Raw genomic sequence first — 140674 nt, 5'->3', positions numbered from 1 at the left:
GGTGAGGAGATGTGCAAAGACAGAATAGACATATCTGGATATTGGATTTTTAAGACTTCAGATTTTGTGTCAGAAGGCAAAGTGCTTTCTGAATACCAAAGAGAAGGGGGGGGGGGGGGAGAGTTAAAAAGACTTTGTAGCTCTAATCTGTTCTTCCTTGAAAAGAAATGAGCGTCATTAACTGTTAACACCTTGGTACAAGGCAAGTCGTGGGTTTCATTGTTCACTGCACTGTGTTACACATTATTTTTTCAACCCTGTAATCTCTGTGTAACATCTTAATTTAGTTCTCACTTTTCAGTCCGATTCAACGGCAGGAACAATAGAGTTCTTAGAGGATTTTTTTTGTTTGTTTGTTTTAGGGTTGGGTTTACTTGTGAATTTTCCTGTTTGTAATTGTTCCTTGTTAATATCTCTTTTCTCCATAGAAGTGAACACAGATTAAATACAAGTATCGTTTTATTTCTCCTCCTGAACTTGTTGGGAGTGTTCAGTTCTTTGAAATGCTGGTGTTCTTCACAGGGTAGATGTAAAAACATAGGACATCTTAAAACAATCTCTCTTGCTAATATGCTTAGATTCCAAATTGAGTGAGATAGATGTCTAACTAAGCTAGAAGTAACTTGCCTTAAACTACACTTGGGATTAAATTTAAAGCATCAATATCTTTCAATACATTATCAGAGGCTTTCGATCTCTGGAGTGCATTGTCTTTTTTTTTATCCCCCCGCCCCCAAAAAAAGACCCCGTTATTTGGTATGCATTTCTCTTTCTGCTTGACAAGGATCACAGAATCACAGAATAGATTGGAAGGGACCTCTGGAGGTGAGCTAGTCCAACCCCCACGCTCAAAGCGGAGTCAGCGAGAACAGGTTGCTCACTCCAGTCAGGTTTTGAATATCTGCAAAGATGGAGACTCCCCAGCTTCTCTGGGAAACCTGTTCCAGTGTTTGACCACCCTCAACGTAAAAAAAAGTTTGAGTATGTTTAGATGGGATTTCTTGTATTTCGGTTTGTGCTCACTGAGGAAGGTCTGGCTCCATCTTCTTTACCCCCTCCTATCCAGTAGTTTTACACATTGATAAGATCCCCCTGAGGCTTCTCCAGACAAAACAGTTGGATCCCTCTCAGCCTGTATGGCAGATGCTCTAGTCCCTTCATCATCTTTGTGGCCCTTATAAGTTGTTTAGAATTTCTTCCAAATAGCTACATGTGTGAGCCATTGCAGCAGTTTCTTTGTCAATGAATAGTCTCCAAATCAATTCACGAAGTGATTTATGTCTTGCTCCTGCATATCCTTCTCCCATGTGGCACCAATCTTTGCACTCGGTGGAAAATCCTTTCCTCACCCATTTATTTTGCAAGCAGAGTGCCTTCACTACCACAGAACTAGCAAGGTTCTGCCGTATGCCAGGGACCCGGATTCTCGGAGTCTGTGCAGGGTCCTTACTCCCTGCATATTGTGTAGAGCAGTCCGTCTGATGGGAACGATGGGAAAGGAAGGGATAGGTTTTTTCCTGATTTAACGTGGTGTCTTGGGAGAGGGGAAAAACCGCAGAAGCTTTCTATTTGCCTGCAAAGAGCGGAAGAAAAAGAAGTAATGTTTTAGCTGTGCGGGAGATTTCGCCAAGTTGTAAGGGTTTGTTTTGTTTTTCCATGCGGACACATAGCACAACTCCCCTGGAAATCCATGGGGATGCCTACACATTTAGCAAATTAAGCTCCCCGTGAGAACTGCTTGTCACTGTTCTTACACCACATTAAAAAAAGATGTGTGTTCCTGATGATTTGTCTGTCTTACTACAGTTTGAGTTCAGTTGTCAGGCTCGCAGATACTATGGTCAAGTCTCTCATACTGAGAGATTAGTAGACTAGGTTATTGAAAATGGTTCTGGGTTCACATGTATCTTGAGTCTAAAAGGTGTGAATTTAAACTTTTTAAAAAAGTAATAGCTGCCAATGCAGCAAGATATATTTTATAAGACTATGATCCCTATATGTCCCTTACGGGATAAAATTTTATTGTTTTTAAGCTATGGTTTAAAGTTTTTATACGAGGGCTTCAGTTGCTTCTTGGTTGCTGGCTTTCCCCTCCAGCCCCAGGACGTAAGAGCACTGAGACTATTGCCGGTCTCTCTCCGAGACAACCATGAAGCATTTTATATGCAAATAGAACGGGAGCTTTGTGCGCCCTGCAGGGATGGACAAAATGCAGATGTGGGAGCACGTGTTGCTCCTACATCCATTGCAACTTCCACACCATCAGAATATGGAAAATAGCTAATTTTCATTCAGATCGATTACATTCGAGTTTTGCTTATAAGGTGAAAGCCAGTTTTGGAGGGTTCTCATCTCCAAGTAAGGACATAATAAATTCCATAGCATCTCGATGACAGATAAGAGGGTTCAAGGCTGGACGGTGCCTCAGCCACATCAGAGGTCCCTAGTAAATAGAGTCGGTTCAAAGCGTTTGAGGAAATGTACCATAAAAAACAAATGTGAATTTCTTTAATGCAACAGTACTTACTGCTCTGGGTTTTTGTTAACTCAATGTGTGCTATCACAGTAATTCAGTGTCCCACAGGTCTCAACTACAAATCTGGTTGCACTAAAAAAAAAAAAAAGGCGAATCAGTTTCTGGTGCTGCCAGCCTGTGTGGCAACTGTACCTACAGTCTTCCTGAGGGTTGCTGAAGTCCCCAGAGGAGTGATTTTGTTTAACCATTCGTTTAGCTGATGCATGCTTTTGATATTCTGACTTATAGCCCTGGCTACACAAAGTTCTTGGACAGCTTCTTTGCCCTGTTCCTGCAGTGCCTTCACTCTAGGTGCTGCCCCGCGGTGAAACCCCGAAGAGGGAAAAGAGTAAGCTGGAGGAAAAAAATGTGAATTAAATTATTGTTGGGCTTCTTTGTGCATTTTAGTAACAGTGAAACCCCCTTAACTGTGCCAGTCTCCGGTCACCAGCCGTATATCCAGTCGTCATCTCATCCACAGTACAGCTTCTCTTGTTGATGCTGGCCACAGCTAGATTACTTGGCATGTTTATTGACTTAACAGAATTGTTTTTTGGTTTTGGTTTTGTTTTTTAATGTATACGATGTTTAAATACACTTCACATTTTATATAATACTATCTGGCTATTAGTATTTTTCAGGAACCATAGTTCTTGGTGGCTATATATATTTTTGTGACTTTTTTTGTAAACTAAGTGCCGTTTCAACGTTACAATCATTTTTAGAGTTATTGTAATCAATGTGAATATCATGTTTTTTCAAATCTGTTCTGAGCCTGTAGTGTTTGCTTTGTGATCATATGTGTAATGTATATATTCTGTATAGTTACATTGTATTGAAATACTAGCTTGTTTGATATAAGAAAAGTATGTATTGGGTACCTTTTTGCTAGCCTGGTTGTTTAATCTTTAAAAAAAAATGTTCTAAAATGCAAAAAAAAAAAAAAATCTCCAAACCGGTCCCATTATAGGTCAAAATCAAGGGGGGAGAAAAACTAGTTTTGAGTGTCTTTGGATAGAAACATGAAGCTAAGATTTTTCATTAAAATATTAATGTTTTATGGAGTATATCTTTGCTTTGTGTCGTTATTTAACTATACCAGAGTTTGTCTTACAGTACAAAAGACTAGCTTTGACCTTGCGTAAAAAGGTGCAACTGTGTTGCTAGAGCTACCTTCTCTTACAACTTTTGCTTATAATTAGTCTCAAAATAGTTGAGTGTGAAGAGGACTCACTGTTGCTGAAGCTGTCAGTGGGAGGAAGGTAGTTTAAAACAAAATAAGCGTTAATAAATGATTGGAGAAGTTACATGAGTAAAGAGTATTAAGAATAAAGTACACGTTTCTGTTTAATTTTCCATTGTATATTACATTTCCTTCTGTTAATATTCTCTTTTAGGCTGTATTCTGCAAAAGCGGTGGGGCCATCTTTTGAACGGGGTTTTATTGATGGAAAGCCAGCCAAGAATGAGCCTAATCAAATTAGTCAAAGCAGAAGATGTTTAAAAAGGACAGTAGACAGAGTCATCGTGATCGCAGCTGCGAGCTTCCAAATAGTCACGAAACAGCCTAGAGTCATGGGACTTAAAATACACCTCTGCCGTTTCTGGCAACCCTTCCAATTAAATTAATTTGCCTCCTACAGACCCACCTGTCTGACCGAGCTGGAGGGCTGGCTGGATCAACACATAGCTAGGGCACAGGTAGGAAAATGGAAGTTTTGTCACTGCTTGGCTGAAATGATTATAACTCTGCCCAGCAGCATCTGTGAATGACGAGCAGGCTGGCACGGTTAACACACCAGCCGTCAAATTGTGTCCGGCATCTGACACGGGAGCGAAAACGAAAATGGAGAAGCACTCCGTGGTGCAGAGTAAGCAGCCACAGTGAACCGTGGATGGGGGCGTTGAGAGTTTCTAAATTCCGAGTTCTCTTTTTCCTGAGGACCTTGCGTAGGGACGGAAGTATTTTGTCGAGAGCATAATTGGAAGAGGGAACATATCTGGTGAGGGCTTTGGAGAGAATGAAGTTTGAGATGTAAAGGCTTTGACTCTGTCGGTCTCCCGCAAAAGCAAGAATTTTGCTGCTTTGAAGAGAGACAGACCCCGTTAGGAGTATGCAGTGATGCTTAGCAGACCATTACAAATCTAAAGCCCGTATGACTGTATATGAACATATACTATCATAAAGCCAAGGCAAGACTGCTAAAATGCATACCTTTGATGGATATCGAGGTTCGGGCTTGTGACTCGAGCGGATTTTTCCAAAGCACAGCCGTATGTTTAAGTTTAGCATGAAAACATCTTTTAGACGTCCTTAACAAAGCAAGTGTACGCTATTGAAGTTTTTCTGTGGCTTCCTTATAGCGTTTAAGCATTTTCTTCCTGACAGTAACAAAGTACTATTTCTTTTGCACAGAAGAGAGTGGCTGAGATGAGATTGAACTCGTAGCTACCGAGAACGTAGTAGAGCAGGGAACAGAGTTCTCCCAGGGCTTGCTGCACCGTTCCTACCCATGCGATAGCCTGGTGAAAGTGAAGCTGCTAAGAGAAACCTGGCTTGGATTATGTATAAAGCGCTTTTCACAAGCTGCTTGTGCATGCTGCACCTCCAGAGTACTGAGGGTAACTCTGCCGTCGCCGTTCTTAGAGCAGAGATCGCTGTGAGACCATGAGCAAGCAAAGCAGGGGTAAGTGTGTACATGTTAGAGCCTCGGTTACAGCTCAGAGACCTGCGGTTTTCAGTTGTTCTGATTTTTGGGATCTGTTAACACTTTTTTCAGAGGAGACACGCATTCTCGAATAGCAGACTTACACTTACTGATAGTAGCCCTGATTTTCTTAGTTGCCTTTCACAAATCCTGTAGAAATAGGCCACAGACACCCAGAGTGAAAACCATGCGTTTGGAAACCACTCTAAAGGCTTGAGCTAATTGCCTTTGATCATGAGTTGCCTTTGTCTCAGTCACCAGATTTCCTGGTGAAGATTAGAGAGCAACTCACGGGGCATCTATTTGTGTCTCTCACTTGAACCTTTACCTCTGATTGTTGAAATTTGAACTCTTCTATCCAACTTTTGAAGTGAATGACCTCAACGTAAGAGAGGCGCTTTGCTCAACTGCGTGTTAATTTGCGTGGCTGTGCCACTATCACTGACTCTTAGACACCCTCCCGTTTTGAATACGACTGGTTGGATTTATGCGGGAGTATCTTTGAGAATATACATCCACTGCATTTGGCTAAACTGCATTCCCAGTCTTCCATATGCCTGCATCAAGCTAGATGCTCAGGCCCTGTGTTTTGCAATAATCCCATCATTTAGAAGATAACAGTTTTTTCTCACAAAGCACTGCTTGTTCCCCTGTGCACGCACGCGCGCACACGCACACGCGATCTGTATGTGCTCATTCAGAAGGAATTTTGAACAACGACCATACAAAAACATCGATTGACCAACTCTTTCCTTGCTGCTTCCCTACAGAAACAGCTGGTATTACTGTCTTTTTCTCGGTTAATTCTCATCGGATGAAACAGGTTGCTAGCTTAAACCTCCGGCAAGAACCTTGCTTTGCTCTTCGGTTAGCCCTTGCAAACTCAACTCTTGAGTTTGGAGTGAAAAGAGAGGCGTGGTTTGCTGCGATCCTGTGCTCATCTCGGAACAAGCTTCTCCACAGGGAGGCAGGACTTACGGACGAGATACTAATTGTAAGGAAGCCGATATATTTTGTGGACTTGAGAGGGGGTTTTCTGGAGGGGGGGAGCGTTGATGGTACTTCAGTATATTTTTCTCTTTAGTTTTTTCTCCGCGTAGACTCTGACATTTTCCAGACTACTTCTAAGAAAAACCGATGTCAGCTACGAACAGATTGCTGTTAAGTATGAAGGAACATCGAATAAGTTTGGGCAGCATTCATTTACGCCAAAACAAAGTACAGTCCTTAAGTATTTGTTGGCTTAAAGCATTTATGTCTGCAGTGCAGTATAGCTTTCAAACTACCTTGGGCCCAAGATAGCTGTGAGTATGCCCCTGGCATTCGCGCCTCTAGAAAGACAGAAAACTAACGGTAAAATGGATCATCTGAATTCTTTGGAGGCGGGGGAGAAGTCTCCGAGGTGAGTAAACCTCTGAGTCAAAGGGGAATAACCAGAAGTGTTGGGAGAGGAGCAAGGAAACCACGGTGTGTTTGTGGGCCGGTGGAGGAGGCGGCTCTCAATTCCAGGATCATTTTTATGTGTGTAAGTGAAGACATTTTGACACGCACACACAAGGAGAAATGATCCCTCAGGGTCTGGTACTACATCGCCGAAGGGTAACAGTCCACTGGCTTCAGAAGAGCAAGGTAAATTACAATCCCAGTCCACTTAAGCATTTAAATAGTCTGCCTTCCCAGAAATGTGTTTAAATCGCTCCTTAAGAGCTTACTCATTTGGTGAACTTTACTTTTGCCAATTGCTTCTCTGACTCAGCACAGTGTATTTTATAGCCTGTGTATTAATGGGGTGCACAGAACTGTTTTTGGAGAATATGTGTGCACAAACAGACCCTTGCACTCTGTAAAACAAAGCTGGAGAGAAAAGACACCGAAGCACAGGACTAATAGGCAACAGAGCTCAGAAAACCAAAACATCTCTCCAGGGTAGGGCTTCATCTTCCCACAATTTAAACGAGAAAAAGAACAAAAATCCTCACAAACCCTTTTATATAACTTCAGCGTTGCAGTGATCAGTTTGAGGGCTGACGTGACAGCAATTACAAACAACAGTTATGCAACTGCCTCCTTGATTGAATTGAAATTAATACAGAGAAAGAGCCAAACAAAAAGAAATGGCTTGGGGTTGACTTCTTATGTTTTAAATAAATAAAAAAAGACTCGGGTCAGCCTCTTTTTTCAAAAGTGAGCGCAAGCCCAGGGTGAAAAATCTCCTTGAAGAACAGACAAAGCGAATTGCTCTTAAAAATGCTATTTGTGTTAGAGGCAGAATTTTGTTTATCTTCTAAGGCGTACAGCTCCTTTTTTTTTTTTAATCTGACAGGTAATGCAATATTTTAATTTTGCTCCAGTTCCTTTTACTTTAAAACTCTTTCTTAAAAACTGTTTAACACAGTGTATCATTGGGTATCGTGATGCCAGCGTGAGTGATTCACGCCATCTGAGGAGAAGGCCCACGTATGCGCCTGTGCGTACACGTTATTTCCTCCGCTCGCCGTCTGGCAGCCGTTCAGATGGTTTTGAGTGGAACCGAAGGCAACGTGGCTGCTGCGCGTTGCACGGGCAGCGCCTGGTATCTCAGGGAGAAATGCTTCCTTGGAGTGAATACCATTTGGTAGCGCTTGAATTCATGTAAAGGAAACTCGGGGAAATTCTTAGTCTAGCTGGCTGTACTGGCAAAGCCCGAGTCCTGCCTGTATCGTACCGGAGTTGCGCCCAACTCATTTTCTGCGATCTGTCTGATAGAGGCAGGATGCGATCACTGTTCAGTAGCGTTCATGGTTTTGTGTGGACATGAGCTAACCCCCTGGGATGAATTTGCCGTTGTGAGGTAGGTGTATAGAACAACGCCGGGGTGGATCTCTTATCAAAGAAATCCTGTGGCTTTTCTGTTTCTCCAGGATTTCTCCTGTTGATACAGGGAGTAACGTATCCAGGAAGAGACGGGGGACAGGAGTTAAACCTGTTGTTTCTTTCCTCCTCCTCACCTTTTCCACCCTGAGCAGTAGGAGGCAGAGGCGCCTCGAGCTTGTTGCTTCCACTGGTGGAGGAGGAAGCAGATTTTGGAGGCTCCTACACAAGATGGGTTTGCCGTGCGTCCCACTGACGTGTGTGCTAGCGTGAGTCCTCTGGGGAGTTCGCTACCCTGTATGCAACAGGTTGGGTGAGCAAAGCGCCAAAGAAAACCTGCAGAATATAGCACATTCGCTGTTCGTACATGCGTGCTCAGCTGTGACGAGCCTTTGTGCTGGATTCCCTGCCAGGTTTGCTGCAAGTAGACATTGGACGGGTGGCTTCATCCCTCGTAACCTTGCCGTTGGGGAAAAAAAGCTGATCTCAAAGCTACCTACCTTAGCTGCCGAGTTTCCAAAGGCCATTTGTTTACGCTTGTCTTTCCCGGGCCAGTAACTCAGTGTTGGCGTGCTGTTAGGTGACATGGAGAGTGCAGCGTATGTAGCTGTCGCCTTGTCCTTGCTTGCCTTTCCCGCTTCCTTCCTTCCGCCTGTTGCTGTGGATTCTAAGGGAGCGAGGAAAAAGTGAAAGCTCGCGTGGCCTTTGACATCTCTCCAAGCCAGAAATAAAGCACTGTGAGGTTAAATTTTATGTTTCGCTTAGCCTTCCCCTTTGGAGACATGAAAAGAATTATAGGAGCTTGATCTATAGTGTGGCTAGGCAGCTGTGATGGGTGCTTTATTAAAGTCTATAGCAATCAAGCTAACACAAACCAGAACCTTTCCCTCTAGCTTTATGTAACCCTTTAAAAAGTGATGGATGGTTTGCAGCAGGAGTGGGGGGAAATCAGTAGGTTAGGTCAAACTGCACAACATGATAACCAGAACAATTAATAGCACCTAACGTGAAATAGGAAGCTCTTGGCTCCCCAAATATTATATGGTTTATAATCCAGGACAGATTGCCTTTAAAGTATGGCTCTCGTCAAAAGAGTGGCTATGGAGCTTGCGGTGCAATAAAGCTGTTCCATGGAGATGATCCTTTTCTCTGTCGGTGATACCTTAAGTAGTTTTTTTGCTACTGGTTTTACCCCTCTTTGTCGCAGCGCTATAGGAGCCATGCAGCTTTGGGGGAGGGAACGGGATTCCTTTCTTTCGAGAACTGGCAGCTGAACTGTTAGCTGAACTCTGGTGGCAGCGGTGCCTTTTCCCCATCAGTTGCCATTTGTGCAGATTCACTGAATCAGCTGCAGAGCTGTAACTGGGCACGATCTGTTTTTGTCTTTATTGCCAGTGATGATGCCAGAAAGCCTGCAGCTTGAATTCCCATCTCAAAGTGGGTTTGCAGGACCCGTGGTCTGAAAAAGCCTTTCTTTTGTTTGCTGTCCAACACAGAGACTCTGAGCTGGATGTTGGGAAAGACAATCTAACAGCACAAGCACAAGCAACTTGCTTGACATACCAGGGCACATTTTCCTCTCCTTCAGCACCTTGGCTATTTTCATCCCTTAATTAACCGGAGACATTCCATTTTCTAGGTACCTGCTAGTAGAGCAGGCAGCTACTTATCTGTCTTTTTTCCTAAAGCCAGAGAAGGAGGAATCAAACCTCAGCAGGAAGAGGGAAGAATCAAACCACAGCAGGAGGAATCAAAGAGAAAGAGGCAATTCCTGCTGAACAAACGTCACTCTTACCAGGATATAAAAAAACCAGCCTCCTGGACCTCCTTGCCGTCTCCATCTATGCAGGGGCTATAGGCGTAAGTCTACACTCCATCTCCTCATGCAGTAACTTCGTGTTTTATGCAATGCTGTGTGCTATTATGGCTGTCTCTTACGCAGGGTGCAGCCACAACATTTCAGGGTTTCTTGGGTTGTGAGATTGGCACAGAAGCGTTCTAGTGCACTCAGAGACTGAGGTCCTCGTGTCCGTGATATTCTTTATGCAACTGCATAAAATTCGTTACTGTGTTGTTTGTTTGTTTGTTCGTTTGTTTTATCAGGGGTGTGAAGTATGTCCTCTTTTCTCATTAAAGCTAACTTTATTCTTAAACTCCTGAAGGGAGACAGGGGGAATGAAAAAGTGGAGTTTTGGTTTTCTGAAAGTGTCTCGGAAAGAAAATTACTGGATTATTGTAATTATCCCCAAAACAAGAATATAAAACCCACAAAATTGGAAACTAATTTTCACTGCAACTTTTTAATTTAGAAAGTAACTCTCATTCTGAGTTGGTGGTTCATTTTGAAAAGACAGACCTTTTTTTTTTTTTTTTTTTGGCAAAATACCTCTATGTTTTTGAAATTGCCTCCTGAAAATGTCTCTGCTTTTTTTTCCATGATATACCTTACTGTTAAAGGTTGTCTTCCTGACTTGGAAGACAAGGTAATTTCAGATCATTAACATTTTTGACAAAGAGGACGCAGTTCCCTGCAGGACTCCGGCTTAGCCTTTTGGCAGGCTCAGGAAGCCAGCACTCCCTTACTTGCATTCAAGTCGTGTTTGGTAGTTTGGCTTTGGGGCAGAGGGGGTTTTGTCACGGCTTTGAAGGCTAGAAAACAAACCCTTAATTCCCCTTGTGAAAACCGAAAGGAACTGCGCTGGAAGATGGCAGCCCACCATAAAAGTGCATCGAGAAGGGCAGGTACTTGCAGCCCTCTTTTGGCTAAGCCATGTGTAGTTCCGTTGCCATAACCATGGAGCAAAATGCTTGCCCTCCCTGTTCTATTTTTAGAAAACAAATACAATATCATTAGAGCAGGAGAGAGGCTGGACTCAGTAAATCGCATTACCGTATTGGCAGAGTTTAGATTCCTGTCCTGGAAGTGTCCGTAACAAAACCACCTGCTTAATTACCCCTAGGTCCAGCAGCCTTGAGTGAGAAAAACCAGATTTTTGCAAAGTAAAAACCAGTTCCGCCGTTACCTTTCCAGCCCACTGTCCTTAAACAAAGCAGTTACTTCTCTGTGTAACCTTGTGGTGAATGAACTTCAAGTCTCTTAGCCAAGTCTGAATTTAGCTTGTGTTTTTTTATCTTCAGAGGTGTTTCATTAGCTCAATTACAAGTGACATGTTCCACTATGCACTGCTGACTGAAAAAACTCAGCCAACCTAAATCCCTCTCCAAATAGAATCCAATTAACCTCTTACTCCCCCTTCCTTTAATCCCCCATGCCTCATGATTTGTTCACAGCCACACCTTCTAAAGAAGACCAAAGTAAACTACCTGAGATAGCTATGTGCTTAACAACCGAGGTGTTTCTACTTGATTTTTTGGTTTGGTTGGGCTTGGGTGTATGCTGTTATTGTTCAAAAAGTAAGAGCCTATGTTTTTTGTGATGGTGTCCAGTGACAGTTCGCTGTTGCACAACCCACCATTTGGGCAAGTGCCTCCCTGTCCCCACCTGTACAAGACAGTAACACGTAGAAAAGTTGTCGAACGCGTTAGATGCAGGCCTCTGTGTAACGGCAGAGACCACCCAGGGACATAACTGTTGTGGCGAACGCGCCTGCTAACGATTCCGTTTGCTTATATCAGCCTCAGATCCTGGTTAAACATTGTTTTGAAGGTGGTTAAGGCGCCTGGGTGTTACGCTGGCTTCCCGCTCGGGGCTGAGTTTTGCCCTAGATCCGTTGATGTTTTGGCAGCAGCGCTTCCTCGCTGGTGTCGTCAAGACAGTTAGATGCTGAAGTCATCCGTAAGGCATATAACCCTAAATGGATGGGTTGGATCAGTGACCTACTTTAACATACGAGTCTTGCACAAGTCTGACCTTCTCTCCACGATCCACCCTGAGACCTCAGCACCACGAGCCGTTTCATCGCATCCTCTGCGCTGTTCTGGTCATGTGTTGAAGCCTTACTAGCAAGGCAGCGAGTCCATCAGCTGGGGCCAGGAGCTGTGATTTGGAAACCCGGAGCGCTTCATTTGGCTACAGCCTGGCTTTGCAAATCCACGCAAACATCTCATTTTCTCGATTTTTTTTCCATTGTATCCTCAGTCTGTGTCCTGAAGAGCTTGTACTCCCTGTGAATTAGTGGTAGGATTATTACTGGAATTTTGTCTGCTTGCATGCTCAAATAAGCTCTCAGTCTGGCTTGAGATTTAGGCTGCAGCAGTTGTTGGTTTTTGTTTTGTTGGCAGACAGTTATTTTTTAAAATAGTTCTGTTTTCGTCTTATAAGCATTTTCCTCCAAACGTGACCATAACAAATAAGCAGTAAAACTCAAGAGAGTGGCATAAATGTGCTGTTGAGGACAAAGCAGCCCTGGGGACTGATCCGAACAGGTTACAGCAGAGGTGTGAGGTTACACCCCATAAACTGAGGAATACAGTAAAAGACACACAGAAAAACTCAGTCTCTTCCAAGAGGGATGCTTTGTGCGTTTTTTGGGTCTTGGATCAGCACGATCCAACTCCCTGCGTTGCAGCCAAAGCTAGTTTTGGAAGTGTTGCTACAAGCGGCACCGTCAAATTTCATATCTTTGTTGGGTTTCACTTTTTACTCTTGGTTTGAAGGGCCTGACAAGCACGTTTCCTGAAAACCTGGTGCGTGGACTGACACTGGGAGTGCCGTCTTACTGTCCAAAGTGAGTTAGTGTGTGATGTGGGATAGGCTAGAAAAACAGGCATCTGGCTTGGGAAGGCTGACAGGTCCTGGATGGGAGTCGGGATGAGTGCCGACGTGGTGTTTTGGTGAGGCGACACGAGCAGACCGTCCAGACCAGTGCGTGCCGGTATTTATATACGTGCGTGCATTCGTGCAGCTTGCTGAGTGATAAAACAGGATGAATGCCCTGTAACGTGGAGAGGCAGCGACGAGGCTGTACTTAGCTGCAAAGTCAATACAGAGAGAACTAGTCTGGCCAGGTTTTTCTCAGGCAATTATCTATTTATTCTCTTCGTATAACATCTCTCTCAATCCTTTTTTGGCTTTTCTGCTTTTAATTCTCCTTTCCTCCCCTAAGCTGAGCATCCATCCTTCCTGTCTTTTGCCGTCTCAAGCCCGTTCTCGTCAGCGGTCCCAGCGGCCTTCAGACAAAGCGCACGCCTCCCCGCTTCCCTCGGCACCGAAAACGGCAGCCTTCTCCTCCCTTCGCCGCACCCCCGGGCAGGGCAGGACTGTTGGCTGCTAAACTCAGCTTATGCAGTTTCTCTGCTCTGGGCCCAGCTAACGTGTCTGGGTTTTACGTAGCAGCGGGCCCAATCCCAGCCCTGATCTAAGCCTGCCTCGAGGTGCTTTCCCCATCTCCCCAAGCAGGCTGAGACCTTCACAGGTGTCTGTCCGGTTCCAAGCGTGGGTGAACCACGTCCCTCGGCGCTTCGGGCTGTTTGAAGTCTGCACAGCGTTTCTGTGGCTTTAGCCTATTTCTTCATTTAATGTTTTCTGTTCTTGGAGATGTTTTGTTTCTGCCTATCCCCTTAAGAGGTCAAGTGCTTCCACAGGGAGGTTAGCCTGTAGTTTTCCGTGCACCCAAGCTACTCCGCGCACGAGTGAATTTGTTCTGTGATAATACAGAGCAGGCAAAACCACAAGTAAATCAGACTGGGTTTTTTTCCCACTTTTAATAACAGTTTACTATTCTGTAAGTGCATGTAAAGCACATGCCCTATTCCCCCAGCCAAGGAGCTTGACAGCTTGTCAGCAAGAACTACCATAGGTCTAGAGTGACTGATTTATACAAGTAAAAGCACACGTGCCAAGACCTGGCAGCAGCTTGCTCCTTCTTTTTTTTTTTTTGCAACGACTTGGCAACCCTCTCTCTTCTCCTTCATCCAAACTTTTGCCTTTTATAGTCCTTGAATAACGCCTTTTCTTTATTTTTTTTAATGTATGTAGCAGTTTCCCCTCCCTTCTCTTTCAGCCATTTGCTCTCCTTATCTGAATTGGCCATGGGACAGGAGATCTTGGCTTCGCAACAAGCAGTTCTTGACTGAGTACGCACAATCACAAACCTGATTGCCCATGGACTCGTGTTTTTGTGCACGGGGGTGAGCGCATCAGGGCTTCATAACGCTGTGCTCCGATATTCCCGTGCTCGTGTGTAGTACATGCTTGTGCTAAAACGCACCTTCCTTCGTAGAAGTGTATGCACGTACATGAGCTCACACGGGTGCGATCGAGTGTTTATTAACATCAGTTCTCATGTTCCCAGTGTGGAACACTCATTTAAGGAATTACACAAATTTATCTTCATATCCAAGCGGGAATTCTTACACGCATGCACACACAGACATATATAAACCACCCTGCGTAATCATATGGCCTCCAACGTAGATTCAAACTCGATTATGTACGAAGGTTTGTCGATTTGCTCTTTCTCACTCAAGCCTGCATTCAGGTATAGGCTCATTCGCAGCTGTGCAGCCACGCGGTTTCTCAGACACAAGCATTCTCAGGCACAGACAGTCTCTCACACATAAGCTTATAGATTTATGATTTGTTGTGAGACTGGAAAACAGCTGCTGCAGGCTAATCAAATACAGCAGAAGATTTAATGCAAAATATTGAAAAACACTGTCTGGTAGGAGGGTGAAATTCTGAAAAACATGCTGGTCTCATGGCACTAGGCCAGCGCAAGAAGATTTGCACCTGGCCATGATAAACGTCAGCAACGGGTCTGGAGGAGGCTGCTTCACCCTTAGAGGGCTGCCAGATACACGGGCTAAAATTCACATTGGGTTTGGCCCTGCGAATAAGCTGCATAAGTTTGAGGCTGTGGTTTTTCAGGGGCACGCAAGCAGAGCTGCTTAGCCTGGACTGGTGGGAAAGAAGGGTAGTCCAACTCGAGCAGAAGCTTTGCAGCACGTTGGCAGCGCAGGTTGAAGCTCTCACTACTGGCTCGCTTCTGCCCGCCTCTGTGGACAAACGGAAAGCCTGTTTCTCCAGGGCTGACAGTTCAGCACCTTTCACCAGTTCTGCTAAGGCTGCAAAGGCTTGGAAATAATTAACTGCAAAGGAAAGAATTTCATCTCAGGTTTCTGCTGACTGATGACACAGGCAATTTATGATGCCACAAGAAGCTCGGGCTGGGATTATTTCTATGTAACTCCCAACGCTGCTGCTTGGCAGCTTAGTGGCTGTGTTGGAAGTGACTGAACTAGATTAATACCTTGTGGATTTGAGCTATAAACTTCCAGGGGTCTGGAGTTCGGGGGCTCGGCTTAGCTGAGTACAGACTAGAGCTGCGGCACTTGCGACGTCCTCATCTCCCTTTCCCGGTGCCGGTAGGTGGGACTTCTCAGCACAGCTCTCCCCTTTCTCGCCCGGCTGGTATGATCTCACTCGTCCATCTCCAAAGGCCGCAAAGGGCTGGGCTGTGAAAATAGCGCGGGATCGGTCTTCAAAGTGTCCTTCCCGTGAAGCCTTGGCTTGGCAGCCTCAGCGGGTCTGTGCCGCCGCTCGCGCTCTGGAAAACGAAGGGAGCGACTCCTGCTTCCTTGGGTGCTAGGCAGAGAAAATGTGATACCTGAGCAGGGGGCTCAGATGTCACGGCTAAAGGACAGGTGTATTTTGTTCCTGTCTGCTCTTGGTCTGCAACAGGAGACGAAAGGCTCCTGCTCCAGTAGTGCTTTCGGCTGCAAAGAGAGATCACTCTTTTGCAGTTGATGGCTGTGGGTTTAGTCCCTGTTATTTACCTGTATCAGTCTTTCTGATTGGGACTCCACAGCTGAACCAGCAAGGTTCTCCGTGCACCCTGCCATGAGCGGAGAGATAAGATTTTCTGAAGAGAAGGACCACGGGGCAGTGGGGCCAAGCCCGCTGATTTTGCACATGCCTGCCTGCAGGATCTTCAGCCAGCAGCTTACCCCCAATTATTCCTGGTCTATCCTACCCCCATGGGCTGTGAACACCTCCCTGGTTTTGCTGTGCGTTTTGAGATCATCAGGTGAACAGTGCTGTTCAATCTGTTCTTTACAGTGAGACGCCAACTGCACATCTACATACTGGTGAACCAACAGCTCTCTGACTCATGGCTGTTGGGCTCCACTCTGCCAAGGAGCCCACATTCCCTTTCTTCGTGGGTAGACAGCCCTGGGTGGCATAAAGTACACATTGAGACGTGCCGTCCGGGGATATGAGAAGCATCTGTTCCTTCCAGATGTTCAGTCATCTCATTGTTTGTTAGGTTCGAGGACAGGAACCCCCTTCAGTTATGTGAGGCACTCGCTGTTCTGAGATGTCCAGGAGAGTGTGGGGTGGGGGGAGAATTGGCTTTGTGCGACGCCAGCAAGGAATAGAGGCAGAGGTTTCGTGCTTTTTGGAAAACACTTGAAAGGCCTTTGAGCTCTGGCTAATCTCCATTGTTCGTGTGTTTTCCGGCAGCAGAATGAGAGAGGAAGAACGGAAAGAGGCAAGAGAGCAGAGCTGAGAATTAGAACTGGAAGCCTTTCCCGTGCTCAGGCGAGCTTGGCAGAATCCATCGTGGCAAATGGAGCTGGATGCAACAGAATCCAGGCTTAAGCTTGGCTCAGATCTTAGACCCAGCAGAGCCTCCTTAGATCTGCAGGAGCTTTGTAAGTAGATGAATGCATTTCAGCCAGCCTCACTGAACCAGACACAAGCGCAGCTGTTGAATTCAGCTGTGGAACAGGGCAGAGGGTAGCGTTGCCCAAATTTGAGGCCTTTTTGCCCACAGCTATTTTATGTCTTTGATTTTTTCTACAGTCTTATTTTCTTCTGCTGCTGTAGATCATACAAGACTGTTAGAACTACACATGCATTGCAAGCTTTGACCCATTAATATGGGTAAGCTGAGGCACAAAGCAGCAAAATGACATGCACAGAGTTGCCAGTAAATGTTTAGCAGAGCCGTGTATTGTACCTGAAATGCACGGAATTCCACCTTTAATCCTCTCCTCTCCCAGCACGCTGTGCTTTAGCACCGTATGGGCCATTTGCAGTGCAATTTTGGTCTGTCTGCGTCATTAGATCCTAGCTGACGGGTGGGTAGTTAGAGATCCAGGGTTCCCATCTGAGTTTCATTTCTGATGGAGACATTTCTAAGCACAGCAATACCTAAAACAGACATGACTTGAGGAATAGAGCTAGTGTGGCTCTTTATTTTTCTGTATGGGTTCAGCCAGGTACAGATTAGAGCGAGGCTGGAGTAGAAACTTGACGTTGGCTAGAGCAGTGCCAGAAAGAGCTGTCCCTTCAGTATATCCCTCCCACTTTGATCCACTGAGGGAAAACACTGTGCAGCCCCCAAACTTTCCCACTCAACACTTGTTCCCTTTCCTCTGCACCAGAAGAAAAGCTTTGTTAAAAAAGAGTCGTTTTCAATTCAAGATTTTAAATGTTTTGTTCCTGACGGTGAGTCAATGATTTTTCCAGTCCCTCCCCCACAATAAACAAGTGCAGGCTGAGTGTGGTCCAGAGGAAAATGTGAGTTACACATGTTCTGGCCACATGCTTCTCCGATACCAATGATAACCATATGGTGGCTTTCAGACCCCAGCTCTCCAACGGGGAGAAATGTTAGCAAGAATCAGTGCAAGCTCCTGCAGAGTAGATACGTAACCCAGCCTTGCCTGCAGCTGCTTGCAGGTGCCCAGCAAACACCTTCACAACCTAGTACGGTTGTAGGGCCTTGTTTCGCGGTTCAGATTGATTGGGCTAATGAGCTTGGTTGAGAAACTCCTGCAGTACAGGAACCCTCGTGTAACAGACTCTCATCACTGAGCCCACAGCTCCTGTTGCACTTCTCTGCTCCAGCACTTTGCTGGGGAGAGGGGAGCATACTGCCCGTCGCCGCTCCTTTCCGTGTGAGCACAGAAACTGTATTTTCTGTTCTGGGAAAGAAAATTGGAGGGGTTGGGGAAGGGCAGAGATGGGCCTTGGGCTAGTTTCAAGGTTTAGAGGCGAACCAAGTCCAATAGATACATTATAATTTTGGCATCTCACTCATTTAGGATGCAAAATTACTAGCTAGAACAGTCCATAAGTTGCTTGTCACGTTTGAGGACTGTCATAGAAGCAACCCTGTCCCAAAACCAGTGCAGGAACCACAGCGTGCAGCAGGCCCCCGGAGCGTGTCGTACCACCGTGCCATGGGATGGTACTGCTTGCATACCACGCGTGCAGAGCTCTCGGCTCCCCGTAAGTTAGCATCATCATCACCATTTTCTGCAGAGTAATAGGAAAGCTGAAGCCCAGGTATCCCAGAAGACGTTATTCCCGTCACGACCTAAATACCTTGGAAGATTGGGTCATGGAAGAAGGTCCGCTCACTTTGAGGCTGGTGTCTTAGCTTCCCTTTCTCCGAGCTTGCCCTGGCCTTTGCTGGCACACAGTGTGCGACATTTCCCCACGCATGGTTTCCCATTCCTCTTTGAAAACAGCTAGTCCTTGCAAGCACTCCCTATCTCACTTACCTGAAGGTTCATTGATTATTTTTAGCGTAAAATCTCAGCTAGGTAACCTTTGTTAAAGCTAAGCTAAATACACAGCAAACATAAGCTTTACTCAGGCAGCAGCTCACAGGAACTTGGCAGAGGCCTGCCTGCGTTTCAGAATCCTTGTCCTTTTTCTAGATGAAAGCCCTGCAGAAGGATTTGTTTTTCAGACAGAAGGCAAGCCAAGTTGGTGATTTCATCCCAAGGCAGGCTGTGTCAAGCTGGTCCTATTCAAACACGCAGGAAATCAACCTTGGAGCTCGTTCAGAAATGAGGATGGAGAGTGGGGGTTGAGAGGGGGGCCCTGAGGAGGACAAGATCTTGGATTCCGAAACTGAGCTCAGAACAAGCAGGGAAGATACCTGCTGTCAGCGTAGTCCTGTAGGGACCCGTCGCTCACCCTTTGAAGGATTAAATGGCAAGGCTTCAAGTAGCATTTCTTAATTTCCAGGTCTTCCAAGAAGCTATCCCCTCTCTGTCCTCATGGAGCCCTGCGAAGGCCATGCACAGCATCGCTCCGATAAGAGGTCAGGTGGCTACCACAGGCGAAGGCAAATTTTCCCAGAGTCCCCTCGTTGCAATCCTTTTTTTTCTGTTTAAAGCAATCATTGTCTAATTAAAGCAGTTGCTTTCTGAGCGTAAATGTGGATTACTGAGGAGGGGAAGAGAGAGAGCTTGCCCTGAACAAGGGAATGGGGAGAAGGGAGAGGGAAGCGGAAAAGAGACTCTTGTGAAGTCGTTCTTTACAAGCTGTTATAATGATCGCCACTTAAACATTTGTGGAGCAGCTATGTAACAGCGGTGGTAGAGGGGAGGCAACGGATGGCAGAATTCAGAACATTTGTTCTTGGGCCTGCTACAAAATCGCTGAGATCTTTGGACAGTCCCTTCCCAAGCAGCACGGGAAGCACAGTGGAGAAAAAACTTAATTTTATCTGCTGCATTTCTGCAGCTGCAGACTTGCCTGTGGATCGGCAAAGTTATCACTCCAAGAACCTCCAGCGCTATGCAGCATTTCTAATACAGATAATCGCATGGAAAATTAGTGAGAGGAACCTGCTTGGGATGTATGTGTGAGTGTGTATAATTCTTCATCCCGAAATAACATCTGCAGGACCTTCTGAGCAAGGCAGGCAGAGTTTGCTGTCACCGCTAGAAAAAGCTCAGACCTGCCCCTTTGCGCTTACTCTGTCTACAGAAGAACTTCAAGGACTTCAGTCCTTCCTTTCTAGCAATTGCTTTCATGGATCCAGATTTTAGTGGTTTGGTTTTTTTTAAAATCAAGCACTTTCTGATGTGAATAATACCAACAAAATGTTTGCAGCTTGGCCGGGAGGATGGGAAAAATGCAGATACCAAAAGCCAAGGCAGTTTCTTAATGTCGATGCTCATTAGGTCCTTTTTAACATTAGTGGCTGGTGCTGGAATCTGCCCACGCAGGCTGGAGGCTGAGGAAATATTATTTAAACACATCTGCTCCAAGAGATACTGTCAGACTGGGGGAGCATCTTGTGGTAATTAGGGGAATTCATTTCCTTATTTAGTCCAGCAGAGTTTTTTCCTGATTGCTTTTTTTGGTTTGTGGGATCCTTTAAAATTTTATTTCCTGCATTCTTTTTTTCCACAACTGAAGGGCTCCCAGGCAATATTAAGACCCTGCCTTCACGTAGCACCTTATACCCTGTTGCAAAGCACCTGGCAAAGCTGGGTAAGAAGTGTTTCAGAAGTAAAGGAAGAGAAACTTGCAGCCATGGGCTCGAAATAATACAACACAGAGTTGTAGACCATAATTGCCTTTCCTCTTTCCTGTCCCTGCCATGTCTTCTCCCTCCTCCCTCCCCATTTCCCAGCCTACACGTGTGCATCTGCTCTCCAGATACCCTACAAGACCCCAGCGCCGGGGTTAAAGCAGACCAGTTGACTGCTTTTGACTCTTCTGTCCAAAATGCCCTGAGCTCTCTCCCCCGATCGCTGTTGTTCCAGTGGCCTGCACTTAGTCGTAAAAGAAAGGGCTTGAACCGGATCAGCCGGGCGATGTCCCAGGCCAGAAGTGCCTTCTGCCTCTCCTTTCCGCTGCCCTTGCCAAAGGCAGGGTGGTACCTGTCTTCCCCTACGCAAAGCTCCAGCAACTTTTGTCTCCCCATGAGAACTACTTTACAAAATCTTTTAAAGCAAAGGACAGCTTTAAGTCCCCGTCCCTTTTTCTGAAAAAGGGGCCTTGGATATAGCTTAATTAAAAGCTCATTCCGCATGGCTCATTTGATGTCGGTTTTGAAATTCTGTGCATTTTGTTTCCCTTCTTACTCTTTTGCGCGTTCAAATCAGCGCATTGCCAAATAAGGTTTTTGTGTGCTCACCGCGGATCTCTGTATGCGCTCCTTGAACCTTAATGCTTTTTGTAGCGTCGAGCAGTGACAGGGTTATGTGAACCTCTCTGCTTCACTAGGCACATTTGTTCCCTCAAAATCAACACAGCAGCTGTAGACACTGACATCTGAAACAGTCCTGGCTCTCTTTATGGCACAGAGTTTCTCTTTGGGCTACGTGGATTGCACGGAGTGCCTTGCAAGGAACACAAGCCAGAAAAGCAGGTGCTCAAGGACGATGAACCCTTAGCTAGGAAAATACAGGCTCTCGGGCTGTTTTCGCGTTGGCCGGTCTTCCCATCTGAACAGGCGACTGCTGCCCTCTGAGGCAGAGCGGCGTGGGAAGGCAGGAGCTTGCCAGCAGCGGAGAAGCTGCCCCGAATCAGCTTTTGAGTTAGGACGGGAAGGGTGCGTGTCCTGGTCCATAGCCACCCAAAGGTCCCCACAGAGCAAATATCTAATCCTGGCATCGGAGCTTCAGCGCGGGGAAATGGTGTGACTTGCATAGAGCCGGGAGCCAAACGCAGGCAGCGTGACTGCCAGTTCGGCTGGCTAGCCGGTCATCTGGGAGCCAGCCCACGGGGCAGTTTTATTTGGCATGGAGGAAGCTGCTTGGGCAGCTGGCTAGATTGGGTGGACATTGCAGTGGGGCAAGGTGGGTTCACTTCAGGCCAGGCTTGGTTTGGGGCCAGGTGCAGCTCGGCCCAAATCTGCCAGTTAGGCTAAAAATGAGCACCTGGCTGGGCTTAAATACTGCTCTACGGAGAGGAGGGCTGGCTAGCCTTCCTCTCTGCTTGGTGAGCTTCTGTGGCCCTTCCTGGGGAAACTGGAAGCTTGAAGGAGAAGGAGGGGAGCTCTAAACGGGAATATGGTTTTGCAGGAGGTGAACATTGGAGACTCCGGCTGAAACTTCCCTGCATCAGATCCAGGAGACCAAACTGTGCTGCTTTCAGGATCCTCTGGTTGGCAACATGCAGGACAACCAAGGTGGAGGGTGAGTACTACAGCATAATGCTAAAGTACGAATGCTGTTTGAACTGGGGTGAGGGGATAAAGCTGTGCAGTGGCTGTATTTTTATCTAATTGCCCTCTGGGGAGTAGAGGGCTAGGGAATGCTGCTGGGAGAGGAGGGAAAGGGGGGTGTGTGTTAGTTTTTGAAAAAAAAAAACCCTCACTTTGAGAAAGCAAAGGTCATCTAGAAAAAGCCTGAGTTGGGGGCAAGATCTAAGAAACCTGCAAAAGTAATGCAGGGTTTCCCCCCGCTCCTTAGTTCCCATTTTCAGCTTGACCCGTTGCTAGAGCCCTTCCTCGGGTGGCCAGGGGTCTAGAAGCCCTTTCCTCTCCCTAAAGCAGGGGCAGATAACAACAACAAATGGCTGTCTTGAAGAACCGAAGCTTTTATTGGAGCAGCTCTCTGTTTTGTATCCGGATGAACATGCTGAGAGGACAACGCGATCAAAAGGTGCTGGGAAGATGCAGCTGACATGAAGGCAGTGCAAGGTAGGGGGAAAAATTTACTTCTGTGAGCTGTTTAAGATGGCTGGGAGGGTGAGGGCGCTGCTTTGTTCAGTGCCTTTTGCCTGCGCCACAACCGTGTTAGCGCTGAGATCTGACTAGTTTTAATTTTATTCCTAATTATCTGTGCTGTGCACAGATCATAAAAACCAGTGATGTGGTTGCCCAGTGGAGATGAAAGCTGCTTACCTGATGTGTACGGTGAATAACAATGAGAATTAAGTTGCACGTTTCGGAATCACTTCTGCTGTTCTAGATGGATGAAGCTCTGGCACGAAATGGTGGATTTCCTTAAGCTTTCTCTGTTTCTTAGCACCCACGTTGTTAATTTTCGTAGGACTTTCCCGTTTGTTGTTCTCAGCCTTTGGAAGCCAAATGCTGAGAGGTGACTGCCTGGCATCTGTCCACATTAGTTGTGAAATGGGGAAGATTGTGACCCAGAAGTATGAAATTTGGCAGCTTCCCCTGCGTGTGCTGAGGGGAGGTATGGTTATTGGGGGGGATCTCTGAATTAAGGAGGAGCCTGCGTTACGTTCCTAAGCGCAGTTCTGTGCATGGCGTGACTAATGGAGAGCCCTCCTGGGACAGGGGGAACGGAGGTGGTGGTCATGGGGCCTGTGTCTTCAGGAGTCATTTTTGTTGTCTGATACTAAGAAATGAGCAGTTGTCATGGTTACCGGCCTCCCCTTCCCAGTCTTGCCAAATGTCTTCTCCGGAGCCTCGGGCTTGGAGCAGGATTCAGTGTTTCTCTCCTGTTGAGATCGCGCTCTGATCCGAGCACCTTGAATTTCAAACATGCCTGCTTTGGCACGCTGGTGTGATGTTTATGTATGCTTGGGTACCTCAAGAGCCTTTGGTGCCCTTGTCTTCATAAGAACAGGAAAGAAGCAAACGCAATAAAAATGACCTGTGGGTATACTTGGGGAGGCAGCCCCGTGTCCGCAAGTTGGGCAGAGATGTGGGGTGTCTGGGTGGGCCCGTGGGGTCTCGGTTCCCTGTACCGTGCCTGGCCTCAGGGGCTCAGTACAGGCGGTGCCTCCTGTGGAAAAACTTTAAGGGACCAGAAAAGCTCTATCTTCTCTCTCATTCTTGCTTTCTGTGTTCAAACCTCAGCGTGTCTAGTTATGTAGTGACCTGAACCACGGAGGTCAGTCTTTGCGAACGTTTTGGCTCGAGTCTGACTCTTCCCCCCCTGCCTTTTTTCTTTCCCTTTATCTCTCGATGCCAGCAGAAGAAGCTTGAGTGAGAGGTGAACAGATAACAAGGAGTCTGTCTGGGTGTGGTTTTGAGCTGGGTTGGGTTGGCATTGCTTTAGAGAGCGAACTGAGCTCTGAAAAAGGGCTCGTGTGAGTCCCATGCAGCGAGGGGATGGCAGGGATCGTAGCAAGCCATGCTGTAGAAATTCTTGGAGCGGGAGGAAGGTGAAGAGTCTCAAAGGAAATGTGAGGTCATTTCCCTCTTAACATAGTACATTTCAGAGATACTTTAACAATTAATCAATATTGAAATCTGCAGTCCATTATAGGGCTTGGCAATGTGTTATTTTATAGTCTAACAAATGGGAGCCTGCCTGTGCTAATAGGTTGAATCTCTGAGCTACAATAAAGGTTACCATCACATGTTGAGTGATAACGTGCTCCTCCCTGGCTCTTTAGAGATGAGGTCAGTTACGGTTACCATCTATGGTAAAGATTTTCTTCCCATTAAAATGACGAGGATGCAAGGAATCCACTTTTGCTTTCTTTATTTTAAACTTTAAAAGTAATTACCAAAAATCTAGGAATGAGGGGCAGGGGAATCTCTATGCGTAGGCAGCCAAGTGTTACAACACAGCTTTGGCTTCAGGCGCCGAGGCCGCTGCTGAGCCCCTTCGTAGCCCATGCTGGAACATCTGGTCCATCTCAGGATGGAAGGTCAGCCTGAACAGCCGGGCAACGGAGTCTGGTCCCGACCACTGCACGAGTGCCTAGACTGCGGGGGCTGGACAGCTGCGTCTGGTGTACCGAGCACGGAGCTGGGAGCCTGCACAGCTCGAGCCGCTCCTGGGGAAAGAGCTCAGCTTGCGAGGTCGCGCTGGGAGGTGCGGGCTGCGAATCGGCATCCTCCCTTCCCCTTCTGCCTCCTGGATGGCTCTGAGCGCCTCGGAGCAGAGCGCTGGACTCGCGGGACGCCTGGGCTTCCCCAGCCCTCCGAACAGGGTCCTGGTGAGGTGTTCTTGGCCTGATGTGCGCACGTAAGGAGGCCTTGTGGTTAGGGCAGCGATCCCTTTCTGCTTTACTAGCTCTATAGCTGGTGATGTTGGCCAGTAGTTATTCCTCAGCTCTGCTTCCCTGCTTATAAACAAGCTTGGGGGTCTCATCCTTTGGATTAACTAACCTGGCCATCACTTTTCAGGAAGGTGTTCTATTTTTCTTGCGCACACCCTCTTTGTTCTCCAAAAAAACCAAATTGCGCTTCTGTCTGGAGGCTTATTTGGAGTAGCGGACAGTGAGCAACCTCTGGCTCTGCTGTTAACTAACCCGGGCCCCTCTGGAGAGGGAATTGACTGCTGCCTCTACTTTAGGGGTTATCAGGGAACAGTGTCGCAGGAGTGTAAAGGCATTTGTCATTTAATTAGCATTAATAGGGCAATTATTATCTTAATAAAATGACCGATTATGACATTGAAGTTGTATTTGAGGTTTAACAGCTGCAGCAGCCCGACTGAATTGTATGTTTGTTAATCCTCAATGAGGGTGTTCTGTTTCACTGGGTGATGTTTATTTAATGTGCAATAAGTGTCTTAGTGAATCTCTATTAAAGGCATATGTGGAAACCTTAATTTGAAGCATTACAGAAGAGAGTGAGACTGTTCAATTCATAAAATCCTCTTTAAACACTGTGAGCTCCAAACCCCAGCCAGTGCCAAAGCAAACTGTATCCTGTAAGCTCTGTGCCAGATGTCTCATGTGGGGTATACTCAGGGTCCAAAGAAAATAAGGTCTGAAGGGAACAGTTTGGCCATTGAATCTCCGATCCAGCCTATATAAAGGGGGTTTCGTTTCCATTCAGGAAATACAAACCTCTTCCATATGGATCCTGTTCAAAGTGTGTTTGCTGAACAATTCTTCCCAGCAGCAGCGATTCTCAGTAACACCTACGCCTGTGAGCAGAAACTAGATCTGGTGGGAAGGTTTGGGAAATATCCTAAACCTCTCTCTGAGTTTCTGAGAAAGAAGAGACAGTAAATCAGTCGGAGGTGTCTCTGGGTGTTCGTGTGGCACCAACTGGTGCCTAGCCTGGTGTTGGGCACCCTAGCTATTCTGATGGTGTTCCGGGTCAGATGTGAGATGAAGCCTTAGCAAACCTGAGTTTATCTTTCTTGTGCGTGTCCTGTGACTTTAGGTAACTTGCTACCGTGGTTCGTTGTGCCCTGGGCAGGCCACCCCAGGATATTGGGGAGTTAACTTTCGGGAGACTGAGATGGTGTCCCTGGAGAGCCTGACTTCACACTGAACCTGGCCTGTTCCTTTCTGGGTGCCTCTGCATGGTATTTTGCAGGTAGATGCACGTTCATTTTGCCTGTGTTCAGAGACACTTGGACATGAACCAGGTCTGAACTGGCACCCTGTAGCAGTGGTGAACTCAGCTAAGAGGTGGGATCCTTTAGTGCTGATTTGGCACTGAATTAGTGCAGCCACAGGACTTCCAGTTGGCTCAGATATAGGCATAGCACATGTATAGACGTGACACGGGCTGCATCTTGAGCTCCTCTGAGTTTTGTGGCAATTCTGCTCCAAATCCAAACGTATGAACTCTGATGCCAACCTTCTGGGCCAGGGCCAGGACCAGGACGTGTGCTCAGCTTTCCTTCCACCTATCCGTGAACCCTTCTCGCTGGGCGAGGGAGGGATGGGCAGCCCTGGCAGCCTTCACAGCGTGAGCTGTGTTCGCTTTGGCTGAAACGCAGTAATTAGAGAGGGACCAACGCTTAAGGCTGCTGGGAGCTATTGCCAGCCCTGCGCTGTTTCCTCAGGTGAGGAAACGTCATCTCCGAGAAACTTATTTGCTGGGGTGATGCCTTCTGCATGTCTGTATGAGGTCATCTGCTGTAATAGCAATGTCTCCTCTGTTTTCTCATTACAAAGGTGGTTCTGAAGTATTGTCCTGCCTTAGAGAAGGAAACGGAGGGGCTGAGAGGATTGCCTGAGGCTATTTGACAAGGCAGCAGCAGGCTGGCATAGACGCTGTCTCTTGTCCAAGAGAGGCTATTCAGCTCCTGTACGGACAAGACTGTCTTCTCCCTCATCCGTGGCTCCTGTTGTCTCTAACTCGGCTTTCCTTCGGTTGTGGTGTAAGGTATGGTTGAAACAGCTTTCCCGCTTGCTGAGCTCTCCTTGCTGCTCTGACCATGTCCCTGGCCTAGGTGCCAGCAAGCCCAGCAGCAAATGGCAGGGCATACCGCTCCGAGTCTGTAAGAGCTTGGCTTGGGGTGGGCGTCCTGCTGAACACGCCCATAGGCATGATTGAAACATGGGATAAATATTCCGAGTGGCTTGATCTATAGGAACAAGCGCACGGGGGAGGGAATGAGTTCATCTCCTCCGTGCTCTTGGCTGCGGCAGGGCTGTTCCTATATTCCCCCGCGTGCCGCAGTGGGGTGATAAGCCGGTTGCAGGGAGAACTCTCCGTCCCTTCCCTGGAAGAAGAGATTCATCTGAACCTTCCTCCTGGGAGCAGTCCTTGATAGGCAGCTGAAATTTTCCTTTTCCTCTCATCCCATGACTGCTAGGGAATATCTAGTCCCTTGCATTGTCCAGAATAATTCCACTGTCCAGAGGATTAGTGTGTTTTGGTATCCGTAGGCTGGCTTTTGAGCACTTTTGAGCTTTTTGGCGCTGCTTTCTCCCCAGTTGGTCCCTCCAGCCCTTAATAATTTCTCTTGTTCTTGAAATAGCAGGTTATTGCGGCTTGCCTGCAGGAATACATGGACAACGAAGCAAAGGACATCTCCGCTCCTTCCCCGCCTCTGCCCCAGCCCTGATGACCGTGGCTGTAGTCGTGCTGTGGAACATGCAGCCCCTCTAAAACACCTCTGGTAACAGAACAAAAATGAAGTGGATCCCCATGACCCTTGATTTCAATTTGGCGTCTAAACTAGTCTGCAGGCTTATCCGGTCCTATCAACCCCATTTAAAAAAGAAAAAAAAACCACCATACAAAAAAAGTACAAAAGCTTAACAATAGCAAGAGTTATAAGTACAATTTTTACTGTATACAGTTGCCCAAAGAGGCGGGGTGAAATTGGTGTGAACTCGAGTGCAGCAAGTTGGATCGAGCAGTGTAAAAGGAGCGTGGTGAAAGGTGACACGGCACCCTGTCATGTTAAAGACATCTTGGATTGCTGGCGCAGAGATGTGGGTAGAAGGGTGAATGATAACTATGTTTGGGGGAGTGAGGTGTTGTTTTTGAGAGGGGAAGAATTTCATTTCTGATGGGAGATGTTTTGAATTTCACTTGCTTTCCTCTGCTGTCTGTTCCCAGCTCAGACAACTCTTCTGTTCTTCAGTGTGCTTGCCCGGGGCTATTGTATATGACTGTTTAAACAGTGTTTAAACAGCCATAAGCCTGTTTATTTACTAAGGCTATAAATTATCTTGAAATCAGAATTCATCACCCTGCAAATACCTTGTTTTAACAGGCAAGCTGGCTCTCTGCTAGAATGGCAATGGTAATAGACCTCCTAGCTGCTCTGCCAAGTCTCTGCCAAGGGCGAGTGTCCTTGCATGGGCAATTGCTGCCTTCCAGAGATCCAGGCAGGCTCAGAGGGCTGATTTCTCTTTGTGGGTTTATCTGCTACTGTATTGGGGAATGCAGCGGCCAGTGCGGGTCTCTGATGGATGAACCGTGTGTCCGAGTTATCTTGTGCTTGCTGGGATTTGCTAGGAAACTAATGATCTGTCTAGTCCGGGATCTTCCAGGCGTTAGCAGCAGTTGTCTCGAAAGAAAGCACGAGAGGCTGATATTAATCAAGGAATGAGCTTTTCCTAGTGGAGTTTTCTTTCTCACCCCAGCTAGTAATGGGTAAGTCGGTTTCTGAAGCGTGTGGCTCTTAAACATCAACAAAACCAGCAGTACCCTGTTTTGTATTACTGGGGTTGTTTCCTTAACTCTTCTTTTTTTTCTGAGGCCTCAGACTTGGTGAGTAACTAGAAGAATTTGTCTGAAAACACATAGACATCGCACTTCCACTATGCAAAGTGGAAATTCCTTGTCAGATAAACATTTGAGACAGAAGTGGAGCTTGGAGATTTGACCAGTCAAGGTTAAAAGCCACCAAGGTGGCTGTTGTAAACTCGCTGTCTTTTTGTGGTCCTGGCTGTTGCAGAGGCTGTGGGTTTTCCTGCGGGTGCTGGAGTTTCTTCTCTCGTTAGAAGCTGCTCCCCACCTCAAGCTGAGCGCTGTCACAGCAATCTGGGGCCCAGATGCTGTTGCATGAGCTGTGTTGGTCGGGTTGACTCACTCTGGCAGGTTTGGTAGCAACGGTTAATCATCTGACTTACCTGTTCTGTGCTGTGTAAGCTATCGCCTCTGCAAATTGCTGGAACCACAAAAACTGGAGATGGGAAAGATCTGAGGTCATCCAACTTCTCCATTTTCCCCCTATGGGGGAAGGCTTGTTCCCTACACTAGATTTTCCTGTACTGGGTCCAGTTTTAAGTGACTCAAGCAGCAGGGTTTTCATCGTTTCCCTTGGGAGCCTGGCAGATTTCTCACCATGAGAGATGTTTTCCTAATCCTCCACCTGATCTGTTCCCCTCCCTGATTCCAGCATTGAACTGGAAGAGTGGACAGCGCAAAGCTACAGTGGGTTAATGCTCGTCGAATTACTTGAGTACTGTCTAACTCTTTCTGGGTCACTTTGATGCATGTCCTGAATAAAAAGGCTTTTGAAAAGAGAATGTGATAGTGTCACCATAGTGACACTTACCTTGAAGACTGGCCGGCGTTGGTAGTGTAGGTAGTGTGAGTACCAAGAGCTGTGGTCCTTTGTAGGAGTCGCAGGTTTGCGGGAGGCTTTCTTCTAGAGAATATAAGTGTACCTGCAACGGGTGGGAACTGGGAAGATCACCCCTGAAACTTGAACTAAATGGCAAACCAAACACGGGGCAAGTGCTGTTTTTATTTTAGGCTTTGCTTGTGCCTAACAGTTAGTCAAGAAGCTTGATTTTTCTTAACAAGCTGAGGATTTTCCCACGGATCGCTTTCTTTGCTTATCCTGTCTGTGCTGCCAATGCTGTGTAACTAGTAGCTTGACTGTAATGCTGAAGTAATTCTTAAAATATCGTCTGCTAAATAGATCGGTCGTGACGGGATAAAGCCATTTTCCGTGAAAGATGAGTGGGATCAGACGTTGGATACACTGTCAAAAGGGAGCCTGTGCAAGAAGGGGGAAATAAATGTTTAAAGCGTGGCCGTGCGAGGGACAAAACAAGCAAGTCCAGCGGTCTACCGCGAAGATAATTCCAGAAATATTTAGGGCAGAGTGGAAAGCTGGTAGTGGTTAAGAGGTCTGTGGTAGTGTAATAACTCATGCGATGGGAAGCTTTGGGTTTTTTTTTTGTTGAGGATCGCTTGGCAAGCTGTTTTATGGTTTATCTGAAATGAGCAGCGGGGTCTTGACCCCTTACTCTCCGCCCTGGTTTGACCAGGCCTAGGGAGCGACGCTGTATTCGCACCTCTGCCAGGGAAATAGAGGGTGGTTAGCAGGTCTGTGCTCCTCTCGCAGCCCTGTGCCATACGCCGGTCCCGCTAACCTCTGGGTGCAAAGGGAGGAACTGCTGCCTTCATGGGGAAGAGGTTTTTCTGCTCTGTCAAGCACTGTGGCCATGCTGGGGGGGCAAAGCCAAAGAACATGACTAATGGCAACATAAAGAACCACCTTCCGTGCGGCCTGATTCACCCGATCCTTGCACAGATTCAGTCTTTCCTCCAGGAATGTTTGATAATGCAGCGCGCACCGCTGAGATCACCCTTCTGGCAAGAGCCTGCTGTGGTATGAGACCCAGTCATCTGGCAGCACGTTGCTTACTGCAGTCTCCAAGGCAACCCTCCATGCTGTTCTTCTTTGGAAGCTCTGTGTATTCGTAAAGGAGCTGTCATCCTTCTTGCAGTAAGTGCAGCAGATGTGAAAGATTTTACCTGTGCCAATGAACTCTAGACCAGGGTGCTGTTGCTCTGAGGAGCGATGCTGCCTTGGGAATAGTGCTTCCCTCTGAAAGACACTGTCCATCCACTCACGGTGTCCCAAAATATCTTTCTCTCCCACTAGTTACCCTCTCCGCGTGCTTTCCGAGCCTGTTTCTGCATCTGCAGCCAGCTGTGCTTGCCTGAAGAGGCTGGGCTGCTGTGAGGATCACCGGACATCTCCGCTGAGGCAAGGCCTTGCAGCGCTGGCATGCACCACAGAAAGGATTCACTCGCGATGACAGGTCCCGAGGTGGATTTACCAGTCCTGCAGTTGTACATAGCACTAAAACATTAGTGCTCCTGGTAAGGAAGCAACTGAGCTGTGGCTCAGACTGTCGTGTCCCATGGGGGCTTCTCTTGAGCAGAAGCTGCTGGTGGTATTGCTCTGGAGGAACAGCCACTCTCTCTTCTAGGGTGTTTAAACCTGGCAGTTCAGAGAGGCAATTACCTGCCTCCAGTGTCCCAGAAAGAAGTCCTCTGAACTGCTCTGAGAGAGGCTGTAAATCGGGTAGGGCGGATGCTTTGTCTTCTGAGTAGGCCTAGTAGATGCTCAATGCTGAACAGAAACAAGCTCCATCAGTGTGATGCTGACTGCTGCCAAAACCCCTTCTGGAACTGCAAGGCTTGAAGTTTATGTTCCGTCTCCTGCCGCTTACGGAGAGGCTGCTCTTTTGTTTCTTTTTCAGGTTCATCTATTGGTAATATGGAAATCGGGGTCTGGCGTTTTCCTCTTGCTGAGGAGATCGTACTTTGTTGGGGCGAGCAAGGTAGGGGAAAAACTCCGTACGCTCGTTGTGTGAAAGAACCTCCCTGCTGGATTGTGTATGGACCTGAGACCAGAGGACTCTGTCCAGTTTCATCTGCTTAAAAATGGGCGTTTAATGTACATTCTTGATCTTAGGGTCATCGGTGTGTAGCAAGAGACTCCTGTCTCGTTGGAGAAAGCCAAAGCCACTATCTCGGAGTAGCTGGACCATCTGACAGCTGGACTTAAATGAGGTGACGGTAAGAGCTGGCTTAGCCAAAGCATCTCATGTTCCCTGTGGGTGACAGTGTGCTCCTGAATTATAAAAGCTGCTCTCAGTTTTGTCCCCCGCTGTGAGCCCTGGGAGGGAAAGTGCTGGATTAGGCGCGAGCTCTGGTTCACTGCACAGTTGGTTTGCTTGTCCGCTCCGTGTTGAGCGGCAGCTGCTGGGGACCTGCTCCCCTGGAGCTTTCCTACTGCCTTTCTGTCAAAATCCATGCTCCCAAACCTGGGCAGACCCCCCGCCCGGTACACCTCATCCCCGCTTTGCGCTCTCAGCCCTGGGTTTCTCCCGAGACGCCTGCCAACTGCGCTAGACAGCCGGGATGCCCGCGCGTGTTCAGTCAGGCGCTTTCCAGGAACTCTGCGGCGGCTGCCGTGTCTGTAAATAGTGTCACTTGATGTTTCCCAAGGGGTGGAGGGGAGAAAAGGCATTTCCCTCTCGCTATCGGGGTGATGCTGCAGCGCTCGCGAGACAGGAGATGGGAGCTGGTTCACCCAGTGCATCCACGATCTGGGCCTGGGGAGGGAGAGAGGGGGGAACCTGCCCTTCCAGCCTGCGGAGCCCCAGTTCAGCAGCACGATCTAGACTGGAGTTGCTGGGCAGAGAAACCAAGCAGGGCCGAGGCATTCAGCACTTAGAGTGAGCCTTCAGCCGTGATAAGATAACAGTTTGAGTAACTGTGAGGTAGAAAGTCTGTGTAGTGGATTGAGATCATTGTTGTTGAAGGATGTTATGGAGACAATCCACTTAAAGTCTTGGCTGCTGTGCTGGATTTAATTTTTTTTTTCCCCTGCTCATCTCCCCATCAGCAAGCTGGGGAATACGTGTGGGAAACAAATCAGCAGACAGACAGTGGCATGTGAAGCGATTCTCCCTGCTGGCACAGACGTGACTGCGACGCAATAATACAAGTGGTGATTTGAAGGCCAAAGATAACTTGCTGCTTTCTTGCTTGCAAGCCCTAAAATGGTTTGGAGGAAGGAGGTGAGAACCTGAGCCTACTGGTTTGTGAGGGATGTTAGATGCTGCACGGCTGCTTTTTTTATCTAATTGCTTTCTTCAGAGCTCAAGCAGTGGGGACAGGCTAGCGTTACAGCGCATGATAGCGTGAACCGATGCTTTACTGGTAGGCAGGCACACGTGTTTGTGCAAAAGGCTGTTGTCTTCCAGATGAAACAAGCCCTAAGATGTCTGTAGAGGTTCCCCCCCTTCAGCTCTCCTTGGGCAGCACGCAGGCTCTCCACCCGCGTGGGGTTTGCCGTGCAAATGCTGGACAAGAAGGAAGCGAGGTCTCCCCTAAACCTTGCCGTGCTCGGTTGCGTGAGTGAGCAAGCACCCGGTATGATGGATTTAAAGAAGGACGTGATGCTGTATGGTGCGGTATAGGTAGTGGGGCTGGTCTTTGTGAGCACAGAGGAGACGCGCTGGTAGAAGGGCCAGCCAAGAGCGAGCAAGGGAGCCGGGGCCTCGCGGTGTGCATCGGCACCTGGGGCCAGCCCAGCAGAAGGGCAGGAGGCAGGGGAGTGGGCATCGGCCAAGCAGAAGAGGAGCTGGCACCAGATCCGGGGCCGGGAGGACGGCGGGCGCTGTGCCGCCTGTCAGCAGTGAATCGCAGCCCGGGCACGGAGCGGGGTGCAGCTGCCGTGCCCGTCGGTCGTGGCTGGAGCATGGCAGTGGAGCGCACAGAGAGCGCGTTTCTGTGCAGCCTGCCCTCTGCGGTGTCGGTCCGCTGCCCTGCAGCGCATCTCTCTGAGCAAGGCTGAGCCTTAATGCCTTGTCTGGAGAAAACGGAAATCTTTTCGGTGAAAAAGAGTAGGAGAGAATGCTTCATGTGCCCTGGGTCAAATCCTCTTTGACCCCAAAAGGGCTTTTTGAGCACCCAAGACTGCTGTGGGTGTGGAGCTGCCTGGAACAGCATGCGGCATCCAAGGGAGCAGGGCTGCGGAGCAGGATGGTGCGTGCAGCTCGGTGCTGAGGCAGACCCCAGCCTGGCCCTCTTGCTGTGCACGTCCTCGGGAGCAGCTGGGCTGCCCCAGCCGGGCTGTGTGAGAAGGCTTTCCAAGCAATTGTGTGGGATGGTTTCCTTTGATTCATCAGCTGTAATTCCTCCCGAAGACCTGGCGTGCTTTCCTGGTGGTTTGCCTCCTGCAAGTCATCTGTTCCCATCTGGGACCGGTCGCTCGGGGTCCTGACCTCCAGGCAGCCTTGCCTGGGTTCACTTCCAGGGGATGCAGCCTTTCCTCCCCCCCCGCCCCCATAAGTATCCCGATAGCTCCCAGCAGCATGAAATCCCCTCCGTTCCCTGACCCTGTTGTTTGTGCTGGCTTCCTGGGGTGAGAGGTTGCCCCCAGTGATTGCATTGGGTTCCCCGATCTCTTTACTTTTCTCACAGTTTCTAAGACGACCGGTGCGATGAGACGCAAATGTCAGACCCTCTTATATTTTGTGTGCCTGGGGACAAGCCTGACTCTGCTCCACCTCCAAGCTGCTGCTGGGTTATACAAACCCCTCGTCTTGCCTCTGTTAACAGTTCCCAGCCCCAGTTCGGCAGCGTTTCACCCCGGCTAGCCCGGAGTACGGGCTAGGGCCGGGTTTGTGTTGCCGAAATCCCGTGGTTTCGGAAGTGCACCGCATCAAAATGAAACGGAGCGTATGGAGTCTGATAACTGGTTTCTTTTAACGTTGAAACAAGTGGAGGGCTGTTTCCTCTGAGGGCTGAGGCTGAGGGGGAATAGTTTGGGAACTGCTGGTGGACTTGGCGGGGGGGGGAAAAATATCAAGCGGGCTGCTTGGCCATCAGCCAGCTCTTGGGCTTGGACCCTTAACCTGAGGGATGGGACTTTCCAGGCTGATTCAGAGCTGCTTTTTCCCCAAAGCACCTCCTTTAGGCACCTTGCAGGCGAGGCCAGCTGCGGCGAGCTGCCTAGCTGGGCGCTCCATCCAGCGCTGCCTACGCTTGTTTCCCTTCCCTGCCCACTCATTTTTTCTTTCTCCTCTTGGCTCCCTCCCCTCTGGCCTTTGGGAGAGGGGTCTGGGGCTTGCAGCCCGCAGCCCTGCCCCTTCAGCGCTTCCCTGGTGATGCTTCAGCAGCCCTTGCGCCTTGGCCGAGAGGGACATCTAGTGGGTTGGGAGCTCAGGGACCTGGCTTTCTTTTTTTTTTTTTTTAATTTCTCACATTTTAATTTATTTTTAATCCTTACGAAGGGCTGGTTTCTGTAGGAGCAGGAGCTGAGGTTTCTGAGTAGTCAGTCCTTCTGTACCGATTGCCTCGGGGCAAAGCGGACCTTTGGTGGGCCAGTTCACGGGGCGTTTCTCTCCCGCCTGGTGCTGTGTAAATCTTGGTTGGGGCTCTTGGTTCCCCTGCCGCTCTCTGGAGGTGGCTCTGTCCTAATCTTGTGTGGCGACAAGGTGTGTTGAGCCCTTGGGAGACCAGCGGGTCACCACCTGCGTGCTGAAGGAGTCTGCCTTCAGAGGGGAGCACGCCTGCGAAATGGCTGTGCGATAGCAACAGGACCTCCTTGTTTCGGGTGCATCCAGGTGTCCGAGAGCCTCCCTGCCCCTTGCATGTCTCCCAGCTTCCCCAAGGCAGGGCTAGTCTTTACCTTAACGTTTTGTCTCTTGCTGAAATCCCGCTCTTGGCACTCCTCCTCTTCTCGCTCTAATAAGCCAGCAGTAGCAGCAGGGAGGAAAGCGCGTGAGGAGGAAGATTTGTGTTCCCGTGCGCGGCTGGGGAATGGCGGGGTTTGTCTGGGGGAGAAATCGCATCCGCCTCGCCACCGGCGTCCGGAGCCTGCAGGTCTCTGGTCCTACGAGGAGCTTCCGAGAAGGAAGCAGAGAGGTCTTGGCGTTATCCTTTTTTTTTTTTTTTTTTTTCCTTTCTAGTACGACAGCGGAGGGAGGCCCTGGCCAGGTCGAGGGAAGCTGCGTTAGGTGCCGGGGAGAAGGCTCAGCAGATGCAGCTGTTCCTGCAGCGGGGAGCTTGGGTAGAGAGTGAGAAACATGGGATGAGTGAGGAGCAGCTGGCGGGAGGAAGGACATTGGATCCTCTTAGGGAAGGACCTTTCCCTTCACTCTCTGTGCACCCTTCCTGGGGCTCCTGCGTGTCGGCTGCCAGCACCTCAGGTGAGAACTGGGTGCTGCTAGCAAACCAGAGTGCTCTGCCGCTTTCCTTACTTCTCTCCTGACTTCTGTCCAAGCCAGGGGGTAGCGGCTGGACACTTTAGACGCCCCTAATTAATGTTAGCTTGCTCTAGCTGGGAGCGAGTCACCGCTCCGTGTTGGTACCTACCAGTCCTCGGGAGACGGTGAGCACAAAAGCTGGGCAAGGAGGGCACCAAAGCAGTTACTGCGCTGCTCTTAAAGCAGTGAGCCCTTGCCAAGCTTTGGGGTAGGGTGCTCATTGTAATGCCCGTTTCCTCCCTCTTCCCGGGGGAATTGCACTTGAATTCTTTCTCTGTACAACAGAAATACTCCAGACCAGGTTATCAAACCCTGGAGGCGGATTTAAGGGCACTGGCCTTTCTCTGACAAGGGGAAGGTGACGCTGGAGTCATCGATATCCCCTTGGCCAAACTGGAGCCCTGAAGACCGCAACCCAAACAGGACTCCTCTTGAGTTACAGGCACAGTAAACGCATGTCCGCAGCGATGCCAAGAGCGAACGCGGCGTTTTCGTCTGGCCATCGCCCCCCTCGAGCTGGGTTGATGTTGCGAGCTGCAGCGGTGGGAGGAAGGAGCCCTTCATCACAGGTTTGCTGAGAGGTTGCTCGGAGCAGAAGCGAGTGCAGTCTTCCTAGGTAATCAGATCCCGGTTACGCGTGTGTGTGTGTGTGTGTTTGGGGCATAAAGGAAATGTGCTGGCAAAAGCAAGGATGAATTTGATGCCTGAGCCAAAAAGGCTTTTAAGAAATCCCTCCTGACCCCAGTAATTCAGGGCAGATGATACTTGGTGTAGAGCCTATCTCAAGCGAAGGCTGAGAAACGCTGCTGATCCGTGCGCTCCAGCACGCGTGCCGTACGGAAAGGCTGTGCCGGCCTCTCGGAGACCGCTCTGCCGCTGCGGATCTGCGCTGCCCGGGACCGAGCTGGCTTCCTCAAAGCCCCTCGTGTGCTTAGTGCCAGCCTGTCAGCGGGGCTTTTGGGGAGGACAGAGGCGCTGTGTCGCACCTCGCTGCGGCGGGTTGCGCTCAGTAAAACAAAACCTGTCCCAACACACTGCGATTTGGTTTGGCTTGCACAGGATTCACGCTTCTATTGGGAAAAGATCTCCTGCCCTCTTCTTGCTCGGCCCAGATGCCTCCTGGCTGAGAAAGGATCCCAAAGCCGCCTGTGTGGGTGCGATGGAGAGCAAGTAAATGTTGCATCTTGTGCTCGGCAGGTGACGAAACATCCCACTGCCATCCCCTTGTGTGCAGGAGCAACCGCCGGGCTCCGATGGCTTCGGGTGAGCTGGCCTACTCCTCTTCTCTTGCATCCAGTCCAGGCAGGACTGTTCTGTAAGTGGTGTGATGAAACGTCCAGGGCCGCAGCAGGCAGATTGGAGGCTGGAAAACCCAGGGGTGAGCGTGATGCTGGGATCCTTGCCAGTAAGACAAGGCAAGGAGGAAAGGGGACAGAGTCCCTGCGTGGTTGGGTTGGGGAGGACCTCACACCCTCGGGAGGTGGCCTGGATTTGGCTGGCTGTGATGTTTAGCTAGCGGTGCCGTACCGGACGGGGTGCACGGGTCCTGGAGTCGTACACAGAGAACTGGTGTTCCCAAATCTGCCACGAGATGGGGCGGCCGGCGTGGCAGCCCGCGCTCCCCTTGCCTCCAGGCTGAGGCTGTGAGTTTTGGCTGGTTCCAGGAGGCCGGGACAGGGGTGGCCAGGACAACGCGTGGCTGCTGAGTCCCGTTCAGTGGCCAGCACTACCAGCCTAATGCCTGCAGGACTTCAGGGATGAACTTGCCTCTGGGGCAAACTACCAGTCTGTGCAGGGTCCTGCATCTCTTAAACTGCTGCTGTTTGGGCAGGGATAGCTCCTGCTCCGGCGCGGTGTAGCTGGGAACCCTCGAGTCCCCAGCTGAGGGAAGGCAGCTGCAACCCCCGTCGCTGTTTTCTGGTCTCTTACTGATGACAGCGGCTGAGCCACTCTGGTCAGGAGCAGTTTTGGGAGGTGGGGAGCAGCAGTTTTGGGGTTTGGCTGACTTTTCTCTTCCCCCATTTCTGTTTTAGTGATACCATTGGCCTGGGCTGCGAGGATCGGATGGCTCTCCGACGCGCAAGGAGCGGCCAGCGCAGGACTCATCTGTACCCACCCCAGCGACGAGACGGGAGCGAGGGTCCGGACAGAGGTAGGAAAAGCAGCAGGGAGGGGAGACCCCCGGGCAGGGGGGGTTCAGCAGCGTGCAGTTTGGGCATGGAAGCAGCAGATTGCTTCAGAGCTGCAAGTTGTGCCTGTAGCAATGTTCTTGTTGCTGCTGGGGAAAACGGAAGTGCTGAGTGCGGCCAGCTTCGGGGGAGAAACGCAGCAATGCGCGGTTCGGGGCCCTGGCAGCTGCTCCGGGTCCACCCCCGTGCCAGTGTTGTGTCAGAGATCAGGGGGTCAGCGAGTGACCACAGTAAACGCTGCTTTTTTTTTTATGTTGCTGTAGCACTGTGTAAGCACAGACATAAAAATGTTCCTTATCTCTTTCTCTGTAGAGAGCGCTGAGGCATAGATGATCTTCCCGCGAGCCCTCGCAGCCTGGCTTCTGCTGCGCCCTGGATGATACGCCAGCCCAGCGGTGAGATTGCAAAGCAATTAAAATCCTCCTGTCTCCAGCAGAAAGAAGCTGGCAGGAACAGAGCAGCCGTGTGCTGCGCAGCGCCAGCTGCACCACGTGTCCAGGCTGGATGTTGTTTGCATGCTGGCTTGTTTGTGTTTTGTTGGGGGTTTTTTTTTTTTTTTAAGGGTGCCCAAAACAGTACAGGGGAGCTGCTGTGCGTGGGAGCGATACAGGATTGAAGCGTTTGACTTGGAGGGGCTCAGCTCCCCATTTAGCATCAGTGCTGCAGCTTTCCTGGGTCAGGAACGCTTGCGCAGAAGCTCAAGAAGAACCATGCAGCCATCGTATTAGAAAATATCCCAGTTTATTAGAGCATCTCCACTTCATATGGAGTTTTACAAAACAATGTATTTACAGGCAAGGAGAGGGCTGTCAGAAGTCAACGGGAGCATGCTCTTCTCAGGGCAAGGAACAGGATGCATAGAAAAAAAGCAATCAAATCAGCACATTCACAAGTTACTTTGGCATTTTTCTTTACAAAAGAAAGAAGGGTCTCGGCTGGGCGTCAGGCACAGCTCCCCCCGTTGTCGTTGCAGGGGGCGAGCTCCAGGAACGTGTTCAGCGCAGCCCTTCTGCTCGTCGCAGCGAGGAAGGGGAAGCTGCCGAGTGCAGCCCGGCTCCCTGCTGCTGGAGCTCAGCAGAAGATGTGTCAGCAGAACCACAGCCTAGTGTTAAGGCACAGCCTCTCTAAGGTAGACGACTGTCTGTCTGTCGGTCTGTCTGCGCACGCAGACCTGTTTCCCTCAGGGTAAGTGACCGCTTGTTTCAGCCGAACTTCTCTCTTTCAGCCCCCCAGCCCGGACTTGGCGCGATGTCAGACAGGGGAGACGACGGTGTGGGACACCACCACGGGAGGGATCCTGAACAGGACCCCCCAAAACCATGGTAAGAACTTCATTCCCCCCCCCCCCCCATGACTGAAGACCAGAAAAAGGGGTGCGGACGGCAGTTTGAAAACAAACGAAGGAGATAGTCTATATTCGGAAAGCTTGTTTTTGAACCTGTCCCAATAAAGTTTGCCTCTAAACACAAAGTGTTTGTCTTTTTTTTTCTTTTTTTTTTTTTAATTAATTTTTTTTTTTTTATTTATTTACCAAGTTTAACTTTTCTGTGTATCTTGAATGACTGCTCATTCAAGCTTACCCACAGTGGGAAGTTCCTTATACTCCCAACCTTGATTGCTCAGTTGAGACAGGGCAACGCTAAGGGCTAAACCTGCTCTTTGGTACAGAGTCCCAGGCGCTTGCGGCGAGGTAGAGGGAGGGTTGAAGTTCACAGTAGAGGCTGTGCACGGCCGGGAGGAAATGACAGTACCAGTGTCCTCGGACAGCGGTGTGCAAGTCCACGCAGGGATGAGCGTGTCCCTAAAGGCCTGTCTGCTCTTTGATCCAGTCTCGCAGGCTGGTGACCCGGCTGTAGACTCCAGGCTTGTTTCTCTGGGCGCAGCCGTCGCCCCAGCTCACTACGCCGGCCAGGAACATCCGATTGCTGGGCTCCACGCTGACCAGGGGCCCTCCGGAGTCTCCCTGCGCAGACACAAACAGTCGCATAAGCACCAACCCGGTACATTTTCCTAATGCAGAGCGATAAACAGAGTAAATCACAACAACTCTGTAATCCCTAACTCCAGTCAAAGGCCAAATAGCCTCAAAACTAAGTCAGCTGTCTGTACAATTTCCTGCCCATTCCCCGAATCAAGAAAAAAATTGCACAGCTATCTAAAAACAAATAATCAAGTATGGTATTAAGAGTCACAGCACCAGAAGAAAGAGCTAACCCATGGCCTGTCTAGCTAAATAAGGCTCTCGGTAACAAACTGGAGTGTGATCACACTGTTCTCCTACCTGGTGAGACGATTTGGAACCTAAGTCATGCGCTGGGGCCGTGCAGTTTTTGAGACTAAAAGTCCTGCGTCGACACGATTTGTTGTCAAGTGGCCTGTCTAGCTAAATAAGGCGCTCGGTAACAAACTGGAGCGTGGTCCCACTGTCCTCCGAGACGGTTTGGAACCTAAGTCACGCGTTGGTGCCGTGCAGTTTTTGAGACTAAGTCCTGCGTCGACACGATTTGCTGCTCGCGCCCCTTCCAATTCGTCCGTTGTCCAAATCCAGGAGGATCCGCATAGATTTCTTGCGTATGAAGTGTGGGGATACGAGTGAAAGGGCTGAGCCAACGGCCTGTCTCCCTAACTACTATCCTAACTAATAAACCCGAGCGCTGGCCTACCTGGCAGGCGTCCACGCCGCCCGTCAGGATCCCCACGCACATCATGCGCGACGTCAGCTGGTCCGTCAGCAGCTTGTTGCACACCGTCTGGTTGATGATCCGGATTTCTGCTTTCTGCAAAACGGAGGCTCCGCTGCCTGCGAGGAGGGAGGGGCAGCGTAAGTAAAAGCACGCAGCATTTTTAAGCAGCATTTCCCTCCCCGTGCCCTGTGTTCGGGCTCTGAACGACCCGCTAATTGTCAGGTAAATCCCTGCTGCAACAATCTGCTTTTTCCTAACATCGTTTTTCCTGCAGCACGTTAAATCTGCGCGCTCCTAAGGGAACCTCACTTGATTCCAATCTTGAGGCGAGCTAGTTTGTTTAAATTGTGTCCGGCCAGCCCCCCCTTTTCCCTAAAACCGCGTGCAAAAACAAGGCGACGCCAGCGCTCACCTCCTTCCACGGTCGCTCCCCATCCGGTCACCCACAGGTCCTTGCCCACGGGGAAGATGTGGGTGGCATCGGGCAGGCAGATGGGCTGGACGACGGAGGAGAAGGTGACGGGGCTCTGCAGCTCCATCACGGCAATGTCGTAGTCGTAGGTGTAGTCGTTGAAGAAGGGGTGGGAGATGATGCGCTTGATTTTCCGCGTTTGCACGTCGGCGCCCTGGAGGTTGCCTTGGTTGGTCAGGCCCAGGTAGGCTGTCCACAGGCTGGCGTCCGAGTACCTGCACGAGTCCCAAAACGCAGGGCAGGGTGAGCCGCGTCTCACAGACGTCCTAGCTCGCTATCTTAAACGGTTTCCTAGAAATGCCTGTAAAAACTCTTTTCTCCTATTCAGGCAAATGCCTGAAAATGGAAGCGCAAGCATCACGGCGTCCTGCCCGCGGTCCCCGACTGGGCTCCCACCTACCTGATGCCCTGCAGCTGCAGGAAGCAATGCGCCGCCGACACCAGCCAGCTCTCCGAGACCAGCGAGGCCCCGCAGATGTGGCCCTGGCCCTTGACGTGGAGGCTGACCTGCCACGGCCATTCTCCCACGTCCGAGTTCTGCCCGCCGACGATCCGCGACTTCCTCGCGAAGGAGCGGATCCCGCAGTCTGGGTGGGGAAGGAGAAGGGCCGCTCGGTTACTCCTGTTCCCGTTCAGCTCCTTCCCTTGGGATATCTCCCACAGCACAAGTGCCCCGTTACCCAGGTCAGGGACGGCGGATGCCATCAGCACGGGAGCACAAACACTAAATTTGCTAAAACATTCACTGGCCCCGTCAGTAAATGTGCAGACAAACCCCAGGATTAGCTCTGCAAGCCCTCTCTAACCATCTTGAACACCACAGACGCTCTGCGCGCTGCTAAAGAACACAGCTTGGCTATTTTCAGATCAGGCTATCACACAGAAAAACCCAGGGGCTCTCTTCGCCACGCTTCAGTGTTTCTCTAAGGAGCCCGGCCCAGAAACCCGCATCCCCCCTTCCCCAGGGTGCTCACTGCAGTTGTCCTCGTCAGAATTGTCTTCGCAGTCCTGCTTCCCGTCGCACTCCGGGTTCTGCTTGCTGATGCAGTGCCCGCTGCGGCATTTGTAGGTGTATTCCTTGCAGGGGACTGTTGCGTGGACCGCTGCAGGCAGGACGAAGGGAGAAGGGTCAGCCCCAGTTCTTTCAGGAGGCCTTTACCTCTTCTGCCCATCCCCAGGACATGGCCACCCCGTGAAAAAACTGCACGCCCGGCCACGAGGAAATCCGTAAGGGGCTGCATTTGAGGGGAGGTCCCCTCCGCAGCCCGCCCTCACCGCTGCTGCAGCTGCCCTCGTCGCTCCCGTCCCCGCAGTCGTCCCTGCCGTCGCACTTCTGGGCGTTGGGGACGCACTTCCCGTTGGTGCACTTGAAGCTGTCGGCCGCGCAGCCTGGGGAGGAGCGGCGATGAGAGACGGCAGGGCACAAATCCCACAGCACCTCCAGCACGCGGCTGTGTCCATCTCCCTTCCCCTCCAGACCAGTAAAGCCGCTGCAGCCACAACAGACAAACGCCTCTCTCCTGCGTGCCCAGTCTTTTCTTCTCTAAACCGCACACCAACGCTGGTTTACGCAGCCCTTTCTTTCCCAAAAGCCTGCGTTTCCTACACCCCTGCTCATCCTCGTTTCTCTCCTCCGAGCTCTCACTCGGGGCTCCGGCGCGGGCTCGAGGACGCGGCGGCAGGCCGGCCTTTTGGGTTTCTCGCCTGCTCCTTTTCCAGCACGGCTCTCGCCTTCCTCCATCGCCCCCTGCGCCTTGCTCAAGCCCCCAGCCCTTTCTGCCCGCGGGGCGAGTTACTCACTGCACTGCAGCTCGTCGCTGTTGTCGCCGCAGTCGTTCACGTTGTCGCAGACCCAGAACTTGGGCTTGCACCAGCCGTTCTGGCACCTGAACTGCTGGTCGGTGCAGGCTGAAAAGGGAGAGGGAGAAATCAGGGGAGAGACCTGCAAAGGCGCCTGTGGGGTCGCCGGCGACCCCTCCGCCACCGCCTCTGCCGCAGCATCACGGGAAAACCTGGGCAGCTCTCCCAGCAAGCCCACGGCAACTAAGCGCACCAGCAAACAGCACGACAGCTTGGGGCCAGGCACGCGTACGTAAACACATAACGCACTTAGGCTATAGCACGGCATTTCCGCCGCTCTGGAGAACAAAACCGTTTGGGGTGCTGTAATGGCTTAGGCGGTTCAGGCTGCACTCGCGCTACGCCGGCCTAACAGCAGCAGGACGGCCAGAGGCAACAACTCGAGCAACGTGTTGGCTACAAGCAGCGGGAAAACACCTGAGACACCCGGACCACGGTGCTGGCAGCCAGGCCGGCAGCACGCTCTTCCTCGTACGGCCCCTTACCTGCAAATGAGATCCCAAACCAGGGGATCCCGTCCTCTCTAACGAATTTCAGACCCCGGACAATAACTAACAATATGCACGAGATGATAGCTCTGCTAATCCAAGAGGAAAACTTGCTGCACAAAGAAACAACTCCCATGTATCCCACAGGTTTTCCAGATGCGCTCTGCAATACCTGCCCGGTTCGGTAACAAAACACATCCCTTCGTACCGCGCAGCTCAGCCAAACCCACAACAGCCTTGAGGATTAAATAGAAAAACACGTTCCCAGCTGGGAGGGGCGGGAAAGGGAGGGAGATCCCACTGGGAGAGGGCTAGATCAGCAGGAACCCACAGCTCCTAAGCTGGGAAAGGATCCCAAATTGATCCTCTCGCTCCAGCCTGGAGGACGGAGGCAGCGCCGGCGCTAGCGAGCGAGGCGAGCAGGGAGACCGGCCGCTGATCTGCAAAGCCTCAGCGCTAAGGCTTACTTCCCCAGAACGAGCCCAGAGCAAATACCCTTCCCGTAACAAGGCAAAAAGCAACAAAGGACAGACTTACTGCAGGATCTCTCGTCGCTGCCGTCTACGCAGTCCAGCCACCCGTCGCAGCGCATGCTTCTGTCAATGCAGCGGCCAGTGTTGCAGGTAAACTGGCCAGGGCAGGCTGAGGGGGGGGAAAAAGGGATAAAATGACACACGAGCCTTCCAGCCATCCCCTCTGTGTCCCTTCCCCAAAGCACACAACGTCCCCTGTGCCTGCTTCCAGCACCCAGCATCAAAAACACCTTTTCCTCAGAACAGACCGGGAATACAAGGAGGTTTGCAGGAAATAAAAGACATGCTCCCGTCGCCCGGGAAAGCACCCTGCCTGATTTACAGGGCAGCGTAAACGCAGAGGAGGGACAGCCTCCGGACCTCAGGCAGATCAGTTCCCCCCACAGCCTCAGGATTTCAACTCACGATCGCTGGAGTCGTAGGACAGGTACTCGGCAGAGAAGCCAGTGTCCGTGTAGGACTGGTCTGAGTGGAACCGGACCTCGATTTTGTTGGTAGTGCTGACCACCACAAACCGGGAACGCTCCCCACAGTACCTGCAGGGAGAGAGAGCAAAGATGAACGGCGCGCGCTGGGCAGCCCTTCTTCCATCCCTGAACTCGCCGTCAGCACAACGGGTCCCTTCGCGCACCCGGACAGCTAAGGGCTGCAGGTCTGATTCCAGCACGAGCCGCTGGACCCCAAGGTCTGCGCACAGGAGCTGAATTTTGCTGCCGTTGGCAGAAGGTTCGGGCCAGGCGCAAACACCACCAAGCCGTGACTTTGGAAATGATTGGGAGCGAGTTCGTCCAAACCCCTGCCTGACACGGCGATGTCTCTGATCTCAGATCCACCGTGTCTCTGGATTTGTCCCGCAGGATCCCATCCCACCACAGGGTGGTGGGAATCGCTTCCACAGCCACCGCTGCAGGAACGAGCCGGGGCCACAGATGCAGGTGCTGACTTTGAAACCCTCTCTCTCCCAGAAAGAGTCAGCTCCCTGGCCCAAAAAGTTGTGAAACACCATTGCTCACTTCCCCTGCGCAGTACCAAGTTGTCTTTTTGGCCCAGCTTGCTTGTGTAACAGCAAACAGTAAATGTAACAGTAAATGCATCACAGAACACAACGCAATTACCCTAACAATGGAGATTTGCTTATTCAAGCAAAGCCACGCCAGATGTTTCTGCCTTTCTGCACGTGAGGCATGTGATGTGATGTCCCGCAGCATCTGGGGGGACTCAGCTGCAGCACGCAACGAACCCAGGGTCTGATCCCCAGGACCGAGCGTGCTCCCCCCCTCACCACGGGGCATCGAGCTACGAGAGCAGGTCAGACCCAAGCACCCTCCTGCCTCATCATACCCCAAAAAGCACCAGCACGCTTGCTCCCGCAGCAAGTTTAAGGAAAGCACAAGGTGCCATATGGCCGAACACAGCCCCTCCACTCGAAGGACCGAAGCCGCGGGTCAGACAGCGCCTGACACCCACCTCGTGTTGTTGATCTGCACGTAGTCCTTGGTGCAGGAGCTGACTGGGATCCCGGGCTCCAGCACGAAGAACATGTTGAAACGCACCTTCACGTTCCTTTTAGAGGGAACCTGCAAAAGGAAGCAGAGTCAGTGGCACCTTGTTTTCTGGAGCACAGAAAATGGGAATAAGTTTCGTGGGAAAAGGGTCTGGGGGGAGGACAGACGGTAACTGAAAAAGGAAAGAAGTCCAGCAGGAAAAGAAACACCTTCCTGAAAAGCCACTGTGGCTCACACTGTCATTTAGACAGTTGCTTGGCTCGCTGACCCCAGAATCCCAGATCAAACAAGCACACAGAGGCGGCGTTGAAACCAGACCTCTGTCCACAGCGCCTGTTCTCCCAGGGCAGAAGGTTCCCCCCCCACCAGTTTCGCCAGCAAGTGACCGGCCTGTCCCAAAGCCCATGCGCTCCAGCATTTTTTGTGCGAAGCTACAGCTATTGGGGGCTACGCTAAGCGTCACGCAGGGTTCAGGCCTCTCGCAGCCTCTTCTGCCTTTGGCACCAGCTCCTAAAGCCTCCCTCCAGTCACGTCAGACTCCAAGTCTCCAGGCAGCATCTGCTGCGAGCTCGCTTGCGGGGCGTCCTGCATAACCGAGCTCATTTGACAGACTAATTAAGGCAAAGAGAGGGCCTCGTCTTACCTCTATGTTCCAGACACAGTCCATGGCTGGGGGGTAGTGTGCTGGGTAATAGGGGGTTGTGAAGGTGCCGCTCTCTCCTTTCAGAGTCCCACTGCAGGCTAGAAGATAAGCGCCAAGATGAAAACAGGTTAGAGATGTAAAGAGACGTGGTTTTCCCAAGCCTTAGCTGGCCATCACCCGAGGCAGGAAGGGAGGCAGATGCAACAGTCTCTAACAAGGTTAAGTCGATCTCTGGAGAGGGCAGCTCTGCTCCAAGGCTTGGAGACAACCCAGGAGATCAATTAGGTGCTTCCTGCATACATCAATCTGCACGTCTAATCCAACATAATTCTTATTTTGCCCTCCTCGGGGGATGTCATTACAGCAGCCAAGAGCACCGTGGGCAAGGCAAGCTCCAAGAGCCAAGATGTGACCTGCTTCCAGGTCTCCCGGCCCTGGAAACATCCCTGGCAAACTGACCGCGGCCACAGCTGCGCCTCCCTCTGCAGGTGCCCGCGGCAGGGAGAGGCAGGGGGGGAACTGGGCCAAGGCCTCTGCTCACCTTTCATCTTCGGGAGCTGGAAGAACTCAGCCTTAAAGCCGGGGAATCTCCCCTCCTTGTTGGTAACCAACGCGACGAGCATGACGTTCTGGGAGGACAGGAAGGTCAGGTTGTAGGAAGGGGCGTAATTCCCACAGAGCCTAGGAAGTCAAGGACAAAATCCGTTAGACACAGCTGCATAGAGAGCCTCAAGCAGCACGGATCACCTCCGAGCTCAGTTACCAGCAGGGCTTCTCAGTATCAGCCCGTCACTTGACGCCAGGACTCGGTGCCGTACAGGAACCTAACGGGGACGCTCACCTGACCAACGCGTGGGGCTCCACGGGGCTCAGAGAGTTGTACACCTTGACGTAGTCACTGTCATCTCTGCACTGCTCCAGCTCCAGCGTCTTGAAGGTCAGGCTGATGATGGAGTTGGCGTCCGCCCTCAGCGTCCAGTAGCAGAGCGCGTTGTTGGGGTACGGGCTGTTGGGGAAGCCCGGCGTGGTGAAACTGGTGATCTCCCCCTCCTTGGCGTGCAGGGCAAACATGCAGCTATCTGCCCAGGAGAGCAGGGAAGAGTCAACAAGGCAAACGAGGAGGTTCTGCCCTGTCTTTCCCTGAGATGCAGAGTGCAGCACTTGTAATTCCTCATCTCCCCGCAGGCTGTCCCTGGGCAGATGCCTCTTGCAGGGAGCACCCTTGCTCACAACCTCCACCTACAAAGCGAGGCACCGGGGAAGGGCAGCCAGGGCCACGCGCTACTGCTAGATAACAGCAAGGCCTGTGCCGCAGTCTGGCCGACCCCAAACCAGCTCCAAGCAGCACGTGGAGGCTTGCCTTGCACTCAGAGCACCTCTCTTCAGGCCCTTCCCCACCCTGCAAGGGAAATCGCCACCCCGAGGAGGTCTAGGGACGCACAGAGGCTGTTATGAGGCTGAAGAACTGTACTTACTGTCCCGAGCGGAGTCAGCTATGCTGGGGTCGACAGCTGCAGGAGAAAACAGAGGTGGTGTCACCCTTTGGGCTGTGGGAAGTCCCTGGGCGCAAAGCTGAAGCTGTCCCTGGGACCCACATTGATTTGGCCCTGCCTGTGGGGTCTCTCCCTGTAAGCTGGCCAGCGGGAGGCTGCTCCTGCCTGGGCTCCGGGGAGCCGAGTGATCGAGCTTGTCCTCTGCAGGAGGGAGGATGCATCCCTGTCCCTCTCCAGGTGGGCTCAGAGGAGAACACAGAGTGTTCGAGCGAAGGGGAGCGGGTCCGCGCAGCCTCCCCCAGCCCGCATGGCCCATCAAAGCAGTGCTGTGAAAGCCGGGTCCTTACACTCACCCTTGGAGCCGTCCCCGCTGCCGAAAGCCCCCAAGGGAGGGCTGTGACCGGCAGCTTACCCCTCCAGCGAAATGTCCCCCCCCCCAGTCCCACACAGAGGCCCAGGGACGGCAGAGCCAGCACTCACGGAAAGCGACGACCGACTCCACCTTCAGCATGGGGTTTCGCAGGCGGGGGTTCCACCTCTGGACCAGGCTCTGCTTGTCCGCCATCGCCCTGTCCAGACTCTTCTCCCGGTACTTGGGGACGAGGAACTCTGACCAGTAGTAGGCAATGACACTGCCTTCGCTGCAGGGGAAGGGCGATTATGGGGTGAGAGCAAGGACAGACGCAGGAAGGCTCAAGTATCGGTAGAGAAAGGGTCCAGGCTACTTGACGAGCCATTTTTGGAGGATAACCATGGGAAAGGGAGAGTCTCAATGACCAGTTAAGCAAACTGCGCCCAACAAAGTCCCCTGCCAGCCCAGGGAGTCCCTTTCAAAGCTGCCAGGCACCATCCGCTGCGGTTCACAGGGCTCTACTGCACCATACCTTAATTTTCCCGAGACACCTCCCTCAGCACACAGTGATGAGGACTGGCAGAAAACAATACGCATTTTCAGGGCACTTTTCACTTCCCGCCCTTTACTGTGTCACTCAGGGTGGCTACTGAGGTGCCTCCATCCCCAGCAGCCTGGGAACGAGGGTACACGGCTGCGTGACACCCCAGCACCGCCCTCCGCCACTCCCAGACAGGGCTCAGACAGCACCTAACACTCACCTGAACGCGGTTATCACCGTCTCTTTGTGGTAAGGGCCGATATCTGCCTGATTCCTGTAGATCTCCTCTACCTGAAAGGTTTAAAGAAGAGTGTTCAGCACGTCTGTAAGTGAGGAGGGGGGAAAGGCTAAAGACAGACAGAGCTTCAAGTCTGCTGTGGAAAATCAGAGCACGTACCCAGCATCCCTGGCAGCAGGAATCTGCAGGGGCCAAAGAGAAGAAGAGGGAGAGCTGAGAGTCCCAGAGGTGCCCAGACCTGCCCACCACAGCCTGCTCTGACTCACCCCCGCTCTTCCCCAGGGGAAGCCCAGCAAATGCCCCAGGCTGAGGGGAAAGGCAACACCAGCCACGGCTTCAGCACGAAGGGCAGACATGCTCCTGACTCATCCACTGACCCTGGGGTTTGCCCAGGCAGCCTCCCACAGCGCACGCTGGGCGGCACGGGCAGGGAGGCCCTGGGCTGGAGCCGTGATGCCAAGACCCAGCTTAAAGGCAGGCTCCTTGCGCCCAGCCCAGTGCGTCACGGCCAACGGGGAGAGCTGAGAGGAGCGAGAAAGCTCCAAGCAGTCTTACATGCAGGATCCCCGTGGCCACGGGGCAAGAGGAAAAAGTCCTGCGCGCAGGAGGAGGGATGCAAGAAATCTCTTACCGTGTTCTTCACCTTCTTGGCCAGCATGATGAAATCTGGCGAGCTGGAGTTCTCATAAGCGTCAAGGAAGTCCCAGTTCAGAACCCGTAAGTGGCCATTGAAAACCTTCCGGACGGCCGCGTTCCTGTCTGGAAGGCAACGGATCAGAGGCAAGAAGGGCAGTCAGGGCTGGGAGCACGGCACAGCAGGTCCCCAGTGACAGCAATTGGGGCAGGGGGGTGGAAATGGTGTCCCCCCCCCACTTCCCGGAGCCTTCCCAGAGCTGGAGACGGCACACGTGAGCAGCACCGGATAACAAAGCTTTCCCGTGTGGATATGCTCCCAGGGTATCACCCTACACGCCACCACCCACCAGACGACGTACTCACATTTGAAGTGCCAAAACAGGAGGCCGGTAACGAGGGAGATGAGCAGGAAAACAACGATCGCGACGGTGACGACCACCCGCCGCTTCGGACCGCGCTTCTCCATCTTCTTGGAGTTCATGGCAGGGAGGAACTCCACCCCTTCGTCCAGGTGGTTCATGTCCTAGGAGAGGAGAGAGGGCAGGACGGTGGAAAGGCCGTTCCCAAAGCCTGGTTTGGAGAGGTCCAACCACAAAGCAGTCTAGAGCAGAGCTACCTGTCCGCGGCAGCTCCCCACCACCGAGAGCACAAGGCATGCCACGGCGCCCGCGGCTCCGCAGCCACCCCACAGCAGGGCAAACCCTGAAGGCTTTTGCTTTGCTTTTCCACACGCACCCGGTTCGTTTTTGGGCCTAATACAAGGTCATCAGCTCAAGTACGCTCAGGGGCGAGTCCGCACCCCGCCCCGTGACCGTCACAAGCCCACAACCTGCAAGATCTCTGCCTGCTGGCAGATGAAACGGCAGACAAAAATTCACCCCTGCGAAGCGCTCGCTATGAGGCAGGTGTGTCACCCGTGGCTCGTGGGGCACAGCACGCTATAAATAGCATTCCTGTAAAAGAAGAAACCGAGCTACTTCCTCCCTTTACATTTGCACAACTCTCTGTACGTCTCCTGGGCCAACACAGCACTCCTGTATTTCTGCTCGAGATTTCCCATTCAGCGCAAATACCCGTTAAAAGAAATAAACCAAAAATGAACGCACAAGACATCCCCGCAGCCCACGACCAGCCGGACTCTCAGGACAAGATGTGCTGGGTAGTGAAGAGCAGGTCCTAATGGCAGCCGCCCAGGAACGAGGAATGACACCCGTTGCGCACAGCTCTCGCTGTCATCACCGCCCACGCTGGGCCGGGTGACGAAGAGGAAGGTCTCTGTCGCAGCGCAAAACCCTCGGTGCCCCACGGTTTCACTCTCTCGCACCTTTGGCTTACCTGCCCTCCATCCTCGCCCTGCTCGCGGACCTGCACCTCCAGCCTGGGGGGAAATCAGAACGGCTGCAGACCCAGATGTTTTCAGAGGATGCCACACAGCCCAGAGCATCCTCGGTACAGCAGACGTCGGGGACCTGCACCCGATGCCCTAGCGCCTCCTCTCCTCCCAGAGCCGGCTAACCCGCGCTGGGAGAGCAGACCACAGCTTCTGCTTTCTTCTTGTGCCTCCCTCAGGTAGGAAGGGCTCTCTGGTGCTGCAAACTGCCCAAGCCATGAGGATGCCTCACCTTTCCAGTCACCGCCTTCCCGTTTTCCCCTCTCCCGAGCCTTACCGGGCATCCGGCGGCTTCCTGGGCAGAGGCACGGGGCTCCGGACGACAGCAAGGATGCCGCAACGCAAAGTGCCGACTAGCACAAATTCGCTGCATTCAAATGCGTTCCTGCGCTCCGCAAACATGATGCCGGGTCAGATGCTGCCTGTCCTCTCTCAGCCCAGGGCTGACACGAACATACACTAACGGCTCAGGCTAATTTGATGCAAATGTCACAAGCCCCTAAAAGCCAGGAAAAGCAACCAGCAAAGGGCATCCTGTCGACAGAGGGACCTCCGAGCCCCCTGCGCTCTCCTGCAGACCCAGGCGATGAGCCATCCTCGCTGCGCTCCCCTTAGATGCAATGGCTGTACCCCCTTATCTTTCCCAAGCCTCACTTTGCGGGGGAGCCCAGCTCCCACCCGGATCATTCCCCCACTCCTTTTGCCCTTTTCTTCACCCGGTCTCTCTCCTCCCACCCTCCACACCTCACCACAGCCTCTCCTCCCTCCGGTATTCGCCTGAGGCCCTTTACAAAAGAAAGGGACAGTGGCAGGCACCTTACCCTACATTTTTGTGGAGGACTCTAGGTTGAATCCTCTGCAAACACTTACCAGAAGGCCACCAAGACCAGAGCAACCCACGAGTTTTCGCAACGTCTGCTCTCAGAATAATCCGAGTTTATCATTTGTACAGCTCTCCATGACAGCATGGGGAAGGCAGCCTTCGTTCATTTGTGAGATATACTGCCTAAGGCTGGGCAAGAAGAAAGCAAGGTGAAGCACACCATCTCTGAGGTGCCAGGCTGCTTCTATCACCAACATCCAGCCGCTGCCAGGAGAAATAAAAGACCTAGCGGGGCCACAGAGGACAATCCCACGGGGGATGCTCTGATTCCTGTTTGGCTTCCGTGAACGGATAGGAAAAACTTGAAAACATAACCCAAGGTAACTTCAAAACAGAAGACACACAAAATAAAGCCTAAATACATACAGACATCCTAAATCAAGAAACTCTTCAATCAAAGTCAAGATTGCCTGGAGTCTGACGCACCATCTTCGAAACAGCCATCTGGCTCCCATCGGTTTCCAAATCATGCAAGAAATCCCCCCCCCAAACCAGGTAAAGAGAGGAAATCGGTCACAAATCTCGCAACCATCTCCCCTCTCCCACCGTGGGGCCGCTTGCAACGCCAAGTCTTCCCAGGACTTCCAATACATTGCTGCTGTTGGCAGAAAGAAAAGTATTTAATTATCTCCTAGCATCTGCAGGAGCCTGTGGCAAGAAAACAACCTGAGGGGCTTAAATGATATATCTGTTCACACAGCAGCAGCCTTCCCAGACTCCCTGGGGTCAGCGAGGAAGAACCATCTGCCCCCAGCTCGCGGGGGAAAGACAGAGTCTCTGTGTGCTCCGAGTAACAATTTTTGGGCACGAGCTGTTCAGTCTTGGCCTTAACAACGCTCTCCCCTGGCAGGCTGAATTCAACTAGATGGCATTTCTTCCCGGAAAGAGGGATCGCGCACTTCTTGCACGAGAGGCGTAACGTTACAGGGGGGTAGCAGCAGCGAAACGAAATAGGGTCTCCGCTGGCTACCGGGAGAGCAAAGAAAACCCTGTTTTCAAATAGCGCACCCTTCGGCTGAGGGTACCTTCAGCCCTCTGCAAAATTCCCAAGATTCAGTTTCACCAAACTGCCAGGGAAAAAACGGGCTCAGCTGCAAGCAGGAGATAGTGCTGTACGAGGCCAGGCTGCACAACACCGTGGCCGATGCATTTAACATCCTCTTTGAGCTAAAGGTTGTGTCTTTGCAGAGAGAAAACTCTCAGATGGGAGCAACTAATCACTGTGATTAAATCAGAAGGAAAACACAGCTCCCCTCCGCCTCCAACCCGTACAAACGCACGCACCGCTCCTGCGGCTGCAGCGTGACCAAAGGAAGTCAGGCAAGAAAACTCACCATCTGATCTTTCTTTAGACAATTTCTCTGCTCTTCTTGGAAAAACAAGGATGAAAGATCTTAAACCTGCGAGAGCTTACAGCATGCCTTTTTGTCAGTTTGTTCTTGCTCCAAAGTTGAGACGGCAGCGATACCCACAGCACCAAGGGAAAATAAAGGAGTGGGGAGACTCCTAGGGAGGTTATTTTTGTTCTTACTCCTGTACGAGGTGCATAAGCAGCCACTGACACTCTTACTTGCCAGAAGTTACCCAGTGATTAGGGGCAGATATGAGACTGGATGCAAAGAGGTTTCCCTCCCTGCCCTCTGTTTCGTATTCCAGATCTCACCCTCTCCCATCCTCATACCTTATGAGCACCATTATATTCCCCAGCCAACTCCGACGCTTGTGCGAAGCTGCTTTGAAGAGCTGTCGCATGTGGCAGCCCGGGTAAGCAACAGTGATTCCTGCAAACTCTCTTCTCAACAGAAGGCAAAGGATCTGAAGCATCCCCCAAGCACTACAGGAATGCTGAATCAGGCCGTGCCGGAAAGGTTTTAGACGAGGCCCCGTGTCCCGACCTCTGAGTAAGAGGCTGAATCTTCCTTGCCCACGCTCAGCACGAAAAGCACCCATTTGACCTTAGCACCCGACTTTCTGTGCCCAAACTGCGTGGCTCAGCCCCCGCTCCGCTCATGCACATCCCCTTCGCTGCTGCCACGCCTGCCCGGCGGGGAAAAATACCTCCTCCGCGGTGCTGGTCACCATCCTCTAAGCTCGGCAGAAACCAGATGGAATCAAAAGCAAGAGAGGCTCCAAAGATCATAGTTAAATCAGGCAAAAGACAACTACGGTTTTAATCTCCTCTAGCTAACGGCTGCTGCACATTTCCCTCGCGCGTACTGAACCGTCCATCGCAACAGCAGACGTAAACCAGAGAGGATCGGAAAGCTCGTCCTGCTCTCACCTTGTCCATGATTCTCCGAGAAACAGTCTCTAGCACAATGTGACTCAAGGTCTGACTCTCTCGCCCTTCTCGAGGAAATTACTCCAATAAACATTATTAACAGAAAACCCTCCTTGATATTCTCTCCGCCTTAGTCACAGGTTCAGTTACTTCCTCGTGCTCCTCCTCGCTCAGCCCTCGCCGTCACCGCGGGGCTCCCCGCGGCGGGATGGGAGGTTTCTGGTCACGGCGTCAGCCCGGCTGGCGTGGCTGCCGCAGCCACGCGGTGCCCTGGCGGAAAAGCCACATGCCAATCAAGTGAAAGGGTCTGAAAGACGTCGCCCCATTTCTTCCACGCCTCAGTTTCCCCAGGAGCACAGACTCCGTGGGGAAACCGGGAAAAGGAGCGCGCACAAATAGATTTACACAGCGCTTGGAGGTCTCCTGCATGGAACTCCTCCGTGCAGAGAGCTCAGAGAGAAGTCCCGTGCGCAAGCAAACCTTCCCACTCCACCTCCGTAAGCTAGCCGCACGATATATTTTTAGACAGCAACCGCACTCTGCCAGACTGGACAAACCAGATGCAGAAGTGACTAATTCTGTCAGCAGGAAAGTCAGCAGGCACACGGGGATGGTGGGAACTGCCGCAGTCGACGCTGGACTGGAGATACGTACCGGAAAGCAGAGCTATCCTCCTGCAAAGCGGGATGCCAGAAAGGCTAGGACGTGCCACAGAGTACAGCTCTCCAGCAAGAAGGTTTCTGGCATGCATACAAAGCGGGAGTCCATCTAGGATCAGCATCTCCCGCCGAGGCTGATTTCTGGCTTCTTTGGTGGTTCCAGTAAGACAGCGTGGTGTGTCCCGGGCACCAAGGGCCCTCACTGCGCCCCTCTCCTCCAAAATGGGGGCTCCATCTCTCACTCAGTGTCCGCGTCTGCTTCGCTGGACCCTGACCCACAGAAAGCCTGGGCTCCTGGCCATGAGTTTCACCTGTCCCTTCTCACCTCTGGTTCGTTCGTTTGTCCAGCACAAGGCAGCTACGAGATCCAGCTGCTTCCCTTGAACTTCATCACACTCCAGCCTCAGCTGGTCTGCCACAGGACTGCTCGGGGCCAAAGCTGTACAGATCACACAAGGTAAGAGAGATGTGCAGCCAAGGCAGCCTCGCTGCAGAAGACCCGCTGTCTGGCACTAATGTACGAAGCCAAGAAAAGGAACCCATGAAACACAGGCTTTGGGGTGGCCTGGGGAGGTCTCAGATGAAGCAGAGTCACCGGACTGCGCGGTTAGACTCCGGCCGGGTAATTGCACCCTGCAGATCCCAGCCTGTGTATCCAAGAGGCAATTCCTACCTCCCCTTTTCCAGCCACACCTGCCTCAGGTGATGTTCAATAAAAACTAAATCAAATATCACACGAGAAATGAGAAGAATGAAATCCATCGACTCATCAACCAGCTCAGGACACGGCCAGCAAGCCGGGCTCGGAGCTTGGGACACCCCGGCCTTTGAGATCAATGGGGTGGGCTCGTGCGGTGCATAAAGAGCCAAGAAAGTTATATTTTCAAAACCTGAGGTTTCCCAGACCATACTGAAAGCTAACACCAGCTTTGTGGTGCTGGCATAAGGGGAAACAGCCTGTTTACCATATTAAAAAAAAAAGAAAAAGATCTAGAAGCACCCATGGTGTGCGCAGCGTGCAACTCGCTTCACCCAAGTAGCTCGAGTACAGCTACGCAACTCTTGAGATCAACTCCTGCACTGGCTCTTGCTGCAAACCCTGATACTCGTCCAGGAAGAGATCTGATAAGAATAATCTTCTCAGTTCTCCTCTTATTCTTGATAAGAAATACATGGAAACAGCACGCATAAGAGCCTAGTTTCCGTAAGGCACATTCATGCTGTGCTGCCCCAACATGGGCAGTAAATCACGGAAGAAACCTTGCCAGCGTATTATTTTTCATCTTCAGTTCCTTATTAAGGGCAATGACACTATAAAATGACGACATCAGAACTAACGAGGGAATATGGAGCAGGAAACAGAGGACACAGAGTCCTCCAGACTGTCTGCCTTCCAGGCACAGAGGGCGAGCGCGAGAGTGAGAGATACAAGTCACACACACCTATTTCACACACCAATTTCGAGCTCAGTCCTCTACAGTATTCAATCGTCTTGTGACCGTCCTGAGTCATACGAGAAACCAAATTCCTTTAGGTTTATTACAGAAGAAACTAAAGTTAATGTTTGCACAGGACAGCACAGGCTTGGCTTGCTGCCCCGCAACAGGCTTATCAGCGCAGCTGTCTCATGCAACACAGCAGCTCAAAAAAAGCGACCGCGCTTCTAATTGTGTTTCTGTTGTAGCAGAGACTTTTACATGCAAGACAGCAATTCTTGGGGAGAAGTGGGAAATAAAGCTACCTTACAGGCCCGGTACGTGTAGCTGTGAGCCACGAAATTCCTCCCTACAACACGCTTATGTCCCAAGACCAGAAAAGAAACACGCCACGGACGCAAACAGCTTATTTAAAACACTCTTGCATCTTTCCGGGTACGGAAAGTACTGTCTGAGCAACAAAAACGCCCTCCGGCAGCCTACCAAAAACAGCTGCGCTCCAGACCTCGACGAAACCCTCCCCGCTCATCATCACGTTTCGCCCACGCTCTTGACCGAGTCTTATATAGCTTTGAGGTGGATCTGGCCCACGACATTTGAATGTTTGGAGCCAACGGCAGGGGAAACACCAGCATCGCCGACCGGGCAAAGCCTCTGTCTGGCAAACCCATCCCTATTAGCTGCTCCCTCCTCCGCCCCAGCCTATCGCCCGGGTATCGCAGTGCGTTATTTGCAAGGCTAGCCCCGGCGGCCTTTGGGTGGAAACGGCTTATTCTACCCTGGGCAAGGCGAGAACCTTTGGTCTGGTACCTTCCCCACAGCCAGGCCCTCAAGAATGCTCTTGCTGCTCCCTCAATGGTTTTACAAAGTGATCTTTTGTTTGCTGAGCAAAGGTCTGGCGCGCTCTCCCTCGGCCTCAGCTTTTTTCTCATCGTGCCTTCCTTTCCCTGTTTGCCTTTGGCACCAACAGCGGCAAAACTGGCCTGAGCAGCAGCTCACCCACCAGCCGCTACCCGAGAGAAAAGCTCTACGCCTTTCCAAGGAAAAGGAGTAGCTTCTCCTCGCTGTTCCCAAGAACTGTCACAGCTCCTCTCCGCTGCGGGAGGAGACGCAGTCATTGCAAAACAACTCACATTTGCTCTGCCGTCGTGTTTATAGGGAGCCAAGTCCAACGACAGTCGGTCCACGAAGGACAAACTCCCCGGGCTGTTTACTGCCAGGAAGGCAGGTACCGTCATCGGGGAAGTCCTCCTGGACCAGATCAGCTCCTCTTGAACTGATGGAGGGGGAGAACTGATCCAGAACCAGGGGAGAGAACCTGGCACGCCGCTGCCCCAGCATGAAGGGACTTGCTTGAGCGCTCAGCACTGCCATAAAGACACTGCAGCGTGCAAACCTACCTTCTGGCAAGAGAACAAGCCGGGCCGGGAAGATCGCGCTGCACACAACAGTGTCACCCCGACCCGGCCCGGGAACAAGGAGCTCAAGCCGAACAGCATCAGCGAGAGCATCTCCTTCCCGCTCCTGGCAGTCACCGCAGCCCTGACACAGGCAGGACAGCGGGGCTGGAGGCAAGGGAAACTCTTTTTTGCTGTAGGCCAGCTTTCTGATCGGTGCTAAAACTGCCAGCTCCTTTGCCGCTGCCAGATAACAACCGCTAAAGCCAGGCCTCAGAGACCGACACCAGACAGCCTGCAGGTGAGCTGAAAAGCGCTGCTGTCACGCTATAAACTGTCGTGCCCGGTTTTGAAACAGCTCTGCGGCACAGAACAGGCTCTGGAGGTGCAACCCAAAAACACCAGTCCCTGCCTGACCCTCAGCCAGGAAGACCTACACGAAAAGCCAAGACTGCAGCTTAAGCTCGCTCAAGTTTCAAAGCACACTGATAATGCATCGGTTAATTAACGAAGCCCCAAAGCCCTCAGTTAAAGTCAGACCTTCTGACGGCTTGAACAGGTTTAGTTAGATCTGTTGCTAAACAACTCGGACCCACGCGCTGCAAACGATTCACCTCCACGTAGTTTATCTTTACTCACATCCCCAGCGCCTAGCTTAAGCCGAAATCAAAACCATCAGAGCAATGTTAGCGCTGACATCGAGGCGGTCCAACACCGGCGCAGGTCGCTGCATCGCGACGGGTGGGGATTTCCACTTTCCCAAAGCTGTTTTTCCTTTCTCTGCTGCGCTGGGCTTGGCAGCGTCCCCCAGACAGGTTCCCCTGACCTCACCCGACGGCGGAGGGGGAGTGGGAGCTCCCCCGCTTCCCGAGGGATCCAGAGCCGCCCTGGTCAGTCCTGACCCGTGAGGCTCAAAGAAACCGGAGCGAGCGGAGGACGAGGCAGCTCGGCGAAAGGCTGACCGCTTTTGGGAGAGCCCCACCGCCCCCCCCGGCTCCGGGTGCCGCTCTCACCTGCGGTGGGGCGCTGTACCTCATGCCGGCACCGGCGGCCGTGGGGTCCTGCGACATGGCGAGAGCGGCTGCCGCGCCGGCTCAGGCCGCCATGGCGTGGTTGCTTCTCGCCTCGGCACGGCTCGGCACGGCTCGGCACGGTGCCCAGCCCCTCCTCTCGGTGCTCCTGGCAGGTGCGGGAAGCAGGAAACACCCCGCGGGTCCCCCGACGCTCCCGTGTCCAGCCGCGGCTCCCGCCTCTCCCTCTTCGCGGGCGGACGCAGGGAAATTAAGGAAAACGTCATGCCCGAAAAGCCATGCCCAAAAGCCCCGCGCAGGCTCTGCATCATCCAAAAAGCCCGTTTTGCCGTGTGCTTTACTTTAGTAAATGAAACCAGAAAAATCTGTCTTTTACCAACGCAAGCTGCCCCGCAGCCAGCAGGAGGGCTTGCTAGCACTCATGTAAACAACAGCTTGTAGGGCAAAGCTTTATGGACCCAAGGTCTTATCCCCTCTCGGCTGACAACGACTAGCAGGCTATGAAACCGTGCTGCAAAGAGGGCACAGTCCAGCACGCACGGGTACTTTTACCCCAGGGACAAGCCCGCTGTTCCCAAAAACATTTGGTGCACTCAGGGGCTGCCAAAGCAAAATATTCCCTTTATCCCAGCCTGAAACCTGCTCTCAGCTAGGCTACAGCACTTCAGGAACGAGCCAGCTCTTACCAAACACAGGAGACCAGATGCAAAATGACGAGCAACGCAGCGCTCCAGCAGAAACTGCATGTGTGTCCAAACCTGGGACTCGGAGTGTTGCTCACGTACCAGCAACAGCCCCTGGGGACCCTATGGTCTAATATTAAACAGTACCCCCAGAGAAGAAAAGGAGGGACCAGTGGCAAAGCCCTGGGTTTTGAGAATGCTCTAAGGCAGATTTGGAAGAGGGCTTTTAACACTGAAACCTGCATTCCTGTCACAGCCTTACTCCATCATTTTCCCCTTCTTGGAAAGATGACTCCTCCCCCCCCGCCAGTATTTACATTTCTCACATTCAAGAGTAAGTCAAGATTAAAGATAGCTGGACCAACATCATCCTTCTTGGAAAGGACCTTCCCTTCTCTGTCTTACGTGTGATAAGTCTATACCAACATGTGATACGCCCGACAATCTATCTGAAGGCTGAACCGGCCATCCCACTGCTGATCTGAACCCGTCTACACCAGCTGCATCCAGCCCCAAAACTGATTTTTTCCACATCTGAACACGTAAATTTCCCAGAAAGCTGGTTTTGGCGCAACAGGAGTTGCCCGCTAATTCACACGCCGCAGGGAGATGCTTGCCGGCTTACTTTTGTTTCCCCTTGCTCTAAAACGTCTCCCGCAGAGCGCAAGATTTGCGTCCCTTTTGCAGGTGTTTCTCTGGGGAAAAAAGAGACGGTGTCAGGTCTCTGATCCTGCTGTTTTCTCTTTAGGTGAAAAACACAACACAACTCCTGTGCTCGTACAGAAATACTTGTGCCACCGCCTTCCCTGCTCCTTCAGCTACCAGAATCCCAATCGCTCCCCGAGCACCGCACAGCAGGAAGCATCTCCGGATTTAAGGTATTCCCCTTGAAAAGCTGGCTTTTTGTTAGTCAACCTGCTGAAACTACCCGGCTGGCTGATGTCAGGAGCTGCTCTCAGCCCTCCCGCTGATGCCCAACCCTGCCCAGCGCTCTAGTTTTGCAGCCACTCCCTACCTGGCTGACTGCAGTGCTCCAGCCTGACTTAATACCCCCATGAAACAGCATATTTTAGGTATAAAGCAGCTAAGTCCGAGCTGAACCGCTGCTCTTTATTTCTGCAAATTTCTCCTCTTCAGCAGATCAACTCATCTCCTCCAGGCAGGTGCCAGGCAAACACCAGTGCTCTGGGATGTGGCTAATGAGGGCAAGATGCAGACCCACTCTTTGAGGCCTATGGTGTCTCACGCAAAGATCCACAACTCTCGGCTTCACACAGAGCTGCGAACGCCCAGTGTTTCCTGTCGTTCAAGCCACTGACATTTTACGAACTAATTCATTAGCCCATCCGGCTCTTTGAACAAGGGGATGCAATCACCATGGGGGAAAAAAAGAAAGCAATACGCATGCTACATATAAAATATTATACAGCTGGGAGGCAGCTGGTTTAGAGCCCTAAATGATAGGATTCCCGTTTCTTTGCTGCTGAAGCAGTGACTTATTTTGTGGCTGTGTTGCTAAGTCACCACGGTAGGTGAGGGCCCCCTCTTTCCGCGCACCGTACGGTCCCAAAACATCAAAGCAGCAATTCCCAGTAAGCAGTCTGCCACGTGCTTTTGCGGCAAGACGCTTCCATGTGTCTCTCTAGTCTGACTGAAGGATGCTGAGCCCAGCCAAGTCACCATGAAGAAAGATGTAACTGAAGCAGAACGATCGAGCCACTTACCCACGTGCAATGGCAGCAGTCAGCAACAAACAAAACCTCTGTTTCTTCCCCGCCGAAATCAGTTTCTTCAATAAAAGCTGTCACCTTCTCCTCCTCACGTTGCCGCTTCGTATCAGTGTGGCCACAGCAGCATGACGAGGGCAGCAAGTCGAGGTTTAACACGCCTTTAGGAGGAAGGAGAGCACTTGCTTTAGGCACCGCTGAAATCTGAAAACCAAGTCCGTCTTTGCCAGAACTGTACGCAAGTCGCAAGAGCTAGACCTCCGTGAGCTCGACCCCCAGGAAAGTCCCAGAGGAGACAGGGATTAGCTGCAGGAGCAGCAAACGCTGTCTCAACAGGCAGGATGCTTCCGCATCAGCTCCCAGCCCTGGGAATGCCATCCACGTGAAAGAAGGGAAAACGTAGCTGCTTACATTAGGAATGAAGGCAGGCTGCCTGCAGGGAAAAAGTCTTCTGGTGGAGGCAGTTCCCAGTAATTCTACCTCTGTAAAGGAGCACCATCCATCCACACCGCCACACCAGTGAAGGGCCGGATTCACCCAGTGACAAAGGGTTTTCCTCCCCGCAGTGTGTCCCAAGGAGTCTGTTCACAGTGTGACTCCTAAATTCAAATTTCACCAGCAGTGCCCTCCCACCCAGATTCCTGCCAGACAACCCCGAAACCACCCCATCTCTGTCTGCAGCTAAAACGTTCAATCCGGTCTGGCAACTTCCACAGCGATACAAAAGATTGGGAGAGAGATAAAACTCACAGGGTGTCCTGTTACTTTGCATTCCAAAGCGTAAATACAAGGCTGATTCAGTGGGAGGAGAGGAAAACGTCATCCAGAAGCCCTGTGGTTTCCAGCTGAACCGGCAGCCCCCGAGAGCAAAGGTGAACACTGGGTACCGCTCGACTGGACCTGCACAGGGACAGCTCTTCCTCCTTTCTGGCCTGAGGCAAGTTGTCTTGGTATGATTCAGGCTCTCCATCTGTAATGCAAGGAGAGTAATTACTGACTTTGGAGAATGGGACCTGTAAAAGTGCAATGAGTTGCCCTCAATTGGCCACATGCTGCTTTGAGGCAGAGCCGAGCGGCGGTGCTACTTTTCAGAAAGCTGTTCAAGGATTACTCTGTAATTTGGATGGGAACTTATCCTTTGATCTCCAATGCTTCTCTCAAGAGCTCTGGAGTGAGAGCCCCGCTTCCAAAACATGACTTTGGCAGGGATCACAAGTAGCTTTGCCCTTCCGAGATGATGAAAGCTGGCCAGAACAGAGGACACCAGCGACCAGCTCCATCCTGTGGAAGGTACGGGCACGAGCAGCGAGCAAAGGACGTGACAGCGTACAACACGCTTGCGACGAGGCAGTCTGCCCTCAGCCCTCCCAACGCTTCCCAGACAGCTGAGACACGCTTTCAAAATTAAGGCGGATCGTTTCTTGTGCCTCCGTTGCTTGTGGTGCCAGCCACCTGACGGCTGTGGGGCTCCAAAGGGAATCCGAAGCCCTAGGAAGCACACCACGGGATGTGAGCTTGCTCCCAGGACTATACTACTAGCCGGGTCTCTTTCTTGAGCTCTTCCGTGGCTCGTGAAAGCAGCCAGCCTCTTTTTTGTGAGCTCTGAATCAGCAGTGTTTGCCAGCCAAACTGTAAGTGCAACAGAGTGGACAGGCTTGATTGCCTGGTTTCTGGCACTGCGTATTTTGAAACCTGGCTTCACGCTCAGTCACGCCCAAGATTCAAAGTCAGTTAAGGTCCCGCCTGCCTAACGAGCTGCAAATGCGTAAGCTGAGGCCACGACCTAGCTGGGGAGAGAGATGCAGACAATGCGTTGGAATTACCCCTTTCTCTTTGGTTTATTACAAACAAGTAGAGCTGCCCCATGCTCACCTGCCTTGCCGCCTCATTTTCCACAAAAAAACAGAAGTTCAGACTTTGTGTTGGCGTTACTTCAGCTGTTTATAACCCAAACAAAAAAGACGCAGCTTTGACTTTTCACTTATTCCTCTTATTTCCCTCACTTTGTCGGTGCAGAGGCCAAAGGGATGCGGCATGGGTTTTTTTACCGGTTTATGGTCCAGCTCCTACTGTCTTTCAGACAATTAATTGCCTGATGTTCTTCCAGCTTTCTCTCTAGCGGGGCACGGTAAGGCTGCACATGCTGTTAATAGGCCCGGCCTAAAGCAGGAAAACTGGCTGCAAACTTACCCCCGGAGTTCAGTCTGTCAGAGGTGAGAAGCAGTATCTGCTCTCCTGGACGATGCTAGTCCTCTCCGGGATGAGCTGGCAGGCTGGATGAAACACCGTGCTGACTGGATCAGGCCTGCAGACCTGCTCTAGTCCATTCTCCACCCCAAAAGTCGGATCGCTATGTATAATGTTTGTCTGAAACTCCCCTCCTCCCAAGACAATCTATTCTAGCATTAAGGTGTCCCTACTTTCTGTGAGTTTTCGTAACATCCAACCTAGATCTCCCTCATTGCATGAAAAATTGGTAAGCTCTGACTTGCTTTCTCGTGGCTCTTCTACCAGTTGTCTGAAGCTCAGACGTTTGTTGCTGGCTCACAAGTACTGGTGGGGAAAAGGCGGTGCATGGGCTGAAGGAGAGCCCTCAGATTCCTTCCACCAGGTGTCAGGGAGATGTTGGGAAACCTGCCTCACCTTGCAACCCATCTCGACCACTGGGAGAAGAGAGCGCTTCTCTTGAAGAATCAGTGAGCTGGGAACAGTGGTTCCCAGGCAATTAGTTGTTGCTCTCTGGGATGCTTGGCTTATATCATGAAAAAAGCGGGAAACACATAAGCAGGGATTAAATCCGGTCCTAATGCAAACACCGATCCTTCTTGCTGAAATGGTTAAAATCCAGGTGTGCAGACATAGTCAATGAAAGCTTTCTTCCTACTGGAAGGAGCTCCTGGGTTTGCTGACTCTGAACAGATACAGTACCCTTACAGCCTGCCCACATCACGTCGACTCACCGCCGCAACACAAGCTGAAAAATAAAAATAGCATAAATCCTATCAACCAGACGCAAACTCAGCTTTCTAATGACAAAGGACTCGCCCCTCTGGCTGGGGGCTCTCTCTCTCGGTCACAGCTATCTAAAAACACAGACCACGCTTTCGTGTTGCCCTTCAAAGGAACAGAGTGCTATTTTTGCGACAACGAAGCGCTTCGGGCTTTTGGAGAAATCCTCAGCTTTGCACATTAACACCTTCCCACCTGCCCAGCTGTCCTAGCGCATGTTTGGAACAACCACCCAGTTAGGTTTATGATTTTTGGTAAGCTACCAGCTTCCTCCAGAGAACACACACACAACGCTGCGACACTAAAACTGACGTAACCGCCTCCCTCGCTGCTTCGCACCAGCACCAGCTTTAAGACCCCTTCACAGCCATTACAGGGGCCAACCGAAGCTGGAAGTGCACTTTCAGTGCAGGAACACTGTTAAAAGCAAACCTCGATACGATGGCTTACCAAGGTATTGCTTATCGTTCAAGCTACTCAGGCCACCCCAGCTATGAAACAGAACTTATTTCCTTACGTGAGCAAAGCAGTGCAAAGGGAGATCGGTAATTCATAAAGTTGCAGTGACTCAAGGGCTTTGGACCATCTGCCCATACCCATAATTTCACTGTATAACTGAGAACACAACAACAATTCTCACCATAGGCTTATAAGCAACCCTTAAGCAGTTGAAAAGTCCACAGTACAAATACTTTTTTTCATAATCAAGCATGTTGTTCTATGCGTAGAAGCATATTTTCGTATGTACATCTCGTAAATACCAAGTAGCCATTGTTTCCCCAAGCACAAACTGAAAAATTTTCCCCCGTTGCCAAAAATTCATTCAGAATGACGCACCGACGCATTAACGTCACTTACCGAGTTTCAAACATCTTTGCAGGTCCTCGCTTCCAGGTCCTTGTTAACTCTTCAAGCAGCATCAGCACGACAGGTAAAACAGCGTGACCTTCGGCAGGTTTGCTCTTCTATTTTCTGGGCCGTGACGGCCTCGCTCTGGACCAGCACATCCACTTATTGATGCTCCCTCCTGTATTTGGTTGGCACCTTCTGCTCTTTAAGTGTTGTTGCAAAACTCTCCGATCCTGGAGCTCTTGAAGACCAGTATGTTTCTGCTTCAAGGATCTCGGTTCTGGCAGGTGAGTTATTTTGCTCCAGGTCTTGCAAACTGGAGGACAGTGAGAAGAAATTAACGTTAGAAGATACGGATGTAAGGCTTACCAAATTGGTTTCGTGATCACTTCTAGACAGAAGGAAACAGATTGGTTCTTAAAATGTTTCCCTCTGATTTAGCAGGTTTTTGGCCTCAACGCAGGATGCCATATACGAGATTAATCCATGCTCAACTGGATTAATCTGCATCGAATGGGTCACTTTACACAAGATGCATCATTCCCAAATTAAATCGTTAAAAGTCCAAATTTAAGCTACTCATCCAGAATTCTTTTTACAGTCCGCAGAAAGAAATGGTTATAGTGATTCATCCTACATGAAGAACTGGAGGGGGCTCAAACGAATTGCCCTCCGGAGGCATCAGTGGCTGCAAACGCAGCCTAGGGTGAGCAATTCAGATTGCTCCATCCAGAAGTTGAAAGCACAAGTTAAGAAAGATGAATCCAGCCTACCACCTCTGGAGACCGTAATTTTCCTTTTGCAAAGTATATGGTTCTTTTGCTCCTTGTTATCCTCAGCTATCCCATCACTTACTGGTACACAGCAGGGCTGCACAGCGAGAGGCAGGGTGGGAGAAAACCCTGGTTTGCGAAAACGCCCCCACATTTCAATACACATTCACAAAACTCCCATTAAATGATGATGCTAAGTTTGTACTCAAAAATCTTCATTAGCTATAATGCTGCTACCCTGAAGCTTTTATCAAATGAGTGAACGATATATTAGGCTACCGTTGAATGAGCCAGTGCAGCGCTGAGGACCCCCTTTGATGCGCAACACATCCGACCTACCCACACAACTACGATTCAAGTAAATCTCAGATCGAGATAAATTGGTTGCTACCCAGCAGCTACAGAATTAACCCCCGTTTCTGTTCGAGCCAGTTTCCACCTAGGACACAGCAGCGCGTTCGCCTTTCCCCACAGCTCTGCCCAGTCTGCAACAAGACGCTGTGTTTAAGGTGGCGGGGCAAAAGTCCTGAATTTCAGACTGCCGTCCTGTATCGTGCTATGCGAACAGTACTGAGCCAGCATGGTCCTGAGGTCAGGCACCGTGTGCCAAACCCAGGACTGGGGACAAGAGCTGAGTCTGTTGCGACTTCGTTCTGGTTTCTCTGGTTCAGGTTTGCCATGTGAAAAAGTAGCAGCGAGGTTTCCGTATTTACCTAAAAACTATGCCAGTCACTGTAAGGCATTTGGAAAACAAAGATCAACTCTTAAAAATATGCAGGTTGATGGCCAATGAGCTATTGCTTTTGAAAACGGACACTTGAAGTAACCCCAAGGTGAGTTCATTGGGTTATCAGGGCATCCTACTGAGGTATATAAATAGAGATTTCCCCCATGATTTAAATAAAACAGAGCAGTTGTTAAAATAAAGGTTAGAAAGGCTTTAAATGGCCTTTGGCAGTTTGTGTAGTCACGCTCAGTTCTTGTAAGCAATGATTACGTGATATTCTCTCGCTGGAAATAAACATCTGATCTGCAGTTTTTAAGAAATAATCGGGGCTCTTGGGTAACTCTAGTGAGCACCTCACTGTGACGGAAACCGGCCGTACTTCCATTTTTTAATTAAAAAAGGTAATGGCAAAGATGCATCAGACTGCAAGCCCCTTCACTTTCAGGCAGGACAAACAGACGGAAAATGGGTAATACCAGCTTAATGCTTTCTCTAGGCCGCCCGCCTCTGCGCGCAGGCTCCCCTATGCAGCTCTGACTGTAGCGCTCATCCAGAACAGACGTCAGAGCAAGAGGACGTAGGAGCAAACACCACGAGGAACACCGTCTAGCTTAAATATACCCTCACCCAGTCCCAGCATACACCAAAAATAGAACTTGAGCCCCTCGCTGCCCTTCAACCTACCGTGTAGGAGTTAAAGGTTACTTATTAAAAGCAAGGGCTCTTTAAGTGCAGAAGTTAAGGGTTATTTTTCAACCAGAGTGGAAGCAACTCATCAGACAGGTGGCAGCTGAACCATAACAGGCTGTACTTTGTTCTTCAAAGTTGGAAGCAAACACGTACTGTTGAATCCAGCACCTGGTCCTTCGAAGTAAGAAGCGCACATAGGGACGGATGCTCTTTCCCCAAAGAGCACAAGCTTCAAAGGCAAACAGAACGGGCTTCGGCGAAGCAGCAATGACTGCAAAGGTTGCTCACAGGTTAGCAACCAGTTCCGCACAGCCAGACGTGGAAGAAAGGAGATGGCGTTGACCTGAACAGCAAGACTCTAAAAACTCAGTAGCAGGAGCAATCTGAGAGACGCTAAACTCGTGGGATTAGATGCAGGTTTCTTGTTTTGTTGAACTCAATACTGCGCCAAAGCCTCCTGTGTCCAGTGACAAATTCACAGTTACTTGCAAGAGGATTCACAGAAATTTAAGGGGCTTCACACTGTAACCATCTTTCAGTACTTGATTGTAGGTTTTGACATTGAAGAACTTTATTAATCATGAACAGAACTAACACAGCAGGATTATCTTGTGTTTTAGATTTAGAGGCTCTTTCACATAAGCAACACCAGGAAGTTGTTTGTCATCTCTCTCATTTCTTATTTTAACTTCACAACTAAAAGGACTCAAGAACGTCCTCGCCTCCCTCCCAAACCTTTCTGCTGCCTCCTTAGTCAATAGTTTAACGTACAAAAAAAGGTATAAAAATTGGCAAAGTAGGACAGGAAAACTTTATCACTCCAGATTCTGTTCCCGAGGGATATAAACCATAATTCAAGTGCCTGCTTTCCAAGGGTGTACTGATGTGCTCTGCTTATTCAACACTTGCAGCCAGCCACTTCTTTTTTTACCGAAATACCCGGTTTCCTCCAGCCCACCCCTGAAGCAGCTAGCTATGGTACAGACAGACCGACACACCCAGCCCGAAGCCCAGCAAAACCGCCTGCTCCGCTCAGGCGCGGCGGTTCTGAACAGCAACACGCACAGCTCCAGCCACGCAGTTCAGCCAGCGCTGGAGAGCACTCAACTATAAGACTTGGTTCTTTAAATAATTATATTCAATAATGTGTAACTCGGAGCAAACCACATACTTTAAAAAAGGACTACAAGAGAAACCAGGTTAAAAAGAACCATCTTACAAAGAAGATGGACAATCTATTAGCCCTTGGCAAGCTAGACAATCATTGTACACAAAACAACAAGCTGTACAAAACCGAAAAGAGATGGCAGAGAGATTTGTAAGGCTTTCTGCCCTTTTATTCTTCTCCTGGTCCAACACGTCTTCTGATCTCATTCCGAGAAAGCTTCAAGGTCATGTCAGAACAGCCACAAATCCATCTCCGGTATGTGCAAAATTCAAACAAATTTACGCATAGAGATAAAATTGCAAAGGTAAAAACAAAACTAAAGGCCAGGACCATGGGTTAAAATATTTCTTCTGAGTCCAAGAGACTACAGTTTGGGTATATCTGAAAACATATTCCAAACTTTTAAAACAAGCTACCGTCTTTTTTGACCGATAAAAAGGTTTATTTGTTGAGGAAAACTAACGGAGGATCCTTCCGGTGAACACTTTCTTTTTCCTTTCCACTATATTCCCATGTGCTGACAGACTTGTTCGCCCAATGACTTTATCTCCTCCACTTCTCACTCTTCCCCACGGTTACTAGCTTTTTTACAGGAAAAACCTTCTTGACTCTCATCCTGCCTTTGACAGAAATTTGACGTGGAAGCGGTATCTGTTCAAAAGAAGTCTGAGCTCAGAGAGAAGGGAGAGGTATTTAAAACATCTATAAATAGTACACTGAATGTGTCAGGGATCTACTTCCAGGCTATGTTACAAACAAACTCTGGTGTCCAAGCCACCATCCTAAATCACCTATATAAAAGTAGTGACAGCTAGACTCCAGCAAAAGGAGGCATCTTCTTCATGACTTTACAAGTTTCCCTGGTTAAGGAAGACCCAAGATCAACTGCTTTGTCTACAACCCAAAATGCACGGAAACGATATTTGCAAAAAGCCCTTTGGATGGGAAGAGAACAAAGAAAAGGAAGACATTTCTTAAATGATCAACGCCACAGCACGTGGCTTTACACATCTGGACTGAAACATGTTGTTTTGTAGTTACAGCATCTTTTGCTGTGAAATTTCTACCTAGACATCACAATGCTGACTCCAGACAAGCAACGTGACAGAATCCAGTCCGATCCCTAGCCATGCCTGCGGTTAGGTAGTCTTGGGCGGTTGGGTGGAGGATGACCAGGGAAGTTCTTGGAAAGCGATCCATTTTCAAACCAGTGTTCATAGCTGATCTTGGGTCTGTTTTGGAGATGGAGCTGTTGTCACAACCACAGTGGAAACTGCTTTAGTAGAGCCAGACACCGTTCCCTGCTGGAGATGGGAGGCTGGTACCGTTTGAATTCGAACCTGTTTGAAATGGAAAGAAAAAAAAGCTCAAATCGTGTCAAGAACAACCCGGTGACACATTGCACTCGCATCGCACTCTGAGGCGCTGGTAAATTATCTGTTTCTGCTGCCAACAAAAATTCAGGTATATGAACAAGACCAAGCACCAAAACACATCAAGAACAGAGTCTGTCACAAGAAGATCGCTCCATCCACTGTTCACGTGGGATGGCCGTAAGAGATCTCAACATTAGAGAGGAAGAAGTAAAAACTAGTTTGAATAAAAACCGACATTTCAGCTGCTTTTACAAGTTTTCAGAAGAAGGACTCTGGTCCACCGGATACTTCACTTCTACAGACTTGTTACTAGCAGCTCTCAACGCAGATTAATTCTTTGGAACTACAGAACACTATGTTTCCAGACAGAAAGATGGATATGCAAAGAAGCGCTGCGATTTCTTCAAGAAATGGTGACCCACAGAAGCCAAAGTACAAAGCACTACAAAAAGAGGCAAGCGTATAGAAACAAACCTTTAAGCAGTTGGGAACATTTCCTGACAGGGTTTTGGGGTTTACATTCATTATACTATCAGTGCTTTAAAAATATTTTAAAAACGTATCCGGATAGAGGGAAGGTAAAGGAGATGATGCACTGCATGCGCTTAATGCAGACACTACAGCCGAGCTATGTACCTTTACTTTTTACAGAACCCCATGTATCAAGTGTAAAGTCCTCAGGTGATGTTAAATCATAAAAAAGCAAATAATATTATCATTCTAGGTGCCGTTACCTGCGTGGCCTGGCCTTGCTGCTGCAGCTGCTGCAGTTGCTGTGCAGTCAGAAAGCTCACTGGCTTGTTCCCAGCGATCAGTTTTGTCCCTGCTGGCATCGTAGTCAGGATGATATTTCTACCTAATCCACTAATGCTAAGGAAAGAGAATTGTTGAAAGGTTAGTAAACAGCACAGCAGGCTAGGTCTTTCAGACTCACAGATTGTTCTTCAGTTGCTAGGAGATTAAAGTTACCTAATTTCCTAATGATTTTAAGTAGCGGGCTTTTTTTTCCCCCCACAAAACTGGCAAATACACAAGTGACAAGTTTATGTCAACATTTATCACTATGATAGAGAATTACTTTATCACACGAATTAAACCCTCTAATTCTGGACTGTGCACATCACCGGGTTAGTCTGATCAGACCTGAACACTTCTCAAGGAACGCAGAAAACAGCCGAGCACGGAGTGTTCTGCCTTGAAATACTAATTACGGGAGACACTACCAGAATTCATGGAAGAATAAACAAAGAGACTTCAATATCTGAATGCCAGAGGAATTTTCACTGAGGCAGTTAACACTTCTCTGGTTTCTTTAATGGAGAGACGGCCTCAGATTACACGTATTTTTAGGTACGTCACCAGGTCAATTCTTGATCAAACACAGAGAAGGAATCTAATAGCTGGCTTCAAGGCACGTAACATTTTTTCTTCAGTGCATTTGCTAGAACCTACACCTCGGGGCACCTAAACAAAGATTATACTCTCATTGCCATACACCATATTCATTCAGTTCCTTGCAGCTAATGGACCTATTAACGGACTGCGAGTCTGTGCCCCCCTCTGCTTGCTAGGTCCCCAGGAACCTATTGAACACAGACCTTCCGCAGCCTATTTCTAAAGCAAAACTACCAGATGTAAAATACTCACTTGGCCCCAAGGTTGCCCTTGATGATGGGGGCAGTCACCACACTCTTGCCTTTCACAGGCTGGCTGATCACTGACAGAGGCACTGTTATTCGTGCTGGTAGTTTACCCTAGAGAAGTTGAAGAACACATGAGGAGCGGCGGGGAGTTCAGCAGAGAAACTGCTTGACAACATGCAATTACCACTCAGCTGGCTTTTTAGGAGTCCTGGGAGTAGAAACCAACAGCAGCTTTGCTGATGAAATCTGTGCTCCATTTCAGGCTCATTAAAATTCACCTCCATCTCATTCACTTCACAGCTGCCTCAGCCCTGAAAACCCACATCATCTTTGCACCACAATATTACTCTGGGAAGGCTCATTGCATCCGTCCATGATTTTTATCCTTAGGAAGCTCTGGCAATGTCAATTAGCTTATTCAGCTTTCACAATACCGTTTACGGTGCCTCCAGCTTTGGACATTAAATTTGTATTAAACAGGGAATTCGGTAAAGAAGTTAATACAAGTAACAAGCACTTCTAGTTCTGACACCATTCCAAGGGAAATTATTTCAGAGGCGTGGGGCAAGACGCTGAGCTGCACGAGGTAGGACTTTAGATAAGCAAAGTTTATTTCATTCACTCGCAACAGGAGGTAAGGGAAGACATATCTGACTGCTTTCTGGTCATTCAGCATTTAGCTACAATTCCAACACCATGAAATTAGTTGCAGACCCACATTCTACAGTGCTTAATTTGAGGCTCTGTGGACGTAAAGAGAAGTCTTCAGACATAAACCATCAGTACATTTCAGCATTCCCCTTTTCACCCACCTCCAGAAAAAAGTTAGCATTACTTACTGCCTGGGATGTAGATACTACTGTGGTGCTGACGGGTACCTGCCGCACAGCAGTGGCTCCTGTGCCTATAGTTATGGGAGTCCCAGCAGCTCCCGAGGCCACAGCAACTGCTTTCGACACTGTGGCGCTCATGGTTGGTAAAGAGACAGCTGAGGTATGGACTGTGCCAGGCACGCTCACTGCTGAGGAAGAGGGCACTTGCTTAGCATGAGTAGCTACCGTAATAGTCTGCCCAGCTTTGGGCGGCATCACCCCCAGCCCCTGCACGATTCTTATAGTAGCAGCCGGCTTGGCCTCAGTGGATGCCGCCGTAGTTATGGCTTTGCTCTTCTGATCTGCCACAGTCATGCCCAGAGCGGGCATCAGGCGGAAAGCGGAGCTTGTTGGCTCTGCAGTCTTTAAGTCAGGAGTCACTTTAACCACCGTGCTTCCAGCTGGGCTGGAAGAAGCAGAAGTGGCCGTGCTAGTCTTGGCTGGAGAATCAGCAGTCTGGACAGGATTGGATGTCACGTGCAAAGTTGCAGAGATGCCCTTCCCGCTAGCACTGCTTCCCGCAGCTGCTGTGAAGAGGTCCTGAGTCAGTTTGACAGTAGTGACTTGAGATTTGGCCAGGGTTGCCATCATGTCCGGGGTGATCCGCAGCACAGTCTGTCCCTTCGCGTCTGTGGTGATAGAGGACGGGGGCAGGCGCAACACATCCTTTCCTTGGATCCGAAAATTGGTCGCTGTGAGTGGGATGCCACTTCCAGGCTGGGTCTTCATGCCAAGTTGTCCTGTAATAGCCACCTGGAAGAGACCAGAGAAACCGCTGTACCTAACCAGGAGACAGTCAAAGTACAACTTCCCAACAGGATGCTTCCTCCCATCAGAACTGCAGAGGCACGATGCTAGCACTCAGTACACGACTGAAAATAAGTTTTGGTTGCGTATCAGATGGCATTCCCAAAACCATATAAAACACAAAATACCGTGGAGCTGCTCTTTCAAACAACGTGAATGAAAACGAGATCGACATCTGAAGATGGTTAACCTCGGACTAACACATCTTTTACCAGTACGTGAAGATGGGGCTCAAATACACCAAACCAGCAACGGCCTAAATCTGTACGGTCAATAACTCATACAGCATTACGGCTCACTACAGTTTTCGCTATCTTTTCACATCTGCCTATCACGTCTGCCACAACGCACAGGAAACGACTGGGTCGTGGAGCCCAGTTCCTTGTCTCTCCCTCTCTTCTCACCTGCTTGATGATATTCTGGCCAGCTACGTTCTGGATGACAGTGGTAGAGGAGGTGCTTGTAGCAGAACTGCCTGGGGAGCTGGTTACCGGCTTTACAGCAGGACTGGGCGCTGCGGACAGTCCTGTCACGGTGATGCCTGTCTGTCCTGTCGCGGAGCTTCCTGGTCTTTGCACCTGCACCGGGCTGGTTTGAGCTTTTACCGGCAGAGTCATCACAGCCTACGGAAAGACACAGAGGCAGCCTAGGAGCAGACTAACGCACTACTAACAGGCTAATAATTTACTCTTCTTGTCTCGTGCCTTATAGCCTGCAAGTTTTATGGACTTTTTACTGAAACGCACAATTTAATGGTGCCGCATAAATCGGCAATAGGGAGGAAAAAAGGAGCACTGAACAGCACTATTTATGCACAACCGTTTCTATGCTCCTGCCCCGCAGTTACTGCATGCTCCAAGCGAGCAAGTAATCCCTGTGCACCACACGGAAATACTAGAAGTAGTCAGATTAGAAGTCAGAGCTACCCCACCATTTCCATGCAGCCAAACTCACCTGAGGGAGCACTTTGGTTTGCGTGGCTGTAGCTGGAACGCGGATTTGAGGCACTGGTGTAGGTGGCTGCTGCTGGGTTACCACCGGGGCTTGCTGAGACACAGCTGGGAGGCCGGACTGGGCAGCGACCACCCGGACCTGCGGCAGTCCCGAGGAGGTGGTGTGACTTACCACCCGCGTGGGAGGCGGCTGCGGCCCCGGCTGTGCCTGCGAACTCTGGGCTGTGGAAAGCAGCGTCCCAAGCTGTGGCATGGTAGGGGATGATACCAGAAGAACACTACAGAAAAGATAAAGCCAGTAGGTCAGCAAAGATGCAGATGACTGAGAACATAACCAGTAACATTCACAAGCAATGTACGAGACAGAAGAAGTACCTTTGGCTGGGTTTTGCTGGCTCTGATCCAGCACTAGATACACTCTTGCTAACCACAGACACTGGTGGGGGTGAAATAGGCGTTGCTGGTAATGCTGGTGCAGTTGGTGTCACGGGAGTCACGGGAGTTGGTGGCATGCTGGAGTCACTAAGGCTCAGCTGACTGGGCTCCGATGCGCTGCTGGGGAGTGCTTTCACAGAACTCTCCTTGCTACTAGATTTCTGCCAAGAAACCACGTCAAGCATGAAGGTCTTTACAAAAACTGAGTTTGACTGCTGCACTCTAGAGAGTGGGCTGAGCACTTTAAGCCGAGTTCTGTATGGTTATGAATGATGCCCCGGTGCTAAATCCTGAAATCACAGATGACTGACTGTCTGCTCTCCTCAATCGCGCCAGGAGTGGGCTGGTGCGTTTGACTGCTCCTGTTCTTAGGGAGAAGTGCATCTCAGCAGCGACAAACATTCATAACATGCAGATTTCCACCTTGGCTAATTTGCTAACAGCCAACTACTTTAGAGATATTTGATATCAAAAAACTATACTGACAGCTTCAGCACAGCAAGGGGGACAGCAGCAGACACGTTCCGCACACTCTGCTGCAAATTAACCTCAAAACTAGATCTGAAAGACCATCCCTAAGACAGGGAGCACAAATGACTTCCATTCATCTTTCTGCTGAGATCAACAAGGATAACAGCGGAAGCTGGGAGGTGTAAAAGTCCCCTCTTGTCCTCTTCATTTTGCGCACTGGCGCTAGACTAACGCTGACATTCATAAACATAATGAACTGGTAACTCAGTGGGAATTTTCATCAGCCACTATGGATGCAGAATTTATGGATTAAGTTAAGTCCACACCTCCTTCCCAATCCCAAACGCATCTGTGCAAAGAAATTTACCATTTTAGCCGGAGGTTTTGGCTTCTGCTGAAGAGCTTTCTTGGCTTTTGCTGCGGCAGCTTGAGCCTGGTGGATCCGTTCTGCAAATATAAATTAATGGTTAGAGCTCCTGAACCCAAGCAAACCGATTTAACAAGGAGGCCAATTCAGAACTGTAAGTTCATCTTCAGACAAGAAATCAAACACACGTTGTCACATAATAGTGCAAAGAAAAATACCAAGTAAAATTAGCCAAAAAGGCTGAAGCAAAGACACATAAGAAGTTGTGAATGTACGCATACATCTGCAGTTCTTGCACACGGGATGCTATTTTTCTAACAAATACTTCAACCTGACACACTGCTCTGCAAGACTGGATGTAAGTGCTGGTGGGCTAACATTAGCAAACTGACTAGAGGAAAAAGCTAGACTCACAAATTAATGTTCATTATCCAGCTGGACTGAAGAAGCTCAAGAGATTTATAAACATTTTCAATTCTTAAGATATCACCAAGCCAGGCTTACCAAACTCTTCCTCACTCCTGTCCCGGTGCAGGTAGATCCACAACTTGCGTCCAATATCGTATTTCACACAGGGATCTTTCTCGTAATGTAATCGATCCAGAGCACCACTAACAACAGTATTAACCTGAAAGTTCAGAATTCACGGAATTACAAGGTGTCCCTGGTTGGGCTAGCCAAAAGTCACGAATAGAAAAGCAATCCTTTTTCGCATAAAAACGGAGTAAGCTGGTAGCAATCCATTTGAGTAAGAACTGACTGAGAGCAGATGTTGCAGCACAGGATGCTGTTTGCCACCTTGGATTAAACGGAGCTTCCACCAAAGCCGAGCGCTCTGAAAATTGACTGTTTCTGAATCTAAAATTTGAGCAGATATATGACACAGTGCTAACTCTGTGGCTTTTCTAGCTGTTTTTTCATCATCCAGAGTTCGGTGCGGATTTGCAGCAGCTCACCAGAACAGAACATAGCTCTCATTCGCTAGTCAAAGCAGCATAAAAAACTATTGGGCCTCAGCCACCGAATACTGCCCAGGTCTGCGCAGTGTATTTTTAGGAGAATCCGTTTGAGGCTAGACGTGACATCCAACTTACTTGAGCACTTGTGACATCGGGAGCTAGGAACTGGGAATCTTTAAGCAGCTCGCAGATTTCAGCACGAGTTCCTTCTCCATTAGGAAGGCGAGCAGCAGCATCGCGAACTGAAATACAAAATCGGAGCTTAAACTTCCAGCCGGAACTAGGCAGCTGTATTCAAGTACGTCGGCAGATACATTTCGGTATTGCTCTCTTATCCCCGCTCTCGTAGTGCCTACTTACTAAAATCTAGCCCCCACGATCCCTCAGAGATTATAAAGGACCATTTTAAAGTACATCAACTGTGCCGGCTTTGTGCTAGGAGTGATGAACTTGGGGAACAGCACTGAACCCCAGAATGACTTCGCAACGCCCCAGCTTCACAACAGTGTACTGAAACCACCGCTCTTTGTTTTCCAGTTCTGTGAGCCTTAGCTTCAGCCAGCCGCATGGACTCTCCTCTCTATTTCCCATTTTCTCTCAGATCAACAGCAATACACAGATGCCTTCTTTTCTAGTTATTCCTCCTCCCAGCGTTTCATCACTTCTATGCCATAAAATTTGTCTCTTCTTCGCTTACGTCACCCCAGTCTGCCCACCTTTTCCCTTTATAATGTAGATTCCTAAAGTCATTGTTTGGGGGGTCAGGGAAGCCCTTTTCTTGTTTAGAAAAATTTTTTTGGCCATCACCTTACCGAGGGACAAGATGGTGACATACGCTGGTCTGTCTGAGCGCAGGAGAGAATGCTCTCGGGCTTTGTTTAATGAGGTTTCCTTGTCAAACACCCCCTTCACAGGACCAACAACTGACTCAAAGCCATGCATACGGAAAGTGAAAGCTTTGTGGGGCTGGCTGTAACGGTAACGTTCCTGTATTTGGAGACAGAGGACTGAATGTAGCGGGAAACATACAGTGCAAAGTCTTAAAGCCTGTGCTACATTTATATTATAATTTATTATCATTCTCCAAAGTTTTTTTTCAAATTAAAGGCTCAAATACTGCTGTATAAACTTATTTTGAATCAAGACAAGCATGAACTACTTCAAGCAGAATATAAAGCACCACCTAACCAAAGTGTGCAGGTGCAATACCTTAGGTTCATTGATAAACAGCTGCACGGACTAGAGAGGTGCCAGGGATACACCTTCTGCCCAGTAAACACCCCTTCCCCCAGCAACAACAAACCCTTTCTTCCTCCTCTAAGCCAGCAAAAGAGAAATTTCCAAAATTTAACCTGGATATTCTACCATGCACACAGCACATGTCCCCAGGGAGAAGAATCGTCATCATGTGCTTACCCTATAATAGACACACTTGCATCTACTACAGACAAGATAACTAAGTGTATGGGTGCACTTATTGCCACTTGTCTTCTGCTTGTACTCTTAGATGCCCCAAAAATACAGAGACAAGCCATCCTCATATGCTGGGGGACGGCAGAGGAGATAAAAAGGTTGGCACTACTAATTCCAATTAATTTTGCCCAATACCCATGGGAAAACCAGGTGCTTTTGAAGCAAGCAGCTAGGCTATATAGTTAGCAAGTTTTATGTAAGACCAAGATACCTACTTCAAGGCAGAAGAAACATACTAATTCTTTACATTAACAAAGTTTGTGTAGAGTATAAAACTGCCATCCCACACAAATTCTCTTGTTTTAGTGGCCAACTGTTTCAACACGGGCGTTTAGAATTCATTCTTACCTGCTCCTGAAACACGCGTTTCTCCTCCCCAGTGCTAGGTCGGACTACATAGTCAGTCCTTCTGAAACAAAGGTCACCATCAGTTCTGGGCAACAACAAGCCCACAACAGTCCCGAAGAACATCCCAAAGGACTAGTCACCTCACCCTTTCTGCAAATTCTTCTGAACAAATTCTGAAAGCATTTGACAATATAAATAAGTCCTGCAGAGATCTTAAAATACGCTCTAGGCACTACCTGAATGTAAGCTAGGACTTTAAATAACCTAATTATCACGACACGAGTTAGATTGCAGGTTTGCTCTGATAATATACATGAGCTTGGAGAAAAATCAGTTGACTTTGTGAAGTCTAGTTACTGCATATATAAAATCAGACTATCAAGTGCCCTCCTGCCCCATGATGTAAAATCTTTTTGTTTTAAGCAACCCACCATTCAGCTCCAGAGGCACAAGGACCAAACTTCATACCTTTAGCACGCACTGCAAAAGCTTTCAAGCAGTATTATACACTTACACTCTGGGAACTGGGGTTGTGGCATCTGAGCTGTCTTCATTTTCCTATCGAAAAACAGAGAAATGTCAATGTTGGATATAACCCAGTCAGGTTTTGTACTGCTAAAAGGTGATTTTTTTCTGACTCACTTTGAAAAAAGTCTGGTCTTTGGTCTCCAACCAGAGCTGAAACAGCGCTGCCAATTCCTTCTCATGATCTTGGCAAGAACCTAGTCCAAGAAATCAGGAAAAATAGAAGTCCTTTATTTGTTATGAAGCTGGTTGCTTGTACTTCCCAGTCATCTCCTGCTCCCTTCCCCCCCTCTACGCATCACCAGTCACAAGGCATCTTCCACACTTCACAGACGCTCCAATTTCAATACTTGAACACATCCAGGCTTAGGAAAGCGCTAAAACCTAGTTCTTCTCCCGTGTTGGTACAAAGGACGGTGCTTCAACTCCCGGCACAGCGGGCAAGATACTGTTTGAGACACGGCCACCTGATACTCGCAGATGGCTCCCACCCTCCAAAGTAATCCCCATCACTGAGTCCACGAGCAGAAACACATGCCTACGTAACCTCCACCAAAGACTGTGAAAGGGACGAGAAGAATAGCTTCCTGACTCCAAATCTCTGCCCGTTTAAGCCTGCAAATATGATCACTAGAACCACTATAGTCAAGAACGGAAAATTCTGCCTAGTAGCTAAAGGAACGAACATAAACGCAAGACAGCTGTAATTCAGTCAGTATAAGCCTGGGCACATTGATTATCCATTTGCTCTTTGGTTCCCACTTTTAAAAATGGGAATAGTATCCCTTTGCTCCACAGAGAAGCTTAATTCATTTATAACTGTAATAATTAATAATTACTCTGAATAATCGGAAGAAATGCTCTACAGAAGGGAAAATAGGAAGGTGTTCAGACAGATTTGAAGGGTGACATAAACATGGTTCGGTCAGCAACATAAAGAAATACAGTCCAGTGCCTTTGTTCATTTATCCTCTGTCTGCTGCTGCTACTAACGTGTTGTGAAAACGTCGAATCCAAACCACATCTTTGCTCAGCTAAAAGAAAAGGCAAGGCCAAAACAATGAATTTACAGCTCTGTCCTTCGCTCTGGGCTGCAGCAAGCTGAAAAGGAAAGTCCTGGAGAAAACAATGAAAACCTTTACTATTGGAGAAATCATAGAAGAGCACAAGATACTCACCAAGCAATTTCCACTGCTGAGTTTTTTCCTTGAATTCAACAAAAGGCGAGAAGCTGGAAGGAACATCTACAATGAAAAATGTGCATGTCAGAGACATCGTACAATCGTCCAACTCCCGAAATCCTACCGCTGTAATGCAAGCTGTTGAGTTAGACTCATAACGACAGATAAAGCGTTTTAAGTGATTATGTAAGCGCATCTCTAAATTTATACTTGCCCAAAGGGAAGGCAAGCGTCTCAGTGCAAGCACAAGAAAAGAACAGACCAGGATAACGAGTCCTTCACCTACAGGCTGTCAGATGAGATCCTGTTCCTGCTGTGAGGCACCAGGAACTGTTACTGTACAGTGACCATTCCTGGGCTCACGGGAGGCGAACTCGGGATTTACAGCATTCACCAGCATTACGGAGAATATTAAGTATCCGTGTTGCAAAGGCCACTACAATCTACACTGTCTCTCCCTTTAAAACGTCCCACTAAGCAAAAGAGAACCACAGAATAATTTAGTGTGAAAGGAACATCTGAAGCTTAACTGGTCCAAGCCCCAGGTCAAAGCTGGCCCAACTGCATGCTTCCAGGGGATGGCTCAGGGCATCATCTCGTTTATTTTTTATTATCTCCAAAGACCACCAGAACGTCTTCGCAACGGGAAGAGACTAATTTCTTCCTGCTTCGATCATCCTGCCTGAAGCGCGTGATCTGAACAGGACAAACTGTCTGTCTAGAGGCAATTTCACCCACATTTTCACATACGCGGGAATCAAGCTGCATCTTACCTACTACCCACATGCAAAATAAGTCTACCGCAATCAAGACGTCTAAGCCGTAAAGCCTATCATAGAAATGCTGTCAACAATACAATGATTTATTGTAGTGATGAATTAAAAGTTCATTTGAGCTGTAATATAAACCAGCACTGATTAGAACAGAGGTACAAGCATCATTAGTATTCTTAACAGCCATTCTTACCTCTGCTGTCACCTGTCAAGTACTGCAAGGCGGGTAAAACCAGTTCAGACCAGTTAGGAGCAAAGGAGAACCAGTTATTTAGTGCGCTGGCAGGAGAAGATTGCCAATCCAGAACTTTATCTTCAAGCTGAAGAGGAAAAAGAAATATTCTGTTAAAGATCTCACACTTTAAGCTACGACTGTTTTAATAGAAAACAAAACAGCTAAACATATCCAGGGGACAGAAAGATTTTTATGTATAAAAAAAAACAAACCCACACCTGACTTTTTCAAGTAACCATAACACGGTATTTCAGACAACAGACACCAAAAAGGGGAAAAAACTTCCCCACTGTCTCTGCCCTTAATATACAGAAGGTACCTAACCATGATCTAAAGAATGGGTATGGAAAGACTTACAGATTCAACTGACTAAATTTATGAAACATGTTAAAAACAGAATGTGGTATGCACTCCCAAAGGGTTTTATTTCTTCAATATGTAATCTACATCCTAATATAATTTACAGCAGGACAACTCTAGAGAAAAATCACTACGACACAGCTATAAAACCCTCTATCCCCTAATTTTGCTTTCTGCACAGATTCCTAGATAAGTGGGCGGTTCCTTACCACAGAAAGAGTAGCAGGTCCTTCCAGAAACAGTATCTCCAAAAGAAGGAAAAAGAAGCTGGATGATATTTCATTTATTCCAAGGCATGGCTTCATCTCTTCAAGAGGTCTTCAAATGAAAGAGAACACAAGCAGAGTAAGTTCCCTGACTAAATATTCACCTTCGTATACACAGATGAACACCACACGTTACACCCATCCCAAGCTGCGCAAAACCAAAGCCTGCAAAAGTCCCGCAAAAATCTGAGCTGCCACATCTGTTGCTCTCTCTCCATCCGTGCAAGGCGTTCAGGGCCCTTCGAAGCACTTACTCCTCTTTGACAGATGACAGAGGGATGGGGGAAGGATCCTGAGACATCGGTGGGATTCCATCCGCATTGCTAAGAGAGTCAGCCAAATCTTCCACCTCGGATTTAATAATCTTCAGCTTTTTTTTCTTCTTATCTTCCTTTTCCTTCACCTTTTTCTTGAGGGTTGCAAGGTCGAATAAGGCTTTAGATACAATAAAAGGTAAGAAGAACAATGAGAAAAACTTCTTACCGTATTTCATTGAGAATCATTAACTATTTATTTAAACATACATTCAAAACGTGGGTAGTGTGCACTCATTCACCACCAGTTCGTTCCATCCTCCCAGTCCTTTCCATGAATCCTTGTTTTTCCCCTCAATGCACTCTGTTTTAATAGAAAACCTCTACTTTTTAAACCAATGTATGTGAAATTAGAAAGGCAAAGGTAACTGCTTAGAGCAGAGCTACAAATTACCCTTCCCCAATTCATCAGAAACTTAGTGGAAACTGGAGTTGTCTGTGAGCCACTGAAGTGGAACAACTCACAACCGCAGAGTGGTTAGCCCACTATATGAAGAGCAAAAGGACACAACAATCTATCGAGACCGCCTTCGTCCCGAGCTTTTCACACACAGGGGATACCCTACATTCATGCAGCGCGCAAGTGCTGCGTCCAAGCCACTGACCTGCCAAGGAACCTTTCCTGCCAGCATTTACTCGAGTCATGATGTCCTCAAGAGTCAGGTCTGTCGTCACCAGATCGGGGTGGTCCTAACACAGGGCAACGGGATAGAAATTAAAATTGGGAAAGGACAAAGTGTTAAAATAGCAACAAGGGTACAGGAGATAACCCAAGTACTGAAATGCCCCAAACTTATCCGGGATCAGCTTATAAAGTTATTTACTGCAATAAAAGTCAGGAAGTCTTCTAACCCCCAAATCCAGAATTTTGTCTCTCCAAAATACATCGCTAAAATTACAAAATCCTTCTAAACAGAGAAGCATAAACAGGATTTGCATATATACGCTGACAATTAAATAGAGGTTATGACAAATGGCTGAAAGGTGGCCGCACACAAAAAAAGTAGCAATCGTTCTGTCATCCGGAAGTACCCTGAACTTTATGGCTAACAGATAAAAGACTGATGGATAAAACGTAGTCCCACCCCCCAGACTTCTTGACATCTTACAGGTTGACGTTTTCGTTTCTCATGGTGCTTCTTCAACATCATCTTCAAATCACTCTCCCCAAGTTCTATCTTGTCTGTAACGAAAAGACATTCAGAGATTTTTTGCAGAGTTTTCCATTATTGTTACATTAGAGACTCCTTAGAATGCCATTTTCTGTCCATTCCCACTTTCAACAATCTCCAGATTTCAATAACTCAATTTTCCTTATTTGAATTTCGTTCTTTTAATCAACCAACTTATTTCAATACTTTCTTCCCTGGGTCATCAGATCTCATTGCTGACGCAAGTATGGAAGTGAAAAGTAGTGAGAGCCAGCTGTGCTGCACGAAGGGTTTGCAGACTTGATTACAGTAACCTTTGGAAGGATTCAAACTGATTTCTTGCAGGGTCTCAAAGTAATTCTCACCCCTAAATCCGTATCAACCCCTAGTTCGGTTCTCACCTGCTGTTTTCATGTCCAAGGTTGACAATGTGGGGATCACTCTCAGGGGAACCGGTGGACTTGGACAACGTGCTGGAGAACTTGGTGGCCAGGAGCTTAGATCTAAAATAAACAGACAAATAAATTTATTTCTGCAGGACCTAGCACCAATCTACATAATTCTATTACCCCATGTTCATTAGATCACAGCCAATAAAACCGGAGTCCAGTTTCCATTCTTCTATCAAAGACACTGTCCCCGCCTCAAAAATTTGTCTTTCTCCATTCACACCTCAAGTCTTTGGTTCAGCCCAGGGCATTACCTTCTTCATCAGAAGACAAGGTAGTATCTCCACACTCTTCTTTCACTTCCCTCAGAATCTTCAAGTAGCGCCGATGTGTCCGTCTGTCTCGTTCTTCTGTGTCGTACGTCGTCAAGAAGTGCTTTCTCCTTAGGGTCATATCGGGGCCTCCTTTCCTAGCTAAATCCAGCAAGTACTGGAAGATGAGATACGTGTGGCATTAGCTGTCTCAGCTACAGCTCTGAACAGGTAAGCTCAACTCACATACTTTCAGCAAGTTTAATGTTTGGAGGAAGCACCTCACTTCTTTATAAAGTAACCCTTACAACGTGTCAGTATCCGCCATATATGCAATTTTAAGACCAGCGTTTCAGACCACCATTTAAAGCGGGGAGAAAGCAAGGGGGGGATCTAATAAGAAATTTCTGCACCTTCACCTCCGCGTACAATACTTCACTGTCATGTTCTGTGGACTGTTGAGAGGAACCTAACCATTGATCTGAGATTGATTTGTGCAGTCTCCATGCCAAATACCTAACACAAACATGGAAATCTGCCTCTGAAGAAAACATTTTACCCCTTACGGCTATCGAGGAAGTAACTTCCTACACACTTCTGTATTCTTTTTCCCATATCACTGCAGGGTGTTTTATAATGGCAGACATTCATCTTCATCCATACATCCCATATGTTTCAACGTCTAAGCTTAACGAAATGATAAGCGAGCAAGTATTTGCAACAAACGCATTTCAGTTGGCAGCAATTAGCTGACGACACTATCCACAGAGGAAGATTTCATCGGGGATTTACAGGCGTCAGAATCAGAGTTTTGTATCTATTCTATACCAGTCCCCAAGCAAGCCGGGGAATTCATACAACTACATATTTAGCAACCTTACCTGTTTCACAATGACGGACATGGCAGAAAATGAAGGCAGAATGACTCGTTAATAGGACAGTAAGGTGTAAAGGGGCAAATGCAGGAAGCGGGAGACAAGGCGGGCACGGAAAAAAGCCACGATACACCAGCGAGAGCTATGAGAGTTTCAAACACTTAAATTTGCAAACATAACAATGTTTCTAGTGTTCTCACATTATAGGGGCCACTGGACACCCAGAGAAGCAGCATTCATTAAAGGAAAGACCTCAGAGAACTGTGAACGCACAAACATCAAAACGCTTTGTTGTAAAGACAACCCCTTTGTTACAGGACACAAGAAAGCGACGACCGCGCCCCGAAGACACTCACATTGCGGGAAGCGAGGATCTGCTTGAGCAGTCGGTAGAAGTACTGCTGCTGAGAGCTCAGGTAGCGTTTGTACTGGGACTTAAAACAGAGCTGCCGGTATTTCACAACTTCAGGATTAAAGTGTCCATCTGTAAGAAAGAGGTAAAAAGCACTTCAGTTTTCATCAACTGCTAGTTGAGAACTTAACCCAGAAAATACACAGGGCTTTATTACGCTTACTGACCCCGGAAGAGTTTCTGGGCGATGTGCAGAGGATTTCCGAAACGGAAGTTTTCGCCGCTGAACAACGCAGAGATGAGTTTGTTCTGATGCTCTCGGTTGTTTTCAGGAAAGTGAGGCAGGAATTTTTTTAGGTGGTCTTGCTGCGCGTCTGTCAGTACCTCCTGCCACGTAGACAAGCTGACAACTTCAAAGAAGATCTCAGGCTAAAGAAAGCAAAAAGCAATAGTGAAGAAAACGCATCTGCGTCCTTGACAATTTTCTAGCCCTTACGGCTTTCTGCGGTTAAAGAACACGAGTCATGAGACAGCGTCTCATCAAATGCAGCAAACAGAGAGTAAGGAGGAAAGGTGAGGAAATTAACGATGCTATTGACAAGCGATAAATTCAAAACTTGTAACAAACAACTTTCTCAAAGGCATTTTTAAAATAAGAGAGATTGTTACGTAGAAAAAGAACATAAGAGAATAGTTTTAAGACGTTTTCCTGATATTCATCAAAGCCCTTTTTGGCACCTTTTCCAGGACGGTCAGAAACATTTCCCCTCTTTTCACTTTGCCCTGTAAGCCCCACAAAGGCAGTTACACATACTGTTTATCAAGGCCCTGAAGAGGTAAAGCATCTTCGCACTACTCACGTCCTCCAGAAGGTCCTCAGGCAGACTGACCCTGGTGGTGCCCAGCATGCAGTCCTCCATGATGCGTGTGCCATTGCCTTCCCCGCAGGGTCCCAGCTCCAGGGGGTCCGTCAGCATGTGATCCAGAGAGTCCATCCTTCGCCCTCTCCCGCTCCTGAACAACAGCGGCAAAACCCTCAACAACCGAAAAACCCAAACCCCGGCACGTCCCCAGCTGAGGAACGAGAAGCCGCATTTGACGAAGTGGTTGTTTAAACGCAAGCGACAGAATCGGGCCGTGAGATATGTAAGATATTACAGAATTAAGTTACTGTTGAATTGCAACACAGAGGAATGCTTTTCCAGACAGTGCGTCCCCGATACTGGGGAAGGACAGGTGACCCATGTCGCTTGGCTTCCCACCTGCAGGAGCTGCTGTCAACGGAGCTGAATACCACGAAAAACGACACCTCAACCCTGAAAGCGGTTTTAAGGTGCACAAGCCAGCGGCGGGCCCGAGCTGGGGTTTCTCTGCGGTTGAATTTGCGGCTGGGGGCGGGCCTGCTGCCCTCAGGCACAGCTGGGAACAGCTGCGCAGCTCCAGGCCCCCCCGGCTCGCTTCTGGGGGAAAAACGCATTGAACCACGCAGAACAGATTAACAAGGAATAAAAATAAACGCTTAAAACAGAGCCGGACGGTAAGAAACCATATTAAAAGAAACTGATTTCATACCCGCTCCGCTGGCTCCGGGCGTGACAGCGGCGTCCGGAGGGTACGGCGCTTCCCCGCTCTGCCGAAGGCACCCCGAGACCCCCCGGCCAGGCCGCCCCGGCGGCCCGCCACCGGCTGCGAGGCCCGGGGAGCCCTTCCCGCAGGGACTGCGGCCTCCCCCGGCCGCTCGCCGCGGAGGCCCCGGGCCGCTCCTCACAGCCCCGGCGGCGGCGAGGGCTGGGCCGGGCCGGGGGCGGGAAGCCCCCGCACGCGGCCCGCAGCGGAAGGCGGAAGCCGCTCGCCGCGCCTGCGCCTTGGCCCGCGCGGCGCATGCGCATTGCGCGCCTGCGCCGCCCTTCCCCCGGTCGCGACCGAGCCCATCGCGACAAGCGACGTTTGTAACCCGAGAACGGCCAAGCCCCCGTGCACTCGCCCCCCCTCTCCCGTACCCCCAGTCAGACAGGTCAGCACCAGTATTTAAAAAAAAAAAAAGAGAAAGATTTATTAATTAATTTCGGTTTGCGGTTTTCTTTTTTTTTTTTTTCTTTTTTGTTACACCTGCGAGGTTGCACGAGACTATGAACACGATAACAGGCACTGAATGTACAACAAACATACACAATTAAATAAGAGAAGGGGCAGAGCCAAACAGCCCAAGAGGTGCAAATTCAGGGTGGGGTGGTTTTTTTTTTTTTGTTTTTTCTTTCCTTTTCTTTCTCTCTCCAGGAAAATACAGAATCGGACCCAAAACACCTCCCAGGAACAGCGAGGAGCCTGCAGCGCTGCCCATCTTCAAGCAAAACGTGGCCCTTTTAGGCAATTTGAGGACTCCAGGGTTAAGCTCCTGTGGGACATTACCTAAGAGACAGATCTTTGGGTTGCTGTGGTTTAAAAAAGGGGGGGGGGGGGGGGGGAAATATTATACCTTCTGCACTGCAGAAATCGGAAAAAATCCATGCAATTTGTCTTTTTTTTTTTGTCAGGCCCCTGCCATCTGTGCAGTCACTGTAGTTCCTTACTGTGAAAGGAAAATTCATGATATTTCAATTTCCAGGGACGCTTCTCTGGCAACAAAGCATTTGTTAAAGGGGGGACACCGTGAGTCACGGGTGTCGGGCTGAGGGCCTGCTGTTGCTGTGGGACAGAGTGGAAAATTTGGTAGGGAAGATTTAAGTTCAAAGAGGCTGTTTTAAAATTGTTTTCTGGAACACCGTCTAGTTTTCAGCTTTAGCGAACTGGTACAAGCGTCCTCAGTCTGTGATCCTTTCCATCAAAGGTGAATAGAGCAAAATACTTCTTTTTAAAACCCACATCTGCAATATCATTAAGGGGAAACAGTTTGATGTTCATCTATAAAGACTACAGACCTTTTAAGACTTCAGAATTGCTCCCGTAGGGCAGTATCCGCCTGGAAGAGCCCATTTCCAAGTCTCCTACTTGCCTATTTTTTGCCTCGTTATTATTTAATCTAGCAGCCTGACGAAAGCCAAGACAAAACAATCCCCCTTCTCCCACACCAACATCATCACGACACCCAGTGTCATCATTCAGAAGCCCTCAGCGACGCGACTTCAGGTGAATCAGTGGGAACGGCAGTTGCCGCTAAAGTCCACGGGCTCCCAAATCCACTGAATTTAAAGACGCTCCTCACTGCGCTTGTCTAAATGGGAGCTCCGGTCCTCATTTATGTGACCCATCTCGTTAATGCCCCGGTGCAGCAAGAGAAGCTAAATCCCAGGCACAAATGAATCCACTTTTTGGCAAGTCACTTCAAAGCTACCTCAAAACAGTTCTGAGCTGGCCAGTGTTTTCAATCGGATTTATTTTACCACGCACGGTCGCTATTTCCATGCCATATTAACAGATATGTTCGTTACCAAAGCAATACCTGCTACAGGGCTCTGCCTGCAAGCCACCAGACTTCCTCTTGTCCAGTCTGAGTGTGAAATTCTCTCGTGTCTAAGAGCTTTAACTGCGTAAGGCCCGATACCACAACCTGCAAACATCTGTAGCGCTTACTCACACAGGTAATCCTCATCTCAATCTGTGGGAATAGTTACGGAAAAAAAAAAGAGAGTCCCACATTCACACTCAGCGCAGCACAAGAGAAAACACATCAAAAAAAAAAACCTCTCTGTTCTTCAGTCTCAAGGGCCATGAAGACAAAACATCCTTCTTTGTTTTTGTTTTATAAATAAACGTATCCTGTTATGCACAGACATTCTGGGATGAGGTTTCAAGCAGAGTGAAAGGAGGTTTAGACATACACAGTATATCCCATCAGCCGTCAATGGAGTTGTAGTCATATTCTTGCAAATACCAGAATGCATTAAATAACCAACCAACAAGACCTGCGAAGGAGAATTGCGTAAGGAAAAAAAAAAATACACTGCCTTGAAAGATAAACCTTCTCTCTCCCTTTCTCCTGGTCCCTAAACATAACATGAATTCTGTACATAGACCAGGTCTACACCAAAGCAGGCACCCCTCACAGATGGCTTTCTGTGTCCCATAAATAGTGGTCCACTAGCATGTTTCCCGTATGTTTCCTGAGTCCAGGGCTGGTCATTTTATGGAACTGTCCAAAGGAATTACAGTGCATCGTTAACAAGGTATTTGGAAAATCGGAGTAACCAACTCTCCATCCAGTCTTCAAGGGGGAAAAAAAATATGTCCACTTCAAGGTGGCAACAGAGACAACCACGCTGCGTCCTCGCAGAGGTGTGCTCCTGTACCCTCATTTTCTCCTGGCACAACTAGCTCTAGGTCACAGCAGAAGCTGCTGTGCAGGCTAAGCTGAGCCTTTTTCTGTTTACAGGCAAAAAGGCGATTTTTCCCTGCAAATACTGGAGGGGAAAAGAGACAGCAGTGGCTCCGTACTACCCTTATGTGCTACTATGGTTTCGATCAGTTTGTTCCAAACCCGGGTTTAAGACTGCGCGTTTTGTTCTTTCTGGAACTGCTTGGTAAAATGGGGCGGGGCAGACAGCATGTAAACAGTTCTCGAGGGCTGGAAAAATAATAATAATTTAATGGACTGCTTCGGCACATCTTCACAGCTTCATTGTTATATCCGTCCCCGCGCACGTACGCGAGGAGCCACCGCTTTGCTGCTGCTGCTCTTTTTCTCCAGGCAGTCTGCTCGCATTGAGCTGGCGTATTCCCTTTCACCTTGGCTGCTGAAACAAAGACACAGGAAGCAGTTCTGCCATTTTCTGGCAAATTTACACGATGTCCTCCTGTTTAACGGCTCCTATTAAAAATATACATACAACATAATGTGCCGGTTAGCCTTCAGTTAGGCAAGCTTTTTCTCATACAATTGAAATAAAAAGCTCTTTACTGGAGACACTTCCAAAAAGGAAAAATAAGGGTCAGCAGACATGCCAAAAATAAAGTCCAGAGCAAGCAGAGGTTTCACTTCTCCTCTTGTCCTTTTTGTTAAAAGCTGCATAAAATAACATCCCAGAAGGATTTGGAGGGTACTTCTTCATGGTCACCGGGGACTTAAACCCTCTTAAAGCATTAACAAGAGCTCCAAGATTTTAGTTGAAGTTAAGTGAGCGTATACTTTCAAACACATTGAGCTCCAGGATACCCATGCATCTGGGCTTTCGGGGGAGGTGACAAGTACAGCCAGTGACACCGCAAGGCTTCTTCATTCGTGTTCTGCCGAGAAAGTTCTTGGTTTAGCGATGTGCACTTCGCTGCCGCCGTTGCCGTTGGTGGTTGTAGTGATGATGTACTGGGTGGTTTGCTGCTGACTGCTCGTCTGCGATTCCAAGGTATCCGTGTGGGCTGGTGGCTGGGAAACGCCGACCTGTACCTCGCTGGAGAGCGAAGAGTTTTGTTTGACATCCAGATCAGGCTGCCCTTCCGATATCACATAGTGAGTCTGTGTGGGGAATATAAAAAAAATAAATAATTGTTTCATCTTCTGTAACTTTTCTGTTCTCATTAGTCTGTAACTTTCCTGCTGCTGTGCTGGAAGACATTTTGGTAGGAACTAGGAACTTTGAAATTAAGTTGTATTTTATTTAAATGTATTTGAGAGCAATATAACCCTTGTCCTTTGTTGGACTACTTAGCATTTGGTTAACTTGCAGATGGTTAAACTAATTACACAATTAACCCATCACTACGAATTAAAATAGCGTTTTTTAATACTGCTATTCTGAAAGTTTTTTCCATTTCCCACGTGCTCTAGCAGAAGTTGCATTTCCAGCGTCCAATATCAATGCAGTACAACAGCCTGCTTCTAAGCTAGACTGCTTACTAGGTGAGACAGCAGTAACTCTTTGATAGCTTTCTGTTATCCATAGGATTACAAAGTAAGAACTGCTTCCAGAAACTGAAAACATGTTCTGAAATTTGGTTTAATGGATACAGCTTGCTCTTCTGTATTTTTGAGACTATCAATACCACTAAATCATACCTTGCCCCGCACACGTGACTAAGCGGGCCTTGTAAATGGCTAGATGCAGAAAACTCTTTGTGATCACCACATAAAGGACTATGATGCTACTTCAGAAAAAAAAAAAAACAAAACAGATCTTTTCCTCGAAACTCATGGGATTATTTCCTGCCTTCTGTAACCTAAAGTTTACAACATTACTAGGTTTGAACAGTAGCACTTTTCTCCTTAGCTTATGGCACAACACGTCATATGATTTCTTAGCTGTTTTGCCTATAGTTTCTGCCCAGCAGGGAACTCCCCACAACTGTTACAGAAAGCCAATGCCCTTTTGGACTATACAGTCTGATAGCCCATTATTCTCTATTCTCTGTGCCCCAGTCATCGCTTTGGCACTCCTTCAACCTTCAGACTGAAGGCTTTAAGCCTGATACATTGTTCTGGATTAAAAAAAAAAACAAAAAAACAAAAAAAAGGCCATGATTGTTTTCCTTACCTGAGTAACGGCTTTCACTTGCCCTGTGTTGACAGTGGTGACCGGTGTACCGACAGCGGTCTCTGTGATCACGTACTGGCCCTGGGGAATGGTCATCATCTGAATCTCAGATGCTAAAAAATGGAAATTGAAGAATCGAGACCTTCAGTCAAACTCAAAGACCACCTTGAAAGATAATGTCTTATGTCAGTAAGATTTCAAGCCTGAAACAGTGGCTGTTGAATAGAAATTCAAGTACTGTAAAGCCTTGTAAAACTCTACAGGCCTCAACAGAATTATGCCAGCTAACATCAGCTGCCGATTTGGCAATTCATGCCTAGACAACACATCCTGTTCTCGCCCAAGAAGTCGTAGAATTACTATCCAGAGCTGCGTGGACATGAGAAATCGTTTCATGTCACCCTCATCTTCTGTACGATTCTTTCAAGCATCCATCCAAATTTGAACAAGCTGCTACCCGACACACGGATTCTTGCTGAATCCAAGTTCTTTGGAATAAAGGAGCCCAGTCTGCCTGTCCAAACCACGTATCTGATAATTATGGACCTACAGCAGAAAAGCTAGTACGACCATTTCCATTTGTCTAAAACCATTTATTTTCTTAGACCTCTATGAATATTAATCACGACGCTTAATGAGCTCTGAAAATACTATCCCGTTTGGTAGCTAGAGAAATGAAGCACACTAGCCAGACTACTAGTGAGAGCTACTGCTGACGCTTACAATAGCTCCGAAACGAGTTCCACGTGCTGGGAAGATACGTGTGCTGAACTGAAGACCCTTGCTGCTGCTGGAGGGCTTGGTTTGGTGTAGGTGTAGTTGTCTGCATCTGCGAGGGGCTGAGCTCCTGCTGAGATTGTTGGGAGGAGGGACTCAAAGGCTGACCCCCAACCTAGGGGGGAAAAAAGAAATAAAAAAGATGTAAGTGTTCTCATTGTACTAAGGATTGCATACCTCTGTACTGTTACAAACATATCCTTCTCATTAAGGGAAAACATGGGGCAGGCGGCAGGTTCTATAGCCTATCGAGCACAAAAACGGCAAAGCTCTCCTCCCCCTCCTCCAGCTTGCTTCACTCTATGGTTAGTAAGCAGAGATCAGGACCCTGAAATAGAGACGTTGCTTGCCAAAGGTTACATAGCAAGTCTGTGGCAGAGAACTGAGAAGAGAGGCTAAATACTACCCAACAGCATGAAGAGCTGAAATATTTGAGGAATGCCAGTTTCTATTTACATCTTTCAATTGGCTAACTTGACTTAAGCTGCAAGTTTGTCTGTTCCCAGCCATTTAGCTCTACCTTGTATATACTGGGGGGGGGGGGGGGAACAAAAAAACCAAACAACAAAAACCCCCAAACCAACCACACAACAACAAACCCAAACAAAACCACAACAGAACACCCCCATACACCCTAGGAAGACCTGGGAACTACTTGATGATCTCAGAAATGTTCATGTGAGAGTCATTTCATGTGTGGTCCTTTAAATGACATCGAAAAGTATCTCCTGCATCAGTGCATGTAATATGCCAGCTGAGCAGACTGGTAGGGAAAACATTTCCTGCAAGAGAAGAGTGAAATACCTGCGATGATGACTGAGTTGCCGGCGATGGCTCTGTGACCTGGATGTGCTGCACCTGGATAGCATGCTGGGTGTATGTCTGGGGGTCGTGAAGCTGCCCAACGTCCACTGTGGAGTGCTGGGACTGGTGAGGTGAGGTAGCCTGGGGGGGGAAGAAAAAAAAAAAAAGAAAAAAGAAATCAAAGCAGAGGTGTATACTTCAAATTCTTTGCAGAAGCAGCCATGTAAACCTCTTCTGTGATACAAGGTCTGGAACAATGAGGTATGAGCCTTAGCGAGGCCATGGAGCACTCCTTGTTCAAGCCTGCGTTCGCCCTCTTTTCACTCCTGGGAGATAAAGAAGTACACTTAACATGTAATGGCATTGAGACGGTTACGTCTTGGTGATACCGATGAAAAGGGCTTCCCTAAGGTCATACAAGCTGCCTGTGGCAGAGGCTGGACTCAAATCAAAGGGTCTGAAAACCAGGATTAGTGTCACCAGGGGACCATCTTCCTTTGGAAGCCTCTTTCTATAAAATGTATACATACTCAAGATCTGCATATCCAATACTGTAGTTTAACATAACTCTGTATTCAGACAAGTGCTTAGAGTCTTACTGATTAAAGGCTTTTTTGAGCAACACTGGCTAATGATACCACTTGGAGTAATTTAATTACAAGTCTGAGATCTCGATAAAATTAATATTAGTTGCAGGAATCAGTATTCATGTTCTTGTATTGTTAGAACAGCCACAGTCAATATTAACTGGGGCCGCTGTTTAGGCCTTTATTAACCAAATTCACACCCTAATTTGTAATGAGGGGCCAGAGAGAACATGGAATTTCAGATTCCAAATACAAACACACAGAAGTTTCAGCTTCACCCAGTGGATAATGGATTTGAAGGCTACAGCGATTTCTTCCAGCTGCCCGAGTTATTTTCCTCAGCTCAGTTACTCTAGTTACACTCTGTTTTTATTTTTAGGAGGCTGTTGAGCATCATAGAGAATGAATATTCTAATAGATGATACGAAGGGAAAAAGCAAGCGCTTTCTGTACTTACAAATTTTGGCTCTGGCTCACTGAGAACAAGGGAGTACAAATTAGTCTTCTCAACTGCAAAAATGGGTCACCCACTGACCCACTTTTCCAGTGGCTGGAAAACCTTCCTAGAGCAGACTCGAGCAAAGGTGCCCAGACGGGTAGAACTAAATTAGGGCTGTGTTGATAGGTCTCCAGCAAGCTGATCAAGACTGGCAGAATTATTTATGCCCAATACACGATGCTTACAGTGGGAACCCTAAGCATTATTTGTCAATTTATCCATAATAAAAATAGCCTGCACCGCTTTTCGTAACTATTCCTTAGCAAACTTCCGAGCACTACAGCCCCAAGAAAACACAGGCTTGATATGGAGGGGGTCAAAAGCACATCAAGTCCCCCAACAGGTTACTCACCTGGGCCACTTGAACAACCTGCAGCTGTATGTGCTGGGGCTGCTGCAAGCCCGTTGTGGACTGAGACACAGGGATGTACTGGATTCGCTGGTAGTCTCCCTGGGGAGTTCGGTAGTCTGTTGTGAGGGTCTGGGATATCTCTGTCATTGCTTGTGTCAGTAAATCTGTTGTCTGAGCAGGTAGAGAGAGAGGGATACAGAGCATCATCACATATTGTCTATTGGATTGAATACTTTTGCAGGGCTATCGTTCTTTTCATCACACTGCATCTACACTTACAGCACTGGGCCTAGTCATTTATTTACAAGAGCTTAAGGGGTACAGAGGATGGGGTCATAAGCAATCACCAGGGATCGTGCAGTAGGATTGCTCTCTTCTGTCTAAATGCTAGTCAGGACTATTAAAGGCTACCTTAACATACAATAATAATAAAATTAATCTTCTGACTTAACAATATTCTATTACACAACAAAAAAGCTGCATTTGTAAAGAGCTGACTTAGCTTCCAAGTCAAAAAGTGCTTCTCAGACATATTCTACCTTTCCCCCCTCACCTGCCAGAGTGATACTGTTCTTGACCACTGTATTTCTAAAGTGTGTAAACACATTTAGCACCTAACTAATCAGGTTTAGGAAGCCAACAGCATCCCGATTGCACCTGCCCATTTTCCAAGCAAAACGGTCTTTCATCCCATTTCAATCTTCAAATAGGAAGTTTTAAACTGTGGTTATTAAAATTTTTAAAACTATGCAGCATCCAAGCACCACTAAAAGACACAGGACTGATTTTCTAGTCTCAGCTTTCACTTCCATAGCAGCTGATGTATTAACAGTGGAGAGATCAGCCACTGGAGGTTCATATCGCTCAGTTCTGCACTGTCCAAAGGATTACAGAAAGATTTTTGACTCCTCTGAATAGTTTGATCCCGTCCCCAGCCATTGTTAAACACGTCCTCTTGATCCCAAGGACTTGCAAGCACCTCAGGAGAACAGTCTCAGTGAAAATCCACAAGATGTGTATTCCTGAATTAATTAGGCATGTGTGAAAGTATTACGTGGAGTCAGTAGCATATGGGTCTGAATGAAAGAAGGGAGTGGAGTAGGGAAAAAAGACAAATGCTTAGAGCTCCAAGAAGAGAAATACATAGTTGCTTGGCACAGCAAAACTACAACACACAGATTCAGGAACAGAAGTGATCTCAAATAATATCCTAACACACGCTTTAAAATTATGTCTGCCAAATAAACGCTAAGACTACTATACCAGAGGGCTTCTGTTCTGTTTGTTTCCCTCCATTGGCCTGATCTAACGTGTCTTGAATCCTTACCACAACAGTCTCTCCGGTAGTGCTGTCGGTGGTCAGAACGGCAGGAGTGGAACTGATGACAGCCGTCGCCAGCGGGGCATGTATTGTGTTAGGGAGCTGAGCAAACTCCGGGTGCTTCTTGCGTATGTGTTGTACCATCTTCGTCTACAGAGAGGTGCAAAAGAGCATTAGAAAGATGGTCAGCAACTCTGCTTCGGGCCAACTGAAATCAAACAGCCCTGCGGACTGCAGCTTTTAAGTCTTCCTCAGTAAGGCAGCACCAAGATTCACACTATGGGATGCTCTGGTCACCAAGAAGGAAACAAGGATCACCGAGTTGCTGCTGATTAGAGCTATCTGATACTGAAATATTGCCCCAAATGTCACAGCCTGTAAGCTTTTTACCCCAACACAGACAAATATTTCGGGGACCTTTCCAGAGGTCACCTTTTCTGCACTTTGTTTCCTCTCCCTTGTCACCGTCAGTGAGCAGTTTCCAAGCTTTTCCATTTGTGACCGCACTCTGATAAACATTTCCATTTCTTCTCTCAAGCTCATGCCCTCTATTTAGGGAACCTTTTAGCCATAAAACGAGCAGGCTGTGCCTGTATCGTCAGCACACAGCATGAAACCAGCACTCTGACTCAGAATAAAAGAGCTCTCCTTGCGGACTGACAGATGACAGAGACCATGGTATATATAAAAAAAAAAAAAAGCATCACCAGGGAGAGGCTGTCTTCTGAGGGTATGAGAACTCCCGTACCTTACTGCTGTACTGCTTGGAACAGTGAGGACAGCAGACTGGAGGGGTGGCTATGGTGCCTGTCAGCTGGGTGTGGGTGCTCAGCATGGGATCTGGCTCTCCTGGGCCCGCAGGGCGCAGTTTCCGGATGCTTGGAGGTAGCTCAGCACCAGGATGGTTCTTCAGGATGTGTGCTTTGCGTTTGCTGGCACTCTTGTACACCTGCAGGGTAAAGATTTGGAATGAAAATGGTGTAGTCCTGATGCCTGTGCAGAGAACAGCTACCGGTTATCTTTGTCTGGAAGGTTGCTTTAGACAACAGGTTTAATTAAATCCCCAAACGATTACAACATAATGCATGCATATACATACACCTTCCAGTGTTTAATCAACCTGTAAAAGCAACCCCTTTTTGTGTAGCATGCAGAAGCCATTTGAGAACACGTTGTCTGCCACAACAAAGCAAAGCAGGACAGGAAGGTAAGAGGAAAAAACTTTTTTTGCCTGATACTTAAAGTTCAAATCTCAGAGAAGCCATTGATCACCAAAGTTATAATTTTTACTATGTTAATTTGTCATGAGGGTTGATGCCTCCACTCTCACACAAAGCATCCAATGGTTTCAATAGCCTTCAGCAATCAATGTATTTTTAAATTCTTTTTAGGCACGTCAAACGAATATTCTGCAATATTATTTAAAACTGTTTTTCTTCCCTTTAAACAAAAAGGGGGCATCATGGAAGAACGTACTGAGGATAAGAACAGTCACTCAAAATACACTCCCTGGTAAATAAAGGCCCACATGCATAAAAAGCAAAAGCTAGGGAGTAAGAACAGGAACCCAAAGGCAGTGCAGAAGCAGCTTCAGGCTCCACTGAACACTGGGAATTACTGGCATGTGACTAAGCAAGCAGCTTAAAATAAAAGGAGTTACAGACTAACTATTAGAAGTGATACAGAAACCAAACTAAATTAGTGCTCAGGAATCACAGATAGGTAGGATACTGAGTCCTGGGTTGCAAAAAGCGATACAGGACTAAGGCTGGGTGGCTGCTTGCTGGATCACAGTATTTAAGCTTCACCAACTTCAAAGACAGCAGAAAAGGAGAACTGCAGTTTTCAATTAGCATTCAGCTGCCTTGGCCTAAGTGCATTTCATCTTAATTTCTTTTGGATAGTGCTGCAGAAATGTTGCTGGCAAGCACCTCGGAAAAAGCTAGAAACCCTGCCAGATGTTTCTATGCAGAGACAAATTGGTTGCATACAGGTCTACGACTCAGCTACCCTCTGAGTGGTGATTTCCTTACATACCTTATCACAGTACTGACAGAAGTAATCTCTGTTAGGTTTGATGATGGGCAACGTGAGCTCTGGCACCTCTTCTATTTTCATGTCTGGATGTCTCTTTGATAAATGATTCACCTTCGGAGAAAGAAACAAAGAGCACAAGAGAGCATATTACAGATGGAAACGCAGCAATCAGTTTGTTTCCTAGAGACGGATAACAGCCAAACCAAAACTGTAATGATGCCAGCCAGCAGCACCGGAAGCATTTGCTGCTGCAAGGGTTATAGTGCATTCACAGGCAGCTGCTGAAGGTAAACATGGTCTTGCTGGGTCTCATTTACAGTTTCTCCATCAAAATAAGATGGGAAGGGGTAAAATAGCTTGCCAGAACTCTTGCAGCTGAGAGTGAGGTAATGTAAAGGACCTCTGCCCAGGGAGGCCTTTGCTAGCAGAGATAACAACCCTCATGAAATATTTGCAAATACGATCTCTTGCTGCATAACAACCTTTACACAGTGGCAGTTACAGGGCATGGCCAGGAGGGGCCCCTCAAGAAGGGGGAGAAACAAAAACAAAACACCAACACCCCCCCCCCCCCCCCCAAAAAAAAAAAAAAACCAGACAGGAAAACTAAGGCAGTAAGGCTCAACTAGGCAATATATTAATCTCATGGTCTGCTAAGTATGTTACACATCAATCAGCTTTAGTGTTGAGATATGGTAGTGACAACCAGACATACAACGGAGGCAACGAAATACGCAAAGGCACACATTTGCTGAAGTGACAAGACACAGTTTTAGAAAAAGATAGATAATCTCAACTCAGCTACAAAATTATCCCAGTTTCACAGCCTCTTTGTGTTCCGGTCATTGGAATCCCATCTTTATTCCTTAACTTTCCTTAACTATTCATCAAAATTGAGTACAGAAGTTCTAAGAGAAGCTAGAGCACACAGACACTCACCAACATCCCCCTCCGGCGGAAACCCATCATACAGAGTCGGCACTTGAACATGAAGCTTTCGTAGTCAGTGGAAGCTATCCGAGGCTTGAACGTTTTTGAGCGGCTGATTCGATCGGCTTTCTTGGCCTCCCTCTCCGGGTTGTGCATCCTCTGCATGTGCTCTCGCAGCTTGTCTTTCCTCTAGGGAAAGAGCAATCAGGGAGAAAAATGTCAGCACCGCTTACTGCCTTACTACCTGTTACAAGGAAGAGCCACAATGTAAGTTGTTCAGAGATCTCTTTGGTTTTTCCTCTCCAGTGCTGCTGTGAGGTAGAGTTGCAGGCTCAGTGTCGGACAGCTCAGCAGGAACCCTTTGGGCTTAGCTTTATCCTTCAAACCAAGCTGAGGTTGCTCAGCCACAAAAGCAGGAGCCAAACTAATGCTAGTTTAGCAGCCTCAGTGAGGACAAACCCCTCCACTCTGACTCTTCTTTGAATTTATCTGAAATACTAGTGCTCAATTCCGTATGGCTGGAAACTTGCATCAAATAACGCTCTTGACTGAGGAGGACGTCAAGTCCTACAACGGTACTGAACCCGGATGCAATCCAGCCTCTCTGGACACATACTGCCTAGAACGTGCTTCTTCACCCAAAAGCATCCAGTCCCTCGGTATCCCGTAAGAAACAAAGCGACAAGGAGCAGGCTGCTGCCACTGCAGTTTACCTGGCTCACAGTCTGCTCCATCTGTACTGGAGGGATCTGGAAAGGCATCTGGTTGTCATGTGCTGACAAGATGCATCCCACGGACACAGCCACCTTGGCCAGGAATATTGTTAATCCACTGATAGCAGCAAGAAGTTTTCTTAACTAAACTGATAAAAGCAATACAACCCAAGCACCTGGCAACTGAGCTGTATAATGACCCACTTCTTAACGGGCAGATGAAATTTCCTTTGCTATCCAATCACTGGAAATAAGGTCTCATGGATGAGACAGACTGTTACAGCAGAGCATGCTGGGGTGGATCTTGCCCCTCGTCCATCAGAAATTAATGTCGTAGCTCACGCACGACACAAAGCAGCGCACGCAACTTGCGGGCAAGCCTAGCACGTTTACACGCGTTAGTTCCTTCCACCTTTGAGAGCATGAACTTGTCTACTTGAAGGAGGGTAACGAATAGTGTTCTCCACGTGTATCAGGAATGATCCAGTCAAGAGTCGTCTTACCTTGAACTGCTTGCCACACGTGGAGCACAGGAAGTCTTTGCGGTCTGAGTGTCGCAACATATGGAGTCGCAGCTTGTCAGGACGGCAGAAAGCCTTGTCACATTCTGTACACTGGTAGATCTTTTCTGAATGGAAACTGCGTACGTGTTTCTTGACCTAGAATTGCAGATCATAGAAAAACGGAATTTATTCAAAAGAGAAGAGTGTGCGGTAAAACAGTCTAGGAAACTCTTAGTGAAAAGGAAAAAAAAAAAAGAGAGGAAAAAGGTTCTAAGAGTTCTCTAATCTGCTTTGGCTTAAAAAGTATTTTATCAGAACAGCCGATATCTTGGCAATAGTTCCTATTAAGCCGTAACGTCTTTGTGATCCATCTGTATGGACAATTTGATTTCCTCAAGACCGATTCTTGAAGGCATCAGCTATTGCACAGTTGAGCTCTTAATGGGCAGCAAAAGTCCATGATGTACCAGTTCTACTGAATCATCCTTGAGTTAACACGTTCCTCTGAGGTTCATTATCTTTACTTCATTTATAAGAAATCTAAAACGCAAGGACTAATTCCTTTCAGTCAGAGAGAATGAGCTTGCAGTTACACTTAGCGAAAAACAAATAAACAAACCTTAGACAGAAAAGCATTTGCATGCCATTCCTGAATGGCAGTTACTTTTGCATACTTTGGGACTATCCTTGACCTCTTTAAGCATCTAGTGGGATTTCCCCCCCCCCCCCCCCAATGAAGTAACTAATGAAGTTTGACATTTGAAATCCAAGCACTACTCAAGAAATGGATCTCTAATTAATTCTTTACCATCTTCTAATACTAATCAGACATGGAACGACTTGGTATCTTTTTCTGTTCCACATAAGAGTATTTAAGTAGGCAGCAATCTGTGGTGACTAGCCTTAATTATTCACATAGCACCAAATGAAAAAATCATCTTTAAATTCCAAAATAGAGCTGAATAGCTGGAAAAAAGCTGTGGGACCTTCTTCTGACTGGCTCAGTTTCACAGGAAAGTTTATGGGGAATTAGGTTGCAGTACAGCATTTCTGAATCATTAACATTTTTCCTTGTTCAACGTTTACAGAAGATAAAGGTTTTTTGCTGGGGTGGAATCATATCAGTAAATCACTTTTCCCCATCCTTTCCTCTTTAGCCTATCGTGTAGTCTATCAGTTCCTATTACTTGACACAGACTGGATTTCTACATTTCAATTTACGTCAGGCAGCTCAGCAAGACCTATCAAGCTCTTTGTCCATATGAAGGATAATGAATACATACACGGTATGTCTCAGTTTTTTCTTACTGAATATCAAAATAGCATCCTTAAATTCTATTAATGGTCTTCTCCAACGGCTCTGCGCACTGCACAAAGTAGTTACATTACTCACTACTCCAGTGCAACCTCTCCTAAGCGGTGTGCAGAGAAGAGGAATAAAGTACCCAGCTGAAGCCCTGGGGGGAAGTCAGGAAGCAGAGTGTCCTGATCTGTTCTGGCATTTCTGCAAGGTGTTCAAATCAATTACCCTGACAAAAACAGTCAAGGGATTAAAAGATATTTCTATCATGTCAAACCACAATTTTTTTTTTTTTTTTGTTCAGAGTTTTAACGACAAAGGACAAGGTGTATTCAAGTACAAACTGCATACAGCAAAAGACAACTCCTTGTTGTGCCATGGATCTGTATGGACCAAAAGTAGTCAGGACCTCTGCTTTAGGCTTTTTCCGGGGATAAGGGACCACGCCTCCCACAGTACAGTGTCTCCTAATGCCAGGCTGAAGTACCACATCTGACGATTTAGGGGAAAGAGCACTTCAATGGCGTAAGACAACACCTAGCAATGCTTGGTCACTCTTCCTTTTTAATTTCTGACTGACATGGACCCCTTTATCTTGTGAGAATGAACTGACATGCAGCGTTACACGAGAACAGTCCTGAAAATTTCATAAACAGAGTGCTCGCAAGAGACCCGGAAAGCAGTGCTGCAAATCGGTATGGCATCTCACCTGGATAAAATCTGGAAAGCGTTTTTTGCAGGTAGGGCAGGTGAAATAGCCATCATTGACATGGATGGCCACGTGATCTTTAAGCAGATCTAAGCGGTCAAAGGACTCAGGACAGAAGATGCAGGAGTATGTTTTCTGGTCCATGTGGAACTTCATGTGGCTCTCAAGAGCCCCGCTGTTGATAAAGCCCTTGTTGCAGATGTCGCAAGTCAAAGGGCAGTTCCCTTCCCGTCCATGAAACCGCAAATGCTGATCCAGTTTGTCCTTTTCGCGGAAGGCCTTCCCACACTGGAGGCATTTGAACGGGCGAAAGGATTTCCGTATGAACAGGTGCTGAAGAGCTGCATTCTGAAAGAAACATCGAAGAGACCATTAGCTTTTGTTATTATGTATAGATTCCACACCGGAATATTTTCAAGATTAAATACACCAGATGATCAGTGAATCTAAACTCAAAAAAAAATGCTTTTGCGTTATAGATACTGTCTGCATTTTACAGAAGGGGAGACTGCATCAGGCAGAAGTTAAGGGATATACCTGCAGTTACACACTGAGTTTACTCTCCAGTCCCTGTTTTTTGCTCATTTAGCTAACTTTTGTCTTTAGGACAGCATTCTTCTGTAAAGTAAAACTAAGTCCTCTCTGAAGTACAGACCTGGGCCCGAGAAAAGCTGCAATCCCAGCTGATTTGGGGGGATTGGCTCAAAAGTTCAGCCACTATACAAAGGAAGGGCAAGCCAACGCCCTGTCTTTCATGCAGGAGCAGGGCTTATGAAATTCCACAGCCCTTTACAAAAATCAGCTTCTGCACCAAAGATCACCACAGAGGTGTGCAGCAGTGGTTTAGCATTGCCTGGAAAACTTCTGGTGGAAGATACATTCAGCCTTTTTGTCATTAACAAAAAGAAGAATAGTTTCAAAACATTACAGCAGGGGCAGAACGGCAGATTTACAAGCAACAGGTAAGAACTCTGAGCAATTCGCCTATCTTTGCCATTTAGCATATATTACGTGCGAGAGCCTGAAAATGAAGAAAGATGAAAGACAAACACACTGGTGCCAAATCGAGACAACCTCTGATAGATTCTGTTGTCTGCCTGCTCAAAGGGTAGTTGATTATACACAGTCAAAATTGCTTTCCTTGGAATTGCAAGAAACTAAGAGGATGGTGAATTGAGCATAATGCAGGCTGTGCGAACATTCATTTTAAAATTTAATACGCTAGGCTGCTCGTCTCTGTTTCTCTCCACTCCTACTGTGCAGAATTTCATTTCTCAGTCCCTGCTTTGTTTTGGTGCGTGCTTTCCTTCAGTCTACCTTTTCTGTAACACTTCATGATTGTTATCTCTTCCCTTCCTCCCCTTCGGATAAACGTTATAGAGCCATCCCAGCCCTGATACCCGCGCTGTCTGCTGGAGGAACAGATGCTGCTGGACATGTTGCCTGTAGAAACTGGCAAGTGTGAGCTGCACCTGCATTTCAATATTGGATGAAAACTTTTATGTTGGACAGTTGCAAAGCTGGAAGTCAGTCATACCTCTGCATGCATCAAATCCCACAGTACAACTATCACCCATACTGTACTGAAAGTACACTGCAATGTTGCCATTTCTCTGCAAGAAGTCTAAGGAATATTTACTCTTCTCCAAAATAACATCTATACATTGGTATTCAGTGATGCCTTCTCTGTTCAGATGTTACAGACAGAATCTACGTCACAATAGTTAGAGAAATAGCGCTAGAACATTGCTGGCACCTATGCTTACACGTGTTCACTATTACATACTTCTCCCTGAGACACATTCAAGACTTCTGCAAACAGATTTCCTTGGTTTCCTCTCTCCTTTTCTTGTGGGAATGTCTGGGTTGACATTTGCTGTGTCCCTCAAGCGTCTGCCAACAGCTGACACTGAGAAAGTAAAGTTAGGAGCTTTTCTGCTGGAATGAGGGAACAGCTTGGGAATACTGTGAAATGCTGTGCTAGAGATTAAATTAGTGAACCTGAACGATCCTCTTCACCATCTGAACTGCAGAGGGAAACCTACACTTTCCTTCCAGAAAAAGGAACATGAGAGCAACTGTTTGGCTATAGAAAAGCTAACAGTCTCGTACAGGAGCCCCAAATGAGCCCTCCCATGAATTGTCGCCATCGCCATCCGCATTTTGCAAGCGGAGAAGTGAAGACAATGGGAAATACAGGGATCTGCTGTAAATCACACCATGAGCTGGAAAGATAGACACGTGCTGTGTAAAAAGTAACACGTTGCTTGGAGTCCAAAGTATACAGTTTTCCCCTTAACTACAGCCCATAAATCAAGTAGTTGAAGAGATGCACTTCAAGATCTTAACTCCACTGCTCCTGTACTTTGCTATCTGTAACCCCCAACAATCTGACTGCTAAGATAGCAGGCCAGACTTCTACACCACGTAGATCAACATAGTCCCATTACGATCTCAAAGGCAACAGAAGGGTGAAACCCTTTACTGCTCTTTGGTTAGATAAACTATCAACTATAAAAACGGAAAAAGAGAACTAAGTGTTGTCTCATTAACCGATAACATTGATCCAGCGCAAACAATTGCATCAACAAATCCTCCAAAATTTTAAGATGGATATTATAGTATTTCATCCAAGCAGTTTTCTCCTATAATATTCACCTTAAATTTGCAATGAATTAGTATGAAAAGAACTAGAAGAATGCAAATTGTTATTCAGATGACACTTAGTTCTGGACACTGGTTGCTTAAAAAAGAACAGATGTGACAATTTACGACGCAGGGTCAATCAGGAGACACCAAACAGAAGTTGGACAAAACAACATGGAAGGCGACGTTGTTACGTACCGTTCGATTAGATACAGCAAAAACCCAACGAAACAAAAAACCAAATCAAACCTACCTGCAGCTCCAGCTGAGCAGGCAGCATTGAGGGAGAGAAAAATACTTATGTTATGCAATGGACTTCAAAACAGAAGCCTTGACTTCTGCCGTAGTCACGCTTCTGCGGGCCACTACGAGGGCCAGCTCTTCGAGCTAGAGTTTACTCTTTACTTAGGCAAAACTCCTTTGAGGTTTTTGCCTCAGGAAACACTAAGCAGATCTGCAAGATTTACCCTGTAGTTAATAACTGCCCAAGGGGAGTTAAAGGGCAAAGATAAAAACCACAGATAATCTTGAAGGTGTTTTGTGACCTTTCATGTTTTCTCAGAGTTGATTAATAATGATGTAATGCATACTGCAGAGCCCCAGTGAGGATGAAATGCTTTTAGCAGAAAGGAATAACTAGGGCAGGATGACAACAGGGCAAGGATTAGAACAGTGAAAAAGTTAATGAGCAGGGACTTCTTTTTAACCTCATCTTACTGTTTTTACTCTTCATTATACAACCAGTTGCATTTCTTTCAGCACGAAGGAAGTGACTGCGCTTTCCAAATCATACCCCTATCCCTGCCAGTTGCTTCCTCTGAGTAAAGCAGTCACCTACAGAAAGGACATTTTAGGATCAGGTCTGTATGTAAAAAAAAAAAACAAAAACACGCAATTTGGAAATGCAGATGTTTCTGGGATCAGCCCATAGACACTCTGGACACTTCCCAGAACTAAATTAAAAACAAATATTCATTTTGGCTGTGGACCACACGTTCCTCTAATTTGTTAGAAGACTATCTTCAAGGGCAGGTGGATCTCTTTTCAATACTGAGGACACGACTGCCATATTTAAGGTCTGATCTCCAAGGAAACTCCACAGGCTCTAAAGCAGAGGCTGAAAAATGAACTGATCCTATCAGGACTTGAACCCTGGGGCACCAGAGATCAGTGCTTCCAGCTAGAATGAAAGCACTCTCAGAGCATCACTGCGTTAAACCTTAGAAAAGTTGAAGCAATTCACAATGAATTATTGGTTTTGAAAATTAAGCCCTACACGAGTAATAAGGAAGAACTAGAGCTACACAGGTCTCCAGATCGTAATCAGGAGCCAAGGCTTTCTCCCTGTTCTTTGGAAGTTAACGATGTACTGCACATCTTAAAACCAAACGTCTGGTTGCTTATAATGTTAAGTGCATGTTATTAAGAGAAGGTGCTGCGAATAATTGAATTGAATGAGTGCTCATAGGGTGCTAGAGCTTGCTGTGCTTTTTCAGTACTTAGAAAAAACAATGCTTGCTAGTTTACTCTTATCTCAAGTTCTCGTTGCTCAGTCTGATGCAATAGGGAAAGGTCCTGTGCAACCATCTATCTGCCATTCTGCCAGTGCCCCCATCTTGAAGCATCTCCGGGACTCTGCTGAACACGAGCTGCCAGATGTATGGGAAGTTAGGGAGATTTGGCAATACAAACAGGTCACCAAGGACTAAACCACCACTGCACTCCTCTTAGTTGTCATCCATTTGTGACGAATTTCCAGGGAACAAAAGCTAAGTCACAAGACAAAGAAGTAACTTCAGAATTTCTGTCCCTTTCTTCCCCCATTTACTGTTTAAGGTGAACTTAAGCTCACATCTTGGGTTCAAGAGTTTGGGGAAAAAGGCAACACTTTCTCTTCCCATCGCACCCAGGCCTCAACTTTCCACTGAGGAAGTTGTGGGCTGTCATAAGCGGTAAATACCCATGCTCTTTACTGTCGAAACTCAGCATCTGCCTTTGTACTCTGTTATCCACCCTTCAATACATTCAGTAAAAATCCCCCAAGCTTTTAACATATGAAAATCAAATTACTGGTAGACACTTGTCATTCCGAGAGCGCAAGCATTTTACACGGTTAAAAACTCTGCAATCTTAATGTGCCTGAGCCAAATGCTTCCTTCAAGATATGCTGCTGCATTTATGGGGTAACACCACCACTGGTCTCGCATATATATTGCTATAAACTGAGATCAAAATTTGGCTCAACATCTTCCTATCCAGAACAGTTACTCAACTCTCTCTCTAATCCTTTCTCATCCCCTAAAAATGAAGTCTTACCCCAATTGCAGCTGTTCCTTTCTGTAATCAAAATTTTACACGTGGAAGAAAAAGAAAGATTTTAGGCTAAATAAACCAATCTCACAGTGACATGGCTTGAAGGATTATTTGCTTGAATCATTTCCCTCCCACACGCAGTAGAGGAAAAAAAAAACCAGCTCACCCAGCTGACACAAAGCTCAGGCTCAAAGTGTTTGCTGTCGGTGCACAAAGCTCTTCGCACAGGTTTTAATCTCTCAAAGACAGGCAGGTTTTTCTACCCCAAGGAAGGACTTTACCACTAAACATCATCAACTAAGTGGATCTAAACTGAGGTTGTGGTTCCTCTTTGGCAACTATTTGCAAGACAAGAGTTCTGAGAGACACAGATGGTGCTGTGAACAAGTCATCACTCTGTGCCACAGTACCATGATTCAGCCGGCTGTTTGAAGCACTCCTGCTTGCCAGCTCGGAGGGACTGTGTGTCTATGAAAGAATTACTGTGCTGGAATTGAATCAGCTCCAACTGGTGACCAGCTCTCACCAGCATCTCATGAGATACTAGTTCTTTACATGAGATTTGTCTTCCTCTCAGTGCAAAGAAAATTCCTCGGAATGGGATGCTTTATTCAGGATTTGGAAACGGATACGACAGTGAGAGAAAGAGACCAGCTGGTCCTGGCAGGCAGGTCCGGCATTCTCTGGGTTACAGCAAACGGAGAGGGCGAGAGAAGGCGTGAGCCGCCGTCCTCTTTGCTTACCCTGATACGCTTTGCTCGCCTCATGTCATCTGCTGTCATGGTGCTCTGCGTAGGCACCGTGCTCTCATCGTGCTGCGGCTGGATTTGTAGCGGGTGGTTTTCTGACTGCTGCTCCAGTGCCGACTGCGTCTCTGATGGCACTGGAGTCTGCTCCTGCTGCTCCAGCCCATTCAGTGTGGCTTGTCCGGCCTCATCAAACTGCCCCTTGCTGGAAAAATGCAGCAAGTCCTGAAATCGCAAATCATACAACCAGTGATTATTCCCCCCACCCACTGAAAAATGCTTTGATAATACTCAGCAGACAACAAGATTTCTACGTATTTAATCACAAGCTATAAACAAAACGCGCCTACACTAACACTTCCCTACTGCGTTCCACTGATGCTCTCAGTAGATCACCTCCACCTACAGCAACAAGATTCAGAGCGCTAGGGAAGCAGCGCTGCAGGTAGGCGACTCTCTTGGCCATCATACCGTCCGATCGGACACACACAATCAAAATAACGCAGCTGTTAACAGCCAAGCAAGTTCCGCTGCACTCGTGACCCTATTACTGCTTTAACCAAAGATGACGTAGGCTGACCTGTAAGAAATTAAGACCAAAGTGACTCGCACAGATCAGGGAAAGGAGAGAACTTCTGTCTCGCTGAAACTGTTGTCACTTTGAAACATTATCATGTATTACTTCTGCAGTGCCTTCTCCTTTCTAGCAAACTAGCTGGAGTGCTGAACTGGAGAGTGACAAACGAGGTCATTATACCGTGCACCGTGTGTTTTGCTATCCAGTTTCTGAGCTCTGCATACTCTCATCTACCCAGCTGCATACATCACTTATTTATTACACAAAGCTGTTTTCCTCCTTTTTTGCATTAGCATAAAAGAAAAGGGAGGGTGTTGGGAGCAGGAAGCACACATCAAATTTCTACATTCTTTCTGTATAAATTCCAGTAGCTCCTCTGGGATGGAATCCTCTCGTAATACGAGGAAAAAAAAAGCCGTAGATCCTTCCTTGACATCACTTAATGCAACTAAGGAAACTTAAAAGCACAAGCTAGGAAACAGAGCGCCAAAAGTATATCAGCTCAAGGCTGGTACTGTCAAAGCACAAAAGCAGGTGTGGGAGCAGAAAAACAGGGAGGTGCCAGAAGGAGTGCAGCTGTTATAAACCACGAGTGCTTACCCCATAGAGACACTTAGTAGAGCAATATACCAGCCAAATGTCCGGTCCTGGTCTAGGTGGCAGGTTTCACATTTGCTGACACTAAACTGTGCCCACAGGATCCTAGTCTCACGTTCTCAGGCCGATGAACTTGCGCCTAGTCATTAGCGAGGCAAGCAGACCTCCAAAGGCCTGGGACATAACCACGGCCCTGCTCGACCGCATGGACGCACGTGAGCTCGCTCTGGGCCATGCTCCAAGCCGGCAGGATGTGAGCCGCCTCCAGTCCAGAGGCCATTCAGACGCACTAGCACGGGACTGCAAGCCCTGTCTCTCCAGAGTTAACAATTTGGGAACAGCATTATGCTTACTTGTCTAAATGGAGCTGGCTTGGGTCACGTCGGCTTGCAAAGAGGGTGACCTTGCAACTGTCTGCACTTAATGCAGCATTTAGGGCAATTCTGCATGCTCAGAAAGTGAGCGGCAGGCATTCACAGGCAACATATACGTTCCTCCCTCTGAGTCAGCACTGAACCATGACCCAGTGAGATGCCAGAGGAAAATTACTGCTCCAGATAGCAGCTTGCAGCTAAGTCATAAAACAGAGCCACCGATCCCTCGTGTCACCTTTCATAAAAGGACTTGGTGGTAACCTAAGCATGGTCAGCATCAGGGAGAATTTGGCCTTTTCCTTCGATAAATGCATCGCATTAGATCCCTACAGAATATAACCAACAGTCACCAGCAAGAGAACATTCTGCAATAAGAATGCCTACAGGAGGCCCTTTTGTTAATATTAAAACATCATAAAGTATCATAGCTCAAACTGATTTAATTCTATCAGCAACAGAGCAGACTCTGACCTCACGTTCCAGAAAGGACAAATACGAACCTAAATTCCCATTACAGTTTTACTGTCTAAATTACTTTTGTGATGCTGCTAAACTGCTGCAATAACCTATCTCACTGCTAAGTGCTTCAGGATGAAAGTTGCTGTAGAAATGCAAGTGACTTTACAGTTTTTACGGAAGGAAAGTAGCGTGCTCCCCAGCAGAGAATCACAGCTAGAAAATGAAGAATTATTTGGGTATAAATCCAAAGCACACCCTCAATTTGCACCGATGCCCCAAATTATTTTAGTCAAGAGTTTACTTCCCACGTGATAGGGTTTTTTTCCCTCCTCCCAATCCCCCAAAATATACCTGCGTCCCTTCTTCACACTTTTCCCCGTTTTCACTGGTTACTTCCATACGCATGAATTTGGGAGGGCGCCCTGGGCGTCTGCCTGGTCCAAACCTCCTCTTTCCTCGTCCACGACCTCGGCCTCTGGCTCTGCAGAATACATAGTGCTCCAGGTTAGAGACAAAAAGAGATGGATTTGGAATCTCCACTGATTTTATGCATTCTTTCCCAGCATCACTATTCACCCATTCAACTCGGTAACAATGGCCTGCAGTAAATAATAAAACCTGAAGAAGTTCTGGCAGCAAAAAAATAGGGTACTGCCTGGTATCTATCTATTTCGTGCTCTATAAGAAATCCAAGTCCAGAACACATACAAATTTATTTCACTAATCATGGAACTGAGAGGACTACTGGCTTCTAGCAAGTCCTCTGCCATGGCAACTCTCCTACTTCCAACACCCCAGTGTACAGTGTGCTGGAAAGCATTTTCAGCTAGATGGAACAAGTGCACAAGGAAACCAATTTAAAACCTGAAGCCATAACATCCCTCCCCAAAAAAGCATTTAGCCATTCATGTCAGGCAGTAAACCGAAGGGAACAATTTTCTGTGTAAAAAAAAAAAACCACACCAAAATGCAGCCACTTGCTAAGTTTCAGAAAAAAAGCTGGCACCAATGTCTTCTGCTCTCTGATGGATGTTTCTAGGTTCAGCTTTTAATAGGTCAGGATAAACTATCTTGCCAGCCCAATGAGGAGCCAAAGCACTAGAAGTCTTGTTCTCCAAGCTCTGTATCTGCATACCTCTGAGGAGCATCAGTATTTCAATACTCTGGTACTGAAATATTGCAGTTTTTTAAGTCAACAGCAAACAGAACAAAAGCAAACCAAAAAAGTCTCACCAGTTTCAACGGGGTATTTATTTCCCTCAAGCTACTTCTTTCGCAAAGTCTCGTACACCAGTCAGCTTCCTGGTGCCATATTCTTACCTTCCGGTGCTGAGCCCTTCTCTCATGGGTACCCAAGTTGGTCAGTAAGATCTGCAGGGCAAAGACCCTCCTCTCTGCAAGTCTGGGGAAGCACCACAGTGATACACAAAGCTAGAGCTTTCAGTACCTGCTGAAGAAGTCCAGCTTCTCATCATGGGAGTTGAGGTGCTGCTGGAGTTGCTCCGAGCTCATGAAGCGACGATTGCACTCGTAGCACGGCCAGTTCTTCTCTTGCTCTCTGAGAACTATGTTCAATTGGAAATGTCAATAACAGCATTTCAGTCACCAACAATTAAACACCTCTTTCCCCCCCCCCCCCCCCCCCAACCTTTCTGTCCTCTGTGGGCCGTATTTCTCCCCTGAAGGTTAGACAGCCTGCAGAATACCCAGCGCTACTCCAATTAGCTGTGGCATGACTGCAGCTCGTCACAGAAAGACAAAAAGGTCGCTGGGGACAATTCATATGGAATATATACGCTGCTTGAAATTCAGGGAGATTTTGAAATATACCCTTGTATGAAAGAACACCTACAGGATTGTGTCTCTGGCATAAATTAGGGGAGGTCAAGAGAAATTTCTCAATCTAAAGCAGTAGCACATCGGTTTATGACACAGACTCAACATTAGACATCAAGTACAGAAACATACCTCTTTCCAGCAGCAACCTAATGCTTCCCAGAAACTGAGGCAGAATGTTAAATTATTGTAATATTAGCATGAGAAGAGTTAGCAGAACTAAGTCCCAATAATACAATCTGGATTTGCTCTAACTTTTCTTAACCTAGCAGAAATTTGGGAGCACTGCACAGGCCATGTACTTGTGACTAAGAAGTACAACACCCAGCCATCACCACACTGCAAAAACCGAGAGCACGAGAGCTCAAGTTACCCTTCCTTTCCTCCTCAGATATGTCATGGATCTTCTGGTTCACGAACTCTGCGTAAGAGGCAGCGTACCACACCTGTAGCAGGGATACAAGATAACAGAACGCTTTCTTAGATGGAACCAGAACTAAGGGGAATTCATTTGAAAATGGTTTTTAAGCAATACATTTACTTCACTCGCCTCAACCACCGACTCTTATTCCTCCTTCCATCCACAATAATAAAGCCTATTGAGATCAATATGCCCCTGCTGAGGAATAAAAGAGCTTTGCTCAGAAAGCATATCCATTTAATTTTAAGGTATAGCCTCCTAATATGAATGTTAATCTCACACATGGCTACCAGTAGCTCTAAAGGAAATAAGATTAATCTCTTTAGACCCGACTGTATGATTGCAAAGGACGGATGTCAGCAGAGTATTGTTACTGGTTGTACCAAGAGGAACGGAAAGGTTTTGAACTCGGGGGACTTCCCGTTTCTTTCCTGCTCTCTTTACATAGACAATAGGCAGCACTGTCTACAGAGACTCATTTAAAATGTTTCTGAAGTTCTGAAGGATTGGAGCAATACGGTCCTGCTTCCCAAAACAAGGAACTGCCAAGCTGCAGCACACTGGACCCACTTCCATTAAACAAGGGATGTAGGAAGCCTTCAGCAGAGAGAACCACAGGAGGCAAAAAGACAAAGTTTACTAGAGCCTAAAATCAGATGCTCAGGTTTAGCTGAGAATTCTTGCTTCGTTTCTCATTTAATCTTACTCTTTGATTAAAAAGGTTCCATTTTAGAAGAGATTTCTTAAAGAAGGCACAAATAGATTTTCAGCATGAAAAACCTGGGCAAGTTTAAACTTGTAGTGGGCCGCAGGCGTTGTCATAGCAGTGGTGAGTGGCATTTCTAACTCCTTCAAAGACTCACTAGCAGGTGCGCGTTACTTTGCAGGCATTGCGCTGGACAACGAAGAAAGCCTGGGGCTCCTAGACTACTCACCTGTCACGCAATACAGAAGTTCTCAGCTTTACCTGACTGATCCTCCTAGTCCAACCTTTGGACACAATTTATATGAATGCCCTACATCCACTTGGGGAGGAAAACCCGTTACAGAGCCTAGGTAATTAGCTTTCAGTTATCAAACCCATTTTACCCCAAAAGACACCACTAACACACGAAGGAAGAAAAATGGTGCTTCTCCAGGCAGGTCTGCACAGATTTAATTGAAGTCTGATTTCAAATTGATTTAAAAACTGTTGAGAAAATGATGTTTGGATACACTTAAAATAGATTAACAAGGTTTCTAGTGATTCAGCTTAAACAAATTAAGGACTGACTTCAGAGAAAGCAAAAAGAATCCTACTCTTAAAAATCAGCAACAGGCATGTAAGCAGGCTTTTGCCCTGGTTTAGCTCAGTGTGTTTAAAACTGGTTTTTGTTAAATTGTTGAAGTTTACGTGCAAGAAAAGATTTGAAGAAGAACAAACGATTTCCTGATATCAAAGTTTTTTGGTTACCCCCAGTTCCCCAAAAGATGTTGAAAACGAAGGCCATCTCAGCCAGCCACACTGCTTTGAGCTCAAAGTAATCAATACATTTTTAGAGGGAACAAAAAGTAACTCACGGGGAAGTCACAATATCCTTTATCATTTTCCACATGCAAAGTTTCAAAAGTTCCAGGAAAGCCAGGTAAAGTGAGAGACCATATTCACTTAAGGCACCAGAAAACAAGTCAAGGGCACACAGGACTAACTGGAAAGGGCATCCAGAACTAAAAAGAATAAGACTGCTGCAATAAAAATTAGATTGCATCAGCAAAATATATGCAGTGTAAAGCATGACAGTGACAGACAAATCATTTACATACTCTCATTTTAAACCTCCTCATTTCATACCTGAGCCAAAGCTCATTTAAAATCCGTCAGTCGGTGCCTAACTACTTACTGACTTCAGTGACACTTGATTTAGGCCATCATGTGCTTCATCAGGAAAAAAAAGCCCTACAACTATTTACAGCAATCATTTCTGGCATTTGGAGATGCACTTACTAGGTAGCAACTCTAAGATTTGATTTCATCAGTAGAAAAAATGAGTCACGAAACACGAGCAATGCCATACCTTGAGTTCCTGCTTGGGCTCCACGTTTTTAATGGTAGTGTAATAAATATGGTGGCCGTACTGATACGCTACCAGGTTCTGCTCCAGATGGTTTTCAGCTGGGCGCACAAACATCATCCAGTTACAAAGAGCCTCGCTAGAAAGTTCAAACCACAGGTCCTCTTGCAAATCTCTGTCTTTTCGGTCACCCTTATCAAGAGACACCTGAAGCAAAATTCAATTACATACGACTGTAACTGCCTGGCAGCAGGTTCAAAAATACTTGAGTTTTTAAATAAACTACTATGACCATGCAACTTTGACAGTAGGAGAGCAATGAAGGCATAGCCAATTTTCTCTCTTTGCTAACAGGGATCCAGAAACAGGCAGCACTTAAAAATACTTAAAAACAGGTAGCGATTTAACTAGGGAGACACGATAGACCCTTCCATGGCTTTCAAGGGCAAGAAGCATTTATTAAAAGGGTCAGGCACGGTACTTGACATGTGGCTATAGATGAGGCACACAAGAAACTGGAGGTTTAGTAGGCTATTGGGCATCAGTTGTCAGATGTTTCTAACTGGCAGAGCCACTTCTCCTTTCGTTCCCTGACTCATGCCACTGCCTCAAGCTGGAAGCAGTGCTTCTTTAGCTGAACTTCTGTTGGGTTACCAAATCCGCCTGTGGTCGCAACTTCCTTGTCTGACACCGACCATCAGAGACCAGTGCTCCTAAGACTGTGGACCTAATCCCCAGCAAACAAAGGACCAATTCCTATAATGAAACCAGTAAATAAATGGATAAAAGAGAGTCAAATCCATTATACCTCAACGCCAACGACTTGGCACGAGGAAGGGGAGAAAAATCTCTCCTCTCCCCTACATGTTGTGGGGGAGAGGAGGGAAAGGGGAAGAAAAATATTTTTCACTTAAGTTACAGCATAACACAAAATAATTGCTGCAAAACATCCTCATATGGGGCTGCTATTTTTACATCCAGATGCTGCTTCAGCCCACGTGAGAGTGATTCACAGCGTTTCACGTTATGCGTCCTATGTATCATAACACCGCAATGCCAGAATATTCACCACAATTATTGTGTCTCCCTGAATAACAGAGCAGATTTCAAGCCAAAGCAATCTGGGTATCTCTGAGTTACATTCAGAGATAGAAGTAACAAAAGAACATCTCTAATGAAGTAACTGATCAAGGCAGAGCGACAAATTGACGAAAATCAAAGCTTAAGCACAGTTCATCCCACACACATGTGCGCACTCTTACCTTCAAATGGATATAGCAGTCTTTGAGTTCAGTTTGTCTCACCAGGGGTCCTTCCACAGGTCCAAACTGCGTGCGTTTTGGGATGCGCCTTTTGGAGAACACACCTCCCAAAAACCTGTCTATGTAGAGCACCAAGGGGAGGCTGGCTCTTGCCCTGGTCAGCACAGGCCGGTTTGGGATCGGATGCAGAGGTCCGTGTTTTGGACACACAGAAGGATGTGCGTTATTACACTCCTCGCACCCTACAACACAAAGTCAGAGAGGACATGACCGTCAGGCAGACACTCACGCACCAGCTTAGAAGAGACAGCCTTATCTCTCTCAAAACATCTTTGGCTCAGCTGTGGGAACATTTATTCCAATAGTCTGTCTACATTTTAACACATCAAAGAGGGCAGCCTCCTGCAAAATGAAGAACAAAGCAGCTCAGAGACTCCACCTGAGACAGAATCTTGTCTTTTCAGTAAAGCAGCCCAATATGAGTCTACATTTCTGGGTATAAAGGGGTTTACTTATTACTGCTAAAATCTGAATGGTTTTCGACTCCATTTACTAGAGAGCTGATGGAGGGGAAAGAAGCAAGGGAAGGGCAGCTAATACACTACATACTACTTCTTATGCTTACACAAATCATTGGGATCAAAGGGTCGAGGCGGATCTGGATCCCATTCATCCATGTCAGTGTCTTCCCCATCTTCATCCTCATCTTCATCCTCATCATCTTCCTCTTTCGTTTCCATCCTTGCTATTTGATTCTGCAGAGGTGCTAAAGGGTCAGAACCATCCACTGCCTCCATAGGAGGTAACACCTGGTTATGCACCGGTAATGATGCCTGAGGAGAGAATTCACAACAAACAATCAAAACTGATGCACGAGGAAAAACACTCCTACAAAGACGAGCAATGAAGGTTCTCGCTAGTCTACCCTTTCTGCTTCCTTTGGTAATGGAAAGAAGGACAAGGGCAAGTGAAGCGACATGAGGAACGATTGCTGAGGGATGTTTCGCATTGCTGCTCCTTGACAGCCTCGCTCAGGACAGCTCTGTGTCACTACCTAGCTTTACCCTGTCAAGGACCGACTTCTCAGGAGAAGAAACTGAAATCAGAGAAGTTCTGGGCCCTCACAGAAGGTCTGAAACAAAGTCCAGGCTCTGTGGAAATTATCTGGAGCCTAAAGCTGTATTTTAACTTCTTCTGTACAAGTGAGAGAATCCTGCACTTTGACACACGATCTTCTCTCTCCTATTGTACAATCAAAGAAAAACAATCCCCAGAGCACACATGTAGAGATCAATAAGGGATGAGACAACACGGGGACTTAGATATAAACTATGGAACACAGAGGACAGTTGAGGGCATTGTATCCTCTCACTAATTTTGAGGTTTATCCCTTTCTTTCCCTACAAAAAAAAAAAAGCAAAAATTAATTGAAGCGCACTGCACAGAATATTCCACCACCCATGCCAGTTTCTCAGGTAGAGAATAAGAAATACTACGCACAGTAAAGCTGTCTTAAAAGACTGGCAAAGAGACCCAGTGGATGTTGGTCCTACATGACAGTCAGCATTACACCTTCTGTTAACTTTGCTTTTCAAAGCCGAGAAGAGTATTTTAAGGTGGCTGCTCAAGACAGAACAATCTGTAGAACAGGCTTCTCTGTATATTAAATACACAATCTCTCCCTAAAAAAACCCCACACATTCCACGGTGAGACTATGAAAGACAGTACAAATCTGTGCTACGGCTTTCTCACATCTCCTCCCGTATCACTCAGACACGTTTCATCACCTGAGACAATGGAGCAATGAAATCGGTGTACTTGTACATTTAAAAGAAAAGGGTGCCTGGCAACTTACTCTATCTGCTTGTGGACCCTGCTCCAGAGCCATTGGCTGGGGGGATTCGGCAACGTTGCCGAGCACGGACAGGTTGGTGGGATTCATGCTCTGAGCAGCAGCAGGCAAGAGCACAGTTACCTAAAATTATAGGCACTCATTTTAGCACTGCGTCATTTCCATCCATCACTTACATATGGGCAGTGCCCTGCATGCAAAGCTCCCTGCAGCCCTACACTAGGTCAGAAACTGCAGCATTTTAATGATTTTTTTTTTTTTAAGTAGGGATGATGGACTTGGACAAAACCTGCAGATCCAGGGACAAAGGGAAAAGCTTCCAAACTCAGTCTAGATTTTGCAGCTTTTGAATTTCCTATCTCCCACTTTTGGCTTTAAAGTCCTATCCAGCTGGGGTTCAAACTGCTCTAAAAACAGATGTGAGGAGCTCTTTAGCTTTTGGTAATAGCAGTGATTTAGGGTCTTTTTTTTTTTTTCTGTTTGCAAATTTACTTTCTTTTTTTTTGTACGGGAAAAGGTAAAGAAGGAAAAAGAAGCATCTCCTTTCTGCCTATCTTTTTCTCAAGCCAACCAAGACCCATTATAGAAACAAGATGGTGTATTGACCTCATTGGAAGATCAAGCACTCAAGTGAGAGGAGTCCAACAATTATTTTTTCTTTACAGTATTTGGTCACACTATATATTCTTGGCTGTTTTCATACTCATTTTCTTGTGTAGTAACAAGAAAATTACGGCATGTTATCATGCTGCTCCCGTCCATTCAGTCATAAAACAAAGCAGAATTAAGATCCTAGGAATCACCTTTCCTGTCTTTTACTTCTCGCTTACCTATGCGGGAATTTGCACCATTATCCCGCATGATTTTTCATCTTTCTCTACAGTTGACGTCATGTGGCTTCTAGTTTGTGCCTCTGACTGTTAAACAGCTTTTACGCTAAAATTAAATCCCCTGCCCCTCTACAGAGTGTTTAATAAATATCAGATAAAACTGAGAACAGCGGGTTCTGCCAACAGTAAAGGAGCAGACAAGAAAATCCATAACAGCAGCAGATAGACAGTCTTAAAACTTCACATCTAGTTGTTTTGTTTAAAGAGGTATTAAGAGTAATTTATGAAACTGCTTAAAAACTACAGCAAAAAGACTTCAGGGAACCGTGTGACAGCGAGGAGGAAATTGCCAAGACGACAGCTGAACCAAGCTGTCTGGTATTGACATTTCTGATGCCAAGTGGCAACAGAAAAGGCATCATTATTCGATGGCACACCTCCAGGTCTGCCAGCACTGAGAGGTTCGCACAAGCTTGTGTCTATTTGTACCTCATATTAGCATTTCCTACTACTAATCACACTTCAAACATATCCTTACTTTCACTTCCATGTCAGACACTCCAAGGAACATAGGCATTATTTTTAAAAACCTTTCAATTTCTTTTTAAGATAAAGTTTCTTTTGAAAGACAAGAAGAGCTTTAATTATTATTTTAACATTTGTTGTCAGTTCAGGGATGTCCCACATGAAATGCTGATGTAAAAACACCCGCAAAGGCAGGAGCTGCCCTAATGAGGGACGAACCATTCACAAGCAAATGAACATCTCTGCTGGGACTGCTGTCAGACCGTGTTGGAAGGGAGGACGGGCGGAGGACACACAGACAAGTGCTCATGCCCTTGAGACTCAACACGGGATAGCAACACCACACCACCTCTGCTGTCAGAGTGTCATTTGCACTGCACATATAGGTAATCTCTATTTTTAATTAGATCATATATTTATTTGTAATATGAGCTTTAAGACAATTAAATAGGATTTTTTGGCTTCTTAATGCAAGGAAACTGATGTGGCAGAAAATTCCAAAATGACGCTCCAAATACCTCCAGAGAACCGGAAGAAAAGAGTTAACACCTTTACTGTCAGTTGTATCGTTTCCTGCCTGTGCCTCAACAGTTTATAAGGTCTTCTTTTAGCAAGAAGAAAATTTATTTTCAGTGCACATTCAACCCTTCACTCTGCCCCAAGACTGTCAATAAATACACATTTTAATGATGGCTTTAGTCATGATTCAGATCTAACACGTCAATTCACACATGCCATTAAAAACTTACCAAGCAGTAATGATTTTAAGTCTCCATGACAAGCAGAGAATTTGAACTACAGATCTAGATCTGAAAGCACCTATACCCAATTACCACAACACAGTTCCCAAAGATACTAGTAAAAGTTAACAACAAAACCTTCCCATCCTTGACGGATTAAAAAAAAAAAAAAGAAGTGTTATCAAAACTTGGCATCATCAAAACTTTATAAACACAGGCTCTAATTTTATTCTGTTCCTAGCCCACTTCACACTGGCAAGCACATGAGACCTGGGATGCCCTGGTAAGGTAAGGGAGCCAGTAATCAAACTTCTTCAGGTTTTACAATTCATTTCCTGTGAAGTTTCTGGTAAATCGAGAATTTGATCCAAAATTTCTATCCCTTGAGAGCCTTTTATGAATTTCAAGGCATTTGAATCAGAATCTGTATGAGGACCCAGTCTTTCCAGAACGACATTAAAATAAAGTAGGCCACATCAGCTTGCTGACTTAAAGGGACACTGTTAAAAGATTTTTCATTATATCTGGGGCAGTAAATTAGTCTTTTTGTTGAATATGAATTTAAAAAAAAACCCTCAAACTCTCTTAAGTTCGCTTGTCATTCATACGCAAACTAGCCAAGATAATAGTGGCTTCTCATCATAAGCTTTTTGCCCCGATCACTGGGATGACAGTACATGACTGAAGACTGCCATTTGACAAATTCAGAGATAGCTTATTACGCTCTAGCACCACAACAACGTCCCTTTACCTTCAGTAACAGTTTCCTTACAGTTTCAGGCCCAAGGAAAATAATGTCTTTCTTACCTGCTGGGTGGTGGCATCCTGCTGAACGTAAGCCACTTGGGACGGATCTGTAAACAGAGTCTAGACAAAGTGAAAAAGGCTTATCAAACCGGCCTTGGGGTTGTTTACTCTCAACTCACACAAAAATTACCCTGCCACCAAGAAGCGATCCCCATTTGATCCTTTGCTAACTTCTAATGTGCCTGTTACCACAGCAGACTAATTCAGCTTACCCATGTGAACCTACATGCATAGAGATTAAACTAAAATTAGGTACTCCATAAAAAGATAATATCATATTTATGTGGCACTTTTCATCTATATACTTAAAAGTCTTCACGGGGTTTTCTTTTTAAACACAGAAATCACTTTGTCAATTGCTGATGTGATAAATTCTACAGAATGAAATTCAATAGCTGTATGAAAGCTAAGTAACACTTGAGGGCAGGACAGAAGATGACTATTAACTTTATCTTTCTGCAAATTCACAAGGGAGTTCCTCAAAAGAAAGCATGCAGGTATCAGGCATATCCTACAGGTGAATTTGATACGGCCAGGGTGTTGGGTTTTTAATTTCATAGAAGACATGCCAACTCCAATATTCTTACTGTAGCCTGCAAGAACGGCCCTGATGGGAGGGCTTCCGCCTAGGAAAAGCGCGGCTCACATGAAAACTAAGTATTGACTGAGGTCAGCCTTGCTTACTTTGCCAGAACTTGAAATACCTGAGCTTGTAGCAGTCTGGCTCCAACAAAATAAAGCATGGCATAACACAAATTCCATTAGCGCTTTGATAATTTCATCTCCGCTGCATGAGAGCGTCTTAATACTACGCTTCTTTTGACAAAATGAGAGTATTCAGAGTTTTAGAGTTATGTGGTCAGTAACTTCCTCGGAGATATCCTCTCAAAATACCTTACCCTCTCAGAACACCCCATCACATAGGAATTGTTTTTATGTAAGAGCTAAGAACTGCACAAGAGAGACCACGCCGCATGAGGCTATGCCAGCGTTGCTGCAGGCGTCAAGTACATGCACTTTGTAGCATCGCTAATCTGTCCTGTCAGCAAAGACAATATAAAACATTCTTGACAAAGCATGCCTGTTCCTTTTTTTTTCATCTGTCCACACAGAGGTACAGATGCATGCTATATTAACGCCATATAAACACATGCTGTCAGAGAATAAAAGCCATTTGATGTAATTACGAAGAAGAAACAGAACCTAGATCTATAAAATCAACTTCTCTGAAGAGAGACTAAAAAATTAGATTGCCTACACTGAGATCCTCTGCAAAAAGACATGCCTGTTATTGTAACTATCAATTATGACAACTGTACTATGTAAAACAAGGACTCTTCCAGAGACACACGGATCGCTCTTAGCATTTTACTGAACACAACGGAGGGAGAATTTCTGTAGAGATTATCTGCGTTTCGGAAAACACCTTTGGTTTAATTATTATCTCATCCACCTTCAGTGAAATAATCAGCATTTCATAATTCATAGCCTCGACATCCTTTGATTACCACATTCACACATCAGACAAATAAATAGCATGAAGTTCTGTTCAGCAATGGGCAGAAAAAAGCGTTAAGAGCAACTGCCTGCTATTTTCCAGTCGTATCACTTGGCTGGTAGCTGGCTTTAATCTCAAACAAGATCATTTCATTGTCTAGGTGCCAAAAGAGGGTGGGCTCAGAACCACACATGCCTGCGTAGCTTCCACGGGATGGATGTAAACGAGCGTGTGCTCCGAGGTGTCCACGGAGGTGTAGGAGGTGCCATCCGCCGTGTAGACCACCTGCTGCGAGGGACGGTCCTGCTCGTCACTGTACACGATCTGCGCCACCGTCCCCCCCTCAGGGACAAAGTGCACCTGGAAAGACAAAAAAAAAACCTAGATCTGTACTGAAACTTCTGCAGTCGTATGCCTATGGGAAACAATAAAAAGCACATCGGTTGCAGAGGTGCCTTGGAAAGCAGAGAGTACCTTGTGTCCCAACTACTAGCCAATTGTTTTGCACACACCCATTTAAAAATCTCACCTGAATTATGCTAGCAACACAGAAATCTGGACATAAGAACTACCATCACTTTCTGGGTTTACTCTGCATTTTAACTCAAGACCTAACTGGCATAAAGGGCACCTTCCCATACTCAGTTCTTGCATGATGCTTTGAACATTCATAAGAGAAAGAAAGTTCAGATTTGAACTAGTGTATCTATGGGATTTATTGGTACATTGTTTGACTTTATTCTCATATTCTTTTCTGGATTTATGATAATTACTTCATTCAGCTAGTTCTGTAGTTAGAGGTATTTTTTTCTGTTTGATGAACGGCTAACAGAACCTATTAACTCTGCTACTGCTTCAAGTAATAGCACTGCACCTATCACGAGGAAGCAATAGTGTATGTTAGATTGCTTCTCTGTAGTATATACATACAGTATCAGTAGAAAATTCAACTATTTAAACAGAGAAACATATAACGGAAAGCATTAAGCAATGATTCCAAGGACCACTGGAACAAGTTATGTCTAGGGCAGCAGTTTAAATCCAAACAAGTTGATCTTCACAGAACGTTATGATCGTAAATGATGATCAGTGGCCTACCTTAAACAAGCTAGAATACTTAATTCTAGTGGCAGTAGGAACATGTTTATCTTTTGACACCCTTTACATGCTGTAAACCCTTTTCAGCACATGGGTAAAATAGGACAGTTAGCCCGTAACCTAGTTTTAGCAGCCATATTCATATTCACATAAAATGTTTTCACATAAAAATACGGGGGAAAAAAACCCTGTGGCATCATTTTATTTACTTTGTTTCACCTTTTAGCTTTTGTTTTAGAAGACACCTGGTACTCCCCCCCAGATGCTCAGTGCTGATTCTGTACAATAAATCCTCCTGCAAACACGACGGTAAGGATGCATGCAGTGTTTCACATTTGGAGAGCACTCTGCAAATACTAATTAAGCCTTATAACCGCCATGTGCAAACAACAGTATGGTTATCCCATTGTACAGATAACAGAACACAGGCCATTGAAAAGCGCCTTCCTTTGCAAATTTCAAAGCTGGAAATTACCAGGAGAGCCAGAATTTCTCAGCTTGTGGGTCAAATGACATGCAGCACCCTCTTCATAACATATTCAAAAGAATAAATCCATTTACAGTCTTCTAGAAATTCTCAGCTGCACTGTCTCAGAGACAGAAGGACTAGCCGCATACATCAGAATCTGACTGTATTAGTCACTAACAATTAACATTTCTCCCTTCCCCACTACCCAGATGTCTGACTGGAAAAAAAAATTATTCATATTACTTTCCCCAAGGTCCACCCACAGTTCCAACTGATTCGACTGATGTCATCAAAATGGGCTGCCACAGACCACAGATTTTGTTAATATTCATTAATCTGAATACCCTTTCCCACATGGTGATACGTATACTGGGACACTGAAACTTGTATAGCCACTGGCTGGTTTCGTTTAGCTCGTTTCAGATGTCTGTGCATTCACTGCTGTGGTTTGCACAGCTCACGTTCTGAAGCTTTAATCCAAAATCACCACAGACATGTTTGCATTTCTCCTCAAATGAAAGCTGAGTTTCCAGACTGTAAGAAACAGTCAAATGGGACCGCCTGCTTGCTAAGCCACCGCACCGAGCCCAATCCAGTCTGAACAGAAACCAGGAGCTCTGGAAGGCATTAGTCACCTGAGCAGTATTCTGTTCCTGCTCAGCAGAGTCAGCCCACACCTGAGGACTTTCCTCTTTTGAGTCCATCTCCTCCCTGCCGTGGTGCTCCATGAGGAGACAGATCTACTGCAGGAATGTCTGGCTGAATAGATTCATCTGTTCACTGTGTTTCTACTTCCAGAAGACAAGGTGATCTTCAGTAACATGGCTATAAAAAAAAAAAAAAAGAGAGATGGAGATATTAAAACAAGCGTGACACGCAGAACGGAGATATGAGGTATTATCATCAGCTACTGCACGACAGGAACACACTGCCAGAGTAAAGCAGGCTCGGCTGTACGAACATGTGCTTTCTCATTTACCACGCTCAAGTTCTGCTGTATACTACTTTCCATGTCCTATTAAGGAGGAAACAAGTCAACCATTGCTACAATTGCACTGAAGGATTATACTGAATGCCTCCTGCACCAAAAGATTATACGGAATTCCTCCTGCACTTCTTTCCTTGGCCGCAAGCAGCGCACAAAATATTCGTCACATTGTCCTTCCGGCACCTACGGGCCCAGAAATCAAGAAACGACGCAGAAAATTGACCTTAAGCTTCCAACAAGAAAACGCTACGTTCAGAGAGGCATCACCGGTTTCTTGGTACGTCTGAAAGAGGTTTTCTTGGAGAACCAACTGACTTTGTATCTACAGGCAGCTTCCACCTTATACAAAACTGCGGTCCCAGTTGGTATTCAGGCAGTGTTACAATCGACAACTTTTAGAAAAAGAACAATGAAACTTAAACGCTAATTCACGTGAGCCTGAAGATCCTGACAAATTGCTTCCAAGCTAGGTTTTATTCACCTCTTGCAATTTTATTGAGGCTCCTCAATCTGCCATTGGGGATCTCAGAACTCTAATTTACAGCTCTGCTGATTGGTTTAGTCAGTGGTTCAGCACCTTCCCAATCCTTCGTCTCTAATGTCATATTAAATCACAGGCCCAGGAATTAGCATGAGGCTGAGCCCATTTCATTTTTCAGCTAGTCCAATTAACTTTATTTTATACTGAGTGCCTCGCTGGGCTGATCCAATGCCAGTACCCCGTCTGTGCGCCGGGAAGAAAGCAGAAGGCTCCTTGCTGACGCTTTCATTCATTTGCATTTTAAATGCAAATTATTTTAGTCATAATTTATTCCCATAAATGCTAGCAGTTGGCTTGTCAATGACAAGCCAAAAAAAGATAAGGAGGGGGAAAAAAAAAAGCAGCAGGCACTTTCTGCCTTCTACTCATTTTGCCAGCTACGGATAAGCTTTGCAGACCGGAGCACTGACTGTACCACTGGTCCTGGCCAGAACGTATAAATCAATAGTACAGAAAAGTCTCAGGCTAACGTCACTGAACTGCACGGTGGAAAAAAAATTATATTCCTTCCACATATACAAAGAAAAAAATGTGCGGAAGATATTTCTGGGCATCGCTAGACAGTAAGTCATGCCATTAGTGGTGACTAGAGCCTAACATTTGCTTTCTTACGCCGAGCAACACAGTACACGCGTGCCACACGGTCCCCCACACAAGCAGAGACTGAGGAGCGGTGCGATGGCTGTTCTGACTTCCTATTAGACCCACGCATCCTTAGGTTCTGGGATAAAGGCACAGAAATCCTAACTGCATTAATATTATTTGACACAAAACATCCAGAAAAAGCACTGAGGAGAAAAGGAAAAAAGAAATACGTGTACCTGCGCACAACGCTTCAGCTAGGGGATCTCATTAGTATGGAAAAATGGAGTGCAGCAAACAATGATTAGGGCTGATAAACACCAGCCTTGCTCTCCAAGTGTTGAAAGCCAGAGTCATTTACAAATAAATATTATTTTTATATATATTATAGCACACACAAGCTCCAATATATAAATAAATATCATCCATCCCTACATAGTACCTTTCATCCAGCTCTCTCAAAGCCACTTGTTATGTTCTTATTAAGGATTAATTCAGGGATTTGCTCATACCTAATTCTACCACTTTCACTCAACTCCATCGCTCGTTTTATTTGGTACACAATCACCAAGAGGTCTAGAACTGCCTGCGTGAAACGTGACAGTATTTATGTCAGTAAGGTAATCTGAACAACAACGTTTACATAAAATTAAATGCCTATCCCGTTGATATTCATCGGCTGGTTTATCCCAAACAGCTCTTTTTCTGGACTGTCACTATTAATCAAGAGCCAATTGAGGTAATTGCACTAACAATAGCCAGTAGTTTAATCAATTACCTAATTGCTTAGAAAAATAAAAATAAATGCTAGAGGTTTCAAGTTTGGGTGGTTTGGGTTTTTTTAAACTATAATTATCCTGTTAGTAATCATGCAATTAAATTAACCGGTGATTGAATTAAGAGAAAGGCACTGTTCTGGCTAATTCCACATGGTGCAACAAGTAGCAGAATTTTTGGCTGACCTTCCACGCAAGCAGATACCGAAGGTCTGAAGGAAGATGCTGACTCACTCCTGCAGACTCATTTTGGCACAAATAACTCACGACTTGAGCGGAAAGGAGACCGAAGGGTTCAGACGGGTCTTTAACAGACAAAACTGGGCATTAAGATTCATATCTGCAAAAAAATAGTACCAAAAAGTTGGAGAAGAAAGCAGAAGACAGTAATTTCAAGTTTTGCCATGGTCTTAAAAGTTAAGACTAATCTCAGAGAAAAACAAGGTTGAGCCAAATTCAGTGGCTCGGTGGTGTAGTTTCTATAAGCAGTAGTGTTATTGCTGTTCTTCACAGAAATGAAAAAAATATACTGCTCAGCCCAGCCAATTGTGTAGCAATAACAATCAGACAATATCAGGAGCTGCAGGATTTGCCGATGCTTTCAACTTCTGTACTTCAAAATACACCCTAGGATCTACCCCTCTGGTATGCATTCCTACCAAAGACTGGATCTCCGAATTCTCATAAATTCTGTCATCACCAAAATACACAGAAAAGCACATTTCCCTGGAAACGTGGATGTGCTGAGTGAGCAGTCACTGAAAGAGCAGATGGGCCACGTCCCAGAGAGGTCCCAAGGCCAGGCAATAAAGAGGGCCCGAGGCAGGAGCAAGCGTTGAAATTTAGCCGGTAGGAAAGCCAACAGTGAAACAAGACCTGCAGTTAAGGCTGGAGCTGGAAAGCGTGATCTGGTCCAAAGTCACTGACGACAAAACTGCCAGGAAACACAAACACCTGAGTAAGTTTTCCAACACTGATGGCACAAAAGACCGAAATAACTTTGCCCACTGCTCCTCCATAGGATGCTCTCCCTCATTAATCCTGCATGATCTTATTTTCTTCTTTAAATCCCCCTCTCAATATCCATTACAGCTTAACACTGACAGCCACAGTGCCTCGAGATTTTAATGATTTCCCTGTGGTCCTCTCAGCAGAGATGTCTCGCTGCACAAGGAGGCGGCAGATGTCCAGCTCAGCACACAGCCACAGTATTTTTTCAAATTAGCTGCAGAAGGATCGTGATGAGTACGTTAGGGTATGTGGCATCTACACTAAGCCTGTTAGCAATACCAGTTTGCAAGATATAGGTAAAGAAAATACTTATTTTCTCAAAGGGTCTAGCTGGAAGCTTTGTGGTTGGTTTGTTTGTTTTTTAACAGAAGTAAATGTGAAACTTTGGGCATAAGCATTGCCAAACAGCTGGCATGCAAGGGAACATGCTCTGCTTGTCTCTGCTTGCTCTCCGCACTGTTTGCCCACGGATTATCCTTTACAAGTGTTGATTTTTCTCCCCATATCTCACACGCATCAGCCATTTTCAGACAAGCTGAATGCCGAGGCAAGCACCTCAAGGGGAAGTTCTGCAGCATCCAAGGGACACACACACACACATTATGAGACCTATCACCCAACATATCGACTGCGATTCTGTCACTACCCCGACGCTTACCTACAACCTGATAAGCGGCATGCTCGCGACCAAGAAGCAATGCCAAAATGCGAGATGCTAAACCATTTGCAGAAACTGTGCAGACACCATTTTCCTCCCCAAAATAGCAGGCATGCCTCACCCAGTCCATGCTGGGTGATGACACAAGCTGAAATGGCAATAGGTATAAATATAACCCAGTATCACTCCAGTACGTCAGTGGCATGGCGCGGTGTGTCATATATAAAAAGATATAATGTGAATCCAGAACCCAGAAAACTCCCATTACTTCACAAGAAAGGCACATCTCAATTCAACACTGATGTTGCCTTGTACATAGCCAAGTTCTGGTGCACATCCTGGCACACAAAACATCTACTCCAGTGGAAGATAAGCTCATTCTGACTTGTGTTTGCTGGAGCTCTATCTGACACAGCACCCATGGGTGCTGCCCTCGAGCTCCCTATGACTTGCCTATGGTTTTCACAGGTAGAAGCACTCTCTGAGTTAGGAAGCGACGCTGGCATGCAGCTGTGCTTATCTCTCAGCGAGGCTTATCAGTGCAGGAACAACCTGGTGCTCACGACAACTAAAACGCATCTGATTTAGCACTGGAGCACAGTCAGCAGACACATAGGGCAGGACGAGTATTCTCCTACATGTCTGCACACCCATAATATCCATCTGTCTGCCTCACCAGGTAAGTGCAAGTAAATCCACCACCTCACCAAGAAAAAACAGATTTGTTTCAGTATGCCATTCACATTTGCCTTCCTTTTCTCAGCCCCCTCTGAGGACCTGCTGGTGTCAGAGACCTACGGCCTTCCTCTTTAGTTCTTGCCTTTTATATCCGATCCAAAAATCTCATTAATGGTGAAGCTTCTCCTCTGCAGCTCCTGATGCCTGGAAAGCATCTTTGTGTCATTGCCTGAACAATTCTTCACCTTTTTGGAAATCTCACTTGAAAACTCCTTTTGACCGCCACGATACTCTCTAACCCCTCTCTCCTGTTCCTGCAGCATGTTGTTTTCTCTGAAGCTGTATTATTAAATCAGCAGCTTTCCCCATTCGCTGCATTCAGCTCCGGAGGATGAAAAAGCACTGCTCAGGGGCAAAGCGCCTCATTCCCTACCCAACAGCAACGTCCTCATCAGCCTCGCTGTCCTCAGCAGAAGACACCCCACCCTCGGCCATCACGGCACCCATGCCGTGCCACCTTGTAGGTGCGCCTACGACCCCTAACACCTAGGGAATGGGAGTGAACGGTGCTTTAAGAGAAAGCCTCTCATAACAGCAAAGTCACTGCTATTTTGTATTTGGCATGTAAGAATTTTTGACACAAGTTGAATACAGTGAACTCATATGATGCTTCAAAGGAAAGCTCGGCTCTGAAATTCAGAGAAAAGAAAGCTCGGCTCTGAAATTCAGAGAAAAGCACCACACACATACAAAAAAAAAAAGATCAACAGTAACCATATGTTCTCGGCATACCTGCTATTAAGGAATGACAATTGCTTTCAATGCTGGGCCTACACAAGAAGATACACAGACAAAAACCTCTGGGGACTTCATCTGCAGCAACCCCTCCAAGTCTAATTAAGGACATTCTGCTGAGAAAGCACCCGAGCCAGTGGCTGCCAAACATTCCTTTTTGTCCCTTCTCTGGGATGAGAAGAACGGGGGAATATTAAAGCTGGGCAAGGGGAAAAGTCCAGCTCCCTGCTCAGGGAGCCATAAAGCCACTGCAGTATCTCAAATGAGAATCCACTCTACAATAATGGTGCATAAAGCAGCTAATGCGATTTACTCCCCAGTGTAAAAGAGGCTTGCATATAGATTGGGGTTCCCTGCAGCAATCATAGCAGGGGCTATTAGCTTAATCCTTTAAGTACTGCGCTCACTGACCACTCTTTTTCACCGCCAGCCATATGCAAGGACAGCAAGAATTGTTACGAAAGGGGTTTTTACGACTACGGGTCTTCCTCCAGCTTTTAATATGAAAATGATTTATTATGCTCAAAAGGAACATCACATGTGTCTGCAAAAAGCTATATCCCACACTTAAGTTAATTACCCCAGCTTGCCTAGAAGGCAGAGTCGGTGCGCTTCCTGAGATCCCTTGGCAAGAACACGCTTTCATTGCAGCAAGAAGGTTTCTAACCTCATTGAGGACTGAGTCACGACTGCCGTCTCCTCCTCTGCATTCTCATCCATCAAAGGCACATATTGTTTCAAGGAACTCTGGCTCTGGTGCATTTTGGCTGAACGTTAATAATCAGGTAATATATAACCACAATATTTATGTTTTACTGGTGAGTTGGAAATGGAAATCATACATGGGGCTAGGGCAGCAAAGATTATTTATTTCCACAAAAGGAAAAACGGCTTCCATTTATTTAGTCGTTTAATAAATAGGAGAGCTCAGCCAAACACAAACTCACTCTTTACTCAAATTGTGCATAATGAATCGATCCATCTATACCCTTACAGCACATCCATCATCAGAGCAACAATGAGCTGGAAGAGATCTTTTAGATCTTCAAGGCCAGTCCTCCACTACGGTGTCCAACGTGCCACACAGCCCTTCTCCCAAAGGGACAGTGCCCAAGCACTAAAGGGGAGAGCATAACCGCCTGTTGCAACTACATAACCGCCTGGTGCAACTATTCTCTCACAAAGTACAAGTAGCTGAAAGTCTAACTGTTTCCACCACAAAATACAGGAGATAATCAAGCACTCCAAGCGAGCCCCAAGAGGGGAGGTTAACAACCTGCTAGGGGACTAGAGACCTACTCGGAGATGCAGTTCCCTCTCTAAGGGCATCTCTGTTTAGTCCTGTTCTTGTATAACCAAGTGTTTCTCACATATCTGTCCTTCACCTCCGAGTGGGCTAAGAGACAAATTAATTACACTTCCGTATACGCACATGCTCTTCTTGGTCACCTCTCTTCCCATTTGCTCAGCATCTACATATCCACTCCAGCAGCTAATTTATTCCTCCCATCCTCAGCTTCCTGAACGTGTGGCCACATTCTTCACGTTGTCTTCTTCCAAATGTTTCATGCTGTGTGGTCCCTATGATATCATCCTCTGTTGCTATCTTACAGTGCAATTCTCTGGCTGCAGCTGCTTGAGGCAGTGACCCTGTCTATTTAACCGATTTGGTTTATAAATGATAGAGGGAGAAGTACGATAAAGCAAGAAAACAGGGAAAACACGTATTTAAAGTACAACACGACAAAAAAGGAAAATAAAAGGTCTCTAGCGCAACCTGTGCTACAGTGCTGCGTATGCAACCTTCAAGAAGACATGCTCAGGTTTTACTGAAAGAAAACCAAACCGTACCAACACCACCACATCCCTCCGTTCCCCTCCAGCTTCCCCTTGCCATCTTTTTTGCCTGCTATCCCTTCTCCTGCTCAGACAACTCTTCCCAAAGCTACCGTTAATTAGAGGAGGAGGTTGTTCCCCTTGCTACAAGCAGATGGTGCTGCTTCTGCCCTCCCTCTCCCACCCCTCTGCATCTCTCCTCTGAATTAAACCACCCCTCTACTTCAAGCTCTTAAAATTCAAAAGATAAAACTACCTTATTTCTGCACATAAAAAACCCAACTTGCCTCTTTCAGAATAGCTGCTTCTCTGAAGTACTGCAGGCCACAGAGAACAAATTAGGCTATCTGTACATTAAAACAGGTGAGGACTTAATATATAACATCAGTTAAGGGCTACAACACAACTTCTATTTCTGCCTGTTTTACTAGCTTGAAATAAAAGTGACAAATAGACCCGATCTCATGTTTAAGTCAAAACAAAATTCACAATACTAAAACAGCCTCTGTAATTAGCTACACTTATAAGTCAATTAAAATTCAGTTTACACAGCTGACAGCAGCTGCAGGTGGTCAGAAACACACTCCAAGTAGCTGCTGACTGCAGAGCAAATTACCATAGCAGAGCTCATCCAGGGATTTTCTTTGCAGGTTAGTAGCGGGGGAGCCAGAGGAGAGCAAGTGACAACACCTACCCATTTCTCTCTAAAAACAAATTGTCAATTATTCCATCAAGTAATAATAATAACAGCTATATCAATATCTCATCCTATAGCCAAGGTAGTAAAGCTGCCTTCATTTTAAGCACCTAACACACAAGAGAAGCATGCCCATAGCAAAGTGCCAGAAAGCAGCATCACAACTCGGGAGATAAGTTCTCCATTTAAGGACTGACTGGAGAAATACACTCTCTTACTTTTTTGGTTTTGTTTTTTTTCCCCCCCTAGAAATGAAGGCATTAGAAGGCTTGAGACTGCCAATTATGTCCACAAAAGACCCAAAGAACCCTCTTGTAAAATCAGTTGATGATTCAGTAGCATTTCACCATCTAACTTAACCAACAGAAAGGGAAAAACAAGAAAATTGAATTATTAAAAATACAACAGAAGAAAGCTAAAGTTCAGTAGAGTCTCTATTCCCATTGAAACTCTGAAACATTGATATGCATCTTATAGACACCCAGCTTTATGCTTGTTCATTCTTCAAACGCCTGTAAGAACCACAAATACATCAGTAATACACTAGACAGGTTGGTGTGCAGATAGCAAAAAGTGCATCGCAAATACCGACCGTCCATTTCACTCTCAGGACTACGAAGCTCAGTAGCCTACACCAGGTTTTTAACTCTGATCTACCGACCCCTGGAAGACCCCTTCTGAGGGTCTGCAATGAGCAGTAGGGAGGTAAGAGGTGACCCTGCATACCTTGAAATGTCTCACACAGGGAAATTAACCCTGTAAAGGGTGAGTTGTCCCTTTAGGATGAGTAGTTCTGAAAGACAGAGCACCAGGACCTCATTTGTCCCTTCCAACTTAACAATTTAACAAGCTCCCATTAACAGGTTTTTAACTCAGCTCGAAAACCTCGGTAGCAAGAGGTCCACAAGATCGAACAGCCACATGCTGTAACTGTATCTAAGACCACAAGAACGGGCGTATTTGGCAGAGGCAACCACCACCACTGGCACAAAGACCAACGTTAGCAGAGCGGTGGCAAACACCACAGCTTCCACTTCTCCTCACGCATGGGCCTCACCCTTTCCTTCAGGCCCTCCATGGACAGAACCACCTCACACGGTGAGAGCCAGCGCAAGGCCCAAGCCCACCGGCCTGGTCCTGCTCTGCCCTTGGATGAGCCTATCCACACCAGCCCCATCCTGGCACCCCAAGATGGCGGGGATAGGGCTGCCTTCCCTCCACCAAGCCCCAGGGCCACCCAGACCGCTGCCTTTCCCTGCTGGGGCCCGTAATGGTGCCCAAAGGGCCCCCAAGTTCCATCCTCGGGCGGGTCGGGACCCCACGGGGGCCGCAGCACCCTCCCGTCCCTGAGCTCCCCTCAGGCCGGACTGCGAGTCCTCCCCACCCGCTCCCCCTTATATACCCTCCGCGCCCCACCGCCGCCATCAAAATCAGCCAATCCGAGGAGGGGGTGCGACGCCCCCTCCCCTAACTAGGCCAATGGGAGGCAGGGGCGCGAGGCACGCGGCCAATCAGGAGGCTCAAGGTGCCTCCCCCCTTCCCGCCACCGCTCCCCCGTGTGAGAAACCACCGCGGTCCCCCCCCCCCCCCCCGCCCCGAGAAAGCCCGTGAGGGCGCCCAACGGTCAGTCAGCCCCAACCACTGCGGCCCTGGCGGGGGGGGGAAAGGGGGCTGGCGGCGAGAGGACGCGGCGGGAGGGCTGAGGAGAAGGGAACGGCCCGGCAGCCGAGCGTAGGGGAGCTGGTCTAACCACGGGGCGAGGGGAGCGAGCAGCCCAGAGTAATGGGGAGGGGGGGGACACGGCGGAACAAGATGGCTCCGGCACCCCCCCCGCTACTGAGGTGCCGGGGTCCGGACTGTACCATCCAGGGAGGGGGGGGAAACGGGGGTGGGGGCAGCCCCTTCTCCCTCTGTCCGGGGCGGGTGGGGGATCCCGGCTGGGGCGGGGAGGGGGGGAAAGAGGACTGTACCTCTTCCGCGGGGGGGGAAGGGGAATGACTGCGCCCTGCTCCCCCCCCCCCCCCCACTCGCGGCAGCCAACGGTTTATCCCGTCCCCAGCGCTAAGGAGCCGCCAGCTCCGGGCGCCATCTTGGGTGCGACTAAAACAACAAGTCCAAAACCCCCGGCGGGTCCCCGCGGCGCTCCCGGATCGGGCTTCCCTCCCGGACCGTCCCATCGCGTTACCTGAGGGGGTCCCGTGAGGGTGCCGCGTCCCGGCCGCCGCCGCCGGCCCCGCTGCGGCCCCAAACCCCCCCACCTGTCCTCACCTCACAATGGTAGCTGCAGAGCGGGAGGGGGGGGGGCGGCCGCCCGGACCTCATTACCATAATCTGCCTGGCAACAGGCGGCGACGCCGCACGCTGATTGGTTGAAACGCCTCCGCCCGCCAAGATAGGGCACAAAAGTCTTCAAGAAAAGAGTCGGAGGAGGCCAGGTCAGGGGGCTGGGGAGCGGGGGGGGGGGCCACGATCCACGGGGAGGGGAGGGGAAGGGGACCCCTGCCCGGGCCTTTACTCCCCCCTTTGGGTGCCGGCGGCCAATCAGAGCTCCGCTCTCATCCCCGCTCCGCTCCGCCGGGTGCCTTACCGCCAATCAGAGCGCGCCTCTTATCGCGGCGCTCCGCCCCCTGCTGGGGGAGGAGGTGTGTGGAAGGGGGGGGACGCGAGCAGCGCCCCCTGCTGGGAGGGCGGGGCAGGGCGCCCCCTGGCGGCGGGGAGGAGCGGGAGGGGGGGCGGTCTCCGAGTGACGTGCAGTGATTTTGGGGCGGGGGACGGCCGGGGCCCCCCGTTTACACGGCAGGGAGGGCCGGGTCCGTCTCCCTCGCCCCCGCTGGATAAGGAGGTGAGCCCGAAATCCCCCGTGGGCTCCTCCCAGCCGCAATCCTCTGCAGCCCCCCGGAGTATAATTCTCTGAAATTGTGTCAAAAATAGCAGTCCAGCGGGCTTCACTGTAATTTTACTTATATACTTATAAATTAAAAGCTGAAGCAAGAGCCATTACTATCTATCGAGGGTCAGCCCATAAGGAAATGCCCCCAAAAGGGCTCCTTCTGCCTAAAGGGACCCAGGCTGGCGCTGGCATTTGTTCTTTTTTTCATGGTATACATGTCCGAGTCCTAAATGTCAGCTCAGAGAAGGATAATAATTACTATTGTTCGGAAATTTAACTAATTGGTCATTCCAGTTGGAGTTATTGCCGTACTTTTGTTGCTGCTCGTCTTAAAGAGGTGTTTGTATTACAGTGGCATGGAAAAATACCGCTTTTCTTATTCCGTATTTGTGATTAGCATAGGCTCAGAAAGCTATTTGGTGTAGTAATTCAGTAGATATTTCTTAAATAAGACAATCTCTGTGTTTAGTACCTTTCAAGTTTATTCCAAATGGCTTCATGAACTGCGTGTGTGTGCACGTACATAATAAACACTGTTCCACTGAAGCGTGGGCAGCTACAGATCCTGCAATGGGCTATTGTGGCCAGCTGACCCAAAACCCAGTAATAGAGGAAGGGTAAATTTTGGTTAAAGAGGAATCACTGCTTTTACCAAAACTGGTTCTGCTCATTCTCTGCCCTAGGAGAACAGCGAGAGGGTCAGATCTTGGTGCAATTAAGCGTACTTCTCCACTAGGTCTGTCGTTCTAAAGCCTGATCTAGTCATATAAATTAAGAGGTGCAAGTGTATATTGAAATCATCCCCTGTGGTACTGACCTGTCTTTTCCCTGAGCAGTCAAGATAAAAAAAAAAAAAAACAAACAAACCAAAACACAGATGTGAATTTTCTAACTTGTGCTTAGTAACTTAACCTTAAATTGTCAGATAAGAAAGAATTTTAAAACTGAAGTGAGCAGAATTAGTTACCCAGTTAAGGGAAGTTTGTTGGGCTTTTTTTTTTTTCCCTCCACAATACTGCTTGACTCCTCTGGGCAGTTCTCTTAACTTGAATTATGAAAGTTATGGAGTCAGTTTATTCCTCTATCCTACAGAACGAGTTTTGATTTCATTATACCATGCTGAAATGTTGGGATAACAAATTGCACAAGGAAATACATAAGACCAAACAAAACTGCTTTATTTGCCATATGTCTTAACAGCATTTTGTATTCATTTTAGAAAAATAATCAAAGCATTTTCAAAGCGCTGTATTTTTATTCGGGGTTTCCCAGAGTCTCCCTAACATTCGGAAGTCTTACTGACTCCGATACAAACGCACTTTTGTGCCATGTTTTCATAGAAACACGTAGTTCTACAATTGGGCACAAGATAGCACAGGACCTCAGGACAGGGCTGTCCTTTCCTGGTACATGGGTCGAATTCCAGAAGTTATCCCACAGGTTGGTTTTTTTCCCCCCCCTTAGCTTGGAAAGATGTATTCAGTGCAAGTGTACAGTGGATGCAAGAAGCTGCCAGATGTAGAAAAAGCATGCCGGTCTGATTCATCATCTGCAGTATCTGGAATCTGATGTAATGCCTATTGTATTTCCCACATTTAATGTGTTGTTTCTCTTGCTCCAGCACAGGCTTTGTTTTTCCAATAGCCTCATGCTGTCAGAGAGAGACAAGCCTTCACATTAAGTTTGTTTGTTTATTTCTAATCTTCAGCATTCAAATAAGCTACATAAAATAATTTCCCCATTCGCCCGTATGGTCTGGAGCAGCGCTGTAACCCTTCGTTGAATCCTCCTTTTTCCCCCCTCATGTCCCGGGATCTGTATCTCCATCTCTGCATCACCTCATTTGTATACTGCTGTTTCAGCACTGCCTCTGCTGCACGTGTCCAGTCTTGCCTGTTTTCTCTCTTCCCCGTGGCCACTACAAGGCTCGTTTTTCCAGACCGCGGCACCATCTCCCACATCGAAGCGTGCATACTGACATCCTCCCAGCAAGGGCCATTTTCTCCCTCATTTCAGGTTCCAGGTGGAAAAGCATACTGCAACCTCACCCCATTTCATTTACTTGCAAATATCTTTTTGACCTCTTTCACTTGACCCTCTTCATCCATTCCCTTCACCTAGTAAAACCACTGCCACAAGCCTTTGCCTTAAAAGCAAGCCTCCCACACCTGGACCACAGTCCCCTAAAGCTGCTCACCAACCCTCTGTCTTTCAGACCTCCTAGAAAGCTTGTCTATTCTTTTCCCGTCTATACCTCTTTGTTTCTGGTTTTGTTGGGGTTATTTGATTTTTCTTCATGACATTATCCCATCCGGAGAAGCATGTAGATTAAAACATGACCAAGAAAAATGCTCAAGCGCTGTAAACTCATTTGAGTTATAGAAGCAGACGATGCCTCGCTGGCCCTGTTGACCTCCCGGACTAAGTCTGTGCATGCTAAGTAGGTACTTGCGCCTAGATTTCCAAATTAAACTGTGCACGGAATTGGGCTATGCATTGTGGTACCCATCTAACTCCCCTTGTGCAAGTCAGCGGCTGGCTGTGATTTAAAACACCAATCTAGAAGATGGAAAAACTTCAGCTCTCTCCATGTTTCTGTTAGAACCTGCTAAATTATAATGCAACTGAAATGTAATTACTTTACATCCTGCACAGAGAATACAAAACATGGTGAAGGTAGTGATATGAGTTTACTGATTTAGAGCAAGCCAGAATAAATTTAATTAAGATGGCCTCATGTAAAACACATACAAAGTTATCTATTTTGGTTCTCAGGGTCATTTCCTCCCCCCAAAAAAGTTTAACTATATTTTTAAGAAGCTGAATTAATTCCCTTATATGCAAGGAAAGGTTTAACTAGAAGAAGTTTGAGGGTTAGTGGTTTTAATAGCATAGAATCGTATCTCTATTTTAAAAGTGATTTTCCTTAAAACTAAATGAAAAACATGCCGTTAGAGACAGCATTTCATCACATACATTCACTATTGGCTACCCTTTTGCCTCATCTGGACCCACAAATGGCATTTATCCCCCAATATTTAATAAGAAATATAGGCAACAGGCACAGTAATAAGCGAGGAAACAATTCACACAGCCACCACCCTCCCCCCAATCTTTACTGGGCATTTTGTGAAAGGCGCATCAAGTCTTAGGAAAAGGGAGCTTTTCAGTTCACCATGAAAACCAATTTAGCAAAGCCATGCTGTGGTGCAGGGATGGGAAAAGAGCTCTGGCTGCAAAAATGCCTGCAGGGAAAACACTTTGCTGCTCACACACCAATATCTCCCTGACTTCATTATAACAACATTTATTAAGGCTGCTGCTCCTGATGGGAGTCTTGAGATCTTTGGGTTTAGGGGAAGATAGAAATCAACCAAGAGAGTTTAGCATTTCACAAGTTTTGATGCAAAGTGCCTGTTTGCAAGCTTTTCCAGGGTGAGAAAAACATTTTTTCATTCTTATGCACAGCTGCTGCTGTGGAGTCCTGGCCCTTAAGCAAGGCAGCCAGGAGCTTGTGGTCCTCGGAAGCGTCCAAGCTCACAGGCTGTGGCAAGTACAGGAACACCGGTGCAGCAGAGTTGTTCTTTGCGTTGCAAGACTTCTTAATTATTGGAGCATTTCCCAGAAATCTGCACCGGACAGATGTAATTCAACTTCAAATCCAGGTCAACTACTTCTTCAGCTGGGATTCCTGTAGTACATGCATTTCTTCTCTGGGAAGTATCTTCAACCATGAACAGCCTTACCATACTTAACTGAAAGTACCCATCTTGGCCGGTTTTTCACTCAAGTTCAGGTGTCGCCACTATCCGGTTCAGGTTATGGAGAAGCATTGTCATTAGTAGGAAATAATTTGTGCATCAACTGCGAAGTAAACAGAGAGGCTGGGTTTCCTCTCCATTAAGCAAGCTGGAATGACTCAGAAAACTATTAACAATGCTTTTGATATTTTGAGTTTGCTAGAAAGCTGAACAGAAATAAGGCTGAATATTCTCTATTGAAATTAGTACTGTATCTAGGCATTATGATAAGTCTTTAAAAAAATCACCACAAAGATTTACAGGATTTAAAGCATTTAAGTTTTCTAGAAAGTTTCTCCAGCCCTGGGAAAGGACTTATTAATACACATCCTTTTGATAATTGCTTTAAAAAAGTGATGATGAGATGATAGAGTCAGTCTTACCCAGCTTCTGTTGGGAAAGAAGGCATCTTCAAGAGATATTTCTCCTGCTTCGGGATATACTTAATAGATAAAGAGAGGCAACATGGAAAAAAGTTCAGTGATAACTTACATTAGATGTTTAAACAGCAGCCACTTTTAAAAAAAAAGTCATATTTTATGATCTAACTTAGTATATGTGCCAATCATGCACTGTTTATCTGGACTTTTTATAGAACAGAAAAAGCCCATAGCTGGGAAAACTCAGTATTATTTTTCAATATGTATGAAGAAAAATATATTTGGATCTGTCTGATGGTCAGTCTTCCGTCTTCCCCAGAATTTAGCAATTAATAAATCTGACCTACTCATGGATGTAGGAGCTGGGAGCGGGGGGGGGGGGGGGCGGGTTTCCAAGCCACCGAGTCCTCTCCATCACAGACACCATAGTATATAATCTGAGCGAGCTTTCTCTTGGGAAAAATTAAGACTTTTGTTCTTGCAGCCTTGAACAAGAGACTAAAAATGTGACTGAAGACAAGGCTTTTTTTTCCAAGGCCCATTTTACTTATTTGTTCTTGTGCCAACATTTTTATGTAGTTCAAACAGGGGACTTTTTTCTTCCCCCAGTGTTTACTCTCCTGATGTATTTATAGACAGCAGTCATAGTCTCTCCTGAAGTTTATTTTGTTAGACTAAGCAAGCCACATTTCACAGAATGGTTGGGGTTGGAAGGGACCTCTGGAGATCATCTAGTCCAACGCCCCTGCTAAAGCAGGTTCACCTAGAGCAGGTTGCAGAGGATCGCGTCCAGGCGGGTTTTGAATATCTCCAGAGAAGGAGACTCTACAGCCTCTCTGGGCAGCCTATTCCAGTGCTCTGTCACCCTCAAAGAAGTTTTTCCTCATATTCAGATGGAACTTACTGTGTTACAGTTTGGTAAGATCCCTTCTCAGTCTCCTCCAGGCTAAACAGACCCAGCTCTCTCAGCCTTTTCTCATAAGAGAGATGCTCCAGTCCCCCCATCATCTTTGTAGCCCTCCGGGGGACTCTCTCCAGGAGTTCCTCATCTTTCTTGAGCTGGGGAGCCCAGAACTAGACACAGTACTCCAGATGTGGCCTCACCAGGGCAGAGTAGAGGGGGAGGATAACCTCCCTCAACCTGCTGGCCACGCTCTTCCCAATGCGCCCCAGGATACCATTGGCCTTCTTGGCCACAGGGGCACATTGCTGGCTCATCGTTAATTTGTTGTCCACCAGGTCCTTCTCCACAGAGCTGCTTTCCAGCAGGTCAACCCCTAACCTGTACTGGTGCATGGGCCTATTCCTCCCTAGGTGCAGGACCCTACACTTGCCTTTGAACTTCATTAGGATCCTCTCTATGCCCAGCTCTAGCCTGGTCTTGCTGAATGGCAGCACAGCCTTCCGGTGTATCACCCACTCCCCCCAGTTTTGTATCATTAGCAACTTTCTGAGAGTACACTCTGTCCCTTCAGCCAGGTCATTGATGACTAAGTTGAACAAGACTGGACCCAGTACAGACCCCTGGAGAACACTACAAGCTACAGGCCTCCAACCAGACTCTACACCACTCATCACAACCCTCTGAGCACTGTTGTTCAGCTAGTTCTTAATCCATCTGCCTGTCCACTCATCTAACCCACCTTTCCTGAGCTTACCTATGAGGATGTTATGGGAAATGGTGTCAAAAGCCTTGCTGAAGTCAAGGTAGACAATATCCACTGCTCTCCCCTAATCTACCCAGCCAGTCACACCATCATAGAAAGCTATGGTCAACTATGATTTCCCCTTGGTGAATCCGTGTTGACTGCTCCCGACAACCTTTTCTTCCACATGCTTAGAGATGACATCCAGAATGAGCTGTTCCGTAACCTTTCCAGGAATGGAGGCGAAGCTGACTGGCCTGTAGTTTCCTGGGTCTTCCTTCTTGCCCTTTTTGACGTTTGGGGTGACATTGGCTTTCCTCAAGTCCTCAGGCACCTCTGCTGTTCTCCATAACCTTCCAAAGAGGATGGAGACTGGTTTAGCAATAACATCTGCCAGCTCCCTCAGCACTTGTGGGTGCATCCCATCAGGGTCCATAGATTTGTGGCTGTCCAGTTTGCCTAAATGATCTCTAACCCATTCCTACTCAACCAAGGGAAAGTCTTCCTTACTCCAGACCTTCTTTCCTACCTCCAGGGTCTGGGATTCCTGAGGGCCAGCCTTTGCAGTAAAGGCTGAAGCAAAGAAAGTATTTAGTAACTTATCTTTTCTGTATCCTCTGTCACCAGGGCACCCACCTCAT

The 140674-nt window shown here is 47.6% G+C and overlaps 3 protein-coding genes and 2 long non-coding RNA genes across 13 annotated transcripts; 2 read left to right on the top strand and 3 right to left on the bottom strand.

Moving 5' to 3' along the window:
• The first annotated feature begins 22300 nt into the window (after nt 1-22300).
• On the top strand, nt 22301-27838 carry LOC309599288. Its single transcript, XR_014230242.1, has 3 exons — nt 22301-22436; nt 26579-26789; nt 27388-27838. It is a non-coding gene; the product is annotated as an uncharacterized lncRNA (long non-coding RNA).
• Nucleotides 27839-29139: 1301 nt separating this feature from the next.
• On the top strand, nt 29140-32230 carry LOC309599287. Of its 2 annotated transcripts, XR_014230240.1 has the most exons (4): nt 29140-30603; nt 30763-30953; nt 31367-31447; nt 31582-32230. It is a non-coding gene; the product is annotated as an uncharacterized lncRNA (long non-coding RNA). The 2 variants fall into 2 exon arrangements; XR_014230241.1 differs by having other exon boundaries at nt 30763-31447.
• A 7350-nt stretch (nt 32231-39580) lies between these two features.
• On the bottom strand, nt 39581-58717 carry ST14 (ST14 transmembrane serine protease matriptase). The gene is made up of 19 exons (XM_082330769.1): nt 58581-58717; nt 49885-50044; nt 49517-49644; nt 48868-48938; nt 48235-48395; nt 47737-47772; nt 47103-47340; nt 46803-46942; nt 46262-46359; nt 45581-45690; nt 44519-44649; nt 44118-44222; nt 43033-43140; nt 42508-42621; nt 42207-42335; nt 41633-41819; nt 41173-41447; nt 40740-40876; nt 39581-40039 (listed from the first exon to the last, which is right to left on the bottom strand). Exons 1-19 carry the CDS (start codon nt 58635-58637, stop codon nt 39878-39880), a joined length of 2547 nt encoding a protein of 848 aa, XP_082186895.1. The 5' UTR covers nt 58638-58717; the 3' UTR covers nt 39581-39877.
• A 4487-nt stretch (nt 58718-63204) lies between these two features.
• On the bottom strand, nt 63205-86428 carry NFRKB (nuclear factor related to kappaB binding protein). Of its 3 annotated transcripts, XR_014230253.1 has the most exons (28): nt 86233-86428; nt 85521-85674; nt 84888-85089; nt 84665-84792; nt 83437-83611; nt 83135-83236; nt 82692-82765; nt 82188-82272; nt 81523-81703; nt 81212-81320; nt 80601-80727; nt 79632-79697; nt 78571-78650; nt 78443-78486; nt 77929-77989; nt 76920-77094; nt 76243-76349; nt 75653-75776; nt 75149-75228; nt 74251-74471; nt 73877-74153; nt 73327-73545; nt 72083-72868; nt 71248-71354; nt 70335-70470; nt 69292-69564; nt 64876-65182; nt 63205-63982 (listed from the first exon to the last, which is right to left on the bottom strand). XR_014230253.1 is itself a non-coding variant. In XM_082330767.1 (26 exons), the coding sequence occupies exons 2-26, from the start codon at nt 85653-85655 to the stop codon at nt 69439-69441; spliced, it is 3927 nt and encodes a 1308-aa protein (XP_082186893.1). In that variant the 5' UTR covers nt 85656-85674; nt 86233-86428; the 3' UTR covers nt 68368-69438. The 3 variants fall into 3 exon arrangements, 2 of the variants coding, with proteins under 2 accessions (XP_082186893.1, XP_082186894.1); XM_082330767.1 differs by lacking the exons at nt 63205-63982; nt 64876-65182 and having other exon boundaries at nt 68368-69564; XM_082330768.1 differs by lacking the exons at nt 63205-63982; nt 64876-65182 and having other exon boundaries at nt 68368-69564; nt 77929-77986.
• A 390-nt stretch (nt 86429-86818) lies between these two features.
• Nucleotides 86819-133629, bottom strand: PRDM10 (PR/SET domain 10). Of its 6 annotated transcripts, none has more exons than XM_082330707.1 (24): nt 133503-133629; nt 125829-125982; nt 123433-123580; nt 121384-121548; nt 119691-119750; nt 116792-116911; nt 115561-115768; nt 114936-115177; nt 113677-113880; nt 111575-111647; nt 110813-110930; nt 109717-109846; nt 107356-107583; nt 101654-102001; nt 99645-99800; nt 98438-98617; nt 97499-97609; nt 96210-96410; nt 95468-95611; nt 94141-94311; nt 92703-92843; nt 91845-92013; nt 91122-91234; nt 86819-90106 (listed from the first exon to the last, which is right to left on the bottom strand). In XM_082330707.1, the coding sequence occupies exons 3-24, from the start codon at nt 123481-123483 to the stop codon at nt 89870-89872; spliced, it is 3570 nt and encodes a 1189-aa protein (XP_082186833.1). In that variant the 5' UTR covers nt 123484-123580; nt 125829-125982; nt 133503-133629; the 3' UTR covers nt 86819-89869. The 6 variants fall into 6 exon arrangements, with proteins under 6 accessions (XP_082186833.1, XP_082186831.1, XP_082186832.1 ...); XM_082330705.1 differs by having other exon boundaries at nt 86820-90106; nt 123391-123580; XM_082330706.1 differs by lacking the exon at nt 125829-125982 and having other exon boundaries at nt 86820-90106; nt 123391-123580.
• Between the last annotated feature and the right edge of the window lie 7045 nt (nt 133630-140674).

Source organism: Platalea leucorodia (genome assembly GCF_965183815.1).
Source record: "Platalea leucorodia genome assembly, chromosome: 20".
In the NCBI taxonomy this organism is placed as follows: domain Eukaryota; kingdom Metazoa; phylum Chordata; class Aves; order Pelecaniformes; family Threskiornithidae; genus Platalea; species Platalea leucorodia.
This window is presented reverse-complemented; position numbering and strand designations above follow the sequence as displayed.

What these genes read in the sequence shown, in the direction of transcription:
- PRDM10 (XM_082330705.1), bottom strand. Translation starts at nt 123,483, where the DNA reads ATGGAGCACCACGGCAGGGAGGAGATGGACTCAAAAGAGGAAAGTCCT. An exon ending in AGGAACAGAATACTGCTCAG is followed by an intron (nt 121,549 to 123,390) that starts GTGACTAATGCC and finishes TTGTCTTTCCAG; the next exon opens with GTGCACTTTGTCCCTGAGGG. An exon ending in CTACCGGAGAGACTGTTGTG is followed by an intron (nt 94,312 to 95,467) that starts GTAAGGATTCAA and finishes CTACCTGCTCAG; the next exon opens with ACAACAGATTTACTGACACA.
- ST14 (XM_082330769.1), bottom strand. Translation starts at nt 58,637, where the DNA reads ATGTCGCAGGACCCCACGGCCGCCGGTGCCGGCATGAGGTACAGCGCC. An exon ending in ACTGTGTCTGGAACATAGAG is followed by an intron (nt 45,691 to 46,261) that starts GTAAGACGAGGC and finishes TTCCTTTTGCAG; the next exon opens with GTTCCCTCTAAAAGGAACGT. An exon ending in CAGCGACGAGCTGCAGTGCA is followed by an intron (nt 42,622 to 43,032) that starts GTGAGTAACTCG and finishes GCTCCTCCCCAG; the next exon opens with GCTGCGCGGCCGACAGCTTC.
- NFRKB (XM_082330767.1), bottom strand. Translation starts at nt 85,655, where the DNA reads ATGGACTCTCTGGATCACATGCTGACGGACCCCCTGGAGCTGGGACCC. An exon ending in AGATCCTCGCTTCCCGCAAT is followed by an intron (nt 83,612 to 84,664) that starts GTGAGTGTCTTC and finishes CTCATCTTCCAG; the next exon opens with TACTTGCTGGATTTAGCTAG. An exon ending in GACCTGCTACTCTTTCTGTG is followed by an intron (nt 80,728 to 81,211) that starts GTAAGGAACCGC and finishes TTTCCTCTTCAG; the next exon opens with CTTGAAGATAAAGTTCTGGA.